This window comes from Schistocerca americana, chromosome 6 (genome assembly GCF_021461395.2).
Source record: "Schistocerca americana isolate TAMUIC-IGC-003095 chromosome 6, iqSchAmer2.1, whole genome shotgun sequence".
NCBI classification, from domain to species: Eukaryota; Metazoa; Arthropoda; class Insecta; order Orthoptera; family Acrididae; genus Schistocerca; species Schistocerca americana.
The window spans coordinates 281,787,153-281,931,331 of NC_060124.1; positions in this window are offsets into that span (position 1 = coordinate 281,787,153).

Here is a 144,179-nt window from a genome sequence, read left to right on the forward strand (position 1 = left end):
GCACGTACATTGAAGGATTCAGGCAGACTCAGTTGGTCCAGCTTACTAGCAATGGCGTAGGAACGGTCTCTGCAAGTTTCTAAGCTCCCTTGAGGCGCCACTCTGGCACGAGGTTATCTGCGCGGGCTCTCTTAACGTGCGGCTTTGAAATTTGTTCCTTCAGACCCAACTGCAGAGCACACGCTGTTCGAATTGTAGACAATGAACCGATGGGAGATTTTGAGTGGAGGAAACGGGCGTTGTCTCTTCCCTCCTTTGACTGGAGGAGACGCCGGGTAGCACTGAAAATTTCAGCTTCTCCAAGCTTTTTCGGCCACTGTGCACGGAGGCGCGGCAGACTGGATGTTGCGCGGAGTTAGTTGCTGTCCTGGGGACAGGTGTGTATGACGTGCCACTTCCGCACCAACTTAGTCGCTGATTTAGAATGGCAGTTAGTTAATATTTCTGTGATGGGGACCTCCCGTAATTTCAAAGTCAGAAGAGCATTAGCAGGGTGTCGTGATTGATAATTTCACTATTATTTACCGAGACTGAGATGGAACCTAACACTTTATTTATCCAGTCACGATTCACTTCGTGCATCTGGACCCTGATTAAGTTTCGTATTTCTCCAGTTTCGACGATTCAAAAAAAAAAAAAAAACAAAAAAAAACTAAGTAATAAATTGTAAGCTACCTCATCCCACTTACACTCGGTTTACACGCAGATACGTAGCCTGAAGTGAGGTCACCGAAGCGACAAGTCATGGGTTACCTCCTAATGTCATGTCGAACCTACTATTGCAGGAATTACTGCCGCAGATCGACGGGACACGGAGAGTTCTAGTCATTCTGCTTTGGAGATCTGCTAGGAATGTTTCGGAACGCACAGGTGCAATGGTGGTTGAGTAATACTTATTATTTTATTTTACTTTTATGTACAGTGGCTGTATTTGCAGCTCACATGAGACAACACTCCTTCAAATGCAAAGATGTCTGAAGGAACGGACCCCGCTGACTGTGCACGGCTGTTCGTTATATATATTACGAAATACCCACAAACATGATCAACGATAATGGCAGCAGCTTCCATCGACTTGGATGGCTGCACTATACACATATACGTAGGGACTGCGCTCGTGACAATGTTGCAGTATCTCTCACCGCAACCAGCGAGCAAGGTAAACAATCTACTGACACGTCCTAACGCCCACCAAATACCGCTGGAGCAGCACTACATAACAAAAGCAGCTTTCTCATGAAACACCAGTGTGTCTCAATAAATTCAGTATTAAGTTACAGTTAACAACATTTGTTCTCTTCCTCATCATCCGTGACATCTAGTCTTATCTATTTCCTTTATGCTCGTTTTAAGACATTACACTACAGGCCAAAAGCATATTTACTTAAATCATCTTGACGTTGAAGCTATTATGTCTGTTTTTTTGAGAGGGTTCACATGGGACAAAACCCAAGTTTTCTTTTTCTTTTTATTACCCAGACATATTTCGCTTAAGTTTCAGCACCATCAGTGGGCTTTTTATGAATTTTTATAAAACAGGAAAAAAGCTTTTTACTATTTGTACACACCTAAATTTTAAGTTTTTAAGACAGTATTTGCATATTTGAAAGACTAACAAGATTTTGTGTATGTACTTCGTTACCATATGCTGTTGGTTTCCTGGGTTTTATGTTATTTAATGCAGTTGTTTTGTTTCACAGTCTGTCATCATGAACCATATTGAAATTAATGTGGAACAATTTCGATTTAATGTGAAACATTTATTTACTTCGAAAATTTACGACTGGGCATTTTATGGTTATGCCTATCATTAACGCCATTAACTAATACTATGTGGAAGATTGTGTGTGGTATGTGTGCGTATAATGTTACAGCAAGAAATGGCAACCAAACGATTTTTCAAGTTGCTTTGTAGATTCTATACAAGGGAAGATAACAACAGATACTCGTATTTGAAGGAATATCATTCACACAATCACCAAATTAGCAACGGAAGTTAAGTGTCAAGGTCAGCTTAACTCGTTACGTATCCACATTGCTGAAAATAGTAATACACAAAAGAACGGAAAACAGAGGTAAGGGACAGTTGGATGGCGTTCAGTTTCGCTTTGGGACCAAAAGCACCAGAGAGGCAGCCCCGACATTGTGCTTCATAATGTAAGCGAGGTTTAAGGGAAATCAAGAGGCACTGATAGGATTTTTTGCATAGAAAATGCGTCTGACAATATAAAATGTTGTAATATAATCGATATTCTATGAACATATGTATACACTTTGGGGAAAAATTGGCGATATATAATAAATATAAGAATTAATAGGAAAGCGTAGAACCAGAAGACCAAGAACGAATGGCTTGGATGAGAGTGTGTATGAGAGAGATACAGCTTTTCGGCACTCCTGTATAATCTCTACATCGACGAATTTCTGTCGCAAATGAAAAGAAAGATTCAAGACTAGGCAAAAAGGACAAAAAGCAGATTAGCACAGGCAAAGAGGACATTCCTCACCGAGAAAAGCCTACTACTTGGTCTTAGTATGAGGAAGAAATGTCTGAGAAAGTACGTTGTATGGAGGCGGATCATGGAACATGGGCAAACCAGATGCAACAGAAGGATGTTGAAAACTGGGTGGTGTGATAAGAAATGGGGAAGTTCTCCGCAGAATCGGCGAACAGAGGAACGTGTGGAAAATACTGCCTAGAACAAGGGACGAGGGAGAAGTCCAGCCTGTTACACGGGAGGTCGATGCTTCTCTTAGATGAAGAGGTTGGCACACAACATGGCGGGTTGCAACAAATTATTGAAGCCCCCAGGTCCCCGTCCCCCAACCCCTTAGAAAATGTCGGGATGGTAGAAAGTAAACACTTTATCAGAGCTATCAATATTGTCGCAGTAGCCTTAAATACCACGATGATCCACGCTTGCAGCGGCGGCCGAAACGCTACACCAACATTTTACCGCATTACACTTTCTACAACCCAAAAGATTGTTCAGTTAGTTATTGATGAAACACTTGCATCCTACGTAGCGGCCGATGACTGTTTACATAAAATATTTCCTGATAACTGGCCCCAAAATATCACTAAAAAAACCTACTTCATATTTCAAACATAGTGATTGTATTTATTTCCCGGATTGTGTTTGCTGTACATAAATACGCCTAAGTTTGCCTAGCCTACCTGGCACTGTCGTAGCACCGCTCCCAGCAGCGGGATTCTGCAAAGCAAACCCCCGGGTGACACGCAGGTGGCTTCCCTTGCACCAGTATAAGCTGGGCGGCTTTACTTTTCACTGCAGCGGACTACGCTCGGTGTCCCAGGAGGGCGTTTTGTATCCTTTGTTACGACGACGTTTGTGCCGCCGAGTACGGCTATTTGTTCTCTGCGTAAACTTGGTATCGTTCCTGCTGTTTGCCGCTGTGCAAAGAGCTCGCAACATCGAATCTAGCAAAACTGCGAACCGGCCAAAAATTTTATTCGCTATTAATACATGCAAATATCATATTTCTTGATTACGGTGGTTAATTGTTGAATATTTCACGTACAAAATCTTTACAATGCGATAAAAGTCCCTTACTATAAAGGGCAATCAAATGAAAACGAGACACATGGTAGAAAAGTAAGTAAACTATTATTTCAGAATTAATCACCATAGCTGTTAATATATTTGTCCCACTGTGAAACAAGATGATCATTGCCTTAATGGAAAAATGGATGGGGTTGGCTATGAAACCGGGATTGTACCTAGGCGTGGACTTCTTCGTGTAAAGCAAATCTTCCGTAAAAATGTCTTCCTTTATGCCACAGTAAATTTGTAAATCGCTTGGGGAGCGATCCCGACTGTGAGAAGGATGTACAAGCTATCCGCAGCGTAGTCAAAACAACCTTTGCCTCCCGTACAGTAACAAGATGAGAGTTAAGATTAAGCGAATTCGATTATGAAGTGGTTCAAGGACCAGTAAAAAGCGTAATAACACCGATAATGGCGGCGCGGTTAGAGAAATCATGTCACTGACCGCGCGGCCCCTCCTGCCGGAGGTTCGAGTCCTCCCTCGGGCATGGGTGTATGTGTTGTTCTTAGCATAGGTTACTTTCAGTTAGTTTAAGCAGTGTGTAAGCCTAGGGACCGATGACCTCTGCAGTTTGGTCCCTTAAGAACTCACACACATTTTTTGAACACCGATAATGTCAGCAGCAAAGCTGCAAATCTACAAGCACTGGGCAAAAGAATTTACTAAGTGTCAAAGGCGTAGACAGCTAGCAGTAACTGACAGGGATTCAGGTCATAACCACAGTTCGTGTTGCATGATACACTGCCGTGCAGAATGCCATATTGCAGGCCATGCATGTCGGTACCCGCAGTCTTCCAGGACGATGTTTTGGAACACCACCTGGAGGTCGTACAGCAAGTTAAAGGTGGCTGAAAAGTTTTGGTGGAAGAGTAGGAAGCAGGACGACGTCAAATATTAGGAGCTGCTTTCCTTGTGTGCAACGGGCTGACCTTAGGCACAAAGCAATTCCATTAGAACGACTATCAGAAATGTCGGAGTCATTCAGAATGGTAGCCCTGGACACTTTCGGTCAATTTAATACAACAACCGCATGTAAGAAGTACATACTGACCATTATAGGACCATTATAGACCATTTCTCATGTTTCGTGGTGATGACTGCAATTCGTGTCCAGCAAGCAAGTACGGTAGTACATGCATCGATGAATAGTAGATTGCTCACATTCGGGATTCCAGATGCTTTAATCACGGATCTGCACATTAGTTTTGTTTCTGATCTGATGAGACACATGTGTCAATTTGCTTCGCATCTGCATAATTACAACATGCTCCTTCAACCCTCGAGACCCCAACAGAAGAAAAGAAAGAAGCAATAACTAAACTTCGAAGACGTTAACCTATTGTTCGAACAGTAATCCTGACAAATGGGATATGTAACTTCAGTATATCACTGCTCCTACAACTCCAAAGCGTACGCAGTTGCTGGCCTTCCACCGCTTGAGGTAACATATTCCAGGATTCTGCCTTTGCCTTTAGAAGTGCTGGTCGACAACGAAAGGGTAAAAATTTTGGAGAATGAGTTGTGAGACGGTTGGTAAAAAGTGCAACACGCAAACACGAAATCTTAAGAGTTTCTGGAGTCGATAGGATAACATGTGGAAAAGTCGCCACTATAGAGGACTGGTCAATGGGTGTTGGTCACGAACGCATACACACATATGTGTAAAACAGAAATTCTCATATAGAAGCCACTGACTGTAACATGTGGCGGAAATTACTCTATCTGTCAACGTTAAGGTACAGATGCTGAGAAAAACTGCTTCTGTCCACGTGGGGTGTGTTAACCTGTTTAAATGAGGTGTACATGCTTTACCAGAATTGCTGCCATCATTTTCTGTACGGAAAGCGAAGTCTGAAGAGGTAAAAAAAAACTAGCTACTTATGAGCAAAATGCACACCGGATGCTTTATGCAGTGGGACCACGTTGGTAATTAGGGTTATGACCGAACTTTTACGTCATTCATAAGAGCTATGTTGCTCACAGATTTCTTTTACTACTTTATTAAGTGAATTATGAGTTTATTTTGTGTGCTGTGTATCATGTGTTTTAGGGGGTTTATATTCATTCTAACTCTGCTGATAAATTGCGCCAATAGAAGCACCGAAAGTTACTTTTATTGTATGTTTTGTCGTATTTTAGTTTGTGTTGTTCATTCAAAAGAGGGAGGGTAAGTGGAAAACTGTAGGGAAATCGGTTCACGTACAAATGCAGGAACTGTTCGTAATTTTGGAGCAAAGGGGAGCCATCGTTCTCATGTCACTGGACGACTTACAGGAATGTGAGAGGGAAAGTATTACAACCTGCCCAAGTAGATTGGTGCAAACTGGAGCACAGGCCTGCCAGGTGGGTATGTTTTCGGCAAAAGCCGAAGAGCTGAATGTTGAAGGGAAGTTTTGCCCTGTATCATCATTTCCAGAGACTCGACACGCAATGAGTCTTCTCAGTTGTTCCACCAGAAATAGTAAATATACACTGTTACGAAAACAGGATCGAAGAAGTAGACTAAAATGGAGCTGTGGGACAGAGGAATTTTGATAAATGTTATCACTTGTGACACTGTAGGCACGGCTTTTCATCGTCCAGCTATGGTCACCAGGACGGCTGTGCTCAAGTTGACACAATGTGTACTGCAATAGGCAGAGGAACCGCTAGACCTGTTGTCAACTCAAAATCTAGCCTTCCTGAATAATTCCCAGAATCCCGGCTATCCTATGCCTACCGTATGAGTCACAACAGAGCAAATGCTTCAGCACATGCAGAGACATCGTGACAGACAACGTCACAATATCACGACATTCCAGAGTTGTAGTGGCTCTCAATGAGATTTATGTAGTCTGCTTGTGCTTTAAAGGAAAGCTAGTACAAGGCTTAAAGTTACCTGTACACTTGACGCCCATTTACTGGTTTGTTAATAGAGCTAAGAATGATTATGTGTAAACTGGTGGATAAACTTACAAATTTATGAAAGATTTTGCTAGTCCGTAAGTGACGTCTTCAATAATGGACAAGAAGTTAAATTCAATAGAATGTAATGTTATAGGACTAAGAATCACGACGAGAGCCTTGTTGATTAATGCCTTTGGAGCAGCAGGATAACTAAACCGTACTGTGTGTAATTATTGGTGTCAAATACATATGACAATTTAGTTCCAGAGACACTTCAAGCAGGAACATTTGAGGCGACTTTTCGAAAGGAAGGGATGATTCATGCGCCCCAGAATAATATTCTTTGTGGATATTAAGAATTGCTAAAATTTTTCGATGGTAACGCTAGAGGCAGAGCAGAACTGATCAACTGTCGGACAGAATGCCAGTGAGAGAGAAATTTTGACGGAGTAACAGCGAATACAGAAGCTACTGCAACAACCTGGACAGGCTGAGCGCTCAAACAAGCAGTGTAACAAAATGACGACGGAAGGGCATCGTCACAATGGTGACTGCAGAAAACGTCGCAAGAAAGCTCAGATCGAGTTAAAGAGTAACTATTCGGTTAGCGACACATCAGAGAAGATCGCCATAAAGGGACAGTACCGACATCCTGAAGCGACCAAGAGTGCTTATTGATATCCATGGCACATTCCATCATCACCAAAGAAGCATAAAATCATTGGCATTGCCAAAGAAGCACATTTACCCGATTTCCACAGCTTGGCTCCCAGCTGCTGTTCATTGTTGGAGTTGAACAATACCAAAGTACGAACTATGATGCTCCATTCACGGTCTACTGAGATCGCTACAATCTAAGTTGTCACCACCAACTATATGTGATGGACTCTCAGACCAAAAGCTGCAGGGGCTTCATTCTCACCTTCACTGATAGCAGGATTTGGACACCTTCCAACACCAAGCGTCTGCAAGCCTCACTGAAGAGCTGTTCAACACCATCGCAGCTTTTGAGTAAAACAATTGCTACACCCAGATGCACATATATATTGTGAGCCCAGCACTGCTGGCTGGACTCTCACAGAGAGGCAGTGATAGTTCTCCATGACTATAGCCACCTCATGAAAAGATGTTCGCTGCATTCCAAGGCTACATCAATGAGAGCACCCTGGTAACATGCTGACTGTACCACTGGCTGCTGAGGCAGGGCTGGAAATATCATCCTTGTTGGGCCTAGCTGGCCGTGAATTCGTAAGATAGAGAGGGTGTCCCTCACCTGCTGTGGAAGTGGAGACTGGAAGCCACGCTGATGTCAGTGCATAACGATGCAGCCTGCAGCCGCCTGCTTCACTGCAAGCAGCCATGAAGGAAGACAATTATGTCCCTTTGATCAATAAAAGTGTATGTTTATAAAAATGTCACACGAATTTCTTCTGGCGTTTGACAATTCTCCACCACAGAATTCCCCATGATACTATCCTCATGACTGTGAAGACCCTGCATAGTTCAGATAGGAAGGTTACTGTTAGGATTTTGTGTTGTGTAATACTTTTATCTTATCTTCTTATTGTATGTAAGCTTCCTGACACTCTTTATTATGTTACATACCTGTATAGCATTTCTTTCTCTTGTTCCTGCTTTCTGTTTGAATTGTACTAGGTCCGCACACATGAACTCCCTGCCTCTGCTCTTGGACAGTATTCTGCAATAATATTTATTTCCTATTTTTAAGTGTATATAGCTCCGTATTATAGCAGTACGTAGCTCCATATCTATTTATTTATTTATTTTCATCTCAAGTTTCACAGGACCAAATGAAGGAGGAAAACCTCCAAGGTAATGGAACGTGTCAGTACATGAGAAAACTATTCAGTTTAGATTTGAAAGCGTGTAGATTACTGCTAAGATTTTTGAATTCGAGTGGTAGCTTATTGAAAATGGACGCAGCAGTATACTGAACACCTTTACGCCCAAGAATTAAGGAAGTCCGACCAAAACGCATTTTTGATTTCTGCCTAATATTAACTGAGTGAAAGCTGCTTATTCTTGGAAATAAGCTAATATTGTTAACAAAAATTCCAGACCCGTTGTGGGGCGGCGGGTGGAATAATTGTTAATGTTCCTATTATTTATTTAATGCTGTTGTTTGCCAATCTCAAAACTGGCTCTCTAACTACAATATTGGCAACCAGAAAGTGATTAGCAAAACGTGAAGCCTGTAATTAGAATTCCTAGTGCCCACTTCATCTGAGAAGTACATTTATAGCTACAGCTTATAGCTCTGAGGAATTAGGAGATAGTCTGGGATTCATAATCAAAAAACCATTCTCTCTAAAATGTTCACAATATTCTGAAAGTCACAGACCAAAAAGAATCCACACAATCCAACTACCAGAGCAGGTCAGAGTCTAATGCGCTGATGCAACTACGAGGGTTGTTTTTTAAGTAAGGGCCGTTCGCGCGTATAGTCCCGTAGATCGCGCGGACGCCGCAACAAACCACCGCGCCACTTGCCGGCATCCTTCCCGTTCACATTGATGCAAGTTGGAGCTCTGTAGCTGACGTGTACGCATCACTGTGCTACTTTATAATGTTTATGATTATTGAATCGCCCGCCGCGTGTGAGATACGGTCAGTCATACGTTTTTTGACCGCGAGAAGGCTATCAGCTGCAGAAATTCATCGTCAGTTAACAGAAGTTTATGGCTTGAATGCAGTGAGTGAAGGTAAAGTGCGTCAATGGGTTAGAGAGTTTAAAAATGGCCGTCCAAACGTCCATGACGAAGAACGCTCAGGCCGTCCCTTTCTGATCACTGATGATTTGGTGGCTGCAGTCGGATCAAAGATTCGTGAGGACAGAAGATTTACAATTTCCACTCTTTCTTAGGAATTTCCACAAGTTTCAAGATCGGTTTTGTACAAAATTGTGTCAGAAAACCTAAACTTTAAGAAACTGTGTTCACGGTGGGTACCCAGACTCCTCATAGAGGACCACAAAGGGAAGAGATTTGCCACTTCAGTGGACTTTTTGATTCGTTACGAGGAAGAAGGGGATGACATGTTGAGTCAAATTGTCACTGGAGATGAAACATGGGTATCCCATATCACTCCCGAAAGCAAGCGACAATCGATGGAATGGCGACACACAACCTCACCCATCAAGGTCAAAGCCAAACAGACGCTGTCAAAGCGCAAGATTATGGCAACTGTGTTCTGGGACCGGCGCGGTGTTTTGCTAGTGGACTTGATGCCACGAGGAACGACAATCAACTCAGATGCCTACTGTGCAACTCTAAAGAAGCTCCGCAGAGCAATTCAAAACAAAAGGTGCGGCATGCTGACAAAAGGAGTTTTGCTCCTACACGATAACGCTAGGCCTCACACCTCTCAAAAGACTCGGGATTTGATTGATTCTTTTGGCTGGGAAGTTTTGGACCATGCACCATACAGCCCCGACCTTGCTCCTAGCGATTTTCACCTTTTCCGGTAGCTGAAACACCATCTAGGCGGGCAGCGCTTCAATGACGACGATGAAGTGAAAGCGGCCCTGAACTCTTGGCTGTCGGAGCAGGCGGCCGAATTCTTTGAAGAGGGAATTAAAAACTTAGTTGTACGGTATGGAAAGTGCTTAAATAAACAAGGCAACTATGTAGAAAAATAGGTAAAAGTGTGTAGAGTCACAAAATAAAAGTTTTTTTACTAAAGTATTTGTATCTTTTTAAAAAAATAAAAACGGCCCTTACTTAAAAAACAACCCTTGTATAACTGTTCAAATTAAATGTTTAAGTGAATGCTCGCCATAATTTTATGATAATGTTCATCAAACGCCACGCTAATAATGGTAGAATGTCTGTCCTGCGGCGGCACGTGAAAGTACGACATACGCAAATTAAAGATAGATCATTGGCGTCATCCCAAAATTAACACTTCACTCGAAAACGATTTCATGGTTACGCGTATCTCGAGTAGCTTATTACTGCATCTGAGGCTGTTTATATCAACGATACCGACACGACGCGACTCCCGACACAGGTGGTGCGCTAATCAGCGTCTGGAGAGAACTGGGGCATTTCCCTTTGCACAGTGTTCTTACATATAAAGCCGCGGTGCGGGCGGCTAAGGGAACGCCTGATCAAATCTGCTCTTCCGGCTAGCCGCTGGGCTAATAATGCACCACTTTAAGTTATCGAATAAATCATTGCTTCCTTTGCTGATGGCCGATGAAGCTCTTAATTTAAATGTGCAATCAGCACACAGGTAAGTCATCATAATAAAAGTCTGACGTGGCTAAGTCAAATATTTTGGGCGAGATAATTAATTTAATTACACTACACGCAGTAGACGAGCTCTGAACTTGCCCTTTGGAGATACGTTATCGCTATAGTTTTACAGTTATTCAGTTGAAACGTCTCACATCTTTAAGATTATAGCGGATCTCCCTTCTACTTAAATTTAAACATCCTAGCTTTATTTATTCGCCTACTTAATCTATCTGGCTTCCTTAACTTTTAAGATAAAAACCAGAAAATCGTGAATTTCAACTAAAATTTTAACTTGTGAGATCCAGAATACTGTTTCTACTAAATTATTATGAAAAAGGAATCTAAATAAAAATTTTTAAGTTTCTAGCTCTTTTCTGTTGCGCCAATGATTTTTGCAGAAAAATGTCCAAATTTTGAAAATGGTTAAAGTTATTGAACTGATATTCAACACATATTGATTTAGTTTTACTCCTGACATGCTAGAAATGTTTCAGGTTATTTACTTAATTTTTAAAGTATTGCACAACATTTATGACGTCAGAGCTAGTTACAGCGGACTGGCTGGCCCACAATGGAAAGACTGATGTGAAGTTTATAAGGCGTGAGTATGCTGCTTCCCTACACCGTGAACAGGGGTCGACCAGAGATTTGTGAAATTAGACCACTTATTGCCCGAACGGCGCGTTTCTGAGCCAAAAATATCCTTTTAGAATGGGAAGAGTTACCCAGAAATATAATTCCATGCCACATAATCGAATGGAAATAAGAAAAGTAGACTAATTTTCGTGTCAAACGATTACCCACTTCAGATATTATTAGAAATGGCAGCATTAAGTCTTTGAACAAGATCCTGAGCTGGGCTTTCCATGACAGTTTACCATCTATCTAAACACCTAGAAATTTGAACTGTTCATATTCACTAATCATAAGCCCCTTCTGAGAAATTAAAATTTCGGGTTTTGTTGAATTGTATGTTAGAAACCGTAATATCTGAGTCTTACTGTGATTTAGCGTTAGTTTATTTTCTACAAGCCATGAACTGAGGTCAGGAACTGCAGTATTTGAAACCGAGCCAACATTGCACACAACATTCTTTACTACCAAGCTATTGTCATCAGCAAACAGAAATATTTTCGAGTTGCCTGTAATACTAGAGGGCATATCATTCATATAAATAACTAACAGGAGTGTCCCCAACACCGATCCCTGGGGCACCCTTCACTCGACCTACTCCACTCAGGCCCCACATCACAGCCATTCTCAACACTGTGAATAATGACCTTTTGCTGTCTGTTTCTAAAGTAATTAGTGAACCAATTGTGAGCTGCTCCCCGTATCCTGAAATGGTATAATTCTGGAGCAATATGTTGTGATCAACACAATCAAACGCCTTAGTTAAATCAAAAATATGCCAAGCATTCGAAACCTTTTGTTCAACTTATCCAGTACCTCAGAGAGGTGCCGAACTGCACATTTCATAGCAAATCGTGTAATTCAAAATGATCAATTATCCTTGCATACACAGCCTTTCCTATAACTTTAGTAAACACTGATGGCATAGAAACAGGTCTAAAATTGTCTACATTATCCCTTTCTCCCTTTTTATAAGTCGGCTTTACTACAGAGTACTATAATCGTTCAGGATACTGACCATTCCTAAAGGAAAAATTACAACTATGGGTAAATGCGGGGCTAACGTGTGCAGCACTGTACTTTAATACTCTGCTAGGCACTCCATCATAACCATGAGAGTCCTTAGTCTTCACTGATGTAATTATTGACTGAATCTCTTCCTTGTCTGTATGACAAAAGAGTATTTCAGACATCAGTCTCAGAAAGACATTTGCCAAGAAAGTTATATGATTCACTGTAGAAGCTAAATTGTTATTCAATTCACTAGCAATGCTCAGAAAATGATTATTAAATACTGAACATATAACTGATTTATCAGTAACAGAAATATTTTTACTACGAACTGACTTTATATCGTCGACCTTGTGCTGCTGACTAGACACTTCTTTCACAACTGACCGTATTGTTTTAATTTTATTTTGCCTTTTAATACCATTTTTAAGCATCTTAAAACACTGTCTGTAATGGGCTACTGTATCTTGATTGTGAGTATTTCTAACATTTTGATATAATTCCCGCTTTGTTCTACATGAAATCCTTATCCTATTAGTCAGCCACCAGGGCTGCCCATTACTGCTAGTACCCCGTTTAGAACGTTCTAATGAAAAGCAACTCTTAAAGGGCATGAGAAATGTCTTAAGGAAAGCTTTATATTTATCATCTATGTTATCAGCACTATAAACATCCCGCCACTCTTGTCCCTTGACAAGGTTTAAAAAACTCTCTATTGCTGTTGGATTAACTTCCTACATAGTTTGCAATTATATGTGACATTTGTTTGAGATCAAAGCCTTTTAGTGTTAAAATTTTTGCGTTATGTTCTGAAAGGTTATTCACCCCTTTACTAACAGAATGCCCATCTAGCAATGAAGAATGAATAAAAATATTGTCTATGGCTGTGGTACTGTTCCTCTGCACCCTAATAAACAGTCTACAGATCATTTGAATTTAGGAGGCCTACCAACATCCTTTTTCTTGCACCATCATAAACAAATTTTACACAGAAGTCAACTCATATAACTAATTTCTGGTACTTCCTACAAAATGAATCAAGAACGCTCTCTAGCTTGAGCTGAAATGCTCTCAAGTCAGAGTTACGGGACCTATAAACAACAAAAATTAGAGGTTTACTTTCACAAAATTCAACTGCCCCCGCACAGCATTCAAATATCTGTTCAGTGCAATGCCGTAATGCGTCTATGGACTGAAACGGAATACTGTTTTTTACGTACATAGCCACTCCCCCACCCCGCAAGGAACTCCTTGAAAAACAGCCAGCTAATCTGTATCCTGGTAAAGGAAGACTCTGAACTGACAAATTATTCAAATGGTGCTCTGACATACCAATAATTTCGGAGTCTACATCTATAAGCAGTTCACTAACTTAGTGTCTAATAATTATTACGTACATAGCCACTCCCCCACCCCGCAAGGAACTCCTTGAAAAACAGCCAGCTAATCTGTATCCTGGTAAAGGAAGACTCTGAACTGACAAATTATTCAAATGGTGCTCTGACATACCAATAATTTCGGAGTCTACATCTATAAGCAGTTCACTAACTTAGTGTCTAATAATTATCATATTTTGATGAAATATGCTAATTTTTCTCTACTTGGAAACATGACATCCTCTGAAGGTGAGCCCTTAGTTAGAGGGACTTCCTTTAAGCAGGTATACCTATCAGCTGGCTTTTTTAGTGATGGGTTTGTGCCTAAATTTGACGCCACCTACTGCTTGTAATCGTTACTGATGCTACGAGTCACTTGTGATCCCATCGTTAGTGTGTACATATGGGGCAAGGCGGAACGGTCACCAGCACTTTGATCCAGAGTCGTGTTTACAGTTTATGAGCCTGATCTTATTTTCCGTTGCTGTGGTCGATGACTCTCATCACGTCAGGTAAATCGACTGTTACACTTCTTAAGTATTGTTCTGAAGGTTTATTTTAGGTTCATTTTATGTCATCTTCTATGATCTTGCTCACTTTCCGTTACTGGGTATACCTGAATGCTTTTGGTAGTAATAACAGTGTTTTATATTTGATTTCCAGACATTTTCTTGTTATGTATTTACGTTCTTCGTTTCCAGTTTTGAATTCAGTAGTTGAGTACACGACCTTGCCCGCTTAGTTATTATATCCATTGTCTAGTGTACTTCCAGATAACCTGATGAAGCCCTTCCAGGCTGAAACGTCTCGTTATTGAACTAACAAAACAAAATCTGCAAATCTGGGACTGTTTTTTAACATTAAATTTGAAAACTTATGACTCCTTTTCTGTCGCAGTGAAACAACGCCATAGTGAGCATGGAAAAAGTGCCATAGAATTAATGTTGTAGAATGGCCTATAGTAAGCCACCTAAATGTCTGAGCGATGTTAGTCAAGACATAGGTAAGGAAAACACAGCAAAATTAGTTCATTACTCAGAATAGACAAAAAAAATAGATAATCGTAAATATGAACATACACTACTGGTCATTAAAGTTGCTACACCACGAAGATGACGTGCTACAGACGCGAATTTCAACCGACAGGAAGAAGATGCTGTGATATACAAAATATTAGCTTTTCAGAGCATTCACACAAGGTTGGCGCCGGTGGCAACACCTACAACGTGCTGACATGAGGAAAGTTTCCAACCGATTTCTCATACACAAACAGCAGTTGATCGGTGTTGCCTGGTGAAACGTTGTTGTGATGCCTCGTGTAAGGTGGAGAAATGCGTACCATCTCGTTTCCGACTTTGATGAGGGTCGGATTGTAGACTATCGCGATTGCAGTTTATCGTATCGCGACATTGCTGCTCGCGTTGGTCGAGATCCATTGACTCTTAGCAGAATATGGAATCGGTGGGTTCAGGAGGGTAATACGGAAGGCCGTGCTGGATCCCAACGGCCTCGTATCACTAGCAGCGAAATGACAGGCATCTTATCCGCATGGCTGTAACGGATTGTGCAGCCAAGTCTCGATCCATGAGTCAACAATGGGGACGTTTGCAAGACAACAATCATCTGCAGGAACAGTTCGACGACGTTTGCGGCAGCATGGACTATCAGCTCGGAGACCATGGCACAGACACGAGCGGCTGCGATGGTGTACTCAACGACGAACCTCGGTGCATGAATGGCAAAAAGTCATTTTTTCGAATGAATCCAGGTTCTGTTTACAGCATCATGATGGTCGCATCCGTGTTTGGCGAAATCGCGGTGAACGCACATTGGAAGCGTGTATTCGTTATCGCCATACTGGCGTATCACCCGGCGTGATGGTATGGGGTGCCATTGGTTACACGCCTCTGTCATCTCTTGTTCGCATTGACGGCACTTTGATCAGTGGACGTTACATTTCAGATGTTTTACGACCCGTGGCTCTACTCTGCATTCGATCCTTGCGAAACCGTAAATTTCAGCAGGATAATGCACGACTGCTTGTTGCAGTTCCTGTACGGGCCTTTCAGGATACAGAAAATGTTCGACTGCTGCCCAGGCCAGCACATTCTCCAGATCTCTCACCAACTGAAAACGTCTGGTCAATGGTGGCCGAGCAACTGGCTCGTCACAATACGCCAGTCACTACTCTTGATGAACGGTGGCATCGTATGAGGCTATATGGGCAGCTGTACCTGAACATGGCATCCAAGCTCTCTTTGACTCTATGCCCAGGCGTATCGTGGCCGTTATTACGGCCAGAGGTGGTTGTTTGGGGTACTGATTTCTCAGGATCTATGCACCCAAAGTGTGTGAAAATGTAATCACATGTCAGTTCCAGTATAATATATTTGTCCAATGAATACCCCTTATCATCTGCATTTATTCTTGGTGTAGCTATTTTAATGGCCAGTAGTGTATTTGTAACAGGATATTTTAGTCACCAAGAAAGGGGCTTTGAATCAGGTAAGTAAGTAAGTGATAAACAAATAAACGTCTAGCCTCCTAATGTCACTGACAGACTGAGGATCTGAAATGTGCTGGGTGGCGGCTTGAGGCGCGGCAGGCTGGGAGGCGGGCCGTGTTGGCGGCAGGTGCGGCCATGCGCCGCCCCTAATACCGTTTTAGTGCGCCGCCCTGCGGCCGCCCACACCTGGGACTGCGCGACTTTACTGCCACGCGGGCCAGCCTCGAGTCCTTGCGGCGCGAGCCGACCGCTGGTTGTCGGCTGCCCGAGCCAGGCTGCGCCTTGTGCTCTGCTCCCAGCGTAGACTTGCTCTCGTACCTACAACTTATTCATTTAGGGGACCCTGAAAGAAGACCAGCTGGCGCCAAGCTGTCAGCGTAATGAGACCCAGGCGCTAAGACACCGTTCGATGCCGATGATGAGGCAGAATATTCCGAATGGTCGATGCATACTGAAAGGTCTTGTTTCATCTCTTAGGGCGAGCTCGCACGGAACGAGTGAGCGTTCGTGGTCAAGAAGGTGGTCGCGTGTCGTGACGTCGCAGAGTGGAACTTCACGTTCCACATCATTCTGTAACGTGTAGCACTTAATGACATATGTAAGATTTTTGCTTCGTGGAGAGGACTGGCCAGTGGGTTGTCAGCGCTCTACGTCATACGCTTGGGAGACGCCAAGCGGCGGCGCGGTTCCTTCCGTCCCTTTACGACGGACCTGCACCTACCTATGAACATTGTCTCAGCAGATTATCAGTAGGAAAGCCGAGTGAAACCTACTGTACTTCGACGTGAATCAGGCTGCAATTTAAGTCACTAATCTACGTTTCTGGAGAAATTTTTCACAGAAATGAAAGGTTGGAAATTTTGTCCTCAGTAAATATATTCTGAAACTTAGGTGAACAAGTATCACTGCCAAGCCCGTGCTAGTCTTAACACAGTCACTCATAATCTCTTTCACTCACGTTAGTAGCTTTATGGTGTTGCATTTCCCGAAAACGTAATAGCTACACAAATAAGGATTGTTTTTGATTGATAATGCTCGCAAAATATTAAGTCTGTCGGTACCAAATGCAGTCACAGTTTTTAGCCACCGACCTGCTCAATACGCCACGCGGAATATATGTCTTTTCTCGTCACAAAATTCACTTAAAAATTCCGAAATTTCTACACACATATCGCAATAATTATGCCGTCACTTTCCAACACTTTTGATGAATGAAACACTGCTAGATCCGGCAACTCATCTTTTCCATCGGAACTACTACTACACACGTCCGAACTGTTTCATGACTAGGCTTCCACTCATCTCTAGAATACTGTAGGTCTTCTCTACCAGTAGAGAAAGGCGCGCGAAGAATATTGCTTTACCATTGTTCAGTCTACTCAACCAGCCAATAGGAAAACAATATTCTCCCGCGCCAATCCGCGCTTTTCATCAATAACCAATAGCAAAGCAGTAAACCCAACGACTGCACTTTTTACCGACGTAATTATTTAATATGCTGAAGTTTTGTTTATGAATAAAGTTATTTACTATTGTTATTTATACCTGAATTAACTTTCCCTTTACCATGAACTTACTTTACAAATCTATTCTACAAAAATCCCCTTTGTCCATATCCATACTTCTTCGAAATGTTCCCACACTAAATCCTACTACATAACTCGTTAAACAATTATCTTCATATTAACCTTAAATCACACACACGCATCATTCACACTGCTAAAACACATTTATAATATTTTACATACACAAAACGAAATAATAACACTTTATGAAAATACTAGAACAGTTGATGAAAAACATTATATTACTTTAGTGCACTCTAGTGGGCACAATCGAAACTAAAATTACAGTCCCCCTATCCAATATTGTCCTCTATCGGCTGATAAATAAATTACATGCGCGTCTAGTCTCGCATCACCATCTGTCACTATCCAGCTCTGAGACACATCTCCCACTTAACCGCCTCCAAGGCAGGATCGCTATACGGCGCTACGCCTCAGCCATATTAGGTTTCGTTGCTTCCAGATGAAGCAAGTACTTTGTGGGCTTTGTATTCTAAGTTATGTACTATGCATATATGTTGCTACACAGTAACAGCAGATTCTGGCTCTCTAGAAAATGCATCGCTATTAGTACAATTTGACGTAGTAAATTATGTGAAACATCAGATTGGAGGTTCAAGGACCCTCTTACTTATTTTCGTATTATAACTTGCATGTTACGAAAATCTGGCGTTTCAAGGCAACAGCTCATTGGAGATACACGAAAATCACCTTGATCTTGCTACGATTTGTCATACTTGAAAGTCAATTAATAAAGTATTTGTGATGAAAGCCATCAGGCGATCATGACATAAGAGACCTGCCGGTATGACACACTTCTTAAGCGTTTGTAAAATCTAGAATTTCACTGTATTTGCGTTCAATAAATCATTTGGTTTCAAAAAATAGAAAAGTGTAATGTAATAGATAGAGCCACAGATTTACAAAGCCAAGAGTAGTTGATTTGTGTCCTGCTATACTCAGATACGTTTCTATATACCTTCACGTGTTGTAAAAGGTTATAGGGCTTACTAATTTAATAAAGTAATGTTTAGTAATTTTCTATGTTATGTAAACGTTATAGCGCTATTTTTCAGGAGTGAGTTTGTTCAATTTTGTAGAAACGCTAGACAACATGTACCAAATGATTTTGAGATTGCTTTTTACCTCATTGCCTGATACGACAGCAATACGGTATTTATTTTTTAATGCAAGAAACGTTCTGGATTATGTGACACGTGTCTGCTTTATGAATATTGATTATGACTGCGCACACAATCATGAACGTAGGCACACACACACACACACACACACACACACACACACACACACACACACACACACACACACTACCTTTTTTCAAGTCTTGTATTTCACTTCATCTAAAAATTCTGCTACTGAGTAGAGCTGTGTTGTCTTCCGGTCAATAATCAACGCCTAGAATTGATAACTTTTATGCCAGTTAAAATTTAGGTATGAGGCAAATGTACAAACAAATCACTGACTTAAAACGAATTTTTACCACTTACTGACCAGACGATGCCCTAGAGGTGCGTTGAATATGTATCCATGAGGCACAAATGAAGATCAAATTCACCTCCTTAATATTACCCTGTTGACTGCCATTAGACGACGCTTCACAAATGCAGTTTAAAAGCAGTGGCTCGTTTTGTTTTACAGGTTATTATTCCTTGCTGTATGGGCTGTGATTTTTGATATTTTTTGTCTAAACCAGCAAGGCAAAAGAGAGACCACTACTTCCGCCACATCAAGTGGACTTAGTGCTCACGTACTCACACTGAGCAGTCAACACTTCCCAGTTTATCAATGGGGAATAGTTGAACATGATTACTACTGTTATCGGTGCGATGCGTGCAATGGTCGTACCAGGCGCGCGATAGGCAATCTTTATACTATCGTTAGTGGCCCGAGACCTGCACGACCTTATAGCGACCGTTATAGTTCCGCATTATTCTGTTACACTAGGGGTGAGTTCACGTAAGGAAAGAGAGAAAATGTAAGATTAACGGACTCATTTATTAAACAGTGGAGAATCGAACAGTAATACAACCAAATGGGGGGAAGAAAGATTCGAGTTCAGCAGCCTGCCCTAACGTACGTTCATAACACGCCATGATAGCAGGAGGAAAGGAATTTTAGTAACGATCGCCGTATTATCAAACAGAATCCCATTTAGTAAAGGAAGGGGTTGCAGGCGTGCAACGACCACCACCAGGAATTAGCCAAGACTAAGAAGATGCTACTGTGCGTGAATCGCTCCGTAGCCTCCCGTACTAAAGCAATAAAACTCGCAAGACGCGAAACTATTCACAATGACCTATCAGGTCCCCTCTGGGCCGCAGGGCGCGAATCTACAGTGCACGTCGGCGCTCATGCTTACCGAACTTCATCTCCTGGAAGCAGCACCTCCGGTCTCCGGCACGGTCACACTAGAACTGACTACTGTCCCTTTGTCCACTATCCATCCGCGGAGGGCGGTTGGCGCCCGCCCGCGTAAAATGGGCGTGCACCTGAATGGCCAATCATAGGGCCGGAATTTCACAGGGAGGCGACTTCGCGACGTTAAAATTGAGAAGACATATCAGTTACAAGGTTGGTAAGGCAGGTTAGGGAACTGAGAACAGGAGAAACTTTGGCCACTACTGAACTTTCAAACTCCACCACGTGCTACCCTGGGGATCGGAAAAAGGATAAGAAACGGGGAGCCATCATGGCTGCTAGGAAGACTGCTGCCCTCGCCCATAAATAAAGAAAATTCCTGGCGCCAAGCTCCCCTCACATATCAGTGTGAGACAAGCTGTAAAAATCGTCAAATAAATCAGGCAATCCTCAGTAATTATTAATATTACCTGAATTATTATTTTACCGAATACCAGAAGGCGTGGATTGGAAATATGAAATGCGAGCACTGAATGGCGAATGAAGTGCGCGTCTTTCAAGTTGTCTCCTGAGTTGAGGAAACCTTATGACCCGAGAGGGCACTATTTGTGTGCACGGAATAAGCGTGCAAAAGCTCGGGGAAGAATAGCACTGAATAGCTCGGAAACGAGTAAATTATTAAAATATTGATATAGAAAAGAGGGACCTAGTACCCGTAGGTTAGTTTAAAGAAAAAATATACGACTTTTTTTGTTAATGCCAACAAATGTTTACACAAAGTAATGAATTAAATCGAACATAAAATAACTAGAAGTAAATCATTAGCGAGTGAAAAAAGGGGTGGCGAGGGGATAAGTGAAATGATGGGAAAAAACGACGGGAGATAAGGACGGTGTGGTGTAGGGAACGGGGGAATTTGGTTAGCTACAGTGTAGCCATTTTCATAAATTTATAGGAAAATATCTCAAATCTGTTATAAAATAAAATACAGACATGACGAGTCACATAATGTGCTGTCTGTAGCGAAGGCCGAAACATAACATTATAGGAAACGAAATGAAAACTAAAATACACTCCTGGAAATTGAAATAAGAACACCGTGAATTCATTGTCCCAGGAAGGGGAAACTTTATTGACACATTCCTGGGGTCAGATACATCACATGATCACACTGACAGAACCACAGGCACATAGACACAGGCAACAGAGCATGCACAATGTCGGCACTAGTACAGTGTATATCCACCTTTCGCAGCAATGCAGGCTGCTATTCTCCCATGGAGACGATCGTACAGATGCTGGATGTAGTCCTGTGGAACGGCTTGCCATGTCATTTCCACCTGGCGCCTCAGTTGCACCAGCGTTCGTGCTGGACGTGCAGACCGCGTGAGACGACGCTTCATCCAGTCCCAAACATGCTCAATGGGGGACAGATCCGGAGATCTTGCTGGCCAGGGTAGTTGACTTACACCTTCTAGAGCACGTTGGGTGGCACGGGATACATGCGGACGTGCATTGTCCTGTTGGAACAGCAAGTTCCCTTGCCGGTCTAGGAATGGTAGAGCGATGGGTTCGATGACAGTTTGGATGTACCGTGCACTATTCAGTGTCCCCTCGACGATCACCAGTGTTGTACGGCCAGTGTAGGAGATCGCTCCCCACACCATGATGCCGGGTGTTGGCCCTGTGTGCCTCGGTCGTATGCAGTCCTGATTGTGGCGCTCACCTGCACGGCGCCAAACACGCGGCACGGGATACATGCGGACGTGCATTGTCCTGTTGGAACAGCAAGTTCCCTTGCCGGTCTAGGAATGGTAGAGCGATGGGTTCGATGACAGTTTGGATGTACCGTGCACTATTCAGTGTCCCCTCGACGATCACCAGTGTTGTACGGCCAGTGTAGGAGATCGCTCCCCACACCATGATGCCGGGTGTTGGCCCTGTGTGCCTCGGTCGTATGCAGTCCTGATTGTGGCGCTCACCTGCACGGCGCCAAACACGCATACGACCATCATTGGCACCAAGGCAGAAGCGACTCTCATCGCTGAAGACGACACGTCTCCATTCGTCCCTCCATTCACGCGACACCACTGGAGGCGGGCTGCACGATGTTGGGGCGTGAGCGGAAGACGGCCTAACGGTGTGCGGGACCGTAGCCCAGCTTCATGGAGACGGTTGCGAATGGTCCTCGCCGATACCCCAGGAGCAACAGTGTCCCTAATTTTCTGGGAAGTGGCGGTGCGGTCCCCTACGGCACTGCGTAGGATCCTACGGTCTTGGCGTGCATCCGTGCGTCGCTGCGGTCCGGTCCCAGGTCGACGGGCACGTGCACCTTCCGCCGACCACTGGCGACAACATCGATGTACTGTGGAGACCTCACGCCCCACGTGTTGAGCAATTCGGCGGTGCGTCCACCCGGCCTCCCGCATGCCCACTATACGCCCTCGCTCAAAGTCCGTCAACTGCACATACGGTTCACGTCCACGCTGTCGCGGCATGCTACCAGTGTTAAAGACTGCGATGGAGCTCCGTATGCCACGGCAAACTGGCTGACACTGACGGCGGCGGTGCACAAATGCTGCGCAGCTAGCGCCATTCGACGGCCAACACCGCGGTTCCTGGTGTGTCCGCTGTGCCGTGCGTGTGATCATTGCTTGTACAGCCCTCTCGCAGTGTCCGGAGCAAGTATGGTGGGTCTGACACACCGGTGTCAATGTGTTCTTTTTTCCATTTCCAGGAGTGTATTTTATGTGGTTAACATGTCTTTGCGCTTTATTAACGAGAAGCTCCAGTCCTGCGGCATCTTCTGTGTCTCAGTTGCTGTCGCAAGCTCGGCGGCTAGGCCGGTAATAGACAGCACTGTAGAGAGAAATTTGTTGATTATTTTGGCAGCGCCGACTGCAAAGGACTTTATTTTACCCTGTGTATTGAATTCCCTCTTAATTCATTATTTGTGGATGACAGCTGTTCGCAGACTGTGAGAACATATGCTTTAGATGGATATTAGCCACTGAAGAGAGCTGAAACGTTACGTTTTGCAGTGTGTCGCTAAATGCTGCAGTGAACTAAATCCCGCTTAAATTAATTTCACGCGCTGTAGCTGCGCTAATGACAAGCTAAATACATATCACTGGAGAGTGTTACGACCGCTTTTCAGTTACTAAACAATTATTTTATTAACTTAAATTTCTAATTTTCACTAATTTTGGGCGCTTTTGTATTTGTCACTTTCACATGGAGTTCGCTGTATTTAGATTTGACGCACTACTTAGCTTTAAACCACGAAACTTGATGACGGATTGTTCACTTCAGTTTTTGTTTTGTTTTTTTCTTTGGTTATGAGGCCACCATTTGCAAGTGAATTTAAATTCATTTAATCAAACAAACCCTGCTCAATTTCAGTAAAAGGTCGCAAATTTTACTCTTTTTACTAACTCGATGACGAGTTTCGAACCGAGCCCATTTTCAAATCATCTTAGAGGACATAAAACCAAAGTTAGACTCACTTGCAGTGAGTTGGCATATGCCTCACTTTTTTAGGCATATGCCAAAAACACTGAACATATCGTTTCAATACTAAATTAATATAGTCAAAAAGTATTTCCAAAGATAAGAAAGCCATGTCAAAAATGCGCAATAAACAGTTACAGTGTATACAGATAAATCGCAGTCTACTGTTTCCGTTGCTGTAAGGAAACTTCGGGAATGGGGCGCCCTATCAGGATATAGGAAACCTTTTGTATTTATTAAAACGTTCTCCAACTATCAACAATACAACTATTAATATAATACCCATATAAGTCAGCAATAAAAATAATACTTTTAAAACCTTTACCAAAAACAGACAAATGCGCAAAATCACTGGAAGGTAAAACACAGCAGCAGCAACTACGGCGCGTATCACATAGTTGAATGCCATATTGGCATGTTAAAATCATTAAATGTGAAGAACAATATTGGTATTAAAAGAAACAAAAATACAGGAAATCAAAAAAAAAAACTTGATCCCTTCCGGCCCTTTACAAGCTTAAGAACTTAACCGTAACGAACTTCACAAATTACGTGAAGATAGAACAATTTTTTTCTGACATGCCTCAGGCAAAAACAGATATTAAAACATAACAATTCCTTTATAAAGCACCAAAAACATACTTGCCATCTTGAGGGAAGACAGCGCTACGAACTCCACGAACGTCAACTGCTCCAACTCGTGAAGTTCGTAATGCCTGCTCCATTCTCTGCCACCACCTACCATTGTGGTATGAGGTCTGAAGATGGCCAGTATCTGACCGAAACCGGTAACCAAAAAGATAAAAGTTTTCTCAAGTAGAGACTGTTTATGTTCATTTTAAGGGTCTAAGGAAAACCACTGTTCTTCACAATAGATATTCTCAAAAATTGTAAATATGTGCCGATGCAGTTATTTAATTGTTGTATTTTTAATTTTATTTGCAAATTGTGCCATATTTTTAGTTATTTTCGTCAATTTCAAGGAAACTCAGAAAAGATCGATGATTTTGCAGCCAGGTTGGGCAATGGGTGATAAATGGAGTGATATGTAACCACCATTATGTCTTTGAGCTAAATTATGTACTATCTTGGAAGTTTACCTGACCCTCAGTTATTTCGACCGCAATTTGTAACACTAATTTTATTAGTCGAAAGAGACATGAGAGCTCACACCGTGTAACCAAATCTTGCATTTTCTTGTACATCATCATGAAAAATATGCTTTGGAAATTCCATGTTTTCGAGACAACAATAGATGATTACAAACGTCCCCGGGTTAACGAATACAGGGGCACCCTGAGGGGACGGTGCTTGATTTCTTACTTTCGGTGAGTTTGGTTGGACAGTCTTTATACTTTTATTCCGATTCGTGTCAGAAGTTACAGGCTAAGTGGGTGCATTAATATTTGCTATCTTCTCTGAGGCGACTTCAGCCACTCGGGTAGCCGTACCGTCTTAGGCGCCTTGCCACGGTTCCTGCGAGTTCATTCCGTCGTCGGTTCGAGTCCTTCCCCGGGCATAGGTGTGAGTGTTGCCCTTAGCGTAAGTTAGTTTAACTTAGATTAAGCAGTGTGTAAGCCTAGGGACCGAAGACCTCAGCAGTTTTGTCTCACAGGAACTTACAACAAATTTTCAAATTCTTCTGATGCGACTTCCTTAGTGAGCAACAAGGCCCAACGCAATTATTAATAAATAAAATGAAGATTTTGACCACCAATGAAAGTACGTAGTGCAACTGATAACGCAATGGGGAGGTGGGCGACATGTAACCAAGGAAATTAACGTATCTCTATCGACGTCGGTATGATTAGGTCACTATCCATGTGTTATTCAATTTTTCTATTATAATTTATCATAAACTGAATCATGATAACTGGAGGGTTCTAGGTGAGGAAAATTACGAGTGCTTACAGTGGGCTGGAATTTGTTTTTCAAGTATACAATTTACACTACTGTCCATTAAAAATGCTACACCACGAAGATGACGTGCTACAACCCGAAATTTAACAGACAGGAAGAAGATGCTGTGATATGCAAATCATTAGCTTTCCAGAGCATTCAGACAAGGTTGCCGCCGGTGGCGACACCTACAACGTGCTGACATGAGGAAACTTTCCAACCGATTTCTCATACACAAACAGCAGTTGGTTGGCGTTGCCTGGTGAAACGTTGTTGTGATGCCTCGTGTAAGGAAGAGAAATGCGTACCATCATGTTTCCGAGTTTGATGAAGGTCGGATTGTAGCCCATTGCCACTGGCGGTTTATCGTGTCGCGACATTGCTGCTCGCGTTGGTCGAGATCCATTGACTCTTAGCAGAATATGGAATCGGTGGGTTCAGGAGGGTAATACGGAACGCCGTGCTGGATCCCAACGGCCTCGTATCACTAGCAGTCGAGATGACTGGCATCTTATCTCCATGGCTGAAACGGATCGTGCAGCCACGTCTCGATCCCTGACTCAACAGATGGGGACGTTTACAAGACAACAACCATCTGCTCGAACAGTTCGACGACGTTTGCAGCAGCATGGACTATCAGCTCGGAGACCGTGGCTGCGGTTACCGTTGACGCGGCATCACAGACAGGAGCGCCTGCGATGGTGCACTCAACGACGAACCTGGGTGCACGAATAGCAAAACTTCATTTTTTCGGATGAATCCGGGTTCTGTTTACAGCATCATGATGGTCGCATCTGTGTTTGGCGACATCGCGGTGAACGCATATTGGAAGCGTGTATTCGTCATCGCCATACTGGCGTAATACCCGGCGCGATGATATGGGTTGCCTTTGGTTACACGTCTCGGTCACCTCTTGTTCGCGTTGACGGCACTTTGAACAGTGGACGTTACATCTCAGATGTGTTACGACCCGTGGCTCTGCCCTTAATTAGATCCCTGCGAAACCCTACATTTCAGCAGGATAATGCACGACCGCATGTTGCGGGTCCTGTACGGACATTCCTGGATACAGAAAATGTTCGACTGCTGCCTTGGCCAGCACATTCTCCAGATCTCTCACCAATTGGTAACGTCTGGTCAATGTTCGTCGAGCAGCTGGCTCGTCACAATACGCCAGTCACTACTCTTGATGAACTGTAGTATCGTGTTAAAGCTGCATGGGCAGCTGTACTTGTACACGCCACCCAAGCTCTGTTTAACTCAATGCCCAGGCGTGTCAACGCAGTTATCACGGCCAGAGGTAGTTGTGTCTGGGTGCTGATTTCTCAGGATCTATGCACCCAAATTGCGTGAAAGTGTAATCACATGTCAGTTCTAGTATAATATATTTGTCCAACGAATACCCGTTTATCATCTGCATTTCTTCTTGGTGTAGCAATTTTAATGGCCAGTAGTGTATTTCATGACACAGCTGAAGTCTTGGAAAAGAACAATACATATATCAGTCGCTGAAGGCGCTCAGTACCTATATGTAAAACATCTCGTAGCTTATTTAAAATTTTCGGTACACACGATGACACTGTGACAGGAAGGCACTTGCTAGAGGTGTTGAAATAGTTATGCAAGTATTTCATTTAATATTAATGCCACACAGGATGATGCTTACCGTTTCTCATTAATATACTCTTCAGGCGATTGCTGTGGCCTGTTAGATTTGGAGGGAAAACTGATCACATGATCCCATACTACATTACGGTGGCAAGTGGGAATCAAGGAGACAAAACAACAGGAGACAGAACAACGTATAAATCTAGAGAATATCCTTAGAAATTTCCACACGATCATACGCACTGCCCATCGTAAATTTCTGCCAGGGCAATGAGGGCTCCCTGACTGAAGACTACAGAACATACGTTGTGGAAGTTAGCAGCAAACCATACGCGTCATTTGAGATCGTTCTTCTAACATAGACCTACTGAAATTTGCACGCGTAACTCACGCAGCACCTAGCCTCAACTGACATTTCATGGAGATGATTCATGTGCTGTGCAGTCGTGCCTGCGTCGGTGCATAAGACAAAGATAATCGATAATATATTAAACAGAACCAATTAAAGTCGCGTTCAAGCAAACGTACGTATTAGCCACTGTTCAGACTTATAGGAATGTGAACTGAAACTATTATATTAAAGTGGTTGCTCTTTGTTACAGCTACTGAATAAAGACATTGTGCCCACCCTACAAAAAACAACTTTAAAACATCTTAGAAAAAACTAAATGAAATGGCTAGACGGAAGCACACCACGATATAAAGTCGGCACACATTAAATGTGCTGAAGACACCACTTAACTGGTCGCCTTCAGTTGATATCAAGTGAGCACAATGGGCTCCATCGCTAACTAAGTTCTAGTCGCTGAATTTGCGAGCAAATTTACTAAAGAATGTGGTCGCAACATTATCCTAACTGAGACAGTTCTGGAAAAGAAAGAATTAGTAATTTTAATTGAAATATACCATATTCTTTGACTTCACCACTAAACTTGACTGAGACGAGCAGAGAGTACGTTCATTATCGAAGCCAGCCGGAACCCGAATGTTGAAAATGCCGAAGGGCAACCTAACGGTCTCCTTGAGCTATTTTGAAGGGTAGCGGACTTATTAAACAACTAAGAGCAATATATTACGACAAGGAAAAAATGAACAGTTGTGTCAACATCGTATGGTGCCAGTACAACGATTAACATGACCAAAATGTTATTGATACTGAATACACGGAGTACCACGACTGGAAGTAATGGGACGGTACTAACAGTTACGTCACAACCATGTTAAACCTCGACTGGCCCACTAAATTTTCCGATTTTTACTCCGTAGTAAATGAATGTTTGAAAGCGCGGGCAAGATGTAGGGAAAAAACATCCCCGCAATTTGGTAACTATATGCGATCTAATAAAATATGATTAACTTTTGCTAAGTATAGCACACCTGAAGAGACTCATAGATCCGTTTCGTCACTTAACTGATGCCACTATCAGGTCTAGAGGTGGTGGAGCAGATTAATAACAGGCTAAAGTTTGAATAAATTTATATCTCATAATCTTAACTAACACTAATTTTTCTATGTGCAGACGTAGTGCAGATGTCATTCTCGTTCCATTCGTCTGTTTTCTTCGCTGTTGTTTCGTTACACATTTCGTTCACGTTAAGTTTATTTTACGTGGATTGTTGTAACCCGACTTGTCTTGTTGATATTCTCCTTGTATTTCCCGGATGTCATGGATTACCCGAGATTATCGGGACTGAATTGTAGTCCTCGTTTGACGTGATTTGTGAAGTAAAGTGAGGCTGACCTGATATGCTATCTATGAGGTATGGAAGCAACCTGGTAGTCTGATAGCTGTAGGTTGAGTAACGTATTCTGAATGGAGATTATGTGACTGAGTTACACCTCCTATTTCCTTACGACAACATTAAGGAAGTCAATGGAGTAACTGGTTCCGACCATCCAGTATTTATCACCAGGCTGTCGACTGTGGCATGTATTCGTAGGTTGGTATTCTTAAGAACGATCACGAATCCGAAAAGTGTAGGCGCATTTCATGTGGCTTTCCACCATACTTCTCAAATTCCCTCTTCCACTCACAAATGTCTCGATCGCATTTGATAGATGCGTATCAGTTAACCGGTTACGAGGGTAATGAGTCATTATCAGTATTAAAAATTCAAACCAAACAAAATATAATTTTATATTTACAAACAATTAAAAATGTGTAATGTAAGGAAAAAATAAAATAATGAATTTCCTCTGCCTTGTTAGGGAAGTAACATGGTAAGTCACCATCTAACGTTACCGACATAATTATACTACTTTCGCAACAAAATAATGAATGTTATTTTATCACTTTCTTACAGCTTGCACTTTCTATGACTTTACTGATAGTAGTATTACATTTTCCTCTTTTCTGAATTTTTAGTTCACACTACGACTAACGAGGCGACCGCACCTACTGGTAACCACTGATTTCGTCCAAATTTATGTTACATGAAGGGACTGGCCAGACATGAAAATAACAGGAGTGGAAGCTCTAGAGGTAATGCGTTCAGAAAAAAAAAAGCAGCTGTGGTGCGGATCGGAGAGGCAAGCGTCATTTATATTACCTAGTTTCCAGAAAGTGGTTGGTGCAGCGAAACGATCATCACAAACGAGGCTCCATCCCCTTTTTATGTTACCGACACGACAAAGACGAGGCCTGCTGAAAAAAATCCAGAAAGTTCGTAATTTCGCGCCGATGATGCGTCGGGGCCAAATCCGTTTGGCATCCCTGCACACACCTGCGTGTAATGAGCAACTGTCGCAAGATTCGTTATTGTATGTCTGTTAGTGATTGTTAAGTGCTGTATTGAGTAGATCGTTCTGTCGAACAGTTTACGAATTTCGCGACGCCAGAGTTAGAGATGCAAGGCGTCTACAAGTTTTGCGCCAAACCCCAGAGAATCTTTCTAGAGGCACACCCAATGATGCAGGAAGCCCACAGTGATGAGCGCTTAAGCCGTACTCGGCGTTACGACTGGTTCACACTGTTTAATGATGAGCGTATGGAAGTTAAAGATGACCCTCGTTTAAAACGCCCTCGGACGTCTACCGACGACGCTCATTTCAGGAACGTTAACGAAATAGTACGTGACAATCTAAAACTGACTGTCCGAGAGATTGAAGAAGTAGTATCATTTCCTTTGGATCGTGTCATGAAATCCTGTCACAGCATCTAGGATTGCATCGTATTGCCGCCAAATTCGTCAACAACTGAAAGAACTTAGCCTCGAAATCTGTGAGTAACATTTGGATTGCGCAAATGAGAACGAGGTGGTCCTTTAGAGAATCATAACTGCTGATGAGACGTGGGGCTACGGTTACGATGTTGAGACCAAGGTTCAGTCTTCACAATGGTTCTGGAGAGTTTTCTCCAAGACCAAGGAAAGCTCGTCAGGTCAGGTCAAATGCAAAGACTTTGACTTTTAAGGATTAGTTCATCATGAATTCGTGCCACAGGGACAAATTGTTGATCTTTGTCACTATAGGGACGTGTTGCGACGCTTGCGATAAAATTTTCAAAATGGCTCAAATGGCTCTGAGCACTATGGGACTTAACATCTGAGGCCATGAGTGCCCTAGGCTTAGAACTGCTTAGAACTAACTAACCTAAGGACATCACACACATTCATGCCCGAGGCAGGGTTCGAACCTGCGACCGTAGCAACAGAGCGGCTCCGGACTCAAGCGCCTAGAACCGCTCGGCCACAACTGCCGGCTGCGAGAAAATGTGAGGTGGAAACGGCCTGATATGCGGCGAGACAATTCATGAATTTTGCATTACGATAACGCTCCCGCATATTCATCCCTACTGGTGCGTGGTTATTAAACAAAAAACGAAATGACTGTGCTGCCTCATCTTCTGTACTCTCGAGATCTTGCCCCTGCGGCCTTCCTCATTTCCAAAGTTGAAAACACCGTTGAAAAGACGAAGATGTGCAACGACAGACAGGATAAAAGAAAACTCGCAGACGGTGTTTGGCGAGATCCAGAAGAGGCGTACCAAGACTGCACCTGAAAGTGGAAAACGTCGTTGAGAGCGGTGTATCAACTGTGGAGGAGAGAATTTCGAACAAGTAAAAGACAAGCATAGAAATATCTTGTGCAAAAAGTTCCGAAATTTTTTGAACAGACCTCGTAAACCGAAATAATGCTCAGTAGGCTCTGCTATGTTTATTAATATTGTCATAAAAGACATTGAAAGGAAAGGTACGGAAAAATGTAGGTTTGTAAATAAATTTTCACGAATGTTTTGTTAGGTGTAAGCCAGAAGTTGATATACATAATTAGCTAGCTTTATAATTTCATAGCTGACAGTTAACACACACTGCGGTCATTAAATGATTGGTGCTGCTAATTAGCGTAGCATGTTAATATAGCTCCAGTATTAATAAAGTAACTGGAAAATTACAGTAGCAAATGTGAAATTACGCAAAAGTTTAAACTTAAATCTTAAAATTAAAACATTCTCAAAAGTCTTGGAATTCCCGGGACTGATATCTTCCCAGTATCGATATCGATAATAGGCAAAAATAATGTACATTCTCGACTACCGGGATGAATGAACTATCTTCACGTATACTCTTGGCCATCCGGAGCTCCCATTTCCGTCAATTTCATTTCTGATCACGCGCTGCATATGACACAAATATGGGTGACATCGGTGATGACGAGTAGGTGCAGTAATGAATCATTAGAGCCGAAAATGTTGACTACTGTAAATCAACTAGATTTGAACAAGGCATTTGTGAATAGAAGATTTTTTTCCAAAAATGATCGCGTGCTCCAATTTGACGATGTCAGATTTGAGGGATTTTCTCAAACTGGGCAGAATTATTTCATTAGAGAATTATTTATGTAATTGCTTCAATCAGCACACTATCTGTATAACAGTTTGTGAGCAGTATTATTACTACAACACTACTAATACAGTTACTACCGTGACTGTGCTAACAACATGAATTTCTTTTTAATTCTTTGTTAATATAAATACAACTTAAGAAATAAAATAGAAAGATTGGAAAGTTTAAGTAAATAATGATTGTATTCACAAATAGTAAAGTAAGGTGTGAGGGAGGTTAGAGAAAGAGAAAATTTGTCCCAGAAAATGATACCTGTTTCAGTGGCGATGTCTCGGGAAACTACGTGCCTTTAAAAGTAATTGATTTTGTGACTGAAATCTTTTGCTTTACGTAATAGTTTTCCTTCATTAATTGTGTTATGTATACTACTCAAACGTTACTTGCATGGTTTTTATACTACTTCATTTGTTCTATTGTTAGGTTCTGTTACATCACGTTGGTCCTTTGACCTTGTACGGATAATTACATTAATATTTGAATATTACGTTCACTTTCTGTTTCTGTTCTTCCATCTGATTCAGTGGCAGTGACAGTGTTCGTTTGTGCTTAGTGCCACGTGTTTGTTCTCATGCTTGTGTTGAGTTTTCAAGTGTTCTTATGTATGATGTATTTTGCCTGTAAGCTTCGTGAAGGTTTTGCGATACGCCATATACGGTCCTGTTCAGGATGTGCCATTTGTTCTGATCTCTTATCGTGTTTCTTAGGTCTTGTAATTCTATATTCGGTCTTATGTGTATTAATCTGCTGCAGTGGAGAGCAACAAGTTCAGCAGTGCCATGTTTACCACATTCACAAGTGTTAGTAGCCTTTAGAGCTACACGATGGCGATGGGCAGCAGATGGGCCATGTCCTGTCAGGAAATGGGTCAATCCTCTTGTGAGATCAATATATTTTAGTCTTATGCGTTCTCTTGTATTAGGGTCAAAACAGCAGACACATCGTCCGTGTCTGTCCGGTCCCATTCCTCACACCATGTCCCAGACCGCCATATGTTAAGCTGTCTTCGGTCTGTTATATTGCTTCCTGTAGTATCTAGCGCTTTGTCTGGTCTATCTTTCTAGAACCAGCATGTCACTGCTTGGTGGCGAATAGTGATGTCAACGGGCACACACACCCATGGTCACGTGCTGTGTCTGTATGTTTGAAGAGCTCCGGATATTCTGATGAGCCGCTCCTTTGTCCGCATCTTACAATGTTTCTTATGTGGTCAGTCTGTGGTGGTGTGCCCAAGTTCTCGAGCAAAAGAAACTGTTGGCTCGAAGAGTGACAGGTGATAGATCCGCATAGCTCGTAGTGGAAGTCTGACTTTGGTAGTGTTAAGTGTTGTGTCTAGACAAGACAGCCTAGACACAATGAGAGGAAGCCGAAAGGCACGCGCTACGCCAAAGCAGGATGGCGTGAGGTCTGAAACAGGATACGTAATGAATGCTATAAAGAAAAGTACGTAGTTGCTGGAATACTTAACTTTAATCCATCCTTGTGGTACATCTGGAGATTGTGGCGATACAAGTGAGACTCTTTAGATACATGCAATGTTACTAATGGCGCCTTGCTAGGTCGTAGCCATTGACTTAGCTGAAGGCTATTCTAACTATCTGCTCTGCAAATGAGCGATGCTTCGTCCATGTAGTCACTAGCAAAGTCGTCCGTACAACTGGGGCGAGTGCTATTAAGTCTCTCGAGACCTGCCGTGTGGTGGCGCTCGGTCTGCGATAACTGAAGTGGCGACACGCGGGTCCGACATGTACTAATGGACCGCGGCCGATTTAAAGCTACCGCCTAGCAAGTGTGGTGTCTGGCGGTGACACCACATTAAGCGTAGCTCATTATGCATTATTTCGTCGCTATGTCAGTGATTAGTCTGCTTATTACATTGAAGTTTATTCCAGATGTATTCCAAGAAATCTAGCTACTTCCTTGTTCTTAATTGAGATATTTGTTGTGTACATAGTTCTGCGTAGTCAGCGCGTACACAACTTTCCCACTAGAGCGTGCCCCGCTATGCATAACAGCGCATTCGCAGCGTTCGTCCATCTCCGCACTACGAGATGGCGGTGCCATAGAGACGGACCAAATTCTGCTTCTGCCGATCCGCGTATTAATATGTAACGCAGCTAGTGAGATTGCTGCTAAAGTAGAGCCTTTTCTCATCGCGGATCACACTCGCGCAGTGATACATGAACGCGCGAGGTATTATAACGAGTGTACAGACCTCCGGTTAGTCAGTCTGCCTTTGTCTGCACCAGTCTGTACCAGTCTGCATTAGTCTGTACCAGTCTATAGTCAAGTTTCAGTCTGTGCCTAATAAGATTACCATATTCCTGTACATAGCCATGATGATAAATGTATAGACCCTTTTGTCAAGTATCAGAGATATATGTGAGAATAAGATTAAAATACCAATAGCAAAGGAACTTCAGATTGTCCATTGTAGATAGCATCCAGAACCAAGTTATGTAATTTTTATTCTTGTTATTATTTTAATAAATGTGTGTGAAAATTAATCAAGTTCTGTTTAAAGTTGGTTACCGTCAATCTGCTACTCTAAGCGTGCAAGTGGCATTTCTATCGTGTGACCTAACGGCAGAAGATAAACACGCCACGATAAGACCACAAGACATATTGCTGACACTCGCTTACTTCGTTAGAGTGACAAGTCAAATAATCTGATGCTGTGCGTACTGAAGATCTTACAGTGCGCACACCACAATAGTGTTTAGTTTTATTATAAGCTTCCTTTTACGAGTCCCCTTTAATAACAGGTACACTGTCTTGGTAGCCGCTATAGACAATTTATTAGTGGCAGAACAGTTGTCAATACTTTCAGTGAGTGGTGTTGCCTTTGTTTCCAATGCTGGTCTTCAATGTGCTGACACTACAACCATCAGGCAGTCAGTGTATGCCACCACCCCTTATGCACAGTTATCCTGATTTTATTCAATAGAGTTTCGATGCCAATGTCCCAGAATATTGGCCCCCAAATGGACCCTTGTGTGAGTACACGTACTGCGTAAGATCGGTCAAAATGCCTAGAGCCGCCAACAGCGTGGATCGCACACATACTATGTACTATTGGCCTCCCTACAGGTGAGCAGGAACGCGGTGCCCCTGGGTGTGGGCCTTCCTCGGGCGGCGCCTGCCTGGTTTAGCGGACCGCCCACGCTTCGCGCCTGGGCCCGCCCTCATCAGCGTCGGCGTCCCGCGGGAAGTCTGCTGCGCCCCTGATTGCCGCCCAGCCTTTTGTTCCGTTCGGACGCGCCTTCAGCGTCACATGAATAAAAGAAAGCGACGAGGCGAGGCGATACGCCTGGAGCACGCGTAATCAGCGGACAGCCAGCCCACTGCCCACTGCCACTGGCGAGCTTGCCCGCGGGATGGTCGCTTCAGAGCAACAGCCTACAGGTACATCAGCACTCGACGATGAGCTGGACAGTACACGGAAGCAAGTACCGTTACTTATTGGGAACGTAATTAGAGGGAAAGTTAATGTATACATTACTGTAGAGGGATGTTGTGAAATATATTGGACGATAAGGTAAGAAAGTTATAAGAGTTGAAGGACTCGAAAGGGAACCAGTGGTTGGAAAGGGAGTTAGACATGGTTGTAGCCTCTCCCAGATGTTATTCAATCTGCATATTGAGCAAGCAGTGAAGTAAACAAAAGAAAAATTCAGAGTAGGAATTAAAATCCATGGAGAAGAAATAAAAACTTTGAGGTTCGCCGATGACATTGTAATTCTGTCAGATACAGCAAAGGACTTGGAAGAGCAGTTGAACGGAACGGATAGTGTCTCGAAGGGAGGATATAAGATGAACATCAACAAAAGCAAAACGAGGATAATGGAATGTACTCGAATTAAGTCGGGTGATGCTGAGGGAATTAGATTAGGAAATGAGACACTTAAAGTAGTAAAGGAGTTTTGCTATTTGGGGAGCAAAATAACTGATGATGGTCGAAGTAGAGAGGATATAAAATGTAGACTGGCAATGGCCAGGAAAGACTTTCTGATGAAGAGAAATTTGTTAACATCGAGTATAGATTTAAGTGTCAGGAAGTCGTTTCTGAAAGTATTTGTATGGAGTGTAGCCATGTATGGAAGTGAAACACGGACGATAAATAGTTTGGACAAGAAGAGAATAGAAGCTTACGAAATGTGGTGCTACAGAAGAATGCTGAAGATTAGATGGGTAGATCACATAACTAATGAGGAGGTATTGAATAGGATTGGGGAGAAGAGAAGTTTGTGGCACAACTTGACTAGAAGAAGGGATCGGTTGGTAGGACATGCTCTGCGGCATCAAGGGATCACCAATTTAGTATTGGAGGGCAGCGTGTAGGGTAAGAATCGTAGAGGGAGACCAAGAGGTGAATACACTAAGCGCGTTCAGAAGGATGTAGGTTGCAGTAGGTACTGGGAAATGAAGAAGCTTGCACAGGATAGAGTAGCGTGGAGAGCTGCATCAAACCAGACTGAAGACCACAACAACAACAACAAGGTAAGAAACAAGGTTCTCCACAGAATCGGTAAGGAGATGAACATGAGCAAAATACTGATAAAAGTAGGGACAGGAAGATAAGACATGTGTTTCGATTATGACAAGTAGGAGAGTTGTAGTGGGTAAAATCTGTACGGAAAGATAAAGATAAGAGTATACCCAACAATTAAGTAGTTACTCTGAGGTGAAGAGGTTGACAAGAAAATTAGTGGCTGATCGCATCAAACCATTAAGAAGACTGCAGGGCTGAAGTAGGTACTCCGTCTCAGCCCTAAATACTCACCCTTAGCTTTGGTCTGTCCCTTAAAGAACTATACGTTGCTGACTGCTGAGTTAAATTTACAGAAAAGAAGTGTGTCCGTCACAGATTCTTGTATATATGTCACAAAAAGACTCGCATCCTCGTACTGTAAATAGGAATTTCTCTTTGGAAATTTGTTGTAAGTTCCTATGTGACCAAACTATTGAGGTCATCTGTCCCTAGGATTACACTCTACTTAATCTAACTTAAACTAACTTACGCTATGGTAAGAACAACACAAACACCCATGCCCGAGAGGGGGGGGGGGGGGGGGGACAGCCGCGCCATCCGTGGCTAGGCACACCATATCGCGCGGCTGTAAATGCGCGAACTCTTCTTAACCAATAATTTAATTTAACCGTAAATTATTTTGTCAGTGAAAATTGAAGCAATAGCAACTCTCGGTCGCAAGAAAGAAGTCTTTTGATCTAGGTTTCGGCACTGTTATGAGTGCCTTCACCACAAGTAAAACACTCAAACTGGCATATCACATATGAAACTAAATCTCAAGCGATAAAGTTTTAGTCACAAATTTTTTTGAAACAGAGCCTTTATGACCTACTCACAGGTGTCGAGCTACGGTAGCATCAGCTGAGGCGCCTGACCACGCATGTTCAAAACTTTTATTTCTTTAATGACGATTATCTCCCATACTGTCTGTCGTAACTTGGATTAGAATAACTTTTTGTTTTGTCTTATTCACTACTCTAGAGTTAGGCCTGTGTAGCCATTTTCAAGTGCACGGGGTAAGGCGTCCGGTGGACTAACTGTGATGAACCAAAACGTTATGACCATCTAATTAACAGCATCGTGGTCCATCTTTCGAACGCAATACAGCAGCCATTGTCCACGCCATAGATTCGACAAGTCTGCAGTCGGCCTCAAATGACGGCTCTATAAATTTCCAAAATAGTGATTCTCGAAAAGAGCGTCGTCTTCCTTCCAGGGATTCCCATTTGAATTCACAAAGCATCTCCGTAAAACTTGCGTGTTGATTGAAACTGCCGATGACAAATCGAGAATGCCTCTGAATTGCTCCGATGTCTGCCTTTAATCCGACCTGATGGAGATCCCCAGCACCCGAAGAATACTCAATGAAGGGTCACACTAGCACTCTCGAAGCCGTCTCCTTTATGGGTTAGCTGTACTTTCTCAAAGTTCTCCCAACAAAACGAAGTCGAGCGTTCACCATTTCTACCTGATGTACTCATTCCATTTCATACCGCTTTGCAGCGTTACGACTAGGTGTTTAACTGTTGTGGCTATGTCAGTGGTACATTACTAATGCTGATTCGGAAGTTACAGGATTGTTTCTTCTATTCACCCGCATTACGTTGCATTCGTCTACATTTAGAGCAAGCTGTGATTCATCACGCACACCAGAAATTCTGTCAGGTCATCCCGTATCGTCCTACAGCCACTCAGCTTCTGCATCTTCCCGTACACCACAGCGTCATCACCAAACAGCCGCTGACTGTTGCTCACCGTGCCCCACACGTCTTTTGTGTACAAAGAGAGTAAGAGTGGTCTTGTCACACTTCTCTGGGACAAAATGGTTCAAATGGCTCTGAGCACTATGGGACTCAACTGCTGAGGTCATTAGTCCCCTAGAACTTAGAACTAGTTAAACCTAACTAACCTAAGGACATCACAAACATCCATGCCCGAGGCAGGATTCGAACCTGCGACCGTAGCGGTCTTGCGGTTCCAGACTGCAGCGCCTTTAACCGCACGGCCACTTCGGCCGGCGTTCTCTGGGACAAGCCTGACGATGCCCTTGTCTCTCATGAACGGTACTGCGTTACCTTTCTTAACTCTTCGAGCCATTCACATATCTGGGAAACTTATCGGTACGCTAATACGTTCGCCTACAGTCTGCAGTGGGGAATCGTGTAATAGGCTTTCCGGAAATCTACGAAAATGAAATATTCGTGTTGCCCTTCATACGTGGTTCGCACACTGTCATGTAAGAAACGGGCAAGTGTGTGTCACTTGAGCATAAGGTGCGCTCAACGACGAGGTTTTGTCCGCCATAGGGAGAAAAGGACAAGATGAGTTTCTCACGAGCGATACTTTCTAAATGCATGCCAATTTGCCAAGCTTATTTGCCGCAACAAAATTTATTACATTCGAACTCTGAATGTGTTCTTGAATCTTGCAGAAACATGGGAACACGTAGGGGTCGTCTGCTCAAGAGTCCCATGCTCCACGTTAACGCTGATTAGAGTACTCCGTCCTCAGCTCGTGGTCTAGTGGCTAGTGTTGCTGCCTCTGGATGACAGGGTCCCGTATTCGATCCCCGGCCAGGTTGGGGATTTTCTCTGCCCGAGGACTGGGTGTTTGCGTTGTCCTCATCATTTCATCATCAACATCATTCGTGAAAATGGCTAACTTGGGCGTATAAAGACTGCGACTTCGTACGGACACTGATGACCGCGCAATTCAGCGCCCCACAAAACAAACTTCATCATCATCATTACAATATGCCGAAACACTTGTGTCTGTAAAGCATTGTACTATGTCGTCGGATCAGAGCGAGCAAACATCTTATCTGAATGTTTTGTGATGAGTCGTGGATTTCCAACACCTTGTCGATTACTTGGTGTTTCACGGTTCTTCAACCACCACTAGATGCTCACAACAACAGTACGTTGAGCGCCGACCACCTTTCCCAGTCGTCAGGCGTAACAACCTGTCCTTTGTCTAAGTGACTTACATACGTCGTTCAATTTACCCATTTGCCACCCTTATCGTTGGTAAAATTATTATTCTTTAATCTCTGCCTCGTTTACACACTTGCTTTACGGTGTCACGTAGCAGTAACGACACCATGCGGCATCCTGTCTCGTGGTGTCAGCAGTCATAATCTTTTAGTTTATCATTGTACAAGCCTTAAAGTCAAACACATTGTTGGACGGGAATCAATAACTATAAAAACATAGATTGTGATGATGAGTCTAATGCTTCGATAAGGATGTTACCTACAGGCGAATCTTTCGCGGTAAGCTCTCAATATCTGATGTGATGCTGTGAAAGGAAAACAGATGGGCGAAGCGGTAAGCTGAGAGACTGATAGCTCCCTGAGAGAAGGAGGAGGGTAATGCTGGTAAGGAGTAGTGGAGGATGTATGGTTGTCATGCTTCCGTCAGTGTCTGTGAGGAACCGTTTGAATGGAATGAATACTCTGATCAGTAAAGAATGGTGTTTGAGAGTAAACAAAAAAAGATGAAAGTAATTAGTACTAGCGAAATTATACTATAAATAAACAAAATTAGAGTTGCAGACAACAACTTACTCAACACGAAGTGCTTCTACTGTTGAAGAAAATTGAGGCATGACGCCGAAAGCAAGAATGATATAGGAAGTTTACTAGCACATCTAATCAACATTCGCCAGAACGCTTGCAGTGAACGACAGGTATTCCAAGCGTTGCGATATCTACTACCCGTGAACAAAGGGAGTAGGGAGTGGCGAAAACGACGAGGTGGCACGGAAGTCTACGGCCATTCTGCCTTGACAGCCAGCATTTCCAACAAGACTGGTCTTAATCTGTAGAGATACGGTGCCAAGTGTGATTTTGTACCAAGATTAGAACTCGTTTGGTATATGTAACCGCTGATTATCGTTTCAGCAGTTGTGGCGCGTCATACATTCGTCGGATCGTCAGGATAGTCGAGGACCACTATACAGAACTTATGCGTCACACACATTTAAGACAGGAGAACGGTATTATCAGAATACTGCCCTCGTACCGTTCGACCTAAGGAAAAGAACACAACAGAGACTATTCCGTGCACCTCCAGTTTGGATTATGTTATTAAGTACATGGACTGAAGCGGCGACTGAAAATTTGAGCCAGGGCTAGGAATCGATACCGGGTCTCTTGTTTATCAGGCAAGTGTGTTAGCAACCAAGAGAGCCTTTCACAGCGGTTCACACAACTGCACGGACTACTCTGGCGCGCCTCCCTTCTTGATCCAAATGCTCGCTGCCGCCGCAGTCTACTTCAACTTCCCCCTTAGACACGCATGTTCTGGAGTAGCATCTCAGCTTCGAACGTTGTGTGAATCGCTGCGTCAAGTGGCCAACGCACATGTCTAGTAAGCAGGAAACCCGAGTTCGATTCGTGGCCTTGGTAAAAATTTTCAGTCGTCGCTTCAGTCCCTACACTGCATGGTGCGAGTTAACATCCCAAAGACGTTCCTGCTCACATGCGATTCCCTTTCATCGAAATGTCTTGGCTCAAACTCGTCTAGGGGTTGAACCGCACGTGTCGCATTACACGCCCTACATTAGACACTTGTGGCCGTTCGGTTAAATTGTCTGACTGACGTGAGGGCAAGTTTGCGAAATACAGACTTAACATAACATACAATAACAGTAATAATAATATCGGGAACTAAATTAACGGCCCGTAAATGATGTAGGCCACACAAGTGCGATTTGGTTAGAATATTGTTTATTCAGGAAGCAAAGTAGTAGCGAAAGTGATCGTATTTAGAGTTACTGTTACACTCGAGCGCATATCCATTTGACACAGTTCGACCATTCACAATCTCATCGCGAAATAAGTTATCTACGCGAGTTCACACCAGGTGCGCGGCTGCTCATCGCTCAGAGACCAAGTCCAGCGATACCACACAACGCGAAATTTTCTAAGTCGTTTCACTTCCTAGCTGCCTAAAGACTGATTGTTCGCTTTCGAGTTTCAGTCCGAACTGTACCCTTTGGGTGTCCCCGCCGAACTGTACTCTTTGGTGCCTAGACCAGAACTGTCCATCTGCCCGTCTCTGGCCGCGTTTCCCGCGCGTCGAATATCCTCACTCAACTGACTAGGGCAGTTCCCTTTCCTGAACGAGTCCATCTGATTGGCTACACCTCACTCTACAATAATTTACATCTTAACATATTTAAATAATCAAAGCTTGACCACTTCCACGTTCTAAATAAAATTACAATAATATCCATTGTTAAATTCTTTTACGTAAAACCAGTACAGGTTCCATCTTAACTTTGAATGTCATGGCCAGTAGCCTTGCACCAGTGTACTTTCTGATAAATAAACAACAAAAGTAACTATTAAGCACCAAACTTTACAACAAATATTCTGTTACCTAATTATTCAATAAGGTGTCATGCTGTCATCGTTCAATGCGTTTTGTGTGAAGGAAATGATGATCTGATGCTTAACTGAAAAGAACTGATAATTTAAATTTACTATATCTTTTAAACAAATAAAGTCACAGAGTTGATATTTACAACATTTGTCATTTAAATGATGCGCTTTGATATGAAATGTCGATCGTTAATATCGACCAAAGTGTTCAAATTTTGGCTTTCAAATCTTTGTTACAAAATTTGTGAATTTCACTTTAACAATAAATCCTAAACTATTACAGTTATGATCAATATTCAAGTTTCATTGGGATCACCATGAAAATTTATGGAGGATGGCAGACTAAAATTACTGCGGCTTGATTCCCTGCATTACTACAGAATTAAATAGTTTCATAAATGTTTCTCTTTATGGCCGAGCTTAGGTCAGCGATATTTAATACTGCTACGTCTCCTTGTCTCCTTGACCACGAAAGGCTTCTACTGGGTTTCCCTATGACGTAGGTTCTCGTCTGTCTCACTCTCACACTGCAGCGCTTAGGCCTCAATAGACTATTGACGCCTGTGAGTTTCCCCATCTCGTGGTGAATCTGCGCCCTTTGTGGCATCCCGCCCTAGACGACAGGGTTCGTTTCACAATTCCTGAAGGCTGACTCCTTGGGCCATATACTTAAATGAGAGCGAATTGCTTGTTCACTCACAATACGAACAGTAAAGTCTATGAAACTGTGCCATTTCATATGTTAATAAGGTAGCTGTGGGGTTTGAATTAGCAAGCGAAGTTATAAATAGAAACGTAAAGTTTGCTTCAATTTTGTTTGGAATCCAGTTCCCTCTCTGCTCGAACAACAGAGGGACCGAATTAATGCAACATGCTCACCAATTGATGGTTTGTATTCACTATCGATGACTTGTGGGATTGGTCATTTCTGGCTGTGTGACTGCGCTAGTTTTTTACGGTGTATGTGACGCCTTTCCGGATATTCCGTATTACGGTCGTTGGTCGCGTAGTCCCACCTGCCGAGGGTTTAAATGTCCTCACACAGCGCTCTCTTTTTGCGATTGTTCCTTGAAGATGACTGACGAATCAGCGACCGGCGAATTATCAACCATTGTTGAAGACGTATCCAGGCTGCATTCCGGTAATTTGTTTGAATAGATAAGCGCGGATTACATATTAGTAATTTAGATGTAGATTGCAAGACGCCACTGGGATTGTGGGAACACATGTGTGTATTAAATCAGTGATATGTATTTAGCATTCCCTCTCGATAAACAAAGCGCCCCACTACAATTCAGATGTATGATAATGAGGCAGGCGCGCGGAAACAACAGGTGTGGTCCTGACACTTCAGCTGTAGCTGTCGGGCTTGTATTAAATTAATAACTGCGGGTGTATGGAAGGAATCGTTCGACTACTGAAATTAAAATTTATTTCGTTAAAATCAGGATTACTGTCAAAGTTTGACTGTACGTAAAACAACACAGGGCATGAAAACACAAATCTGATCATTAACTGGGGATGAGTGCAGGACAGAATTTGAATCCGTGCAAGTAAATTCCTTATGATATTGGATCGGACAGGGTACCCTCAGGGAAAGATGGAAGAAACTCTGGTAACTAAATATTTACTTAACTGAATACCAAAAGTTGTTTTACAATGGTCATGATGACTGCATCTATTCCGAAAAGTGAAGGGTTAAGCATCCAAAAGACCAATTAGTAAAGTCATAGCCATCAACTCACAATGCGTGATCGATTTAAGTCTCTAGTTATACGTATAATGCATACAAACGTGCATATTCCCACGTCAGTGCCACTGATTCACTTAGTATGTTCTGCTGCGTGATGAACTGCCACTGCAGCAGGTGGCTGACTGCAGAAGGCTATCGCACGTCTCTCGAATAACGGAAGCAGTAGCTGTACCGGATTCCAAGCCCAAGGCTCTCTTCTTAATGACTGTCTGTAATCGAATCCGGAATCGTATGTCGTAACTCCTGGAATGTGCCTCGAGAACGAAGCTACGTCTTGGGCTCCACCTCGCCTTCGTTCGCCATACGACCGAAATTACGTGGAAGCCGACCTGGAGGACAGTCTCAAGACTGGCCAATGAGAGTTTATGTCTAACATTTCTCTCCATTATGCAGAAGTTACAGCTAACGGTATTATTTTTATTAGACTGAACAAGTGGTGAGCCAACGGCCTTAACGTTCCCGTCAGATCACGGAAGTTAAGCGCTGTCGGACTGGGCTAACACTTGGATGGGTGACCATCCGGACTGCCGAGCGCTTTTGGCAAGCAGGGTGCTGTAAGGTGCCTCTTACGTGAGGAAGACATTTTTACCACTTTTAATAAATTATTGTCTCTTATTGATGTAATCACGATAGTTAGCAAGTGCTGTAGTCCGTAGCCGGCCTTGAATCGGAGAGGATTTCCCACGCTAGCTGGCTAGGTGACGAAGCGACCATATGTCGCGCGTAGTGGGGTGGGGCTCGGCGCTGGACCGTAGCAACAAGCGTCAGCCTGGGAAATATACATGACAGGAAGTACCGCCATCTTGGCGCCAAAGTCACCTATTTTGTATATATATATATTTAATAATTAAAGTCATTTATGACAACATGAGTACTAGGAGGAGCCTCTTGATGTTTAAAACTATTTATCATAATTTTGCCTCGTTAAAATTCACACCCGATCATTAAAAAATGCATATCTTAGTAAGTACGAACATGATCGGAAATCCACGAACTATGACGAAACTAGTAAGAGATACGGACTGCGTGCCAAAGTGCGTGCCAAAGTCGGCAGTCGGCTTTAAGAGCTCTTCCTGTCTCGTTCGATGGTAGCCATGCTCTCGGTTACGAGTAGTTTGTGACATGAGTGTTTCATTATTGATATAATAGGAATAAAAGTGACATTACGGCATTCTGAATATTGATTTCGAGTAAATAGGTACCCCCAAGTTGACCGACAGCAATTTCAGATAATTAGCTTCCACCGACAGAGACATCCAATGCGCCAATGAAGAATCTGCACGGGACGGCATTTACGAGAGCTGCACCGCGCACAGGTAAGAGGAAATCCGACGATACGACCCAACAAGGCGGATCAAGGAACGTCCGACTTACACTCGCTAATTCCGGGTGGAAATGCTAACCAGTTATTCTGTACGTCACATATACCACCCTATACGGTCTCGCGGCTAAGCTGACTAAAAACAGCATCAGTTTTGAAGCGAGGGGACCCTGCAGGGCGCTCAGCCTTTGTAAGGCAAACTGAGGAGCTACTTGATTGAGAAATGAGCGGCTTCGGTCTCGTAAACTGACATACGACCGGGAGAGCGGTGTGCTGACCACATGCCCCTCCGTATCCGCAGCCAGTGACACCTGTGGGCTGAAGATGACACGGCGGCCGGTCGGTACCCTTGGGCCCTCCAAGGCCTGTTCGGACGGAGTTCAGTTTAGTTTTTAAACAAGTGGTGGGAGACCGTTGCTTCGGAAAATTGCCATTTCTGACGAATGACTGAATTCAGTTTCTAAAGATGGTGAATGCCGATTAATCAGAATGCGGTCAGGTCTCTGCTTCCAGAATTACACATGGACCGTCCCTGAATAGCGGCACTAGCAGGACTTAACAGACTGGAAAGCAGAAATGTTATGTATTTCTCAAGTTATAATGTGATCTTACCATGCTGGGAGGAGCTTGGAGGCATTCATTGTTTAGCGTCTGACTTCCAGCCGTCTCGCCGAACCTTGAGTGTGTTCGCCTACAGTCGTGAGATGCATCTTTCCGTTCAAGCTCTGATTTCCCTTATTTTATTATGGTGATCGTTTCTCCCTTTGTATGTCGGCGTCAACAAAATATTTTCGCATTCGGAGGAGGAAATTGGTGATTGAAATTTCGTGAGAGGATTCCGCCAAAACGAAAAAAGCCTTTGTTTTTATGATATCCACCCCAAATCCTGTAACATTTCGATGACACTCTCTCCCCTATTTCGCGATAGTACCAAACGTGCTGCCTTTCTTTGAACTTTTTCGATGTACTCCATCAGTCCTATCTGGTAAGGATGCGACACCGCGCAGCCGTATTCTAAAAGAGGACGGACAAGCGTAGTGTAGGCAGTCTCTTTCGTAGATCTGTTACATTTTGTGTTGTGCCAATAATACGTAGTCTTTGGTTAGCCTTCAGAACATTATCTTCTATGTGTTCCTTCCAATTTACATTGTTCGTTATTGTAATTTCTAGGTATTTAGTTGAATTTACGGCCTTTAGATTTGACTGATCTATCGTGTAACCTAAGTTTTACAGATTCCTTTTAGCACTCATGTGGGTGACTTCACGCTTTTCGTTATTTAGGGTCAATTGGCAATTTTCGCACCAGACAGTTATTTTTCTAAATCGTTTTTCAATTTGTTTTGACCTTGTGATAACTTTACTAGTCCATAAACGACAACGTCATTTGCGAACAACCCAAGACGGATGCTCAGAATATCTCCCAGATCATTTATATAGATAAGGAACAGAAAAGGGCCTATAATACTACCGTGGGGAACGCCAGAATAACATCCGTTTTACTTGATGACTTTCCGTCAGTTACTACGAACTGTGACCTCTCAGACAGGAAATCATGAATACAATCACATAACTGAGATGACATACCATAAGCACGCAATTTCACTTCATACGGCTTGTGTGGAACAGTGTCAAAAGCCTTTCAGAAATCCACAAATACAGAATCAATTAGAATTTCCTTGTCAGTAGCACTCAACACTTCATGCGAATAAAGAGCTGGTTGTGTGTCACAAGAATTACGTTTTCTAAATAAGTGTTGACTGTGTGTCGATAGACCTTTTCTTTGAGGTAATTCATAATGTTCGAACACGAAATATGTTCCAAAATCCTGCTGAATATCGATGTTAATTATATGGATCTGCAATTTGAATATTGGTGTGACCTGTGCAACTTTCCAGTCTTTGGGGACGGATCTTTCATCGAGTAAACGGTTGTATATAGTTGTTAAGTTTGGAGCTATTGTGTCGGCATACTTTGACAGGAACCTAACTGGTATACAATTTGGCCTGGAAGACTTACTTTTGTTAAATGATTTAAATTGGTTCACTACTCCGAGGATATGTACTTCTACGTTACACGTTACTTATGTTGGCCGTCTGCTCCCCCTCCCCTTCCCCCCCCCCCCCACAGCCTAGCCCTGCAAGCGGTACTGCCCCGAACCGTTCGCGATTTTAAAGTGGCTGGGTCCGTGGTCGGGGTCCGTGGTCGGGGTCCGTGGTCGGGGTCCGTCGGTTTGCTGGCGGACCTCTACCTGCTTGCCAGTGTGCCTAAACACAGTCAGATGGGTCAGCGACCCGTTCTACATCTACATCCATACTCCGCAAGCCACCCAACGGTGTGTGGCGGAGGGCACTTTACATGCCACTGTCATTACCTTCCTTTCCTGTTCCAGCCGCGTATGGTTCGCGGGAAGAACGGCTGCCGGAAAGCCTCCGTGCGCGCTCGAATCTCTCTAATTTTACATTCGTGATCTCCTCGGCAGGTATAAGTAGGGGGAAGCAATATATTCGACACCTCATCCAGAAACGCACCCTCACGAAACCTGGACAGCAAGCTACACCGTGACGCAGAGCGCCTCTCTTACAGAGTCTGCCACTTGAATTTGCTAAAAATTTCCGTAACGGTATCACGCTTCCCAAATAACCCTGTGACGAAACGCGCCACTCTTCTTTGGATCTTCTCTATCTCCTCTGTCAACCCGACCTGATACGGATCCCACACTGATGGACAATACTCAAGTATAGGTCGGACGAGTGTTTTGTAAGCCATTGGAGTGGTCAGACGACCAGATGAGCTGTGAATTGGCAGCTTAAGATGGCCACACAAGCTAGGCGCCGCCAGTCCGCCGGATCTTTAATCCTCTCAAACGGGGCTCGGCAGCTGCTCATCTGACAGCATGGGGCTACACAGTGGCCAGCCCCCAGGCATAGCTGTCCCTCTTGCCATCATAACTTGTAGGTTTCTACGAGAAGTATAGTGTGTGTAAATAAAGTTTCAAGACTGGTCTCAGAGCATAAAATTTGTTGAATACTTTCATACATCGGACTAAAATTCCTCAAAATAGGTGCCTTGAGAATCCACACATCACTGCCAACGAGGTTTCTACTGCTGGTAAGCTCCATGGAACTCCTTAACTGGAATGCTGTTCATGTTCAAAACCCTCGTCGAAGCCTTTTGGCCCACTGCGACGCTGTCACATAACTACCCTTTCAGGTCTCTCTACATCCTGGAGAACAAAAAGAAGTCACTGGGGTGAGGTCCAGGCTATAGAGTGGCTACGGCAGCGTTGCCACATTTATGTGAACGGTCGCATTGTCATGATGGAGCACCCAGTTCCCTTTCTTCACCAGGCGAACTCCGCGGACTGGATCCCTCAAACAGCAGACCACTCCAGTATAATACTGACCATTGGAATTCTTTCCAGCAGGCCCAAAGTCTTTGTAGATCATTCCTTTAACATCAAATAAAGCAACGAGCATGCTTTCTGCACGTGACTTGCTCATGTTGGCTTCCTTCGACTCTGGTGATGCGGAGGTGTGACACTCCAAGCTGTGGACGGATTTTCGTCAGTTCTGCTCGTTGAAGGTCTTCCAGAGTGTTCATCGTCCAAGTCTTCGCGCCCATCTGCAAACCTCTTTCCCACATGAAAACAACAGCACGTGACATGGCGTATTCTTTATAGGTCTCTTGAATCATTTAGAACGTTTTCGTACTGGTCTTATTAAGTTTTAAACAAAATTTGATCGAAAACCACTTCTCCAAGATGCGCTGCATTTTGGACGCTCCGATTTCTCGACGACGTCTCGAAACAGACTCTCCCTGCACTCGCGATGTTTTCACTCCAGCGTTTAAGTGCCGAATGCCGATGCTTGGCTCGCTCGGCCAACACACCCCACCACTTGCCGCAGGTGGTGAGACCGGTCTGCGAGCGCACCGCTACTCAGGAAAAAAATCAGCCTTATTTACGCACACAGTAACTACATGCAGACTCACTACAGCCAAAAACATTACAATACAGGAAAGAGTCATCAGTCCTGCCGTATATACTTACCAAACCCGCATTACCATTAAGCGTGCATCATCAACAGGAAACCAGTACATCACAGAGCTGTTCACGGCTCGTGTACATGCCGTTTATTGTTTGTCAGCGTCTATGATGAGATAAAAGAAATTATTCAGGTGAAGGGAGACGAAAATTTAATAGTCATGGATGACTGGAATTCGACAGTAGGAAGAGGGAGATAAGGAAACATAGTAGGTGAATATGGATTGGGGGAGAGAAATGAAAGAGGAAGCCGCCTGGTAGAATTTTGTGCAGAGCATAACTTAATCATAGCTAACACTTAGTTCAAGAATCATGAAAGAAAGTTGTATACATGGAAGAACCCTGGAGATACTAAAAGGTATCAGATAGATTCTGTAATGTTAAGACAGAGATTTAGGAACCAGGTTTTAAATTGTAAGACATTTCCAGGGGCAGATGTGGACTCTGACCACAATCTATTGATTATGAACTGCAGACTAAAACTGAAGAAACTACAAAAAGGTGGGAATTTAAGGAGATGGGACCTGGATAAACTGAAAGAACCAGAGGTTGTACAGAGTTTCAGGGAGAGCGTAAGGGAACAATTGACAGGAATGGGGGAAAGAAATACAGTAGAAGAGGATTGGATAGCTTTGAGGGATGAAATAGTGAGAGCAGCGGAGGATCAAATAGGTGAAAAGACGAGGGCTGGTAGAAACACTTGTGTAACAGAAGAAATAATGAATTTAATTGATGAAAGGAGAAAATATAAAAATGAAGTAAATGAAGCAGGCAATAATGAATACAAACGTCACAAAAATGATATCGACAGGAAGTGCAAAATGGCTAAGCAGGGATGGCTAGAGGAGAAATGTAAGGATGTAGAGCCTTATCTCACTAGAGGTAAGATAGATACTGCCTACAGGACAATTAAAGAGACCTTTGGAGAAAGGAGAACCACTTGCATGAATATCAGGAGCTCAGATGGAAACCCAGCTCTAAGCAAAGAAGGGAAAGCAGAAAGGTGGAAGGAGTATACAGAGGGTCTATATAAGGGCGATGTACTTGAGGACAATATTATGGAAATGGAAGAGGATGTAGATGAAGATGAAATGGGAGATATGATACCGCGTGAAGAGTTTGACAGAGTACTGAAAGACCTGAGTCGAAACAATGCCCCTGGAGTAGACAACATACTATTAGAACTACTGACAGCCTTGGGAGAGCCAGTCCTGACAAAACTCTACCATCTGATGAGCAAGATGTATGAGACAGGCAAAATACCCCCAGACTTCAAGAAGAATATAATAATTCCAATCCCAAAGAAAGCAGGTGTTAACAGATGTGAAAATTACCGAACTTTCAGTTTAATAAGTCACAGTTGCAAAATATTGACGCGAATTCTTTACAGACGAATGGAAAAACTGATAGAAGGCAACCTCGGGGAAGATCAATTTGGATTTCGTGGAAATGTTGGAAAACTTGAGGAAATACTGACCCTACGACTTATCTTAGACGAAAGATTAAGGAAAGACAAACCTACGTTACTAGCACTTGTAGACCTAGAGAAAGCTTTGACAGTGTTGATTGGAATACTCTCTTTCAAATTCTGAAGGTGATAGGGGTAAAATACAGGGAGCGAAAGGCTATTTACAATTTGTACAGAAAGTAGATGGCAGTTATAAGAGTCGAGGGGTATGAAAGGGAAGCAGTGGTTGGGAAGGGAGTGAGACGGGGTTGTAGCCTGTCCCCGATGTTATTCAATCTTTATATTCAGCAAGCAATAAAGGAAACAAAAGAAAAATTCGGAGTAGGAATTAAAATCCATGGAGAAGAAATAAAAACTTTGAGGTTCGCCGATGACATTGTAATTCTGTCAGATACAGCAAAGGACTTGGAAGAGCAGTTGAACGGAACGGATAGTGTCTCGAAGGGAGGATACAAGATGAATATCAACAAAAGCAAAACGAGGATAATGGAATATACTCGAATTAAGTCGGGTGATGCTGAGGGAATTAGATTAGGAAATGAGACACTTAAAGTAGTAAAGGAGTTTTGCTATTTGGGGAGCAAAATAACTGATGATGGTCGAAGTAGAGAGGATATAAAATGTAGACTGGCAATGGCAAGGAAAGACTTTCTGATGAAGAGAAATTTGTTAACATCGAGTATAGATTTAAGTGTCAGGAAGTCGTTTCTGAAAGTATTTGTATGGAGTGTAGCCATGTATGGAAGTGAAACACGGACGATAAATAGTTTGGACAAGAAGAGAATAGAAGCTTTCGAAATGTGGTGCTACAGAAGAATGCTGAAGATTAGATGGGTAGATCACATAACTCATGAGGAGGTATTGAATAGAATTGGGGAGAAGAGGAGCTTGTCGCACAACTTGACTATAAGAAGGGATTGGTTGGTAGGACATCGAGGGGATCACCAATTTAGTATTGGAGGGCAGCGTGGAGGGTAAAAGTCGTAGAGGGAGACCAAGAGATGAATACACTAAGCACATTCAGAAGGATGTAGGTTGCAGTAGGTACTGGGAAATGAAGAAGCTTACACAGGATAGAGTACCATGGAGAGCTGCCTCAAACCAGTCTCAAGACTGAAGACCACAACAACAACAACATCGTCTACTCCGGTACTGCTGCCTCGTTTTCTTATTCTGTTTAATGGCGTCACTAACTTCCTGCCTTACTTACCCGTTAGCGGCAGCAGCAGCGTGTATCGGTAAGTACACTGTCGTACCATCTCTGGGACGACCAATAGCATTCCCGGGTCCTGTGCGGCGTGGCGTGTAATTCGACGGCTGAGGTGTTGTTGGTCGTTTTGAGCGCCAATGTTCTGTGTATCGTTGTATTGAAATCTTGTGGTCGTTTTGCCAGTTGCGTCGAGCGGAACTGATTTGGTTGATTGGTCGGTCGGCTGTCTGTCAGTTAGGTTGCCTTCTGCTTAAGAAATTCAATGGTCAGGCTGCCTGTTTCGCCTAAACGGGCGTTATTGTTACGATTCCTGGCCGACCCTTGGAACGTCTGACCGCCGTTTCGTGTTTGTTGCATAGTAACTTTTCCATTTCAAACCTCTTGGCAGATTAAAACTGTGTGCAGGGCCGAGACTCGAACTCGGGTCCGTTGCCTTTCGCGGGCATGTGCTCTACCATGTGAGATATCCAAGCACGACTCACGCCTCGTCCTCACAGCTTTACTTCTGCCAGGACCTCGCCTCCTACCTTCCAAAATTTACAGAAGCTCTCCTGCGAACCTAGCAGAACTAGCAGTCCTGAAAGAAAGGATATTGCGGAGACATGGCTTAGCCACAGCCTGGGGGATGTTTCCATAATGAGATTTTCACTCTGCAGCGGAGTGTGGGCTGATATGAAACTTCGGGTAGGAGGCGAGGTACCGGCAGAAGTAAAGCTGTGAGGAGGGGGCGTGAGTCGTGCTTGGGTAGCTGAGTTGGTAGAGCACTTGCCCGCGAAAGGCAAAGGTCCCGAGTTCGAGTCTCAGTCCGGCACACAGTTTTAATCTGCCTGGAACTTTCATATCAGCGCACACTACGCTGCAGAGTGAAAATCTCATTCTGGAAACTTCCCTATTCGAGTTTTAGTTATTTGGTTGATGTGTGATCTTCAGACGAGTTTTAATATCTCTTAAATTAATGTTCTTGTTTTGCCCTTAAGGCATACGGTTGTGATGTTTTGGTATGGGTCTCTCAGCCGAATTTGCTTCAGGCCTTCTGCTGTTGGATTGAAACACTTCCTATTGCTTAATATGGGGCCTCCAGCTGAGTTCCATTAAAATTAAAGTGCTGAGGTCTTCAGCCTGTTTAGATTGACGATTTAGAAAATATTTTTGGGTAACACCTCCAGGAGAACCTTCTATGTCAATTTCTTACTTAGGCCCTGTGTCTTGGATTTTGAATGTGGCCCCCAGCTGATCTAAAGTTAATCAAAGGAGATCCATTACAACTTTTAGCATTTTGCATTCTTGTGTAATATTGTGTGTGGACAAATGAAGTTTGTATGTTGAGTGCAACTGCAGGAGCTGAAAAAAAAATTGCTGTAAGCACTATGGGACTAAACTTCTGAGGTCATCAGTCCCCTAGAACTTAGAAGTACTTCAACCTAACTAACCTAAGGACATCACACACACCCATGACCGAGGTAGGATTCGAACCTGCGACCGTAACGACCGCGCGGTTCGAGAATGAAGCGCCTAGAACCGCTCGGCCACAACAGCCGGTACAGGAACTCACTTTGGCCCCTTTGCACAACCTAATCCGCTGTGTCCTGCTATCCCAGGCATTTCAATCACATTACGGAATTTAGTTGGATTGGATTGTTGGATTGTTCTTGGGGGAAGAGACCAAACAGCGAGTTCATCGGTCTCATCGGATTAGGGAAGGATGGGGAAGGAAGTCGTCTGTGCCCTTTCAAAGGAACCATCCCAGCATTTGCCTGGAGCGATTTAGGGAAATCACGGAAAATCTAAACCAGGATGGCCGGCCGCAGGATTGAACCATCGACCTCCCGAATGCGAGTCTAGTGTACTAACCACTGCGCCACCTCGCTCGGTACGGAATTCAGTAGAGATCTTAATAATATTGAAACGTCAAGGTGGCTACTGCTGGATTCGTTTCAAGAAGGAAGGGCTACACTAAGAGGGGTGGCACTACGCATGTAGGAGAGGTGTGAAGGATGTACTACTCAGTCGCAGACCTGTGTTTGACACCACATCTGTGAAAGCAGGAAAAATTCCTTGATAGGGGTGCCGTCCATTTTCAGACTGTGAAAGCCCGGGTACAAATTGGAAGGTTGACGAATCGGGCGGCGTGGTAATTACGGCCACATCACGGGCCGTGACAGCGCAGGAGACGAGCGCTGCCGCCCAGCCACGTCTGACGGTGGCGCAGCAGCCCGGCCGCCGCCGCCCGCCACCGCCATCAATATGCAAACACGGGGCGCCACGCGGCGCATGACCGCCATTGTGGCCGACTGAATGCGCGCCGCGCTGACAGCTGCCCGCAGCGGTGCACTCTGCCGGGGGGCGGGCGCCCTGTCCTCACCAGGCGGGCCGCCGCGCGAGTCGGTGGAAACACTCCCCCTCCACCCCCTGAATACACATGGCGCTTAACAAGAGACCCATCCGGTTGCAACGGCCGTGAGTTTTAGTTACACCATGTGATCAAAAGTACCCGGACGCCTGGCTGAAAATGAATTTCACCCGTAATGCTGGAATTTCATATGGTGTTGGCCCACCTTCAGCCTTGATGACAACTGCCACTCTCGCAGTTGAAATAAACAGTTCACAAAATATGCAAAAAACGTGACTTCTCAAATTGGGGAACAATCAAGCATGGGGTGCCGCAAGGCTCGGTCTTGGGCCCCCCGCCGCTCCCCACATACAGGGCGTTATAGAAAGGTACGACCAAACTTTCAGGAAACATTCCTCACACACAAATAAAGAAAAGATGTTATGTGGACATGTGTCCGCAAACGCTTAATTTTCATCTTAGGCTCGGTCTTGGGTCCCCTGCTGCTCCCCATATACAGGGTGTTACAAAAAGGTACGGCCAAACTTTCAGGAAACATTCCTCAAACGCTTAATTTTCATCTTAGAGCTCATTTTAGTTTCGTCAGTATGTACTGTACTTCCTCGATTCACCACCAGCTGGCCCAATTGAAGGAAACTAATGTTGACTTCGGTGCTTGTGTTGACATGCGACTCATTGCTCTACAGTACGTAGCATCAACAGGTTAGTGTTCATCACGAACGTGGTTTTGTAGTCAGTGCAATGTTACAAATGCGGATTTGGCAGATGTCCATTTGATGTGTGGATTAGCACGGGGCAACAGCCGTGGCGCGGTACGTTTGTATCGAGACAGATTTCCAGAACGAAGGTGTCACGTCAGAAAGACGGACGAAGCACTTGATCGGCGTCTTAGGGAGCACGGAACATTCCAGCCTATGACTCGCGACTGGGGAAGACCTAGAACGACGGGGGCACCTGCGATGGACGAGGCAATTCTTCGTGCAGTTGACGATAACGCTAATGTCAGCGTCAGAGAAGTTGCTGCTGTGCAAGGTAACGTTGACCACGCCACTGTATGGAGAGTGCTACGGGAGAACCAGTTGTTTCCGTACCATGTACAGCGTGTGCAGGCACTATCAGCAGCTCATTGGCCTCCACGGGTACACTTCTGCGAATGGTTCATCCGACAATGTGTCAATCCTTATTTCAATGCAAATCTCTTTACGGATGAGGCTTCATTCCAACGTGATGAAATTGTAAATTTTCACAATCACCATGTGTGGGCTGACGAGAATCCGCACGCAATTGTGCAATCACGTCATCAACACAGATTTTCTGTGAACGTTTGGGCAGGCATTGTTGGTGATGTCTTGATTGGGCCCCATGTTCTTCCACCTACGCTCAATGGAGCACGTTATCGTGATTTCATACGGGATACTCTACCTGTGCTACTAGAACATGTGCCTTTACAAGCACGACACAACATGTGGTTCATGCACGATGGAGCTCCTGCACATTTCAGTCGAAGTGTTCGTACGCTTCTCAACAACAGATTCGGTGACCAATGGATTGGTAGAGGCGGACCAATTCCATGGCCTCCACGCTCTCCTGGTCTCAACCCTCTTGACTTTCATTTATGGGGGCATTTGAAAGCTCTTGCCTACGCAACCCCGGTACCAAATGTAGAGACTCTCCGTGCTCGTATTGTGGACGGCTGTGATACAATACGCCATTCTCCAGGGCTGCATCAGCGCATCAGGGATTCCATGCGACGGAGGGTGGATGCATGTATCCTCGCTAACGGAGGACATTTTGAACATTTCCTGTAACAAAGTGTTTGAAGTCACACTGGTACGTTCTGTTGCTGTGTGTTTCCATTCCATGATTAATGTGATTTGAAGAGAAGTAATAAAATGAGCTCTAACATGGAAAGTAAGCGTTTCCGGACACATGTCCACATAACATATTTTCTTTCTTTGTGTGTGAGGAATGTTTCCTGAAAGTTTGGCCGTACCTTTTTGTAAACCCCCTGTATATTAATGACTTGACATTCTATATTCACGAAGATGCAAAGCTGGTACTTTTTGCCGATGATGCAAGTATAGCTATCACACCCGACAGACAAGAATTAAGTGGTGAAATTGTAAACAATGCTTTTTCAGAAAATCATTAAGTGTTTCTCTGCAAATTGGCTCTCATTAAACTTTGACAAAACACGGTATGTACATTTCTACACAGTAAATGGAATGACCCCATCGATAAATATAGACTTCGATCAGAAATCGGTAGCTAAAGTAGATTATTCAAAATTTCTAGTTGTATGCATTGATGAGAGATTGAACTGGAAAAAACCATACTGAGGATCTGCTGAAACGTATGAGTTCAGCTACTTATGCTACTAGGGTCATTGCAAATTTTGGCGATATACATCTGGGTAAATTAGCTTACCACGCCTATTTTCATTCTCTGCTTTCGTATGGCAGAATAATTGCTGGAGCTCATCCAAGATCATCCTGCAGACACCTATATAAAGAACTAGAAATCTTCACTGTAGCCTCACAATATATACAGGGTGAGTCACCTAACGTTACCGCTGGATATATTTCGTAAACCACATCAAATACTAACGAACCGATTCCACAGACCGAACGTGAGGAGAGGGGCTAGTGTAATTGTTTAATACAAACCATACAAAAATGCACGGAAGTATGTTTTTTAACACAAACCTACGTTTTTTTAAATGGAACCACGTTAGTTTTTTATCACATCTGAACATATAAACAAATACGTAATCAGTGCCGTTTGTTGCATTGTAAAACGTTAAATACATCCGGAGATATTGTAACCTAAAGTTAACGCTTGAGTACCACTCCTCCGCTGTTCGATCGTGTGTATCGCAGAGCACTGCAACATACATCGCGTTTCTACAGAATGATCTGCCAACGCTCCTCGAAAATGTCTCACTGGAAACGCGTCGACGTATGTGGTATCAGCATGATGGTGCTCCTGCACATTGCGCAATTAACACTAGGCTGACCCTTGACAGGATGTTCGACGGGCGTTTCATAGGACGTGGAGGACGCATAAATTGGCCAGCCCGTTCTCCTGATCTCACACCTCTGGACTTCCTTCTGTGGGGTACGTTAAAGGAGAATGTGTACCGTGATGTGCCTACAACCCCAGAGGATATGAAACAACGCATTGTGGCAGCCTGCGGCGACATTACACCAGATGTACTGCGGCGTGTATGACATTTATTACGCCAGAGATTGCAATTGTGTGCAGCAAAAGATGGCCACCACATTCAGCGTCTATTGGCCTGACATGTCGGGACACACTCTATTCCACTCCGTAATTGAAAACGGAAACCACGTGTGTACGTGTACATCACCCCTCATGCTAATGAACATGTGCGTCAGTGAAAAAGACCAATAAAAAGGTGTTAGCATGTGGACGTAATGTGCTGTTTCAGTCTCTTCTGTGCCTAAGGTCCATCACCGTTCCCTACGTAATTCGGTGCTCTCCGATACACACGATCGAACAGCGGAGGAACTGATTACGTATTTGTTTATATGTTCAGATGTGCTAATAAAACTAACGTGGTTCCATTTAAAAAAACGTAGGTTTGTGTTAAAAAACATACTTCCGTGCATTTTTGTATGGTTTGTATTGAACAATTACACTAGCCCCTCTCCTCACGTTCGGTCTGTGGAATCGCGTTCGTCAGTATTTGATGTGGTTTACGAAATACACTCCTGGAAATTGAAATAAGAACACAGTGAATTCATTGTCCCAGGAAGGGGAAACTTTATTGACACATTCCTGGGGTCAGATACATCACATGATCACACTGACAGAACCACAGGCACATAGACACAGGCAACAGAGCATGCACAATGTCGGCACTAGTGCAGTGTATATCCACCTTTCGCAGCAATGCAGGCTGCTATTCTCCCATGGAGACGATCGTAGAGATGCTGGATGTAGTCCTGTGGAACGGCTTGCCATGCCATTTCCACCTGGCGCCTCAGTTGGACCAGCGTTCGTGCTGGACGTGCAGACCGCGTGAGACGACGCTTCATCCAGTCCCAAACATGCTCAATGGGGGACAGATCCGGAGATCTTGCTGGCCAGGGTAGTTGACTTACACCTTCTAGAGCACGTTGGGTGGCACGGGATACATGCGGACGTGCATTGTCCTGTTGGAACAGCAAGTTCCCTTGCCGGTCTATGAATGGTAGAACGATGGGTTCGATTACGGTTTGGATGTACCGTGCACTATTCAGTGTCCCCTCGACGATCACCAGTGGTGTACAGCCAGTGTAGGAGATCGCTCCCCACACCATGATGCCGGGTGTTGGCCCTGTGTGCCTCGGTCGTATGCAGTCCTGATTGTGGCGCTCACCTGCACGGCGCCAAACACGCATACGACCATCATTGGCACAAAGGCAGAAGCGACTCCCATCGCTGAAGACGACACGTCTCCATTCGTCCCTCCATTCACGCCTGTCGCGACACCACTGGAGGCGGGCTGCACGATGTTGGGGCGTGAGCGGAAGACGGCCTAACGGTGTGCGGGACCGTAGCCCAGCTTCATGGAGACGGTTGCGAATGGTCCTCGCCGATACCCCAGGAGCAACAGTGTCCCTAATTTGCTGGGAAGTGGCGGTGCGGTCCCCTACGGCACTGCGTAGGATCCTACGGTCTTGGCGTGCATCCGTGCGTCGCTGCGGTCCGGTCCCAGGTCGACGGGCACGTGCACCTTCCGCCGACCACTGGCGACAACATCGATGTGCTGTGGAGACCTCACGCCCCACGTGTTGAGCAATTCGGCGGTACGTCCACCCGGCCTCCCGTATGCCCACTATACGCCCTCGCTCAAAGTCCGTCAACTGCACATACGGTTCACGTCCACGCTGTCGCGGCATGCTACCAGTGTTAAAGACTGCGATGGAGCTCCGTATGCCACGGCAAACTGGCTGACACTGACGGCGGCGGTGCACAAATGCTGCGCAGCTAGCGCCATTCGACGGCCAACACCGCGGTTCCTGGTGTGTCCGCTGTGCCGTGCGTGTGATCATTGCTTGTACAGCCCTCTCGCAGTGTCCGGAGCAAGTATGGTGGGTCTGACACACCGGTGTCAATGTGTTCTTTTTTCCATTTCCAGGAGTGTATATCCAGCGGTAACGTTAGGTGACTCACGCTGTATATGCTCTTATGAAATTTGTTATTAACAATCCGAACAATTTTAAAAGTAATATCAGTGTACATGGCTACAAGACTAGGAGAAACGATGATCTTCACTACTCAAGGTTAAATCTTACTTTGACTCAGAAGGGGGTAAATTATGCTGCCACAAAAGTCTTTGGTCACTTACCTAATAGCATCAAAAGTCTGACAGATAGCCATACACCATTTAAAAGGAAATTAAATGAATTTCTTAATGGCAACTCCTTCTACTCATTAGATGAATGTTTGGAAATAGTAAGTGGGTAATTACTCAACTTCAAAAAAAAAAAAATATTGAGTGTCATGTAATATTTTGTCTAATGTAATATCTCGTATAGACACCTTTTATTAACCTGACACGTTCCACATCATTACGAAGTGTCGTATTCATGATCTATGGAACAGGTACTAATCAAATCTACGTTCAATCAGGTGTTGGAAGATTTCTTGGGGAATGGCAGCCTATTCTCCACGTAGTGCTGCGCTGAGGAGAGACATCGATGTCGGTCGACGAGGACTGGCACGAAGCCGGGGTTCCAAAACATCACAAAAGTGTTCTATAGGATTCAGGTCAGGAATCTGGGCAGCCCAGTCCATTAGAGTATGTTACTGACGTGTAACCTCTCCGTCACAGGGCGTGCATTATGAACAGGTGCTCGATCGTGTTGAAAGATGCAATTGACATTCCCGAATTGCTTTTCAACAGTGAGAATCAAGAAGGTGATTAAAACATCAACGTAGGCCTGTGCTGTGATAGTGCCACGCAAAAAACAAAAAAAAACAAAAATAGGGGGTGCAAGTCCCCTCCATCAAAAACACGACCACACCATAACACCACCGCCCCCGAATTTTACTGTTGGCACTGCACACGCTGGCAGATGACGTTCACCGGGAATTCGCCATACCGACACCCTGCCATCGGATCGCCACATTGTGTACAGTGATTCGTTGCTCCACACAACGTCTTTCCATTGCTCAATCATCCACTGTTTGCACTCCCTACACCGAACGAGGCGTCGTTTGGCATTTACCGGTGTCATGGGTGGCTTATGAGCAGCCCCTAGACCATGAAATTCAACCTTCCGCCTAACTGTCATAGTACTTGCAGTGGATCATCATGCAGTTTGTAATTCTTGTGTGATGGTCTGAATAGATATCTACCTATTACACATTACCATCCTCTTCAACTGTCGGCGGTCTCTGTCAGTCAACAGATGAGGCCAGCCTGTACGCTTTTGTGCTGTACGTGTCCCTTCACGTTTCCACTTCACTATCACATCGGAAAGAGTGGACCAAGGGATGGCTAGGATTGTGGAAATCTCTCGTACAGACGTTTTACACAAGTGGCCATGTTCGAAGTCCGTGAGTTGCACGGAGCCCCTCGTTCTTCTCTCTCACGATGTCTTATAACTACTGATGTAAAATAATAAACTGTAGTCAAACTTCCTGGAAGATTAAAACTGTGTGTCGGACCGAGACTCGAACTCGGTACTGGTGGAATTAAAGCTGTGAGGACGGGGCGTGAGTCGTGCTTGTGTAGCTCAGTCGGTAGAGCACTAGCCCGCGTAAAGCAAAGGTCCCGAGTTCGAGTCTCGGTCCGGCACACAGTTTTAATGTGCCAGGAAGTTTCATATCAGCGCACACTCCGCTGTGGAGTGGAAATTCATTCCAGAAACCTCCCCCAGGCTGTGACTAAGCCATGTCTCCGCAAAATCCTCTCTTTCGGGAGTGCTAGTTCTGCAAGGTTCGCAGAAGAGCTTCTGTAAAGTTTGGAAGGTAGGAGACGTGGTACTGGCGGAATTAAAGCTGTGAGGACGGGGCGTGAGTCGTGCTTGGGTAGCTCAGTCGGTAGAGCACTTGCCCGCGTAAGGAAAAGGTCCAGAGATCGAGTCTCGGTCCGGCGCACAGTTTTAGTCTGCCAGGAAGTTTCATATCAGTGCACACTCCGCTAAAATGTAGTGTCCATTATAATTATCCGGGCTGTTATGCCGTGGTCGGTTGATGAATTCTGTGTCAATTCCCAACGTTTCGTCCCCGTCTGTGGAGGACATCTTCAAGGGGGTCTGTAGCCCGATGGAAGGTCCAACACACCCACTGGCTCGCTACTGATTGATGTCACTGACGTGCAGCACCTGGCAGTAGGTAGCAGCCCAATGCACCTAATATGAAAAACTAAGTTTCTGGGGGTGTTTGAATATTTCTGATCATATAGTGTACCTTCAAGGTTGGACGTTCTGAGCTAATCTTAGTCAAGAGCGTCACACCGCACCGAGTTTAAAAGCGTCGGTCACCTAATAGGACCACGAGATGCTGGATGTTTCTTCTGCGACACTGTAGAAATACCTGACCTGAATATACATACATGATTGCTGGCAGAGGTGATCGTGGGATGTACAGTCGCAGAAAGACTTGTCTTCAGACAGCCACGAAGCACTACCAACAGCAAAGATCGTCGTCTGCGGCGTATGGCTCTGGCGCATCGTACTGCATTTTGTAACGGGACATCCTCCCCTATCATTACTCTACCCCGACAGTTGTTGTCGATACCAGTATTATTTTTCGAAATTTGGACTGGTCAGTATCATCTCAGTTGCTTTTCTGAAAACGTTCATATAATTTTATACATAATATGTTATATTTCAAGCTAAAAATCATGAAAATGAATTACCTCATAATTTTTTTTCATTCAGATATTATAATCGATAAGTAATACTTCAGAACGTCGAGTTATAATTATTTTTTTTAGAAACACTTGAAATTACACTTTAAAATATCTGTTATTAATTACGCAATACTGTTCTGGTTATTATGTTTATTTCTGGATTCATTTATGAAATAATAATCGAAAGTAGTAATGTAACAGAAATTAGTAGAAATTTATTTGTTAAGAAAAATTGTAAAGCCTTTCGAACATGCTTCTTTTTTTTGCGGTGTGTGAGAGTGGTAAGCATACCTTTTATGTGATCGGATATATTTTTTTATTTTGTGCAAACAATGGAATTTCGGCTTTGTTAATGTGAAAAATCAGAAAAGTGAATGATATACGAAAATGAGAAAAAATTTGTTTAGGTAAAAACAAAAATTCTGCAACAACGATCTTCAAAATTATTTAGATCAATCGGACCATAAATACCTAAAATGTGACGTTTCCCTCTTCAAGAATCACACCCCTAGACAAGAAGAAATGGAGTGAGCTCTACATGACAAGCTAAGTAAACTAGAATGTTTATTGTAATCTTCGCTCCTCTCAAGTCTTCGTAAAGGACTAATGTGGACAATAGATGGAAATAGGAAGAGGAGGAGAGATAACAAGTTGTAGCAGCAATTTGAGAAGAGAGATTACAAGTTGCAGCAGCACTTGGCACTACAGTGACCCAACGAACTGTTACAAATCCATCGCTTCAAGGATATCTCCGACACAGACGAGCATTCCACCGACCCCAAACCACTGCCATTTGCGACTTCAGTGGTGGCTAGCGAGACCAGATTCATATTCTTTTTTGAATTAGTGCAGTTTCCTTTCTAATGCGTACATATGGACCCAGTATCCATTATCCAGTTGGTGCTGCCATCTAGTGATCTAGCTTACTCACTAGAACGCAATGGTGCCATGTGTGGAAACAGTATGTTTCGAGAAATATACCAAACCTGTAGAAGGTCCAGATGGACTCACTGGACTGGAAAGGGTAAGGTAATAAGGAGCATTCTTGTTTCCGCACCGGCGTAGGTCAACTTGATTCAGTAGGTCTAATTAACTGGTGAATTGCTGCCAGTTGTGACATAAATTGTTGAAGGAGCTACTATTATCATATCTGAACCAGTTGTGACATAAATTGTTGAAGGAGCTACTATTGCCATATCTGAGCATGCCGGACGCAATATCCAATTTTCAAGCAGTGCACGAGCTGCCTCACAATAGATGAACATTTAATGGCCCACCTTTGTTTCGGACAGCAGTAGATCAATCTCTAGTGTGGTTCCAGGCTGCCGCGAATGCATTTGGTCGCCACACTAGGAAAGTTTGTAACAGGTAACTTGTACATGATGATTAATTAACAGTTGATACCGACTGACGTGGAAATTAAAATGTGTTTCTTTCTGTGGTTTATTATTGTATTTCACAAATGTTTCTACGAAGTTTCATTGTCGTCCGATCACTAGTTTCTCATGGGGGCCCTCTCTAGTACTGAAAGTTTTATTAAAACCACACTGTGTATTCCCTTAGAAAGCTTATGTCACTCCTGCTTTCTGCATAATGTTTTGAAGCGAAGTAGGGATATTTTATTTATTAATTTACACGTCAAGTTACGTAGGGCCAAGTTGAGGAGCAAATCTCCAAGGTCATGAAACTTGTCATTACATGAAATTACAGCATAAAAGTAATAACAGACGAGAATAATATGTTTATGAACCAAAAAAAAGACAAGCCGTAATTTTAAGTACACGCAATCAATAATACACTCTTGGAAATGGAAAAAAGAACACATTGACACCGGTGTGTCAGACCCACCATACTTGCTCCGGACACTGCGAGAGGGCTGTACAAGCAATGATCACACGCACGGCACAGCGGACACACCAGGAACCGCGGTGTTGGCCGTCGAATGGCGCTAGCTGCGCAGCATTTGTGCACCGCCGCCGTCAGTGTCAGCCAGTTTGCCGTGGCATACGGAGCTCCATCGCAGTCTTTAACACTGGTAGCATGCCGCGACAGCGTGGACGTGAACCGTATGTGCAGTTGACGGACTTTGAGCGAGGGCGTATAGTGGGCATGCGGGAGGCCGGGAGGACGTACCGCCTAATTGCTCAACACGTGGGGCGTGAGGTCTCCACAGCACATCGATGTTGTCGCCAGTGGTCGGCGGAAGGTGCACGTGCCCGTCGACCTGGGACCGGACCGCAGCGACGCACGGATGCACGCCAAGACCGTAGGATCCTACGCAGTGCCGTAGGGGACCGCACCGCCACTTCCCAGCAAATTAGGGACACTGTTGCTCCTGGGGTATCGGCGAGGACCATTCGCAACCGTCTCCATGAAGCTGGGCTACGGTCCCGCACACCGTTAGGCCGTCTTCCGCTCACGCCCCAACATCGTGCAGCCCGCCTCCAGTGGTGTCGCGACAGGCGTGAATGGAGGGACGAATGGAGACGTGTCGTCTTCAGCGATGGGAGTCGCTTCTGCCTTGGTGCCAATGATGGTCGTATGCGTGTTTGGCGCCGTGCAGGTGAGCGCCACAATCAGGACTGCATACGACCGAGGCACACAGGGCCAACACCCGGCATCATGGTGTGGGGAGCGATCTCCTACACTGGCCGTACACCACTGGTGATCGTCGAGGGGACACTGAATAGTGCACGGTACATCCAAACCGTAATCGAACCCATCGTTCTACCATTCATAGACCGGCAAGGGAACTTGCTGTTCCAACAGGACAATGCACGTCCGCATGTATCCCGTGCCACCCAACGTGCTCTAGAAGGTGTAAGTCAACTACCCTGGCCAGCAAGATCTCCGGATCTGTCCCCCATTGAGCATGTTTGGGACTGGATGAAGCGTCGTCTCACGCGGTCTGCACGTCCAGCACGAACGCTGGTCCCACTGAGGCGCCAGGTGGAAATGGCATGGCAAGCCGTTCCACAGGACTACATCCAGCATCTCTACGATCGTCTCCATGGGAGAATAGCAGCCTGCATTGCTGCGAAAGGTGGATGTACACTGTACTAGTGCCGACATTGTGCATGCTCTGTTGCCTGTGTCTATGTGCCTGTGGTTCTGTCAGTGTGATCATGTGATGTATCTGACCCCAGGAATGTGTCAATAAAGTTTCCCCTTCCTGGGACAATGAATTCACGGTGTTCTTATTTCAATTTCCAGGAGTGTATAAGAATCAACTCAATTTTTCAAGGAACTCCTCAACAGAATAGAAGGAGTGACTCATGAGGAAAACTCTTCAAATTTGATTTGAAAGCACGTGGATTACTGCAAAGATTTTTGATTTCTTGTGGTAGCTCATTGAAAATAAATGCAGCAGTATGAAGCACACCTTTCTGCACAAGAGTTAAGGAAGTGCGATCCTAATGCTGATTGGATTTCTGCCGAGTATTACCTGAGTGAAAGCTGCTTGTTCTTGGGAATAAGGTGATATTATTAACAAGAAACGACAGTAAGGAATATATGTATATATTGAGAGGCGAGTGTCAAAATACCCAGACTCGTGAACAGGGGTCGACAAGAGGTTCGCGAGCTTACACCACTTATTGCCCGAACCATCCTTTTCTGAGCCAAAAATATACTTACATAACGGAAAGAGTTACCCCGAAATATAATACTATACGACACAAGCTACGGAAAACAAGCAAAGTAGACTAATTTTCGTGTCGAACAATCACTTAATTCAGGTACTGTTCGAATAATGAAAATAGCAGCATTAAGTCTTTGAACAAGATCCTGAACGTGGGCTCTCCAGGACAGTTTACTACCTACCTGAGCACACAGAAATTTGAACTGTTCAGTTTCACTAATCTTATGCTTATTCTGCGAAATTAAAACATCCGGTTGTGTTGAATTCAGTGTTATAAACTGTAAACAGTGTGTCTGAAGGCTTCACCTACTCACATTTGCTAGGATAAAAAAAAAAAAATCTTTCTTTGTACACGACGTATTTACAACTAAAAAATTAAGGAGATATTGTAATACCATTCAACTGTGCTGTGCGCCTCATCAATCCAAAGATATAATGAGACATATTAGAAGATACGTAAGAGCTGTCAAATGAAAACGATACAGACAGGAAGAAGTAAGTAAACTATTTATTATTTCAAATGCAGTCGCCATAGCTCGTAATACTTTTATCCCTCTGTCGGACAAGATGGTCAGTGCCTTCATGAGAAAATGATTCCGGTGTCCTACGGAACTTTGATTGTACCCAAGCGCGCACCTCGTCGTCATAGACAATAGTAATGTCAGGGGCGATCAAAAAGTATCAATTTGAGTGCTTTGCAGCTCCGTATAAGGAGCACAGCGCGACTACGTTTACCAGCACAGACATGTAGAAAGGGGATTAGTGTAGCATATGATTTTTTCTGCCGTGAGTGCTCTAAATGCGGGAACGTCAATCAGGCGGCGCTATTACCAGATGCGCTTAAACAGGACCAACTTGCAGTTCATCGTTTATTGGATATCGAAGAACAAACACCGGCAGATATTCGTCGGGAATGAAAGAACGTCTGTGGGGCAGGATGTCCGCCGGAAACCACCGTTGTGGGATGGTGTGTCGACTTCCATGCTAGCTGCGATTCGGTGCAAGATGCCGGTTGATTTGGGAGGCCAGCCTCATCCATTACGGACCAACGAAAGTGGGACAAACACGAGCCATAAGGTCCTGATCTTTCCCCATGACATTATCACGCTTTCGGTACCTTATAGAAGGTTTTGAAGGGTCAACGCCTCCTGTCGGATGAGAATGTGTTACCAGCAGTTACGGACTTCTTCTCGCAGTAAGCCACTACGTTTTGCCAAACGTGGATAATCAACCGGTACGTCAGTGGGATGGTTTCTTCAATGCTCACGGCGATTTTGCTCGATTGGCATAACGGTTCTTCGAATGGAAGCTTTTGATCGACCCTTTTATTATCATAAGCTGTCATTCAGTTATCTTTGCGATCAAGTGAGTAATTTTGTGTGGTAAAAGTTAAAGTGACGTACGACAACGGTAGCTGTCACATCATCACTCTCCAACATGTTAGAACTGCGTCCACGATCAGCGAAGATTCATCAAATGCACGACCAGAATCACGTTGTGGATCATTTAACCAAAGTGCCATTGGAAAAATGACGGTCGATAAATGTTAACATTAAGTGCAGTCTCTAAACGAAACTTTTTTGCTTGTGTATTGAAAGTTCGAGTAGTCAGTTTTCAGATACCATGTAGTGCACCAAGGTGAAATCCCGTGGTGAAATACATCGCATGTTTATTGATAGTGATTTGATTTTGTTGTACATTTTAGATCAAGTGCTGTCACTGTACTTTCAAAATTAGTTTGCAGCCGCTATTTGCTTTTCTCTTCATATCATCCGTCCCATCCACTACCCAACAAACATCAATCTAAGACGAATGTTCTTTAGTAACAATAACATATTTATTGTAATTTGCCATTTACAAGATTTATAATTGGAATTACATCTATTCCACCCTCGGCCTTTTGGGGCTTCGTCCTTGAAAGAATCACGGCTCTCAAATGAACTAGATATTAAAAGTGTCACTTAGTTCCATAGAGCAGAGTGTGAAGGGTGAAATACACACCGGTACTAGTTTCGACGACGATTACTCAATATTGTAATGTTTCTCCTCTATGGAGGTTTTAACGCAATAGAGAGATCGCCGTTCCAGAAATACAGGGTGATTCAAAAAGAATACCACAACTTTAGGAATTTAAAACTCTGCAACGACAAAAGGCAGAGCTAAGCACTATCTGTCGCCGAATTAAGGGAGCTATAAAGTTTCATTTAATTGTACATTTGTTCGCTTGAGGCGCTGTTGACTAGGCGTCAGCGTCAGTTGATGCTAAGATGGCGACCGCTCAACAGAAAGCTTTTTGTTTTATTGAGTACGGCAGAAGTGAATCGACGACAGTTGTTCAGCGTGCATTTCGAACGAAGTATGGTGTTAAACCTCCTGATAGGTGGTGTATTAAACGTTGGTATAAACAGTTTACAGAGAATGGGTGTTTGTGCAAAGGGAAAAGTTCTGGACGGCCGAGAACGAGTGATGAAAATGTAGCACGCATCCAGCAAGTATTTGTTCGCAGCCCAGGAAAATCGACTCGCAGAGCTAGCAGAGAGCTGAAAATTCCACAATCAACTGTATGGAGAGTCCTACGAAAAAGGTTAGTTATGAAACCTGAACGTCAACTACCGGAGGCGATGGATCGGCCGCCAGGCAGCCCGTGACAGAACACTTCATCACTGGCCTCCAAGAAGCCCTGATCTTACCCCCTGCGATTTTTTCTTAGGGGGGTATGTTAAGGATATGGTGTTTCGGTCACCTCTCCGAGCCACCATTGATGATTTGAAACGAGAAATAACAGCAGCTATCCAAACTGTTACGCCTGATATGCTACAGAGAGTGTGGAACGAGTTGGAGTATCGGGTTGATATTGCTCGAGTGTCTGGAGGGGGCCATATTGAACATCTCTGAACTTGTTTTTGAGTGAAAAAAAAACCTTTTTAAATACTCTTTGTAATGATGTATAACAGAAGGTTATATTATGTTTCTTTCATTAAATACACATTTTTAAAGTTGTGGTATTCTTTTTGAATCACCCTGTATACAACTCTCCTAGGAAAGAACCTAAATATCGTTTCTTCAGTTACCTCGAACTATTCCTGGGCCTTCTGTGTATGCAATGCGTACAGAAGACTTTCACCTGGTTACATACTGGACCAATTATTCATCGAAAACAGTGCATATTCAGACGTTCAGCCAAGGAAATTATAGCGTTCCATTCCTCCATCAACACGTTTTCGCAACTCTCTCGATAAGAGGGTAGACTATGACCCAGTAACACTCTCTAACATCACTGTTTTGGTGGTTCAAGTGTTATGGTTTGGGGAGGCGTAATGTTGAATGGCCTACATTTGGTATCTCTAAAGCGTTGAACACGGTTCACCCACCGGCCAATGTTTTTCTGAAACTGTGCTCCTTCCCCAAGAGCGTCTTTTCAAGGTTGCGTCCTTCACTTCATTTTTATGGATGAAAATGCGCGGCCACATCGAACTGCACAGGTGGAGAAGCCCGTGGAACGAGAGGATATTCGGCGAATGTATTGAGCCTACCCGTTTCTCCGACTTAAATCGCATCGAGGAGATATGAGATGTGCTGTGGAGATGTATCGCTGAACGTTCACATGCTACAACCACCATTCAGCATTTTCCAACCGCATCGGCTGATGATGGGCCACCCTACCACAGGAGTTCTTCACCAAACATTTACTCAGCATTGGAGCATGTTGCAGGAGCGTCTGCTCCCGTCCTTGGTGGTCACACACTCTATTACGGACCATTTTCCACCTAGTGTCATGTCAGGAGGATCATTCTAATTCGCTGTAGCCTCAGTGCATTTACTATCTTTGAACAAAGTGTCAGTTCTATTTGGCTCATTGCGTGTCTCTTTCAGATACCTTCTGACAGTACTGTAGAGGTTCGCTCTGTGAATGGTCCTAGTTTCATCGAACTGTGTCCCTTGGCGGTGACGTATTACGCGAATGTTACTTTCGTTCTTAACTTTAGCACACCAGTGTACATATCACCGGCCACAACGTTTGAAATATCTAGAGAGGGAGGAGAAAGCGAAATGAAACTTCACCGGCTAAGGGAGTATATAAAGTTACATCAGTTATTACAAAATCAAGTCAAATTTACAAAGAACTTGCCAGTATGAGTCTACTTATCACTTTGACGCTACCCCTCTGGCGTTGATGCATGGACTAAGCGTTTGAGAATAGTGCCATAAGGCATTGTATCCTCCCCTGAGGCAAGATCGCCCACAAATGTTACAACTAGCCCTTAATATCCTACATATTGCACTAGAGGGAGAGACGGGTAACGTACATTATGTGCAACAGCCAAGAGGGAACAATAAGAGGCAACGACCAAAAAGGAAAGTTCTCTGATTAAAAAGGGTGTAAGACAGGTATGTAGACCTTAGCCCCTACTGTTCAATCTGTACTTCGGAGAACCAATGATGGAAATAAAAGAAAGGTTCAGGCGTGGAATTAAGGTTCAGCGTGGAAGGAAATTAACGACAAGATTCGCTGATGACACTGCTATCCTGAGTGAAAGTGAAGAGGAGTTACCTGAGATGCTGAATGGAATGAGCCATCTAATGAGTAGAGAATATGCGTTTAGAGTAGACTGAAGCAACACGACAGTAATGAGAAGTAGCAGAAATGAGAACTGCGAGAAATTTAACATCGGGATTGATGGTCACGGAGTAGATGAAGTAAAGGAGTTCTGCTACCTAGGCAGTAAAATAGCCAATGATGGATGGAGCAAGGAGGACATCAAAAGCAGACTAGCAATGGCAAAAAGGGCATTCTTGGCCAAGGGAACTTTAGTAGTCCTAAACATAGGACCTAATTTGAGGAAGACATTTCTGAGAATGTACGTGTATAGTACAGCGTTGTGTGGTAATGATACATGGTATGCGGGAAAACTGGAACAGAAGAGATTAGATCCGTTAGAGAGGCGGTGCTACAGACGAACGTTGAAAATTAGGTTGACTAATGTTACCTCCCCACAAAATTTAATTGAAATTAAAATAATTATTAATTATTATGGATAGCGATTCTAATTTCTGTGTGACCTCAGAACAAAATTGGTTCCCATTTATAATCTCCATGCACAAATGCATTCACATTTAATGTACCCACACAATTCTTTTCTCATTTAATGTAAGCTCGAAACAGAAAAATTGCTAAACGTCATAATAAAAAATAAATTCAGTAACCTGGTAAAATTTGGACGACAGCAGTGCTGCGTCGTGGCCCTGTAAGATCATTCTGAATAAAAAGGAAAAATTCTTACCTCAATAAAAAAAAACGCCGAATATATCTGCTCTTACCTAATTTTTTTTTTTGGCACAGCTCCGTGCAATGCTGGCTTATACATTTGTGATTTGTGAAAGCAAGCAACTGATTTTTTTTAAATGAATGTTTTTTTTAAAAAAAAAAGAATTACTTTGTATTACCAGAATTATTATTACGACATTTTTAAAACTTTTGGATGACAGTTCAGATACGTTACTAGATATGCGCGACGCTGCTTCTTTACCTTATACAATAATACTCCATCTCCAGATTCCCGACCAGAGCAGACTGCAGACAAGCGCAGACAACCTCAGACAAGCGACACGCAACAACTAACTGCTACAGTTACACAGTTCGTACTGCAGTCAACACTGCTCTCTGGTCAGCGATTCTATATCGCAGGCAGCGCATACCTCTTGCACTAATAAGATAAGAAACGAGGAGGTTCTGCGCAGAATCGGAGAGGAAAGGAATATGTGAAAAACATTGATAAGGAGAAGGGACGGGGTGATAGGACATTTGTTAAGAAATGAGGGAATGACTTCCATGGTATAGAGGGAGCTGTAGAGTGCATAAACTATAGAGGAGTACAGAGATTGCAATACATGCAGCAAATAATTGAGGACGTAGGTTGCAAGTCCCGCTCTGAGATGAAGAGGTTAGCACAGGAGAGGAATTCTTGGCGGGTCTCCACAAACCGGACTGATGATAAAAAAAGGAAAAAAAATCTACACTGGGACTGATTTGACGTGTGAGCTGGCCCCACTTACGTTCTGTTGTGGGCGGATGTGCAGATCTTGCTGGCCGCGGGCGTTCTTTAACACAAAAATAGATCAGTGTAAATGGTAGATTTGTTTGATACAGTTCCCCACAGTCGTTTAATGAACAAAGTAAGAGCATATGGACTATAAGACCAATTGTGTGATTGGATTGAAGAGTTCCTTGATAAGAGAACGCAACATGTCATTCTCAATGGAGAGATGTCTTCCGAAGTAAGAGTGATTTCAGGTGTGCCGCAGGGCAGAATCATAGGACCGTTGCTATTCACAATATACATAAATGACGTTGTGGATAACATCGGAGGTTCACTGAGGCTTTTTGCCTATGATGCTGTAGTATATCGAGATGTTGTAACAATGGATAATTGTACTGAAATACAGGAGGATCTGCAACGATTTGACGCATGGTGCAGGGAATGGCAACTGAATCTCAATGTAGACGAGTGTAATGTGCTGCGAATACATAGAAAGAAAGATCCTTTATCATTTATGTACAATATAGCAGGTCAGCAACTGGAAGCAGTTAATTCCATAAATTATCTGGGAGTAGGCATTAGGAGTGAATTAAAATGGAATGATCATATGAAGTTGACTGTCGTTAAAGCAGATGCCAGACTGAGAGTCATTGGCAGAATCCTAAGGAAATGGAATGCGAAAACAAAGGAAGTAGGCTACAGTACACTTGTTCGCCCACTGCTTGAATACTGCTCACCGATGTGGGATTCGTACCAGACAGGATTGATAGAACAGACAGAGAAGATCCAACGGAGAGAAGCGCGATTCGTTACAGGATCATAGAGTAATCGCGAAAGCGTTACGGAGATGATAGGTAAACTCCACTGAGTTTCATTTCGGTATATTCACTGCGGCATACGGCACGCGCGGCTAACAATCGTACGGCACTGCGGAGAGACTTTTTGAACACCCCGTATTATTTGTTCTATTTATTCAAATTGTACTTTTATAGTATGTGAAATGTTGCAGAAAACAAGCCTTTAACATTTCGGATACTTTATTTCATTTATTATTTCAAGAAGTACCCAATATTTACAAGCATTTTATGAGTTGATTTCTCCGTACTAGAAGATAATCTGAGAACTTTATCATGTCCCAAAGGAGACTATGGAGCCAACATCAAGATAAACAACTGAGGAAAACTTCTAAGTTTCGTGTGGGGATATGCCGTTCCATGGAACTCACTTCCAAGTAATGACTAACGTCCAGTCTGTGGTCATGTCATGGAATATGCAGCATCGAAGAGGTGCATTACAATACTTTAACTGGGTTACTTTAATATTCAACCATGTCTTGTCTGAGCTACAGGTTTTTTTTCAGAAAGAGATATAATTACATTCAGTGTCAGTTCATATCTATAGATATAAACAAAATAACTCAGAATTTCGATGAGAAATTCAGAAGAAAAGAAAAATATGCTATCCGAACACTTAATAACATCATGAATGCTACCGTTGCATTACGTCCGTAGCGTTTTCGGTATTAAAAAGCAACGTATTTCTATTTCTCGCAGCGAGCTCCTGGCGGCTTTATTGCAGAGAAGAGTGAAAGGATGGAGAATGAAATACCTCTCTCTGTTGGGCCGGGCGTCCTTCCACACCTCGCAGTCTTCAAAGGGTTTCCCTGAGATGAATATTCCTTCAGAGTCCCACACATATTTCAGACAATACTGCGCGCATTTCTCCGAATAGTCAGTATGCACTATATTACAGCAGAATTTCGCGAGGCAGTCGTGGCCTTCAGAATAATTTTGGCTATTGTGCAACTTGCTAAATTTCCCCGTTAGATTTTGGTTATGGTAAATGCATAAAAGCCTGTCTTAGAGATAAGTAATACATGAAGACTTGCGCAGCACTTGTAATGTTTGTTCCATGAGCAAACCCGTTATGGCGTCTGGTGCGATATGAAGTGGAAAAACCACAGAAATTTAATCAGGGTAAGACAGATGCTCTGAGAATCGTGTTAAGAATCCTCAGAAATTCCTAGTCTACTAATAACGGAAGTAGCTTAAAAATACTCTCTCGACCAATGCTTCAGCTGTATTGGATCCGTACCAGATAGGTCTGCTAGAGGAAACAAAGAAGATCCAAAGAAGAATAGCATGTCTCCTGACAGGTTGAAGAAGCGCGAAAGTGCCACGGGGATGCTCAGCCAACTAGAGTGGCAGATGCTGCAAGGGAGGCTTTCTGCATCACGATTTGTTCTACTGTTATACTTCCGAGACAGTTACTCTTGCATACATTGTGGGAGTGAACAGTGATCAATGTGTTAGAAATACTTACTATAAAAAACAGTCTTTATCACAATTTATTTATTACGGTGACCGGTTTCGACCACTATGTTGGTCATCTTCAGACCTACAAGTCGTATACAAAACTTTAATTAGAGGGCTATATACATTAAAGAAAATACATAAAGTTATAAAGCTACAAAGCCATAAAACGATGAATTGCCAATGAGTAAGAACCTCCTTCTGGTGGTAAATCACTACTGGAGAAACCAGTGTACGTCTTACTATATATAATGGAGGCTCCGCACACTTCTGACGGAATGATGTCATTACTAACCATTGGGTTATAGGTCGAATAACAATGTAAAATTTCTTAGTTAAAAGAACATTGTCAAGAAAGGAAAATAAACACACACTAAGCTTGTTTAACACCTATGGTCAATTAAGAAAAGTTAAAGATATTTAAGCATGTAGGATAAATTATCTTCGTTTTGACAGTACATGGGTTGCCCTCCCAAGGCCTGTTGGTGAACCATTTGGAGCCACTGGCTGCCATGGTGAAGTTCGACGCCGTTCCAAAGATGCGGCTGCAGGTTTCTTTCCACTGAAGTTGTCGTAAAGTCGATAGGCAAACAAGTAGTTGCCATGGTGAAGATAAAAGCCGGTCCGAAGATATGGCAGCAGGCTTCTTTCTAACGAAGTTGTTGCGAAAGTGGAATGGCAAAGACGTTCCTTAATTGACAATAGCTGTTAAACAAGCCAAGTTTAGTGTGTGTTTATTTCCTTTCTTGACAATGTTCTTTTAACTAAGAAAATTTACATTGTTATTCGATCTATAACCCATTGGTTAGTAATGACATCATTCCTTCAGAAGTGGGCGGAGCCTGCATTATATACAGTTAGACGTGCACTGGTTTCTCCAGTAATGATTTACTACCAGAAGGAGTTTCTTTCTCATTAGTAATTCATCGTTTTATAGCTTTATAGCTTTATAATTTTATGTATCTTCTTTAATGTATGTAGCCCTCTAATTAAAGCTTTGTGTACGACTTGTAGGTCTGGAGATGACCACAATAGTGGTCGAAACCGGTCACCGTAATAAATAAACTGCGATCGAGATGTTTTTTATAGTAAATATTTCAGTGACAGTACTTTCTTAGGAGAATCAGCCAATATATTGCCTCCTACAACGTATATCTCGCGAAAAGCCCATCAAATTAAAGTTAGAGCATCGAGTCCACACACAGGTTTAATATTATTCGTTCCTCCCGCGAACCATATATGAGTAGAACAGGAAAATGGGGATGTGATACAGGTGCATAAAGAACCCTGCGCCATACGCTGTAAGATGGCTTGCGGAGTACAAACGCAGACATAGACGTAGAGCAGACACTGTACACAGCGAAACGAAGCAATGGTGGTGTAAAAGACCGTCATTATGCCAGCAAATATTAGACAGTGACGTTCTTTTATGCTCGTCTTGATTCCTTCTGTGAAATTTAACTTTCATTGTTAGTGTGTTAATTTTAGCATGTAGCATCCTGTTACTTGGAATGACAAATACTAATTCGGTTTGTAACCTTCGCATTATCGACTGAAGCTAACTGCGTGAGAAGACACTTAAGACAAGGCTCTTCTGGTTGGCCACCATGTAAACCTCTGCCAACGCCGCGGTGGGATGCGATGCGGAGAGACTTGTGATCACCACAACACTCTCCCAGACGTGGTGAGCTTTCCAACCTAGGCACCACCCCTCTTCTCTCCAGCAGCTCCTCAGTCATTCAAGTGGCTAAGCGCGTTCTGTTCCAATCACCATCACGGGAAACATATATGGCACTACTGGGAATGGGTCCACAGTCTTGAAATGCCACCCACAGATGCAGATCGCTGAGCTGCCGTTCTTCAGAGCTTCGCTTCTCCTGCTCTTTCCAGTGCCGACTTCGTCAGCATAAGAAATTAATTCATCTTGTCTTGTCAAAATGATATACCCCCACGCCAATTACAGAAACAACGTTAAACCGTAGCTTCAAACATAAAACCTTACGATATTCTTCCAGCACAGCAAAATTAAAGCTGAACCAATGTAAATGGTGCTCATGGAAGTAATGTGTTCGAACTTCTTTAGAGCCAGAGGAGAAATGAAAATGAATACCCGACATTCTGGGCAGAATGAAATATCCAAGAATATTGTTCGTTGCGTTTAATTCGTAAGATTATTTGTGATACTGGCCTTGCATTATGAGAGGTGATGAGTAAACTTCCACTGGCGATGACAAATTAATTGAGAAACTGGCTGATGTTCCGGACGTGTTTAAGGCCCACTTGGGGCGCCCAAATATAGGATTTCTATAAAGTGCGTATAGCAGTTAGCAGTGAAAAGTGACATTGGTGAAAGTTTTAGAGGGGGGAAAGGGGAAGGCAGTACGCCAAATGGCTCTGAGCACTATGGGACTTAACTGCTGTGGTCATCAGTCCCCTAGAACTTAGAACTACTTAAACCTAACTAACCTAAGGACATCACACTCATCCATGCCCGAGGCAGGATTCGAACCTGCGACCGTAGCGGTCACGCGGTTCCAGACTGAAGCGCCTTTAACCGCACGGCCACACCGGCCGGCTACGCCAGATGATAAGTCGCTTGTGTTGGAAAATGTTCTTTAACCGGTCCTCCTGATGTTGTTTGTTTATCATATCAGGCTTGTCTTCAAAAATCGTGGTCACATCGCCATGGATCAAGTTCTGTTGCTTCCGCATAGTAGGGGAGAGGTATTACTGTATTCTGGTACATCAAAGTCGATACGTTCTGTGTCTCTTACTAGACAGCATTTATGCTGTTTTTCGATTTGCAAATTCGGTGTAGTTCCTGTAAACGTGATGGAGAACTCTTCTGAGCGCTGGGGAGAAAACTCCAGAAGTGTGTACATTCAGAATAGTAGTTTCAATTTCGAAAACGGCCCCCACGGATTCAATACGTTTCCAAAGCACATAATTTTGTAGATAAACTGAGTGAACAAAGTCACTTGAACGGTTCTCGGATTTGGAGAGGCAACACGTACGAACCCAAATGTTGTAGTTAGATGCGGCGTATGGCATGAATGCAGGAAGGATATCTGAACAGTTACTTTAGATTCATTGTAAGACATGGCAAAGCGTCTACAGTTAACCGAGTTTTGACACAGGATGACGACTGGTCCAGGACGTGTGGGTCGTATCACCGGAGACTAGCTGAGAAATACAGCGTTACACCCAAAGTAAAGGTGTATCACTGCTGTCAGCTGCAGCGTGACATTATACGAAATCAGAGGCGACGAGTGAAAATGCGTACCAGACCGGGATTCGAAGCCGGAATCTCCTGCTTACTTGGTACGTGCGTTAACCACTGCACCATCTGGGATACAGAGTCACTGCAAACGCGCAGACTACCTCGGCACGCCTGACGGCCAATCCTCATCCCCCCCCCCCCCCCCCCCACATAGCGCCATCTACCCCCATTCCGTGTTCTCTACTCTGAAATTCCCACTGGTCGTCAGACGTATTTGTGCATCCGCACTGAAGAAGTTGGATCCATTGCCCAGCTAGGCATATCAGTTATACGAATTTGTGGTGTCTGTTCTTTCTGACGTGTCCGTAAGAACAGACACTGTGACATTATTGTTCATATTTTTAAAATCAAATTTTGAAAATACCAAGTGATCAAAAAGTCAGTATAAATTTGAAAACTTAATAAACCACGGAATAATGTAGATAGAGAGGTAAAAATTGACACACATGCTTGGAATGACGTGGGGTTTTATTAGAACCGAAAAAACGAAGTTCACAAAATGTCCGACAGATGGCGCTCGACAGCAAAACGTCAGTGACTGCACATTGTATAAGTGGCGATTTAGTGAAGCGGAGGGCATTTGCGGTGTGGGCGTTTCAAAAGATGGCGGAAGATGACGATTGGTTGAGTAACGTGTTGTGGCCCAACGAAGCTCATTTCACGCTCCAAGGTTCTGTCAACGCCCACAACTGCAGAATTTGGGCTACCAAAAATCCTAGAACTGTCGTGGAAACTCCATTGCACGACGAGAAAGTCACAGTATGAGTTGGATTTACCACATCTACCGTTATCGGGACTTTTTTCTTCGAGGAAATGCGTGATTCTGGTTTTGTAACTGCTACCGTGACGGGTGAGAGGTACGCCGATATGTTACAGAATCGCATCATCCCCAGCCTGGCTGATAAGCACCTGCTGGGACGTACTATGTTTATGCAGGTTGGCGCTCCACCCCATGTTGCTAGACGCGTCGTTTGGTGATGATAGTGTGCTCTGCCGAGACTATCGTCATGCTTGGCCTCCCAGGTCCCCAGGCCTCAGTCCGTGCGATTATTGGCTTTGGGGTTACCTGAAGTCACAAGTGTATCGTGATCGACCGACATCTCTAGGGATGCTGAAAGGCAACATCCGACGCCAATGCCTCACCATAACTCCGGACATGCTTTACAGTGCTGTTCACAACATTATTCCTCGACTACAGCTATTGTTGAGGAATAATTGTGGACATATTGAGCATTTCCTGTAAAGAACATCATGTTTGCTTTGTCTTACTTTGTTATGCTAATTATTGCTATTCTGATCAGATGAAGCCCCATCTGTCGGACATATTTTGAACTTTTGTATTTTTTGGTTCTAATAAAACCCCATGTCATTCCAAGCATGTGTGTCAATTTGTATCTCTCTATCTACATTATTCCGTGATTTATTCGGTTTTCAAATTTATACCGAGTTTTTGATCAACCGGTATTTTATTGAAACTGTTAAAGCAGAAGCAGAGACATCTTGTTTGAAGCGAAATCGATACTGAAACTCATTGATAAGATTAAAATGAACGTACATATTAAGAAAAAGGGTGTAATATTCACTTTTAAGTATTGTAAAGGTATCTATTTGTTATAATTATTAAATGTAAAAAGGTGCTATAAAGCAATTATGTATGTAATAGTTACTGGCACTCACTTAGGGCTGTATGAGATATGTGGTATAAAAGATGGAGTAGTTCCGTCAGGAACAGAAAGCTGTGTAAGCACAGGAAAAGGTGGGAGCGGAAACGTTTGGCGCGCTTTGGCGGGCGCGAACAAAGTCAGTCGGTGGCCAGTGATCTTAGAGGCAGCACGTACAGCGCCAGTATAATGTGGAATGCGCCATATCGTTGCATCTTGTCTCGGTGGGAAACTGCAGTTTATCGCGGCCTGGAATGGGGAGAAAAACGGGCTGTTGATTATAAGATGGATCATCGCTATGAAGAGGAAATAAGTCCGACATGGATAACTGCTCTTGGCCGTTCTGATATTAATGCAGTTGTTGCCAGCAACGCCACCGTCACTGATCACAGCTTACGGAGTACGACATTTTAGCTATGTGTTATAGTGTGTGCCAGGAAGTTGAAATGTGCTTTGAGAATAATAACCTGTTGTGTCCACCTGGTAATTTATCCCGCTCGTAAACCAAGCAGGATTCTAACCTGGTACATGAAAATTCCGAGTGACATGTATTCAGCCAAGACTGTGAAATCTGTAATACATTGTTAGCAAATCAATGATAAATCAGTGAAATAATTGAAAGAATAACTGAGAATTTCATAACTAACATTGCTATTATATTCTGTGTTAACATGATTACGTAAGGTTATGCCAGATTCAGAGACCACATTAGATAAATTGTATGCTGCTTTCACGTTACGTATTAATGAAAGGAAATACTAAGTTGATGATTAATGGTGATAAATAGTAACGTTAAACAGTTTATAGTGAATCAATGAAATGTTGAGTACCAAATATGTTGATGTAGAACCCCCCCCCCCCCCCTGTCCAAATTCACTTTTGCTTTCATGAAATCAGTCTGTTTGCTTAAGCAATTGGGTGCTGTAGTTTTGTTTCGAGCAGCTAAACTTGTCTTGTATTGCTGTACCATCTTTTGTCTAAATCTAAAGTGAAGTCTGTTAGGTAAGTAGGGAGTTGCAATCTTTTCTGCTGTCCTACTCAATTTCATTACGGGTGACTAATTAGACTGGCGAATAATAGTGTACCACCAACCACATATATTGTTATCGATGCACAATAGTAATCTAACTACTGTTATTTGCCATACCTCTGAACTAATGACTTATTTGAAGAAACGAGTTAAAGTCTGATGCTCATTCCTTAGGTTAACACACACAGTTATTACACTTGTTTCTGTGGTTTTGCAGTCCGGATAGGTAACTGTATTTCTGTTTGTTACATTGCTTTTTATTAACAGTATAGTATAAGAATATTACAGTTGACTTTGCATGACCGTATGTTTTGTAAATCAATTCAGAGAATACAAAATACACGCAGGTATTACATCTGGTTCTACATATCAGGACAGTAAGTAACACACACAAAATACGGAGGAATATTACAACACCACACATTTATGTAAAAGACTGTGTTGCCTGTGGATTTATTTATTTCTGCCTCGTATTACTCCCTCAACTCTTCCCGCCTCTCTGTGTCCATCTCCTCGTCCCTTCAGTCTTCGTTATGTTCCTCCTCCTCCTCCTCCCTTTATCGATCTCCTTTCCTCCTCTCCACCACCCCTGTCCATCCCTTTTCCTCTCTGTCAATCCCCTCCTCCCCCTTATATCTGTCCATCTGCTCCTCCTACCTCTCTCCATCACCTCCAACCATCCTGTCAATCGCCTTGTCGCCTCTCCGTCCACCTTCTCCTCACCATGCTCATCACACTGCTTTCACCTCCACCCCTACCCCACTAAGACGTTGATGGCTTTTACCTCGCAGTATTTCTTTACCGACAGTAAGATGGGTACCAAGTTTGGAACAAACTGATCCAGTGGCTTATGAGATGCTGAACATACCCTTACGTGTCTTGAATTGCACACGTGAATGTCTGATCCTCCGTTGTTTCACGCCATATGGGTCCAGGGGGGATGTTAGATTTATATGCGGTATTGATGGTTGGTTGGTTGTTTCGGGGGAAGGAGACCAGACGGCGAGGTCATCGGTCTCATCGGATTAGGGAAGGACGGGGAAGGAAGTCGGCCGTGCCCTTTGAAAGGAACCATCCCGGCATTTGCCTGGAGCGATTTAGGGAAATCACGGAAAACCTAAATCAGGATGGCCGGACGCGTGCGGTATTGAGACAAGTAGCTTGAACATAGGTACCAAAACACATTAGCAAAATTATGTGCTTACTGAAGTGCTCATTCTCGCCACCTAGTTTACAGAAGAGCACAGCTGAGAGGCAAACTGCCATTCCTATTTTTAAAAGTATTCGAAGTCAACTACATACTAATTACTCTTGGTTTTAGAAAATTTTTACATCAGCCCTTCTTATTCGCACCCCACACCGACAGTTCGTTACAAAAAATTTTACATCATCCCTTCTCATTCACACCCCATCTCTGGTCATGTTGGTGAATCTTATTCAAGTTGCATTTTTACAGAAATAAAAAGTAACATACCTAACGGATTTCTTTGAAATTGCTCCAGTTATATCCCAGATGGTTTGAATGTCACTCTCCGTTCATTCCCACATCGTGGGATGTATTTCTTCTTTGTAGATAGTAAGTAAGCATTAAGCCCAGAGTTTTCAGAGAATCCATAACCCTGTATGAAAGAAGTTCAAACTTCTCATTACCTGTCAAATATTTAACGTGAAGCTTGTAACCGTGAAAGAAGTCTAGATAGGATTTGGAATTGCGTTTACATTTGGTTGGGAATCGCTGAGTACTCTCATTATCAGAAACAAGATAAGTATACTCTGAGAAATTTTTAGAAAACGTAGTTTCTCATTGATCCAAGTGTCTATGACGTCATTCGTCCTGAACTACGGTCCGTACAATGACAATAATTTTGCAGGTACAATCAGCGTTATATGTGGAAGCTATCTGCAAAATGAATTGCGAATAGACTTAGTGTTATAGAAACGATAAATTAAGACTCCGTAAGTCATCTTTTTAAAGGATGGCCGAGGGAAGGCGGCTCTTCAGTCTAAAATTTAAAATCGAAAGCACCTTTAGTCGTCTATATTTCAAATTTTGTTTTGCTTACCCCGTCAGTTTCTGCGTTTTGTACTACAGCTTCAAGTCCCCTAACCAGTTCATAGGAAAAATTCATTCTCATGTGTTTTTTTCGAAATAAATTACGACGTCAAAACTGATGTGACAATCTTGAGTCATGAACAACGAAAATACAGCAAGTGATCAACTTGTTCCTTTCGTAGTTCTTTGGCAGTTGTCAGCGAGAAAACATTTCGTTAATGTTTCAAATTACTTGCGTAAGTCAATAAGTGTTGTCTTTCCAAAATACTGGGTGAATGTAGTCGTAAGGAGCGTTACGATACGTTTTCAGCCCTACACTCACTCCTTTGAGAGAGAGGGGTTTCCTACCCCCTACAGTGCTCCCTTCCATTTTTTTTAAACTTTAGAGTCTTCTGTCTTCTGAGCGTTTTGATGCGGCCCGTCCTGTGTCAATCTCTCCATGACAGAGTAGCTTTCGCAACATACGTCCTCAATTATTTGCTTGATGTATTCCAACCTCTGTCTTCCTCTACAGCTTTTACCCTCTACAGCTTCCTCTAGTACCATTGAAGCAATTCCCTGATGTCTTAACAGATGTCCTGTCATTCTCTCCCTTCATCTTTTCAGTATTCTCCATATGTTATTTTCTTCCTCTTCGTCTTCGTCTCATCACTGCACCTAATTTTCAGAATTCTTCAGGAAGCATCAAATCTCAGATGCTTCTGTTTCCTTCTGTTCTGGTCTGCCAGACAATACTTTGTTCCGACGTATATTATCCGAATATTATTCCTCAAATTAATGTATATGTTTCATACTAATAGACTTCTCTTGGTTTCGGAATGCCCTTTTTTCCAGTGATAGTCTGCATTTGGTATCCTCTTTGCTCATGCGTAATTTTGCTGCCATGGTAGCAGAATGCCTTAACTTTATGGACCTTGTAATCACCAATTATGATGTTAACTTTCTCTCTGCTCTCGTTTCTTTTACCTCTCATTACTTTCGCCTTTCTTCGATTTCCTCTCAAACCATTACAATGCCTATTCCATTCAAAAGATCCCGTAATTCTTCTTCATTTTCACTGAGGCTAGCAGTGTCATCGGCGAATCCTAACATTGAAATCCTTTGAATTTTAATCCCTCCTTTGAACCTATATTTTATTTACACCAACGGTTCTTCGACGTATAGTCCAGTAACATTGTCGTCAAAAACACCCTTTTCTTCCAAAAAATGAGATGGAGCACTTTATATTCTTTATCTTCTGTCTATAAAAGAGAATGTTGAATCCAAGTTTTCGATCTCCAGCACCATTGGGAAAATTTTTTATGGTAAAAAAATACGATATTTTGACACTTTTCAGATTTTCGCCTATTACTCGGAAACTGTCTGTCTTATTGGATACGTTACCTACCAAATTGAAAGAGAATTAAATTTTACGCCGAATGACTTACTGAAATTTGAAAATTGGTGCAGCCGTTTGCTGCAATCAAATGTCAAAATTCGGTCATTTTTACCAGCTTGACTAAAAAGTCGGTTTCAACTCCTGTAACTCAGAAGCGGCTACTTCAAATGAAAATTGACACGTTATTAGAGTTGTGGAGCAAGAAATTTCATGTCGCGAAAGCATCTAGTTTTCAGTTTTAGACATTGTTGAGGGTTCATACGCTTGAAAGCCAAAGTAACTCAATTTTCTTTTCTTTTTTTGTAAGTCAAAGTTATTCAATGCAGTGAAATTTCCAGTACTAAGACGGCTCTCCATATACATGTTCTTTATGTATATGTTTTTATTTTTCTTCATTTATATGTATTTTCATTCATTTTATGCACGCCAGAAGTACACAGTAATGGCGGAAATGTATTTACGAATGAGTAACACAAAATTTGTATAAACGAACAAATAAATGGGAATGAAAATAACAAAAACACGTTTCAAATATCTGAGATTCTCATTTTATCAAATTTCTCTTCCATCGAGGTCGTTTGGGAGAAAGCAGCAGGTCCCAATTCAGCATCCAACTTTCAGGATCCATTGCTGCACCTTCACCAACTACCTCGCCCTGAATATATCTTTGATTTCTTCCTAATCCTCGCAGAACTGAAAGTATGAAATTTGAATTAAGAGATACTGTTACTGGGGTAGCTGAAAGGCGAGGAGATCGTTGGGCTTACGAAGTTTTGAAACGTATGAAATTTGAATTAAGAGATACTGTTACTGGGGTAGCTGAAAGGCGAGGAGATGGTTGGGCTCACGAAGTTTTGAAACGTATCAGTGACGATGACCTTCGTACTAAAGATTCAATTGTGGATTGATTACTTGGTTCTGAGAACTATGGGACTGCCGGCCGAAGTGGCCGTGTGGTTAAAGGCGCTGCAGTCTGGAACCGCAAGACCGCTACGGTCGCAGGTTCGAATCCTGCCTCGGGCATGGATGTTTGTGATGTCCTTAGGTTAGTTAGGTTTAACTAGTTCTAAGTTCTAGGGGACTAATGACCTCAGCAGTTGAGTCCCATAGTGCTCAGAGCCATTAAACTATGGGACTTAACTTCTGAGGTCATCAATCCCCTAGAACTTAGAACTACTTAAACCTAACTAACATAAGGACATCACACACACTCATGCCCGAGGCAGGATTCGAACCTGCGACCGTAGCGGTCAGGCGGATCCAGACTGTAGCGCCTAGAACCACTCGGCCACTCCGGTCGGCTAAATTGTGGAAACAGCCGTTTCCCAACTTGCTGAGTCTAGCAGTGCGGCAATCGTGAGCGGGGAAATTGACATGCTTGTTCTAACGTGTTGAGGAATCAACAACAACTTGTGCTTCCATAAACCGGAAAGAGAGAAAACAGGAGAAGTGTGATACTCGAGTAACTCATTCAATTTCGATCCTGCATTTGCCCTTTTCCGCCATTCTTTCGCAGGATGGGATGTCATATCCTCTTTACTTGGCCAAAGGGAAATTAATAAACCTGATGGAGCAACAGCCACACCTCACACTGCAAGCCGAAGAATTTTTTAACCTTGTTATCATGCAGTCTCTCAAGAGGCCGGCAGGAGTACAGCTGATGTTAGCATCGTATGGGAATTCCCACTGCGTGACTTTGACCGAGCTCAAGTAGGAACTCTGTGTAAAGTCTGCCACGAGAAAATCTTTCAAAGTTGTAACGCCAATATCAGGCGCAGGAAGGCAGCAAGGTGGCACGCTTGCTACCACTAAATGCAATGTTGACAGGGGAAGAAAACTGATCCATACCAATGGGGGAGGGGGATTTTGGGGGAGGAGGCCAAACTGCTAGGTCATCGGTCTCATCGGATTATCGAAGGATGGGTAAGGATATCAGCCGTGCCCTTTTCAGAGGAACCATCCCCGCATTTGCCTGAAGAGATTTAAGAAAACCACGGAAAACCTAAATCAGGATGGCCGGAAGCAGGATTGAACCGTCCTCCTCCCGAATGCGAGTCCAGTGTGCTAACCACTTCGCCACCTCGCTCGATCATACCAATGAGGCTGGAAGAAAAACTTATCAGCTTGGTTTCCAACGACGATGACGAAAGTAGCGGCACCATACTGAAGATGGTTTTCTGCACATGCAAAAGATGATGCACAACAGTATGTGGATGTGGCAAATTGCAGTGAACTGTTACTCGACTGCAAATACTGTTGTGGCTTATCTTGCAAGAAGGCCCCAGGAATTTTGACGAGGATAAGGGAGAGATCGAAGATATGTTCCAGGCGGAAAATGTTGGTGAAGGTGCAGCAATGGATCTTGAAGATTGGATGCTGGACCGGGACCTACTGCAGTCTCCCAAAGGACGCAAATGGAACTGAAATTTAGTGAAATGTGAATCTCTGATATTTAAATCCAATTAAGGCATGGATAAAAATGAATAAAAATACACATGAATGTAGAAAACACATATGTGCTTATTATAGAGCCGTCTTAACACTGGAAATGGGAACATTTAATGCCTCCAGGAACATTGTCGAACATGATTGTTTTAGCTGCTTAGGTGCTGTGGTGTTGGGAGACATAATGTTGCTGGATTGTACTGACCTCCAAACCTTGAACATGGCACGCTCACTAGGCAACGTTGTTGTGATACAGCACTCCTTCCTTCAGGGGTGTATTTTGCATAGCTTTGATTTTTACAGATAATAATCCACTATTGCTTCGAACTGCGAATTCCCATCGGTCACGTGTGGGATGTGTTGAGAGATGTGTCGCCGCACGTCCACATGCACCAAGGACCATCCAGCTGTTGTCAACCACTCTGGTGGAGGAATGGAACGCCCTGCCTTTTGAAATCTTTACCAACTCCTTGACTGCCATGGGAGGACGTTGTACAGCGTGCTTTGCCGCCCACGGTGATCACACTCCCTATTAAGAACCAGGTCCCGCCTTCAAAAGACTCTAGACGGTTCCGCCTTTTGTAATGTCCAAGGATCCATCATAAATAGCTATGAATTCTACGCAGTTATTGTCTCTGGATAAAAGTGTCACATCTGTTCGTCTTATTGGTTATTTCTGTCCGCTACCTTCTGTACCATAGTGTAGCATTTTCTTCAATGCATGGCTAAAGTTCCATCTAGCTATCTTACTTGGCGGTGACATATCATGCGAACGTTACTTTCCTCCTAAAGTTGTGCACGACAGTGTATTTCCATAAATGAAGCCTCCAGCCAAATTGAACTTGGGTGGATGTTCCAAGCTCTCACTTGAACAATAAGCTCACGAATTTAGAGATACCACCAACAATGTCACCTTCAAAGGAAATTGTTTCAGCCATCTTTATTTTACATGTCATTCATAACACCTGCCTTCTCACAGTCAGACTAGCGGACTGGTCTTCCGTTATTTCCTTGTTACTATACAGGGTGTATCAAATAGAATCATCCGATTTCGAACATAAATATTTCTGAAACTAATAAACATATTCAACGAATTGTTTTTTGATGAGCAAGAGACACAAAAAATTTATTTTCATACCTTTCGTAGGTGTTCAATATGCTCCCCTTGAGATACAATAGCAACATTAAATAGAACTTATAACATAATTAAGGTAACACAGTTATGCAATCAACACTTAGTTCAAATGGTTCAAATGGCTCTGAGCACTATGGGACTCAACTGCTGAGGTCATTAGTCCCCTAGAACTTAGAACTAGTTAAACCTAACTAACCTAAGGACATCACTAACATCCATGCCCGAGGCAGGATTCGAACCTGCGACCGTAGCGGTCTTGCGGTTCCAGACTGCAGCGCCTTTAACCGCACGGCCACTTCGGCCGGCAAACACTTAGTTACCATAGAGATAACTAATGGGAACGTTACATGGGTGATTGCATCCATGTACGCCCAATACACATATCAAATACAGCCGTACGCACGTTACATCAGAGACCTAGTTATGTATGCAAGAGGCAAAATATTAGTGATAAGTGCTGACATTAATTCCAGATCGACGCTCTGGAACTCAGACAGAACAGATGACAGAGGACGCATAATCACCGACCTAATACAAGAAAAACAATTGCATGTAATGAACACGGAAGGACCTATACCAACGTATGCAAGGTTCGATGGTACGAGCAGTAATATAGACTTTACGCTAGCAAATAATGCAGCAATGGCATACGTAACAAACTGGACTGTGCACGACAGCATAGCCAGTAGTGATCACAATGTCATAACACTCACACTGACTCACACTCAGAACACAACGATCAAATCACACAACTCAAAGTTACACAAAGCAGACGGGAACAAATTAACGCCAATCATCCAACAACACGATCTAGAAAACATCAATGGAGGTATCGATTATAGAGCACACAAGTTAACACAGGTAACACAGCATGCACAAAACACATCAATGCCTACAGCAAAGAACACTAAACGCTCACCAGTACCATGAACCAACGAACTCACGTGACTGAAACAAGATGCCAGAGGCAAAAGAATATCATATCAAAGGGCGATAGCAGATAGGGACAGACGCATAAGACTTGAAGCATATAGGCATGCACAAGACTTATACAGACAGACCCTATATAACACGCGTAGACAACAATGGGAGCTATTTATAACAACACAAACAGGGCAAAATATATTGGGAGGAACCATACAAAATACTGACCGAGAAGATAAAAACACCACGGCACAATGACAATGGGTGGAGAAACACAGTGGAGTTTCTGATGTATAAACTGCTCCATGGCGACTTTATCGATACAGACACACAATATCATACAACACTAAGAGAAAACCTAGACACACCATACAACACTGCAATTGTCACCTGTCCTTTTGCGGCAGAAGAGGTTGCGCTAGCAATCTCAGAGCTCAAAAACAAGAAAGCGCCTGGACCAGATGGTATTCACTCGGAAACACTGAAAAAACTAGCACCGCAGATTACCCCGTTCCTAACAACGTTACTGAACGGTGCCTTACGGCTGGGCTGGGTACCTACAGTTCGACAAACCTCCAAAGCAGTCATTATTAAGAAATCAGTGGACAGGGATCCTTCAGATCCAAAGACTTACAGACCAATATGCCATGTCTAATAAACACCCTAGCGAAGATTCAGTAGAAGCTACAGTGTAAGCGCTTGCGAACATACAGAGCTCTCAGGGGTGTGAGCTAGCACCAATTCGGCTTCATAACTGGCAGATCAATAGATGATGCCATCAATCAGGCCTTACACATAGTTAATACTACAACACAGAACTACGCCGTTGCAATAATGGTTGACGTTGCCGTACCATTCGATAATCTCTGGTGGTCCATAATGTTTCAGAGGTTAAGACATCTAAAGGTACTGCAGTCACTGTACAACAGTTTCGTAGACTATTGTAAGGACCTTATAGTCGAATGGCAGATGTACAGCCGGAAAGTAACTAAAAGGATTACCAAAGGCTGTCCTCAAGAGTCGATCTGCGGCCCCATTTTCTGGGACATAACAATCGAACCCCTCCTACAACTTTTGGATGGGGATGACAGGTCAGATGGAATTGTCGCCTACGCAGATGATCTATTAGTTGTAGTCACTGCAAACAACAGAGCCCACTTAGAAGAGAAAGCCAATGGAATACTACAAACAATTACACAGTGGTGTCACAACAATAAACTGTGGAAGGATCACTCCAAAGGAATGCTTGTGTTAGAATTGGGGACACAAACAACAAACGAGCACACGTGACTCGCTATCTTGTGGTACACGTAGATGAAAAATTGAATTTCCACGAACACATAAGGCTAAAACAGACAAAGCAGAAAAAATACTACACAAACTGGTGAGGCTAAATTCAAAACAGTATAGATTACCTCTACCACTCATACGGACATACCACTGTGCGCTCTTCGAATCAGAACTCAGTTTCGCAGATAGCACGTGGGCACATAGACTGAATCTGGTCACCAACAAAGCATAGGTCAGACGAGATCAGAGAAGTGTGCTACTTAGGATCTCTGGAGCCTTCGGCACCACCTCAGCGGATGCACTGTGTGTGGTGCTCGGAATATGCCCCATACATATCACGATCAAATGTAGAGCTGCAAGGTACTGGATAAAGATGGGGAGACTAGGTAAAGTACACACAATAACTGGTGTGCCGATAGAGACGATACGTCACCTTAGAAGTTAGCGTCTGGATACATGGGAAGGTGAGTGGGCTGTAAGTGATAAGGGACGTAGACTGCATGATTTCCAGCCTGACATGAAGAAGCGCTTGAGAATGAAACACATCGATCCCAGCCGCGGTATGGTACATTTATTAACCGGACACGATGCTATCCCACGCACTTATTCCGCGTGAGTCTGAGGCAGACACCTACATGCACATGCAGGGAAGAAGGTTCCCCAGAACACACTGTCTTTCTCTGGGGGCAATACGTCAACAATAGACATACACTGCACTTCCACTACACAGAAACAGCCATAAGAGACGAAAAATAATTGGCGCAATTAAACGTATTAACAAATAGTATTTCAAAAATATCACATGAAGAGTACAAGCGGACACGACATAACAAACATGCCTATGTGCAGCATAACAATCTCCATTGGGTGGACAGCAATACACATACTGACAGCGGAAACAGTGATAATGAGGAGGAGGAAGCCGAGATGTGACAGTAAATAAGCATAAGGTGCTGGCGATGTAGTCAAGAAATCACCAAAATCTGTACACGGATGGGCAACTAAAGTTAATACATAGGATTAGTAATAAATAGGATAAGCAATACTATTTCTCTACTAATAACCATTTGTGTGAATGTGTGTGTGTGTGTGTATGTGTGATTGGTGGTCAACGGCTCGAAGGAACTGTTCCGAGGTATTGACCGCCAGTCACATTCGGTGATGGTACTGACAAATCTCTCCTCTATCCTATCATTTTTATACTCTTCTTAAAAGAGAACTAAATTTTATTTATGCAGTATATCAACATTATAATTCTGTTACTTTGAAAAGTATCATTCTTTGTAAATGTTGTAGACAAAACAAAAGAAAAGAAAACTGAAAGGAGATGAAACACGAAAAGTGTAAGATGTGTGACCTGTTTTAAAACATCAGGTAACAGGTCTATAATTTGGCGATAAATGAATAATAAATAAATAATTAAAATGCTTTGTGCTGTAGGAGGATCCACCATGTCTAGTTCGAAAGTCGGGCTGAACAGTTACTACTGTCTGGCGCTGCGCAAACGTAGAACACAACGCTTTCTGTTGTCCCGACAGCATTTTTACTAGAACTAATATAGGCGCACACTGCTGCTTACCTATCGGGAACAATGTAAAACTCGAGAGTTTTCTCTTTCCAACAGTACGTTACTCAAGCACACATCTCAAATATAATAGTTACGATTTCTTTTTGTTAAATCGGATGATCCTCTTTGATACACCCTGTAATAGTGTGCTGTGAGAATGATTACCGTAGGGACCCTTTTTTAATTTATTATCATTTTTTTCACGTCGGCAAACTCTTACACTTTTTCTATAATTTCAACCGTAAATAAGTTGTGCAATGTGTGGATGTGTGGGCAGTCGTGTGTGCACATGAATCAGTGATGATCAGAGTAGCTTTTCTTACATCTCTTTGTAAAGTCCTTTGAACTTACCATTGAATGTTGTTCAATGCTGGATTATGGTCTGGTGTGGCCAAGGGCAACGGATGGCTCCCCTTTTTCCTTTTTTTAACATTTAGCGATTGGTCCAGCAAAACAGTGCGTGAAGTAGTGCAAATTTTCCCCAGAATGCTATTCAAAATTTTTGCCGTGTAACTGGTTTGGGCCAGGACATTGGCCTCCCATCTTTTTTTATCGATCGATTCCGCAATCTGCAAGGATGTGCTAGACAGCCGTGGTTGACGAGAGATTCTGAACGGTTTTGAGAGGACACTGTTCCTGGTTACGGCTTGGTGAATAAAGTGCACACTCCGGAGGACGCTTACAACCAGGTGGCTTTAATTAAGCTGATAGCATTTCTAGCGCCGCCGTGCGGATTGTATACATCGCGCTCATTTAGTGAGCTGAAAAAAAATACTTTCACTCTCTGCCACCCCGCGAAAGTATGCTTCCGTAGGCACTCGGAATGTGGTGTGGTTGTAGGAAAATGGGAGGAATGATCGAACACATGATAAAGCCGGTATTTGCACGTTTGTTAGGATATGATCACAAATTACAACATGTATTCCATACAGCCTTCAGACTCAGCAACATGTGGCATCTGTAACAGGGCACAAACGACAAATGCTCGAGGAATGCCCGGTGTAATCAATGCAATAGTCGTTGAATGTTAGCCATCACATCAAGAAGAGTCCGGATACATCCCAAATCTTTCAAATATCCCCACAACCAGGGTTTAGATCAAGGGATCCGGAAGGCCACTCATCTTGAAACTGCCTAGAGATGATGTGGTCGTTACCGTAGTTTTCTCGACGCAAATCTTTCACCTGTCAAGCGACATGCTGTCGCCCCATTTCGAGCAAAAATAGGGATTTGAACACAATTCGTTCTTGTTAAGCTGGATTCACATGCTCGCCAAAGACGTCCTTGTAACGTGCAGATGTCGCAGTACACCTAAGTGTCGCAGGTGGTCTCATCTATTTGGGAAAAAAGCGGTTGAAAGTCATATGGGTGTGTAAAGCCACGCCTCACAGTCACATAATCTGAGTACAGTGGATGTTCCCGCGCGACATGTTGCCTAATAGAATCCTATATGTGACAGTTCCGTGCATTCATGGCACCATGGAAATTAAAATGTGCTTCGTCCGTTTCCATGCACGCTGAAAAACGAAGGGCAAAGGCACGGCGTTGCACATTCTGAATCTTCTAGGCGTGTCAGAGTAAATGCGCTGTAAAGTCTTTTCAACTGAAGACCAGGAGAAAAATATTTCCTGTGGGATCCGAGAACTGGTTGCAGGATGTGAGGCATGGATGTGCTGGTCGGATATAGCTGCATCAACATCATACGAAACAGCTGTGGGAATGGGGCACATCCTTCTCCGTGGTGCACCACGTCCTTCACCTCTTCCTTCAGATTTCTTGATCGTATTCTTTAGTATATTTATTAACATGGGGCTCCTGTTTCTGTGGGCGATATTTTCACACTGCCGCATTGCTGCTGTTTCCAATCTGATAAAACGATTTTACCGACCGTCACTGTCTTTCTTCTCAATAGTCATTGCGCTTCCTACGCAGAACTTCAACCTGCTTAACCCTTTACAACCAACATTCACAAAATAAACGCCGTAAAAACAGGTAACGCTCCACCATCTGACTACTTGTTGCGCCATATTGTCACCTGATGACAGAAAGTGGTGTAGCGTATGTGAAACCAATATCTAACGTAGCTCCAACCAATATGCCTATGTTCGTCTGTGAATATGTACTCGATAAGCAACCTGAGCTATCAGTGAACGGAATCTATCCTGCATAGCAGCGTGTGCGCGTTGTATGAGTGTCATTTTCACTGTCATTTAAGCCCTCAATAGATCGTTACATGAAAAACTTAAAACTAACATTTGGATAAGTTCTCTGACTGCGCATCTGAATATGAAAACTACAGGAACAAATGAACTGTAACAATGAATACGTAAGCTATCTGACTGCGTTTTGAAGAAGAATTTCCAACTGATACAGAATCTGGCTTGTGCAACGGATTTTGCTGGACTAGGGTACATGACATGTTGTGGTGTGTCAGTGTCTCTGTTTTGGCTCTAAGTTATGCACTCACCTCTTTACATGAAGGCCTTTTTCCATCTGGTTTACAGAAATTCGCAGCAGCATGCCGCAGCAGCGGCTGAAGCTTATTGTTACTAAGAATGAATCTAATAAAAAGGATTTTGCTCAGGTCCTGTTAGCTACTAAATAACTTGTGAGATGGTATTATATATATTAAGTCTATATAGAAACTTCAGAATCATCATAACCCATAACCAATAATAGACAATGGTAATTACAATGACATAGGTATCTATAATGGTTGAGTGCAGACTAACAAATTATTTTTGTTTCAAGAATGGTTCAAATGGCTCTGAGCACTATGGGACTTAACATCTATGGTCATCAGTCCCCTAGAACTTAGAACTACTTAAACCTAACTAACCTAAGGACAGCACACAACGCCCAGTCATCACGAGGCAGAGAAAATCCCTGACCCATTTTTGTTCCAAAGTTACATTAACACATAATAACCGCACCATTTTATTAAAATGTGGAGAATAATTATTATTATTTGGAGGGTAAGGAGGCTTCTTTAACTGACAAGCGAAATGGGGGATTATTGCAAGCTCGGACTAACAATCACGGGCCTAGCCCCGCAATTGCTTTGGCGCTATGCTTGCGAATTTTCGTAGAATTCCATCTTCAAGCGTAGTTAAGCCATCTAAATCTGTTCTGGCTGTATAAATGATATCAGACCTTGAGTGTGGTAAGATCTGCCATCACCGACGCGAGGGCAGCATTACAAATCTTCTGTCTCCGAGCTCTCGACTGACACTACTACTTCCACACTTGCAGACGGATTTCGTCTCACAACAATAATTAGATTCGCGCTCCCATGTTTCGTCCTCAGATTGTTACCATCGATATCTGAGTGCTTACACGATGCAATGAAATATTGTTTTCAGTGTAATGGAGATTTCCGACACGCTCCTTACAGTGGAACTATTATTTTTTCAGCATCCTCCGTGTGTGCAACAGTTAATTAACGTATGTACGATGTTTCAGCTTTCTGCGATAAGCAGCCCGCACTGCAGCGCTCGTAACAACGCCAGTTTTAATTATAACCACCTGGTACAAGTTCAATTTTTTTGTCAGGGTCCGTTGAACAATTCGCTTTTTGGTGTAAGTAATCGTGGCGTTCATTTACATTATCAGCCAACAGCATTAATGATCTTTGGCTTTGTGTTAAATGAATATTTACTTAAATTCATGGGCTCCTTTTTGCCAATCATGACTACGATTTCTGCATCGACTTATTATCGTAATAACCTACAATTTCTTTCCTTGTTGGGGGAACGAGTACCTATATATATATATTTGACAATTGTTTTGACAGACTGAGTTTAAAGTTACTGTACACATGATGAGCATAAAATCGTACGCTACGAGGCGTAGCTCCTCGCATCACGCCGATCAGATGAGTCATTACGTAGTGCTCAGACGTGCAGTGTGAGTCACACGCAAGACAGGTGGCTTCATATAGCTCGAGTGTATGTAGTTTCTATGTGATATGATTGAAGTCACTAGCTGACAGACACTGGTTGAGCTGCAGTCAAAATTTCCGACTTTGTTTATTTAATTTTTTAATTGTTTATCAATTACTACTATTATAGTGTTTCGTTACGAGAGTGAAAGGTGTGTATGTGAAATACTGTTTTATGTAAAGTTTTTATAGTATGCTGTGGAGTAATTGGTCTTGTGAGTAATGATCGAGAATGTCATGAGCGTTAGTCATCCATACCGGGGAATACATTTTGAACTATTTCGTCAGTTTATGGTACTGGGGAAATGAAATTGTGATTTCACTAAGATAGTTTTGTTAAAAGGGAATTGATTTTATGTTTGTAAGTTTTCAAAATTTATTTATGGTAAATTACTGTTGCGATTCAGTAACTAATTTTGGTTGGTTCTGTATATATGCGAAGGACTGAGCGGGCTTGATGTTGCTTTTCGACTGACTGTGACGTATCTACGGCAATCAAAAATTAGCATCGCGCGTATTTTAGCAACTAGAAATTGGTTTTATGTAGAGAGAAGAGTAAAATCGGGGCCTGGATCCCATACCGATCAGACCTGTCGATATGTGCTCCGTTGAAAATTATTAATAGCGTCTTATTTCGGAACCAGAATGTTTGAGAAGTGTCGTAAAGTGTGGAAGGGGGTTCGATTTAAAGCACAAAGTGAAATTCAGAAGGCCGGCCGGTGTGGGCGAGCGGTTCTAGGCGCTTCAGTCTGGAACCGCGCGACCGCTACGGTCGCAGGTTCGAATCCTACCTCGGGCACGGATGTGTGTGATGTCCTTAGGTTAGTTAGGTTTAAGTAGTTCTAAGTTCTAGGGGACTTATGACCTCAGTTGTTGAGTCCCATAGTGCTCAGAGCTATTTTTGAAATTCAGAATTTTTAGTGACGTTTTAAATATGTAAATACACGTGACTTGTTGCTTACTTGTGAAGTTGAACAATTTGTTCCGTGAGACTGATACTACAACATTTGAGCGAACAGTTCAAAAGAAATAATTCCTTTGTAACCTTTTGGTGAAGGATTACCATAAATTGGCAACGATTGCGAATGAGGTGTGCGTGTGAACTTTTCAGATTATGTAAAGTTTAGACTAAAGCTTGGTGTTGAATGGTGAATGCAAGCTTATAGTATCGGAGTGAAATATTGTGCACATTTAGCGGTTCCTTCCTCGGCCACGAACAATTTTAGTACGACTTGGGGTTGTGGTATGTACAGCTGTTTTTTCTAAAGCTTCTTCAGGCTGAGAAATGCATTCCAGTATCTTTACTGGTTCTGTATATATGTGCGGGATTTAGCGGGCTCGACGCTGTTTTCCATCAGGCTGTGATGTGCCTCTACCAATTAGAAATTAGCAGATGAGTGGAACTTTGCAAATCACTCTGAGTCGACGCAGCTACTTAAGCTTCCTGATCAGAAAAGTACCCATAAGCCACAGCATATTTGATACGTAGACGTCTATAACAATTATTAGACCTCTAGTCGGTATGATGGACTTAACTTCTCGTTTCCTTTGGGATCCGTTTGTAATGAATGACAGTGTACGTTGGCATGCTCATCATGTGTAACTTCCCCTTGTAGTGTTTTTGTCGCTGAGGCATATGAGTGTTGTGTGTAACGATGTTCAGAACTTACTGCTTAACCAGCACCACCCATACACTATCATCTTTGAACAAAACCCTTTGCTGATATCAAATGTAAAAATTCTTTAAAGGGAAACTCCCCAACCCTAGGGAATGCTATTGACAAGATTGTTCTTGACATACGAGGCGTGAGCTTAGAGGGAAGATGTCTCTAGACGATAAATATTTATATCATGGAATACAATTCGCTCATCGTTCTGCCCGCCCCCTTCCTCACCTGTCCCCCATGGGCATTCTGCCGTTTTCTTCTGTAATATTATTGATGGGAAGGGCACTGCTTCAGAAATAAATATTTAAGAAATTCATTCCCTGGATTGTCGTGCTGAAGTCTCGATATTAATTTCTGTTACAGTTTTCAAATAATTAACCGGGCCAAATGTAAGTATAATTTCATGGATACTTCACATGAGATTTCGCACGGTGGAACAATGTTGTATTACCAATATCCCTGCTTTTAATATGAAATTTATTACAAGTAGTTTCCAAAATTCCATGTCGTATGGCAAAAAGTGTGATCCGAAAAATTAGAAATCAAATGCGAATAAGACTCAGGAAAAGAAAGGGAAGGTTTTTAAAACAAGATGTAGACATGTTTAAAATAATAACTCAGAAAAATATCCTGTCTAGTAGTTACCTTAGGAGGTATGTCGAACCTCTGTGTTTGCACTACAAGTAGCAACTTCGGCTGTGATCTATTCAGTGGTATAACTGCTGCCCCATCTGGTTTATCATCCCTCACACCTAGAAATTAAAGTTCGAACTAAATCACACAATGCGAATGATTTCGGACAAGATTAAGAAATATCCCATCTTCTAGATACCAGTCACAAGTCATAAACTTCCACCACGACTCCGAGAACAACAAGGACTGCTTAGAGTATACAGAAACAATTCAAAATAGTCAGCAACTTATCTTCCATTCGTTTTCTGATTGTATAACTGTTTAACGGCTCCACTCTAGAAAACCACCACCAGCAAAATATACGTGCTAAGAAATTAGCAACTTTGATCATGTACAATACTGGAATAATACCTCCGATCCTATTGTAGTTGCGGATCTCAAGAAATTCCGATTTATCTCCGAAACTCCGACTGGCTTTGACCTCTCAACAAAATCCTGGTAATTCTAAACCGAATTAGAGCCAATCATGCCAATTTGTTAACATCGAGTATGGATTGAAGAGTCAGGGTGTCGTTGCTGAAAGTGTTGGTATGGAGTGTAGCCATGTATGGAAGTGAAACATGGACGATAAATAGTTTGGACAAGAAGAGAATAGAAGCTTTCGAAATGTGGTGCTAAAGAACAATGCTGAAGATTAGATGGGTAGATCACATAACTAATGAGGAGGTATTGAACAGAATTGGGGAGAAGAGGAGTTTGTGGCACAACTTGACAAGAGGAAGGGACCGGTTGGTAGGAAATGTTTTGAGGCATCAAGGGATTACAAATTTAGCATTGGAGGGCACCGTGGAAGGTAAAATCGTAGAGGGAGACCAAGAGATGAATACACTAAGGAGATTCAGAAGGATGTAGGTTGCTGTAAGTACTGGGAGATGAAGAAGCTTGCACAGGATAGAGTAGCATGGGAAGCTGCATCAAACCAGTCTCAGGACTGAAGACAACAATAACAACATGCCAAGTGTGCAGACTCATTCTATAAATGGAAACCAGACATCTTCGAAGTGCGAATGTGGAGTGGAAAGGCAGACCATCCAGCAGATAGCACAAACATGTACCCTAAGAACCTACATGGGTCAACTGGAAGACTTTCTGACTACGACTCACAATTCAGTTGAGTATATTTGTTAGCTAGATGTTCCTTTATGAATGTTAGCCTATGTTCATTAACGTGGCTTGTAATAAGGCCACACCATAAATCAATTTATTTTTATGAAATAATTTCTACTGATGTAGTCACTTTCAGTAATACTTTATTAGTACAACGCTTTTTGGCAGCATGCTTCCATCAACAGGCGTATTCCAGTTACATTCGAGGTGGGAAATAAAGTGATGAGACTGCTTCGAAAATACACCTTTCCTTAAGTATTTAACAAACTAAAATGGTACCTTATTTAAAGTAACTCCATTATACCTGCACGTACTTACACCATCGGTGTTTTCGCTGTTGGTGGTATCTCTGGTATTCGTCTTCCGGTGTACCAGCGAAATTCCTTGCTATATCTGTTTGGATTTCATTTAACTACTGACTTCACGTTTGGAAAAAAAAAAAAAAAAAAGTAATCACACAGGGCCCTGTCGGATGTTGAGGAGTTTTGGTAGAACTGTAACTCACTTTGACGACAAAACAACTACCCAACAACCTCTAAGTGATCGTCCGTTATCGTGAAGCGGGATCCAATGTGTACGTCAAGGATATGGAACCGTTGCGATGTCTTTAGAGAATTTGTTGGTAGAAGTTCAATTGTTTCGAATGGCTCTGAGCACTGTGGGACTTAACATCTGAGGTCATCAGTCCCCTAGAGCTTAGAACTACTTAAACCTAATTAACTTAGGGACATCACAAACATCCATGCCTGAGGCAGGATTCGAACCTGCGACCGTAGCGGTCGCGTGGTTCCAGACTGCAGCGCCTAGAACAGCTCGGCCACACTGGCCGGCTTGGTAGAAGTATTGGTTTACTGTCTGGTCTGGCGGCAACCATGCACTGTGCACAATGCCAATGGAGTCAAAGAAATACACAAGCAGGTACTTCACCTTTGACTTCGACATGAGCCCTTTCTTTCATTTTGGCGATTCATTCAAACACCATTGCGAACTTTAAAGTTTCGCCTCGGGATCATACTGGAAAATGCAACCATCATCATCAGTCCTAACTCGGTTCAGCAATTCTGGGTCAGGTTACCGTTGCTACTACAGATCGGCTGGCACAGTCCACCGTCTACCCTTTTCTTGCAGCGTGATGTTTTGGTAACTACTTTGACACAAAATTAGCTCTTTCCCACATTTTCAGTCAGTATCAGGGGAAAAGTTTCCCGATTAATGTTCAGTTGTTTTGCAGTCATTTTCGTGGTTAATCTTCGATCAGCTAGCACAAATTCACTCACTCTGGCTGTGGTGTGATCTGTTAGTGCTGTTAATAGTCGCCCATAGTAGTATTCATTTGTAGTATTAGACATTGGTTCTGCCTCCAGAAAATGTTTTATGCCAAAGAAACACTTATGCCCTTGATAAAACCTCGTTTCTAAAACCGTAGTGAAGCTTGCTGTATGGTACTGGTTCACACAGAAACAGCTGGCATACCGCTGCGCAATATTTCGAAACGTCATTGTTACGACGAGCAGCAAACTCAGGACTTCACCTTTCAAGTAACTGTTCCTGATGGCCGGCTGGGGGGGGGGGGGGGGGCAAGCGGTTCTAGGCGCTACAGTCTAGAACCGCGCGACCGCTACGGTCGCAGGTTCGAATCCTGCCCCGGGCATGGATGTGTGTGATGTCCTTATGTTAGTTAGGCTTAAGTAGTTCTAAGTTCTAGGTGACTGATGACCTCAGAATTTAAGTCCCATAGTGCTCAGAGCCATTTGAACCATTTGTTCCTGATTCCCTGACTGAAACATTGCATGTGCACACGACTTGCGTTAGTGGTGGAGGAAAAAGAGCCCCACACACTTTCTGCGGCAGCAGTCGCATTACTTTATTGTCGCACCTCATAAACATTATATTAGTCTGGGACGCATTGATGATGGCAGTATGCTGCCAAAACGTGACTTTAAATGTTAGTAAAATGTGACTGAAGCAGTAGAAATTGTTTTATAAATATACTACGTAATCGTAGTTATCAAAGACATTTCATTTGGCGTCATAAATTTATGTTAAATACAGTGACCAGTCTCACCGATGTGACCACCTGTCAAAAGGCTGAGTAGCCAACTTTTGCAGAGTCAACCGCTGCGAAACGTGCAAGAAGAGAGTCGCTGATGTTCTAGAAGGTACTGACAGGTACAATTGCAGTACTATAGCCAGCTGAGCTAGGCTTCTCCAAGACGCGAAAAAATTCTCGATGGGGTTTAAATCCGGGGAGTCTGGTGGCCAACGGAGTTTGGTAAATTCATCTTGGTGAACTTCGAACCACGCACGTTCACTGTTAGATGTGTGACACGTTACGCTGTCCTCCTATCTGATGCCATAGTGCCGGGGAAAACCAAACTGCATATAGAGGTAGTCATGGATCCCAAGAATAAATGCATGCTTGTGTTGATCCATTGTACCTTCCAGTCTGACGAGAATGCCACGAAAACATTCCCCAGACATTAACGAACGCACGGTGTTCCTTTTCAAATATTTCACAAAATACAAACCAACGGCCATCTGTCCCATGAAGCATAAAACGTGATACATCTGGAAAAAGTCATCTGTCGCCACTTAGTTGCCCTCCAGTTGAAGTAATGCCGTGCAAGTTCAAACCTTTGTTGTTGATGAACAGCGGTCAGCATGCGTACATGAACCAGGCGCCTGTTACGCAAGACTATACACTGCAACCGGCCAATCGCCCGCATACATCTCCGGTGCTATTGTTCACCCGTGTCATCTGTGGCCCATGGAGCCCAAGAGTTGAACAGATGCACCGACACTGGATTTGGATAGCGCCGTTTCACCATGCATGGTATACTGTAACCGCGGAGACACGCTAAAAGCTTATAAACTTAGCCTTTTCCAATATACTTCCATCCTTGGCCCGAAAGTTCATGATCATGCCATTTGGGAACTAGAAAAACGCTCCGTATCTGCATTACGGCAACGATAGCACTGTTTTCCTCGTCCCCCTTGTAGGGAAGCAGCCTACTCACGCTGTAGTAAATTCACATCAGTTTCCATTATGTGCCAGCCAGTCTGCTGTAACTAGCTCTGACGTCATAAATGTTGCGCAATACCTTAAAAATCAAGCAAATGAACTAAAACTTTTCTAGCATGTCAGGAATATTACTAAATTAATGTGTGTTAAATATCAGTTCGATAACTTTAGCCGTTTCCGAGATTTGGACGTTTTTCTGGAAAAATCATTGGCGCAACACAAAAGAGCTAGAGACTTCAAAATTTATATTTAGATTCATTTTTCATAATGATTTAATAAAAACAGTACTTTGGATTTCACATATTAAGATTTTAGTGGAAATTTATGATTTTGTGGTTTTCATCTCAAAACTGAAGGAAGCAAGATAGATTAAGTAGGCTAGTAAATAAGGCTAGGATGTTTAGAGTTAAATAGGTTGGAGGTCCGCTATGATTATGAAAATGTGTAAAGTTTCTTTTTAATACCTATAAAATTATAGCGATAGCGGATCTCAAAAGGGACAGTTCAGAGCTCATCTGCTGCGTGCAGTGTAATTTAATTAATTCTCTCGCCCAAAGTATTTAACTTAGCCACGTCAAAATTTTATTATCAATACTTACCTGCGTGCTGAATGCACGTTTAGATTAAGAGCTTCTGCAGCCATCAGCCAAAGAAGCTATAAATTATTATGTAACTTGAAGTGGTGCGTTACTAGCCCAGCGGCTAGTCGGGAGAGCGGATTTAATCAGGCGTTCCCTCAGCCGTCCGCACCGCGGCTTTATATATAAGAACACTGCGCGAGGAAGCAAGGCCCCAGTTCTCTCCAGACGCTGAATGACACGCCATCTGTGTCGGTAGTCGCGTCGCATCAGTGTATCTGCTACAAACAGCCTCGGGTGCCGTATTAAGTTACTAGAGATACGCGGAACCATGAAAACATTTTATGTGAAGTGTTAATTCTGGGATGATTTTCATTATCTAGCTTCAGTTTGCGTACCGTCGTATTTTCACGTGCCGTCGCGGGACAGACATTCTACCAAAAATTTAGCGTGGCATTTGATGAAGTATTTTCATCAAATTATGGCGAGCATTCTTTTTAACATTTGATTCGGACATTTATAGTTGCATCAGCGCATTAGACTCTGAACTGTTCTGTTAGTTAGGTTGTAGGGATACTTGTGTTGTTTATTAGTGAATTTCAGAATATACTCAACTATTTTGGAAAACCGTTTTTGATTAGAAATCCCGGACAACCTCCTAATTCCTCAGAGCTATAAGCTGCAGCTATAAGAACATTCTCAGGTAAAGTGGGCACTAGGATATCTATTTACTGGCTCCAAGTTTTATTAAATCACTTTCTGGGGGTCACGGAGTAAATAGAGAGCCAGTGTTGAGAACGGCAAAAGACAGCAATAACAACATTCTAAAAGCTAGAAACTGATTCAACACGCAAGCATATATCCAGCAATAGATGTAATTATTATTCCAATACATCCGCCGCCCCACATATGGTGCATCGGCCGGGAAGATCGACTAAGTGAAAGTGATTTTAACTATTCGGATTCGCGAGTGAAATGCGACACGCAACTGAGTATAAAACAGTGAATGTGTTACGTGTGCATGTGGACGACGCAATTGGATTAACAACGCATCTTGATTGACGGAGCTGGCACTGAGTCTAGCGGTGCTGCCGGCATCGCGAGAAGCCAGTCTCGCCGCACCGCAGTCGTCCCCTGGAGCAGCCGGCGCAGAGCCTGCAATTGCGGGCCACGCAAACACACAACAGCCGTCGGAGAGCCGTCCGCAGCTCAACGTGCCACGTCGCATCAGGAATCCTGGTACGCCGCGCCGGCAACGCCATACGTCGTGCAGAAGGAACTAAGTTAAGTGAAAAGCTGTTAAAAATTTTACTAACCTGCACTAAAAGACTGTCGGCGATGGAACCGCCAAAAGAAACTGAGTTTAAACTTAAATTAGAACCTATGTCTGTTGAGGGAACTGTAAATCCAGACAACGGTTCAAGTGTAAATATACATGAAAGTAGTAATGTTAAAGTGAAAAATGAAGTATTGTCTCCTGACAGTAGTGTGCGAAGGGGCAATGATTCAATAATAGAGACCCCTGTAGTAAAGCGGAAAGTAGAAATTGTAAATTTATTGGATGATAGTTTCTCTGATGAATTAAAAATGAAACAGTCATCAGAGATGGTAGAGTTTAAGAAGGAGAAGTTAGATATGACTAATCAATCAGAAGTTTCATTTAGTTTTGATGATTCTGGTATTGGAGCTAGTTTTTCGTCACCTGAGTGTGATAAAAAGCCAGCTCGTGAGCAACCCAAAGATGCTGGGGCTGTTGATCTAAATGTTATATTACAAGCAATAGCTGCCAGTAATGCAAAAATGTCAGCCAGTAATGCACAAATGACAGCTGAATTAAAGTCTGAAATGGTGGCTAGTCAAACAAATTTTAATAAACGGTTTGAGGCAATGGACAATAAATTAGAATCCAATAAAGCTGAATTAGAAAATTCTTTCAAGGCTAATTGCAATAAGTTGAAAGAGGATCTGGACAGTTTGAATTATAAAATTGATTGCAATCATGAGGATATTAAGAAAAAGGTTGCTCAACAGTTTTCTGAAATGTATAAAACAGTTAAATCCGAAGTTGCTGAGGTTCGCAAAGACTTCCAAATGGAAGATGCGAAGCTGGAGCACAAGTTAACAGAAAAGATCGAGGCGGAGTCTGAACTGTGCTCAGGTAGATTTAAAGATGTTAATATAAAAGTAAACATATGTCAAGCAGAAGTAGAAGCAATCAAAACTGACACTACTCATATTGTGCAAAGAGTAGATAATGTTGAAATGAAAGTAGAAAATATAAGTACTAACATTGCTAACATTGAGAGTAAAGTAGCTTCAGTAACTTCTGGTAATGGTAATGTACAACAAGTTGTAGCTGCAAACGCCGCTTTTATCGGGTGTCGGCAGTTTTTGCGGTTCGATCCAGATAAAAATATCCATCCGCTAGATTTCTGGAACGATTTTGAAGATGTGATTCCATCAACTTGGTCTGAACGAGAGAAAATCTCGTTTATTAGAAGCCATTTAGCAGGTGACGCCATGCGTTGGTCAGCTGATGTTATGTTGAAGTGTAAAACATTAGCGGAGTTTAAAACAGCTTTCATTAATGAGTATTGGTCTAGCAATAAGCAAAATGAAGTGTTGAGAGAATTTTGGAGTGGAAAACGCTTCAATGCAGGCAAGGAATCTATTAAAGAGTTTGCTAGGTCATGGATTTCACGTTTGTCACATTTGGCGGAAAAGCTAAAACCAGAAATGATTATACTAGGTCTGGAAGCTAAACTGCCATGGTACTGGCAAACTAGAATTATATCAGCCCCTAGAGACAATCTGGATCGTTTCATTGAGTACTTGGAACGTGTAGAACGTGTTGCTGCCAATGAGGAGCAAGCACGTAATAATAGAAATGCTAATAATAATGGTAGTAATTTTAGGAACGATCAAAATGGCAATGTAAACATCAGAACAGTAGGTGTTCGCCATCCTAAGAGAGGTAGGAATTGGGGAAATAATTATCAGAACCAACAATGGCATCCAAGGGATAATAATTTTGTTCCAAACAGAAATATGCATGTAAACAACAGTACGGAAAGTAAGGCTATGCCAGCTAACTATAATGAAACTAAAGGAAACAGTAGTATGCCGAGGCAGGAAAACTAGTTCCCGTCTATGAGGACACTGGCGCTCACCAGGCGGTTACTTTTCCTAAGCCAGTAGTTAAGGGAATTGGTAAGACAGATCAGAATACTCAAACTGAACATGTGGATGAAGAGTCGGTAGCACCTAAGGATACAACAGAAATATTAGATCACTCACAGTATTTGATAGATACCGTGTTAGAAACGCTTTCTAAGTGGGAAGAGAAAGAGAAGGCGCAGCAGTGTAACAGTAGGGATGAGCTACAAAATACTGAATTGACAGGTGAAGAAGCAGAAGAAATTCATGCTTATATTTACGATGAGGATGATGTGCTCTTATCTAAAGTGCCTGTGCAGGATGTTGATAATGTACTAATAGATTTAGGACAGGAGATAAGTGGGAATGTAGAGGGTAGGCTGTTTGGGGTCGATGAACCCAGTAGCTGTCACCAGTTGTCACTTGAGAAGGAAACCGACGATAATGGTGAAAGTGGTTTAGCTGTAACTAATGTTATGCCCGGTCTGGAGGCGCAGAATCGCTCAGACTACAGTAATTTGGGTCATGTTCAGCAAACTAAATGTAATGAAGTCGTGCGGTGTTTCGATTTAAAATTAATAGATCGACTGGAAAAAGCAGCTGAAAATGTAATTCAGGAAACCCCTACACACTGTGACCTAAATGTAATGAAGACAGATGTCGATCACTTTAGTTGGAGACAAATCCAAAAGGAACTATTAGATGAAGGTGAGGAACCACCTGTACAACCTAGAATAAGCCACCCTATAATAATAGTGAATATGTTGGGTATCAATGTACGTTGTCTCTTAGACAGTGGAAGTGAGGTGAGTGCAATATCTCAATCCTTCTTTGATGCATTACCTGGTAAAGACAAACTTACTGTAATGAGGGTATCAGGACTAAGAATAATTGGTGCTACTGGCAAGGTTTCAAAAACGGTAAAGCAAGAAGCTTTACTACCCTTTAACATTAATGGTAATTTAATTGATCATCCATGTTTAATTGTAAACAATCTCAGTATTGAGGTTTTAATTGGCATAGATTTCTTGTCAAAATATCAGAGTGTTGTTGACTTTGAAAGAAGCCAGTTAAAAATGGTCTTGCCAATAACCGGAGTAATTATAGTACCTTTTAGTGATAAACATGTAGTAACTGATCATGAAACTTGGGAGCTGCCTATACGAGTTCTGAAAAATAGGAGGTATTGGGACGAAGGTGTTAATCTTAATAACAATAAGCTGAATACAGAAGAAGAAGAAGAAGCAATTATTTTAGACAAAATAGAAACTAAATTGCAGGAAATCGATAAGATTTCAGCCAATCAGGAGGAAGAACTGAGACAGGTTCTAAAAAGGCATCATAAAGTATTTTCAGATCGACCTGGCAGATTCATAGGTAGCCAATGAATGCTGTAGGGAGGAGGTTGTTCTGTAACCTCTACACAGTGTGGCAGCTGTGCAGTCCCAGCTGTGTGAGATCTTCTTTCCCTTTCAGGTCTCACTCATTCTTCATCTTTCCTATCCTCAAAAATTTCGACATTTTCTTTCCAAATACTAAATTTTCCGGTATGGTTATCAATACAGCATTAAGCTAATGAATGCTGTAGGGAGGAGGTTGTTCTGTAACCTCTACACAGTGTGGCAGCTGTGCAGTCCCAGCTGTGTGAGACCTTCTTTCCCTTTCAGGTCTCACTCACTCTTCATCTTTCCTATCTACAAAAATTTCGACATCATCTTTCCTATCCACCTAAAATTTTCTAACTCTTCTTTACAGCATTAAACCAATGAATGCTGTAGGGAGGAGGTTGTTCTTTAACCTCTACACAGTGTGGCAGCTGTGCAGTCCCAGCTGTGTGAGATCTTCTTTCCTTTTCAGGTCTCACTCACTCTTCATCTTTCCTATCCACCTAAAATTTTCTAACTCTTCTTTACAGCATTAAGCTAATGAATGCTGTAGGGAGGAGGTTGTTCTGTAACCTCTACACAGTGTGGCAGCTGTGCAGTCCCAGCTGTGTGAGATCTTCTTTCCATTTCAGGTCTCACTCACTCTTCATCTTTTCTATCCACCTAAAATTTCTAACTCTTCTTTACAGCATTAAACCAATGAATGCTGTAGGGAGGAGGTTGTTCTGTAACCTCTACACAGTGTGGCAGCTGTGCAGTCCCAACTGTGTGAGATCTTCTTTCCCTTTCAGGTCTCACTCATTCTTCATCTTTCCTATCCCCAAAAATTTCGACCTCTTCTATCATACATTAAATTTTCCGGTATGGTTATGGCGAGCATTAAACCAAAGAATGCTGTAGGGAGGAGGTTGTTCTGTAACCTCTACACAGTGTGGCAGCTGTGCAGTCCCAGCTGTGTGAGATCTTCTTTCCTTTTCAGGTCTCACTCACTCTTCATCTTTTCTATCCACCTAAAATTTCTAACTCTTCTTTACAGCATTTAACCAATGAATGCTGTAGGGAGGAGGTTGTTCTTTAACCTCTACACAGTGTGGCAGCTGTGCAGTCCCAGCTGTGTGAGATCTTCTTTCCCATTTCAGGTCTCACTCAATCTTCCTCTTTCCTGTCCACAAAAATTTCGACCTCTTCTTTCCAGACATGAAAATTTTCTGTCATGGCTATCAAGCCATGAGTTATTTAACCATTCTATCTATCGATTAGTGAAGAAAAATACCTAATGTGACAAACCTAATAGTGACAAACAATAGAGAAGTATGACGTAATTAAGATATAAAATGTGTTTGAGTAACAAGTATGTATAGTACCCTGGTAATATAGTAAGTACAAAGTGTTGTTTTATTGGAAATGGTCCACCAACAGTAATTTAAAACGATATATGAATTCATGTACAAGCAAGATCTGAAGTGGTAGTGAAACCTAGTGTATGTATTAGAGCTGACTAATAAATAGTAAGAAAGAGATTGCTTAGTGTTATGAAAAATATGCAGATAAGTTGTAAGATTAAACTCACCTGGTATAGCAAGGAAAGGCAGTGTAATGGAATTGAGCAGTGTTAGTGGTTGAGACGTGAAGGACACGTCCCTGAAGTATTTATTAGATTGGAGCTGGCCATTATTTTAGTGTAGTGTGTGACAGGATACACCTACACATATTGAGGTTATGAGTTGGAGGCGTGAATGCGACCATAGGTACCCTTATGTTAGATGAGACAGAGCAGCTCATGGTGTCCTATAGGTTTAAGGAATTTAGCATTACGCTCGTCCATAATTATTTGATGCAGTTTAGTGGTAGGTCTGAGAGAGACTACCTGAGGTTTCAGCGTCCGATCGAGTGGAAATGGATTGCCACGTGAGCAAACTAATCAACTGCAATACACTACGAATATGAAAGAAATGTGCTATCCTATGCTTTAAATATTAATAGAGTGAGTGTTAAATAAGTTCATACACTAGCAAAGTAAATAAGTAACATAATGGCAGACGTAAAACATTATTTTAGCTCAGCATAAATACACTTCAAAGTAAGTAAGTACGTAATTGCAGATGTGGAACTGACCAATAAGTGGATTTAGTAGTCAACTAAACGTAGTGTGTTTTGAACACTCAAAACTGTACTATTACCTAAAGTTACTCACATGTACAAAGAAGCTAAAAAAAAAAAAAAAAAAAAAAAACAACCACTAATCATACTCATACTATCTCTAAGAATAAAGTAATCAAAGATGAGTCAGTTAAGTAAATAAGATGCATATTTGTCAGGAATGTACCGAGCATTGGTTCAGTGTTCCGGCCCAGAAATAATAAATTCAGATTAAATATGATTTATGACTGTATACCTTAGGAGCATAAATTTTCTCTAATACATGACTAAAGGCGTTTTGAGCCATTTGTTTAACGATTTTATGACAGTTAAGTAACCGCGAGAGTAATACTGAAAAAGTTCTGTTAACTTTGTTCCAGTAACATATTGGAAGAGAAAATGTATATATCCCCATTTCATTGTGACCCACCCTTAGATAATAAGTGAACAGAGTCTGAGGCACTCTTTTTGTTTGTTCTACAGGACAAACCAGATAATGGCAGCCTGGTAGCTGCGTGAAAGCGTGGAGTGACTTGGACACAACTCACAGTGACCCCTCCCCTTACCCCATGTAATTTAGAGAGAACGTGAAGGACGCACACCATAGCAACTTCCCCTCCTCTACCCTTGTGAATGGAAGTGTAGGACGCCAGCCAAAGCGGCTACAACCACGTGTGTAAAAATTATTTGTGAACTGTTTTCTTTCAGGTTTAGAAAAGACTGCTAAGAGATAATCATCTATTTATGTATCATGTTATTTTCTTTGAATATGTGTATGTAAAATTGTATTTAATGTAGTTAAGATTTTCATAATTTTTCAATTTGTATGTGTTTGTTTGTCTAAGGCAATATGTATGCCAAAATATTTCATGACTTGTTTTAAAAATTTGAGTAATGACATTGTTTAAAAAGGCAGTGAACATGCCTACAATTTAAATAATTAATGTAGGTCATCAGTTTTCTTTAATGTTTCTACAGGTTTATATTTCAATTTTGATTTTCATAGGGAGTTAAACTGTACTCTTGCTTCCCTTTTTGTAATTAAATTTTTTTTTCCATTCATTAACATTCATAAACAAAAAATTTAAGTAGAGGGTGATGTAGGGAAGCAGCCTACTCACGCTGTAGTAAATTCACATCAGTTTCCATTATGTGCCAGCCAGTCTGCTGTAACTAGCTCTGACGTCATAAATGTTGCGCAATACCTTAAAAATCAAGCAAATGAACTAAAACTTTTCTAGCATGTCAGGAATATTACTAAATTAATGTGTGTTAAATATCAGTTCGATAACTTTAGGCGTTTCCGAGATTTGGACGTTTTTCTGGAAAAATCATTGGCGCAACAGAAAAGAGCTAGAGACTTCAAAATTTATATTTAGATTCATTTTTCATAATGATTTAATAAAAACAGTACTTTGGATTTCACATATTAAGATTTTAGTGGAAATTTATGATTTTGTGGTTTTCATCTCAAAACTGAAGGAAGCAAGATAGATTAAGTAGGCTAGTAAATAAGGCTAGGATGTTTAGAGTTAAATAGGTTGGAGGTCCGCTATGATTATGAAAATGTGTAAAGTTTCTTTTTAATACCTATAAAATTATAGCGATAGCGGATCTCAAAAGGGACAGTTCAGAGCTCATCTGCTGCGTGCAGTGTAATTTAATTAATTCTCTCGCCCAAAGTATTTAACTTAGCCACGTCAAAATTTTATTATCAATACTTACCTGCGTGCTGAATGCACGTTTAGATTAAGAGCTTCTGCAGCCATCAGCCAAAGAAGCTATAAATTATTATGTAACTTGAAGTGGTGCGTTACTAGCCCAGCGGCTAGTCGGGAGAGCGGATTTAATCAGGCGTTCCCTCAGCCGTCCGCACCGCGGCTTTATATATAAGAACACTGCGCGAGGAAGCAAGGCCCCAGTTCTCTCCAGACGCTGAATGACACGCCATCTGTGTCGGTAGTCGCGTCGCATCAGTGTATCTGCTACAAACAGCCTCGGGTGCCGTATTAAGTTACTAGAGATACGCGGAACCATGAAAACATTTTATGTGAAGTGTTAATTCTGGGATGATTTTCATTATCTAGCTTCAGTTTGTGTACCGTCGTATTTTCACGTGCCGTCGCGGGACAGACATTCTACCAAAAATTTAGCGTGGCGTTTGATGAAGTATTTTCATCAAATTATGGCGAGCATTCTTTTTAACATTTGATTCGGACATTTATAGTTGCATCAGCGCATTAGACTCTGAACTGTTCTGTTAGTTAGGTTGTAGGGATACTTGTGTTGTTTATTAGTGAATTTCAGAATATACTCAACTATTTTGGAAAACCGTTTTTGATTAGAAATCCCGGACAACCTCCTAATTCCTCAGAGCTATAAGCTGCAGCTATAAGAACATTCTCAGGTAAAGTGGGCACTAGGATATCTATTTACTGGCTCCAAGTTTTATTAAATCACTTTCTGGGGGTCACGGAGTAAATAGAGAGCCAGTGTTGAGAACGGCAAAAGACAGCAATAACAACATTCTAAAAGCTAGAAACTGATTCAACACGCAAGCATATATCCAGCAATAGATGTAATTATTATTCCAATACATCCGCCGCCCCACACCCTCCCCAATCACTCGTTATATTCCCTCCACTAATAGTGCTGGCACCTGCCATCTGTGAGTGGTTACTGGACGTCGACTTGGAATGTAGGCGGTGGGCCCTTAATGTAACTGTACCGTGTAAATACAGGGTGACATTAATAAAACCGATGAACTGCAGGGACGGACTTCTGACTGGAAATGGAGGTAAAAAAGGTCGTATGAAAATGTTTAGGGAAATGCATACCCGCCACGGTAGATGGCGCTGGCGAATCAAAGTTCCTCTGACCAGTGCCGTGTGTTTCTTGTGTGTTACAGGCGGTGTGATTGACGCAGCGTACTGCAAGCAGCAGAATAGTCCGGTATTCACGTCGGGCACAAACCGAGATGGTGTTTCTGTACGGGCAAGGAAATGGAAACGGCTGAGAGGCAGCACGGCTATACCAAAACAAGTGCCGTCGCAGACATCAACCGCACCGTACAACATTTCAAGCTCTTTTTGGGCTTCTGTGCCATAATGTGTTCTTTCAGAAAGAACAAGGTCCAGGGAGGCGGCGGACTGTGACTACACCAGATCTGGAGGACTAGGTTCTACAGGATATTAGGATGAACCCAAGTACAAGCCCCAGACAAGAGGCCCGCCAATACAGTGTAAGCCAAAGTACAATTTCGTGTATCCTGTCGCTCCGGGTAGCCGCCCGGTCTCGGGGCGTCTTGTCACGGTCCTCGCGGCTGCCCCCGTCGGAGGTTCGAGTCCTTCCTCTGCCAAGGGTGTGTGTGTTTTCCTTAGTGTAAGTTAGTTTAAGAAAGATTAAGTATTGTGTAAGCTTAGGGTGCGATGACCTCAGCAGTTTGGTCCAATAACATCTTACTACAAATTTCCAATTTGTGTCTCCTGCATAAGAACAGCTACTATCCCTATCACCTGTAACGAATGCAAGGTTTATTAGCAGCGGATTTCCCTCTACGGGAAGAATTTTGTCGATGGTTTTTATACCATAACATCACAGTTATAGAATATCTGTGATCAGTCCTGTGTGCCGACGAACCATTCATGCTGTTTACAGTACGATGCGTCAATCACACACCCCGCAACACACAAGGAATAAACGACAAGTAGTCAGAGGAATTTTTATTCGTCAGTGCCATGTATCGCGGCTACGGTGCATTTCCAGACACATCTCCATAGGACCATTTTTTCTCTGTTTCCTGTCACGAATCCGTTGCTGTGGTTTGCCCGTTTTATTAATGTTCACCCTCTATTTGGGGTGATTGATTTGCTGCTAGTATTAAGTTTTGTGCGACCTGAAATGCCCTCAAAAACCACATGAAAAATTTTCACATTCTATCCGTCGTTATGTGCTGTTAGTACTAATGTCATCTTGAAACGCTTTTTTCTACAATAACTTGATAAGCGTGGCCACCAACGGAAACGTATCCCAGTTCTAAATGTAAGTACCTTAAATTTCGTATGTAAAGGTCCCATCAACTTCTTCTTTAAAACTCATTGTTTGTACATAATGGACGAGAATATGAAAGGCTCCCATATGGTATCTGAATGTGTTGCAAGTTGCATAGAACCCAGCGGTAGGGGCTACTGAATCACGCAAAGTGCGACAATACAGGGTGTCCGAAAAGTCTTTCCCAAATTACATAAATTGGTAACTCAGGCTAGAAGTAAGATACAAATATGAAACTGGTGTCTAATTGTTTACAAACTATCAAAGTTTCTTTCACACATCAGTAAACTTCCACATGAGCACCCTTGATGGCAAGTAGCACATCTAGGCGATATTCAATTTCCGTCCACACATGAGCCAACATCACAACACATGACATTTACAGAAACGTTTATTGTTTCGTGCATACAAACTGCAAATCGTTGAGGCTTTGTTGCCCAATGACAGTACACGTCGATATGACGTGGCGGTCGAAATGCTATCACGTATTGAGGACGATGATGGTTACCTCAGACGAATTGCCTTTTCCGACGTAGCGACCTTTTTTGTCAGTGGAGTAGTGAATCGCCATAATGTGCGCATTTGGGGTTCACAACCCCCTGGCGAGGTCATGGAGTGCACCAGAGGCAGTCCAAAGGTGAATGTTTGGTGCGCGCTATTGCGGTTTGGCCTCCACGCTCTCCTGACATAACCCCATTAGACTTCTTTTTATGTGCTACATGCTACCAAGGGTGCTCATGTGGAAGTTTACTGATTTGTGAAAAAACTTTGATAGTTTGTAAACAATTAGACACCAGTTTCATATTTGTATCTTACTTATAACCTGAGTTATCAATTTATGTAATCAGGGAAAGACTTTTCGGACACCATGTATGTTTTTTAGTGAAGTGCTTGCTTATTGCAAGATGTTAATCGGTTTTGATGAAACTTATCACAGCATAAGGACACAGTCCGAAGCTCGGAAGTTGTTGCTGAATAATTTTCGCCGTATAGCTTTCTAGTGGTTTTAGCTGTGGACTTATATTCTATCGAGCTGGTGAATTGTTGGACTGTTACACGCTGACGAATCTCCTACTAGCTGACACGGCGGCAGGCCCCGCCTGCCGCCGCTCTCCAGATAAACTGCCGCAGCTGCGCGGCCGCGGTGCGTTGCGCTTCCGCGGACGCCCACTGCTCACTGACCGCGCAGCCACGGCCGCCGCCGCCCCCGCCGCCCCCGCCGCTTCCACAGTGGGCGCTGCTTCCCGCGGGCGGCGCTATCGGCCGGCGGCCCGCGGCGCCATGCTTCACGCGCGGCCATAAAACGCGGCGGGCGGGCACGAACGGGCCCAACTGACGTGCCAATGGCGCGGAATGAAGTGCTTGCGGCCGCCCAGATAAACGCCGCGCACACACTAAAGCTCCCCCCGGCCGTCGCTGCGCCGGTGTGGGTAAATATTTCCTCGCCCGCAAGTATTACCACTCGTGTCTCCCCCCGCTGTCGTACTCGAGCAGCGGAGTGCGTCATCTTTTACTGTACGGGGGGTTCCGATCGGCGAAGAAACAACGCCGCAGCTTAGTCACGGCAGAGCAAGGAGATTTTTTTACGAAATGGGGCACACTTATTGAGTTGAGACATAAATATCTGGCGAGTCGGACAAGGTGACAGCGACAGGAAATAAATCCGCATTCAGATATATGATGCGTATCTGATAAAGTGTGACAACGACAGAAAATAAATTCGCATGCAGAGATATGATTAATATCTGATAAATACGACGCATCAAGCCGAATAGAAAAAATTTTATAGTAGGCGGTAGTGTAGACTGTAAGTTTTCTATGAAAATTTATCTGTAATTGAAAATACTGAATATTCTTTTTTTCAAAAACTTCCTCTATCATTCCACTCTCGAACAGCGTGCAGAGAAAACGCACACCTGTAACTTCCCGTGCGAGTTCTGATTTCCCCTATTCTATTACGATCATCGTTTCTTTCTACGTACGAAGGCACCAGAAGCACATTTTTGCATTCGTAGGAGGAAGATGATGATTGAAATTTCGTAAGAAGCTCACGCCACGACGAAAAATGCGTTTGTTTTAATGATTTTCACCCCAAATCCTGTATCATTACCGTGACCTTCTCTCCCCTATTTCTCGACAGTACAAAACGTGCTGCCTTTCTCTGAACTTTCTCAATGTGATACATCACAGCAAGGATTGAGATAACTTCAAGGAAAAACCCGTGAAATGTGGACTTACATATTTCGTCATTGTCGTTTCATGGAACACACTTTATTGCTTAGCAACAATTGCTATGATCACAAATTAGAAAGCTTTTCAAAAACACTCAAAATAATTCGTAGAACTTGAAGAAGATCAATTCATTAATAAAATGCGTTAAAAATTTATACCATTAAGAACAAGGCTTAAACCCAGGAATATACTTAAGACCCCAAATACAAGTAAGAAGTCACACCAACTATGAGTGACTGCAAGCTGGGTCAACGAACTGAGTTTTACCAATAAAATGGATTATAAATGACTCCCACTGAAACTACTAACACTTCCGAAGCATAGACAAAACTTTAAACAAATAGACGACTCCCACCCAAAATACAAAAAGGATAAAAAGTCACGCCATTGATTGTGGCAATTGAAAAGCTCTTAAAAATTAATAAACCTTAATAAAATCCCTTAAGCAATAAAATACACAGTCTCCCACATTACAAGAAAAGCTGGGAAGACACACAATTTAAACGTGGCTCCCAGCTGGTACACACCAGCAGAAACATTAATAATGACTCTTAAATAAATATACAGTGCTTCAAAATACAAGAAAGTTGACAAATTACGTCATCCAGTTATCACAGGGAACTGGTACCAACAAAGCAAGTTTTACAATAAAGGGAGTTAGCTATTGAATGCGGATAAAAAAATGCTCAACATCTCTTACTCATAAGTAAAAGTCTTTAAAAATTAACACGCTCCACAGCTCCAGCAAAGTCGGGCCTGCAAGATTTAAACAAGTTGTTAAAGGAAATTCGGACTTGCAGAACACACCTTAAGGCTTGTGTGCTTCGTCAACTCCAAGTATCAGACTAGACCAAGGGTTCCGGAATTAATTGGGCGACACTCCGCTGTGGTAGGTACTTAACTTAAGCTAAAACGATGCAGCTGATAAAGGCACCTGGCTGTGGGCTGCCCTAGACGTCGTGAGATGACGGAAGAGTTGCTGCGGCAGGAAGAAGACACGTCTCTGCTCCGGACCCAGCAGACAGAAACACGTCGTCCACTGCCATATCTACCTTGCCAACATGCAGCAGAAAGTAAAACAGTGGTCTTCCCAAATAAGGCTACAAACGACAATATCTAAGATATTTGAAATATTAACTTATTGCCTAAGTGGCGACACATTCGAATCACGAGCTTGGCGCTCCTTAACACTACATGAAAATTGACGATGTGAACTACAACCCGTTGCTAATCCTAATACCAGGTCATACCCCCTTTTAACAGTACACTGCTTTCGACACAGACCACATTACAGTCCCAACTACATCAAGTCACTTCTCAACAGAGAGTACTCATGCACTTGCAATGCATACGAACTGTAAAAACCAGATTTAAATCAGTTACACTGACTGATAAACATCCACGCAATCACTCACAGGCGTAATGAAGATGACGACTCCAACTCAACATTAACACAGACAAGCATCGATAAAAGATCAACGCTTAACTCCGCTGACGTCGAAGAACCCATGACTTCTAGGATACCAAGAAGGGGTGCTATTGCGTCCAATCAGTGCTGGTGATCTGAAGGTGTCGTAATGTTTAAGCCTCCAGAATTGGCCCGGTGTTTGCTGACCAGTTTGCACGCGTCATCAGCTGCCCTTCCCGCAACTCGTCGCTATCGATATTAGTCCAACTAGAAAACTTTGGTTGCGACCGACTTAACAACTTGCGGCTTCACGAGGTACAGCGTTCCCATGCAAAGACACCACCTTCGTGTTTAGTTTCCTCAGATTAGTCTTGGACAGCTCGTCCACGGTGATAAAACTAACCATACTTTCCTGCAACCGACTGGTAGCATATTGTATCTCATTCTCGAGTGGGAAATTGACAAATGAATTTGTTTAATTTTATGAAGCGTGTAGGTTTACAATGGTATGTTCTTTGTTTATTTTTCAACTTCGATGAAGAGGCAGCTTTACCTGTGCCCCTGTTTTGTCCTAACTGTGGTTTCGCTAACAGGTGGCAGCACTTGACAAGCCTCAACATTTGACTTCCCCATTCGAGGTCAACTGTGCACTGGTTATGTATTTCAGCAATTACTCTTCAACCCTCTGCGAAAATGTTACTCAAATAGCTAGTTTACGTGCAATAAACCGATGCAATACAATAATGAATGCAAATATGTTTAAGGTCGCAGTGCTTAGGCTAAATGACTTACCTGAAAGCGTACTTTGTATGTTACCTCTGAAGAAATTCCCACACTTCATAACTCGAAATCCATGGTTTAATTATCGAAGACGTCCCAGAGATTCGAAATATTCTCGTTCGTAGCGCTTTCGCAAATTTCGGCGCCAGAAAATGTATGGCGGTCATTTGAAAGAGATTTAATGTAAGGCAACAAAACAACTTTATTCATACAGATCTTACAAGTGACGGATGTTACATAAAAGTTTTAGTTTCAATAGCAGATATATAGATATAAACGCAGAGATGATTTTTAGCGATACCCGGCAGAAGAATCGATCCACAGGATAACGAATCTCGCGTTACGCAAAATGCTGTCAAAGATCTACATCGCGCCTGCTGTCCAGCATGACCAATTGCAACAATAATTAAAGAGTATCATGATACGCTTATCTGCCGAGAAAGCTTTCCCAGCTTCTGTTCACCATCTCAAAGACCATTTTCAGCACTGCATATAAGTTGCAGTAGCACATGTAACACACCGAAATTACTGCCGGAAGCAGTCCATCCGTAGGTTTCTGGCTCCGAGATGAAAGCATTAATTGTACAGTCATGAGCTATCGTATTTTTCTGTCATTTAAATTGTTGTGGTGATAAAATTTCATTTTTGCCGTATCGTCGTCTTGGCGACTGTAATCGATTAGGGAAATTCCTGCTAGAGAATGTTGTAAGACCACTCAACAAATTACAGATTTCGGTCATTCCTCGTTTGCTGACAACGGCCTTAAAGTCAAGTATCAGGAAAAATTTTGCCAAGGACTGAAGGGCCTGTAGTGCGGTGTATGCAGAGCCGCTATAACCCGGCGTCAGAAGCGTCGTAAACTCGCACACCGCTACGTATCGGCGGTCTTAGCACTGTTCCCTGCGGGAGCGCGGATCGCTTACGAGCGGCTCTAATGAAGCGAGCCGGCTGTAAAGTTTTACAGGCAGCTGGTGGCTGCCGGCTGCCGCCCACAGGCCGCACTGCCGCGCATTAGCGAGCAAGCACACTGCACCGCCGTCGTCTGTGGGCAGTATTCTCCGTAGGACCCGAGCCCTCGTTAATTTACGAAATTTTTAATGTGGTTCACAGGTCGTAATGCAACTCATAAACACTAGTTTAATAAGTCTTCTCGCAGATAATCTACGCGAAATAATCTACGACCATACTACATCCTCTCAAAATTTGATAGGCACTCTTTTGAAATGGACAAACATTTTACCGTTTTCGCAAGAATTCCTGCGAGTATATAGGGTTATTCAGAGAATATCCGTGGTTTCAGAAGAACACTGCGAGAAAACAGGCACAAATCAGTTGATAGAGCATACCTCATAATTTTTATCTCGCATTGACAATGTGATGCAGGAAACCTACGATAGTCAAACTCTTGTTATAGATGTTGTAATACGTCGTGGACGGTATCAATGACCGCATTTATTGCCCTTCTTCGAAACTCTTCCAAATGAGTAAACGTAACTCCTTATAGCCACTGTGGAGGGACTGCAACTAGTCGATGAATTTTAACAACGATATTCCAACAGCTGTTAATTTTATAGCTTTTGATTTAGGTTACTCCTCTATAGAGTCAACTTTAGGCTTTTAAGGGCACATTTGTATGATGGGCTTGGATATATAGCAAAAAGGGAGATGTAAGTTCAGAATATAAATAAATAATGACATAAGATATTAATTAGTAGAAGTGGTTGTATCGATTGTGGCGTGAAACCGCTGAAACATTTGAATAATTACGCAGTTCAGTTGTCATGCCGAGAAGACGGCACCCTGAATGGACGCATATCTGCCATCGCTGCAGATAATTATTTGGCAGATCGCCATTATTTTTTATATATATATATATATATATATATATATATATATATATATATATATATATATATATATATATATTATTTAATCTTGTGTTTCACTTATGTTAAAAGCTGTTGTTCCATTTAAACGGCGTCTTGGCAAGGCTAAAGGTTCCGTGTTACAAATTATATCAAAGGCCCAGTAGGAACCAAAGCTTTGGAATTATTCAATGTACGAAGTCCGATGAAAAATCACACACGGTCAAACTTACGATGAACAGAGCTTACGCAAAAATCCATTGTCAAGCGCGCAAAGTCTGTATAAACCCATCAGTACTATTATTAATAATTATAGCGTAATTATTTATCTGTTCTCTGATATTCACAAACCAGGCAGGAAAAACAACAGCGAGAAAAATCAAAGTCTCTCTAGCATGAACAACAAAATGCGTCTTGTCGTACATGTAAATAACTGGGAACCAATGTTTGCCTCTGGCTTCCATAGAAGACTACACGAGCAACATCTGTTGTTGCATATGTAAAGAGCACTCATTTCTCGCGAAGTATTCTACGGAAACCAGGAGCAAATACTCCCTGTTATAATCATGTACGACCAGATGCTATTGTTGTTCATGCTGCGACAGTGCCTGAAGGTGACTGTATTGAGGAGTCAAAGCCGGTAACCTAAACGAAAAATTACAAAGATATCGGCTGTTGGAACATTACTTGCATTTTTTTTTCAAATTAAGTGGAAGTTGTCGCAAGAACACACAATCTCTGACACAACCCCATAAGAAGAAATGATGAGGTAGGTTCTATTTGTTGTTCGTGCTACAGGCATAGAGGAGGTGAAGCTGGTAGCCTAATTAAAAAACTATAAAACGAATGTCTATTGGAACATTTTTTTACCATTCTTCCAAATTAAGTGAAAGTTGTGGCAGGACACACGATCTTTGACATATCCCCATAATAAGATGTCACGACTCAAGAAGAGAAGAATAATAGTAAGAAGCAAATCCAATCCAGTGCTGAGACAGTTCAGCATCGATCTAGTCACGAACGTCTGAAAGAGTTTTTAAGCACCGTCTTACAGCAAAACGAAGTCTCCGTTCTCTTGCTGTAATTGTGACACAAACAACATCCGCAGCATTTCCAGGTACTCGAAAACAGCCACCGATTTTTCTGCAAAGGAAATGGTCCATAACCTTGGCAAGAGGACAGGGCACAAAAGTCGTTAATATTAGATAAATCACAAATGTGTTCCAGAATCTCGTGGGGATGTTCTGTGCTCAAAATACGCGCATTGCTACTATTTACATTTCCTGGCGCATGAAATGTTGCTTCGTCACTGAGAACCAATCTCGGTGAAGAACCGTCTTCTTCTGGTAGCTGCAACGAGCCATCGCAAAACTCAAAACGAAGCTCATTCTCGTAGTTAGGGCATGCAACAACTGCAGCCGGTATGGCTTTACAGGCGGAAGTCCACGTAGAATACGCCTCACACTTGCTGCGATATCTGCAGTTTTCTGCCCGCACATGCCTTCGTGTCTCCAGTTTTTTCGTACTCCTTAGGAACAATACCAGGATATGCTCGACATGAACAGCCACAACCGACTCACAGTTCATGAATTCAAGTAAATAAAGAAAACGTGCATCAACCCTTTATGAGTCATGTTCTTTTCGTAGTTATCTCCAAAGCTGCGCTTGCAAATGTTACTTCCTGAAATGTTTTTAAAATTAGAGTCCACAAGAGCATCCATATTTACACGTACAACTTACTGTACAGTGACCAGCCAAAACTGTACAGCAGTTGGGCTGTGTGGCTAGATGTTATGGCCTAACAATAAAGTTGACGCTAGACATGGACTTTATATCTGCCACGAAGTCACCCACTTACTCCACTCACCACTCACTTTCCTTGGTTTCTCAACAGTGGAGAATAGTACCCACCAACTGTTGCACTCAATTTTACGCATCTGGAAACAGCAGGTACCCTGATAGGCGTCTAGACTAGATCCTTATATTTTTATCGATTTCAAACCTACTTTAGAACGATTCATTTTTTTTTGACTAGTAATTAGTCTTCTGACTGGTTTTATGCTACCCGCCACGAGTTCCTATCCTGCGCCAACCTTTTCATCTCATTGTAGCCCAACTTAAGTCCTCAATTATTTGCCGAATGTATCCAGATCTCAGTCTTGCCCTGAATATTTTCTTTCTGCAGCTTCCCCCACTACCATGGAAGTTATTCCCTGACGCCTCGTCGGATGTGATATCATCATATCCATTCTTTTTGTCAGTGTTTTCCGCACTTTCCCTCGTCTATTCTGCGGGGAACCTCCTCATTCCTTACTTTATCAGCCCACCTGATTTCCAACATTATTCTGTAGCACCACATCTCAAATGCTCTGATTCTCTTATGCTCCGACTTTCCCACAATCCATGTCTCACTACAGTAGAACCCTATGCTCCAGATGTAGATTCTCAGAAATTTCTTCCTCAAATAGAGGCCTTTGTTTGACACTAGAAGAACTCTCTTTGCAGGAATGACCTCTTTGTTATATCTGTAATCTTTCTTTCCACTAATAATACAGAAAGATTAAATAGTATAATAGTCTGCTTTTTATGTCTTCATTGCTTCGCCAGTCATTGGTTGTTCTATTGCCCAAGTAGGTGAATTCTTTAGCTTTATGTTGTTAATTACCTTGCTATCTTTATCTTCATATTGTTAATTATCTTGCTATTCTCATTTCTGCTACTTCTGGTTACATTCGTCTTTGATTTACTCTCAGTCCATACTTTGTACTCATTAAACTGATCATTCCATTCAACGGATCATGTAATTCTTCTTCACTTTCACCCAGCTCAGTCATGTCATCGGCGAATCTTGTCGTTGATTTCCTCTCACCTTGAATTTTAATTCCACTCCTGAACCTTTTTTTATTTCCGTCATAGATTGTTCGATGTATAGAATGATCAATAATGATGAAAGACTACGTCTCTTTTTTTACACATTTTGTAATTAGAGTACTTCGTTTTTCCACTCTCATTGTTCGCTCTTGGTTCCTGTACATATTGTATATTACCCGTCTTCCCCTACAGCTTAGGCCTATGTTTCTCGGAATTTGGAACATGTTGCACCATTTTTCAAAGTCATACGCTTTTTCCATGTCTACAAACCCTATGATTGTGTTTCAGCTTTTCTTCAGTCTAGCTTCCATTATCAACCACCACATCAGAATTGCCTCTCTGGCTTCTTTACCTTTCAGGAAGCCAAACTTTTCGCCAGCTAAGAGGTCCACAGTTCCCTTTTCCGAATTCTGTATATTATTTTTGTCAGAATCTTCGAAATGTGAGCTGTTAAGCTGACTGAGCGAAAATTCCGCACTTGTCGGCTCTTTCTATCTTTGTACTTGATGGGATGACCTTTCTCCGAAAGTCAAATAATATAAAGCCAGTCTTATATATCCTACAAACCTACGTGAATAGTCGTCTTGTTACGACTTCTCAATTGATTTCAAAAATTCCGATGGACTATTGTCTATCCGTTCTGCCTTATTTTATCTTAAGTCTTCCAGTGCTCTTTTAAATTCTTATTCTAATACTGGATTCTCTACTTCCTCCCCATCTACTCAGTTTTTTTTCCTATCTTGTATCAGACAAGTCTTCCTCCTCATAGTATCCTTCAATGCAGTCTTTACACACATCTGCCTCTCCTCAGTATTTATTAGTGTAATTCGCATTGCACTCTTTAAGCTCCCGTACTTGCTTGTAATTTCACCGTACGTTGTTTTGCCTTTCCTATACACTAAGTCAGTCGTGCCCATAATCATTTCTTTTTATACTTCCTCGCATTTTTGTTGCTGCCATTTCGCCTTAGCTTCCCTGCACTTTCTATTTATTTCATTCCTAAGTGACATGTATTTCTGTATTCCTGAATTCCCCTGATCATTTTTGTACTTCCTTCTATCGTCGATCAGCTGCAGTATTTCTTCTCTTACCCATGGTTTCTTCGCAGTTACTTTCCATATACCTGTTTTCCTTTCCAGCTTAAGTGATTGCCGGTTATAAATATGTGAGTTCCTCTTCTATCGAACTGCTACCTGAGCATATCCTTATCGCAGTACATACAGCCTCAGAGAGCTTACGCGTATCTATTCATTCCTCAGTATTTCTGTATCCCACGTCTTTGTGGAATGATTCTTCCTGACTAGTCTCTTAAGCTTCAGCCTAACCTTCATCGGATCACATCTTAATAATAGATGTGATCCGACTCTAAATCTACTCCTGGATACGCCTTACAGTTCAATATCTGATTTCAGAATCTCTGCCTGTACACGATGTAATGAACTGAAATGTTTCTGGATCTCCCGGCTTTTTCAAAATTTGCTTCCTGCTCTTGTGATGCCAGCTTTTAGTAGCCGAAATTTACTGGAGAACTCATTTAGTCTTTCTCCTCTCTCATTCCCACCACCATTCTTACACTGTTCAGTAACCGTTTCTTCCTCTCCTTCCTCTACAACTGCATTCCAGTCCCCATTACTATTACATTTTCATCTTCTTTATGTGCTGAACTACCCGTTCAATATCCTCATATACTTCCTATATATCTGCATCTTCTGCTTGTGAAGTTGATATATGTGTTTCAACTATTGTTGCAGACGTTGGTTTGCTGTCGATTTCGATGAGAACAACCCTGTCGCTGAACTATTCGCAGGAACACACTCTCTCCTCTACTTTCCTAATCATAACGAATCCCACTCCCTCTGACATTCCGCGTTCTTTCTACGAGAACTTTATCGTTTCGCTGGTAATTAAATCCTTGCTCACGGTCACCTCCTCTTCGGTAGTCCTCTCCCAGTTACCCGAACGGGAACTGGTCCAGAATTTTTTGTCAATGGAGAGATCATTATGACACGTTTCAATTACAGGCCACATTTGCTGTGGATACATGTTATGAGTGGTGATTTCCATTGGTTGTTGCATCCTCATGCCGTTGATCATTGCTGATTTTTTCGCCTCTTAGAATCAGTTTCCCACCACTCCCTTACCCTGAACGTCTGTCCACTCCCCCGTCCTCTTTGAGAAAGCAGTTGGCTGAAGGAAAGTTCCTTATGCTGGATGTCTTGGGCCGCCATGGCTGAAGATTTTTTTCTCAAATCTTAAGCTATAGCGGGTTTTGAACCCGGAACCGGGGCAGTTTTGATTAGAAGCCATCACTAGAACACTGGTCTGCATTTAAATTATGCGAATTAATATAAATTTCTAACAGACTTTTCTGCGAGTCAAGTGGTAGGGTCCATCCACCAGCCTTTTCTTGAGTTCCAATTGATTGATGTGTTACCCGTTTTGTAGGAACATGTAGTGCCTTATCAAGCACGGCCGGCTGCACACCTGCAACATCGTCCCCTGCCGCAATAGACTGTCTGTCATTTAACAGGTATCCAGTGTTAGTGCTGCCTGTGATGCCTGTCAAAGTCCAGTAGTAGGGATGTAACAATTTCGCACCAGCTTGAGCTCCTACCTCAACGGGGCTGCTGTTCCAACGGGACTGCGTTAAATAGCTTAATTCTTACTTTTACTACATATTGTCAATCCCCGTTACTCATTTATAGAAGTTCTATAATATATCTAAACTCAAGCCATTTCCAAGGAATTCAAGTTGGTCCACATTTTTAACTCTAACGTTCACAGGTATTTTCTTGTTTGCTGTGCGGTGGGCTACTTATATTGAGTGTCATAGATGTTAGGCTGTTCCCATTATTCGTGTTTACTTATATTATATGTTAACTAGTATCATCAACTGAGCTCCTCTGCATTATTAATTGTGTCGGAAATACCTGATGTTTAAGCATTAGTACACACCTTGGCACTTGACCCACCTAACAGTACTATAAAAATGTGATTTCAGTCGGATGGTGTACCTGTAACTTATGTAGTTTCTGTCCGAGGTTACCAGAAGAGCGGCTTGAGGTGGGTAACGTCCTTGGTCATAATCGTCTCCGAATTTGTCTATTGTTTGTCTTTAGAGACCTACGTAAAACTGCAGGGAGATTTGGCTACGTTAATTGTGAGTTAGTGAGGAATGTTTTACAGTCTGTAAAATACGCTTTTAATCGAAGATACCCGGAGACACTATGTAATGTGGAACTGACCACTAGATGTAATGAGAGGTGGACCCGTGACTCGGCAGTATTAAAGGAGGAAGGGGGTGTTGTGTTGTCAGTAGAGAAGCAGTAATAGCAGAATAGATCGGCCAGGGGAGCCCACTGATTGCGGACGAGGACTAACCACTGAATGTCACGTGAGGAACACATCCATCAGGTACAATAAAGCCTTTCTAAAGCTCCTCGAGTCGACTGTTGATGTGACTATGACGTGAAAATACTGTGGAACAACCACATCCCAACCGAGACCTTCCATACCTTGACAGGGACAGTCGAGCATAGCGAAGGTGACCGTACAAAATCGTATGCACTCAGCGAAGGAATCACTCGTGGGTTGCGAAGGGCTACCAACTGTCCAGCTAACTCAAATGTGCGTAGGAAGTTTAACAGATTGCGGTGCAGTGGTGTAACACCTGCTCTTAAGCCAAACATTTCTATAGTCGATGCTGAGCGACGATTTGAGGCGGAGTAAGGAGGTATGTCAGCAGACAGTGTCTGACTGGGAACGAGTATTATGGAGTATTATGGTTCATGCTGTATCTTGTGGCAGTTCGAGCCAAGTGCTTGGGTGTGACTTAGTGGTCTCATTATTGCGCTTAAAAAAAACTTAAATGCAGAAGGATATTAACATATTTTACAGTGGAGGCACATTTCCGAGACAACTTTTTGTATCAGCGCGTTGTGCACGCAGTCATGGGGCAGGAACTGCGTGGCAATGCTTTGTGAACAGTGACATTTGTGAAACTAATTAGCCTATGCAGTTTCTCAACCTGAACCCTATGGAACATCTTTTGCGCTGCGTTAGAGTGTCGACGTCTCTCCAGACCGCAGTATTGAACATCACTACCTTCTCTGCTGTCGGGTCTTAAAGGAGAATGGGCTGCCATTCCTCCACACACATTAAGATAAGTCATTGAAATTGTCACCAGCTGTGTTAATGCTGGCATAAATGCGAAGTGTGGACACACCCCATATTAATGCCCACGAATGGGTGGGTTGATGGCACTGGATCGTAAGTTGCAAATACTAGTAATACAATGGAGACAACAAGCGTAATGTCAAATAACATTTGTCGGAAAACAGATCACACAAGGATCTACAACTGCCTCTACCCTCTACAAAGGCACAGAAGTATTCTTGGAACACTGTGCATGTATTTAGGCGGTTGAGGACATAATTGGCACATATACAGACCTTTAGATTAGACGATTTCCTCAGATGGCGAGATATTTCTGTGACATCAAAGCTTCCATAGGGCTACTCTTTTGGATAACCTAAATCTCAAAGGTAGACCTATGTTTCTGGCTTTTGTAGACTTAAAGAAAAATTTTGACAACGTTGACTGATAAACTCTCTTTCAAATTCTGAAGGTGGCAGGAGTAAAATGTAGGGAGCGAAAGGCTATATACAATTTGTGCAGAAACCAAAGTCGAGCGACATGAATTTGTGGCACAATTTGACTAGAAGAAGGGATCAGTTGGTAGGATGTTTTATGAGGCATCAAGGGAGCACCTATTTAGCATTGTAGGGAAGCGTGGTGGGTAAAAATCGTAACGGGAGAATAAGAGATGAATACACTAAGCAGATTCAAAAGAATGTAGGTTGCAGTAATTATTCAGAGATGAAGAGGCTTCCACAGGACAGAGTAGCATGGAGAGCTGCATCAAACAGTCTCTGGACTGAAGACCACAATAACAGTCTCAAATTTCCTTTCATAAATTTCAGCATGAATTTTGATACCCGTTGGCGTGAAAACGCCCATTTCAGGAGGTGCGCACAAAAGAATGTAGCAGCAGTGGCCTACGTGTTAGTCACTGAGAAGGCTGCGCACAGGTGCTGAAGATCCAAGGACAATACAAGACGACAGCCTCATTACAGAGCCATCACTGTACTATTTTGGAAATGAACAAATCAAACTACAATGCGCCCTGTGCACTCCGCCTTGTGTGCCAACAGCCCTCATGGTAGCAAGCATAAATACTGTACACGTGACCCGTTACGTGGTGAATAATGTTTGTGCTGAGTAATAAATGTATGATGTTTCTTTTATTACTGTTTCAGAAATGAAACTCATTGAAGTATGTAATTTGTTTCATTTCTCCATTCAGACGTTTAATAAACCATAACCTTTTATGATGTGCCTTCGACATCGACGCCACCTTGCTAGTTTTAAAGTGCAGTGACAGGACGGAGGGCAAATAAAGAAAGTTTGCTTCTTGTCTGTGTATAGTGCAGAAGGGAGATTACTCGATTAAATCTGTGTGGTTTTTGGCGGAGTACAGGGTGCGTAATTTAGAATACGGAGCTGCAACGTTTGGCAGTAACAGTGAGTCTAACGTGGTTGGCATAGAGTCGAACGGAGCTTGGATGACAATTAATGTCATTTCGTGCTGTTTAAATTTATTTTAGAGATCATCCATCTGGTCCACTCAGTTGGTGTTCAGCAGTTTTCGCAAGAAAATTGCAGAAGAAAGTTGCAGATCATTCAGCCCATTCAAAGGAAGTAACAACTGCTTGTGAGATATTTCTGGCCGCCCTTTATGGTGCGAACCACTGAACCACATCACTCAACAAGGTGATGTATAAGCAGTAAGGGACATCAGACTACAAGGCATCCGCAAACACAGCTTCCAAACCTCCCACAGAAGCTGCAGCTGAAAACACACTTCCAGAGTTTTTCTTCAAGAGCAGCAGTGCCCCGGAAGCTACTTGGTTCCAGAGCAGTGGGCTAGGCAGTTGACAAAAAGTGAGCTGTATCCTATTACCACACTGAAAATTCCTGTTCCAGAGAGGCTTTTCCATCTTATACAATACAAATTGCCGAACTCGGTGTGAATGTAGGCGAGCGGTACGGTTCTGGGAGAGATTGTACCAATAGTGTGAAACGGCGTGCTCAGAATTCAACTGGAAATTTTGATATAGAAGACGAAGAGGAGTTGGGCGAGCTCCTTACGGTACACTGTCTGCAGCAGGTGAGGCACTAGAATATATTCATTCACGAAGTATTTTGCAACATTATGCATCTTCACTAACCAGTTTTTCTCTGTCATAACATTAATCGTTCAATTACAATTTTCTCATGGGGAGAGCTTCTATAAATGACTGTTCAGCATGTACCCTCCACAGGCCCTGAAGCTTTGCCTGGACGTTGATTTGGCGAGACCTTTCACCTGGACCTTCTAGTGCCCAAGAAACATTGGTCACTGCAGGTTTATGTATGCTTGCAGGTGCCAACTAATCGTTAAAATTCATGGTGAAACCTTCAGCTGTCGTCTATTTTGCTCAATTCGCTACTAGTTTTGGTCACTGACCATTATCAAGCTTATCTGGCATAAACGGCAGAAAAGTTATACCGTTTGTTCAAATTATGGTATAGCTTTCCTGCTGTTTATGCCAGCTAAGCATGATAATGGCCATTGACCAGAGATAGTAGCGAATCGTGCAAAATAAATAATAGCTTAAGCTTTCACCAAGAATTTAAACAATCAGTGCAGGTATTTCTTCAAATATCGAGAGTTCCCTATACAACTGATCTCTCTTTTGTATCTTTGTTCTATCACTAATTGTGATATGATGTAGAGCCTATTCGAGGTTATGATCCAATTCTGGGCTCGAAATACACTCGTTTCATGAAATATGTAGAATACTATATTCAGCTTTCATATTGTTCTTTGTATTCACTAGATGCACCTAATATGTTGTAAATGTAATTTTTTAATATCGAAATCAAACATGGTTTCCCATCACTTCATTAGAAACAACCTCTTTTAATTATATCATACCGAACGTATAGCGCCCATGAGAAATCTAGCAGATGGGAGAGGTTGTTTGGCTGTAGGGAGCAGCAGGTATTTTTCATAATTTTCGCTTTGATCCCTCCACCTTTATGAGAAAACTGAATATAACAGACGGCGCTCATAGGAAATTTAGTAGACTCTCACCTGTTGTAGGTTTTCCTCGATATCATGTATATTTAATGAATTGTAGGTTGCAAGAATAGCTGTTTTTGACGTGTTCGCAGAAAGGCCAGATAGCTGTTCTTTGCGCGATCTAGCTCCGATACCGCTCGTTCTAAAACAAAATCTAAACTACTTTGTAGTACACTATGTCTACTTTAATTATTTATAGAATGGTCTTGTTCTTCTTCTTGGTTTTGGAGATATAAGTGAAACCCTGAAAAATCTGCGAAAATTTTGAGGTTTTCCGCGTTTTTCGTTGTGAAGCGTGTCTCCTACAAGGCATCAAATATGACACTCGGGATCAGCACCCGAAAAAGCGTATAGAGCCGTGAGAAAAAAGCTTCTGCAGCTTTTTTACTGGAAGACCGTCCCTTGACTGTGCTCATCGTACAGCTGGGTTTGTTGATGACATTCCTGTTTCTGGGCATACCATGAACAGACGTTTTCATTAAGTGATAGACAGAGATGTGAAGTTCAGGAATTCGAATTCCTCTATATCGAGCAGGTCATGGCAGCATGGTGAACATGCGATGTTCGTCATCTTGTTGAAAGATGTCACAACTGAGATTTCGTAAAAGAGGCTTGGGGGCGGGAGGGGGGAGGGGAGCACGACCTCCGATCTCAACAAGGATCTCGGCAGGTTGCAAATGCTATGCGAACTAAAAGTGATCGTAGTGCGAACCCAGTAAGCAATGTTCCACACCATCATTACAGACACCGCGTCCCAACGCAATCAGGCAATATTTGTTCTGCTCGGATGCTGTACACAATGGATACGTCCATCATGATCATATTAAAGCTTAATGACCCTTTCCCACGAAGTCAGATGACCTCTGACCTCTTTACGTTCAGATATCCAGAATTCGTGTGACCTGCGAAGCTATGCGATGCACACGAAACGGTGCAACAAACGAGGATTTTCCTTCACGGAGCGATATGGCGATGCAGAAATGCTCATACCACGCAATGTAATTAGGCTGCGTAATGCGTGGCGGCCAGGTTCTAGCTCTCCTCTCCCTCTCTCTCTCTCTCTCTCTAGCGTGCATGTACATACACAGACGCAAGGATAGCAAGAAAATTATTCATGCACCGCCGCTGCAGAGTTAATTTCCACCCCCGGTTTTTGATAGTAGTCATAACCTCCTCTGGAGCCGGGTGGGGGACGCTGCCGCCGCCGCGGCGACGAAAACGAAATTTGTAACTCACCTAAGTGGCGAAATTTTCTAACGAAATTTTTATTACCGGAAATTGCTTTTTGAAGCCCGTGCTCGCGAGCACGGTTGGCTTCCTACTCGCGCTCGGCGTTTAAACTAAGAGCGGAAGCAATATCGTAAAACAGACCTGCGTTCTCTGCTCCACTCCCCCCGCCTTTCGCCAACCCCGCCCAACAGCAGCCACTCCTCTGTCTCTTCCACTCTAGTTCACGCAGACACGAGCTCCGAACCGGCACGCACTCAACCTGCCTCTAGCCACTTTCAGCGGTGTCAGAGCTTCCCAGTAATTGGTAACATTGAATTAAAAGAGGGTAGTCGCCGGAAACCGCTGAGATCCAATCAATATGTTTCCCACTCCCGCGCCTATTCCAATATTAGTCGAAAGCATCTTTCTCTCTCACTCCCTCTCTCTCTCTCTCTCTCTCTCTCTCTCACTTCTTTTTTCGTAATTATTTCTCAAATGGATTGAGCTGCAGCGAGTGGTTTGTACGAGCCGGGCAGGGAGCGATATGGGCTATTCTGTTCCTTCCCTCTGCCTCCTCCCCCCCCCCCTCCACCTCGCATCCCTTCCCTCACCAGTGGAGAATTTTTGCGCCGGGCACTCGGCGACTGCTCACTGAGAGCTCCGGATAATTTGGTAGCAATTACAAAGCGACGGCGGCGGCAGCAGTGGCATCGTCTGCCGCGCTGGCGGTTAATGGGAGTGCATTTAGCGTAATTTGGATCGGAAACCGGCGGAAGGCTTGGCCCATGGGGGGAGGGGTAGGGGCTGCGTGATTGCGTGCAGTGCGGCGCAGGCGTCGCTCTCAATTGTCACGGGTAGTCGCCGAGACCTACACACACACACACACACACACACACACACACACAGGCACATGCAGTGTACTCCACAGTAATTAACTGTTCGCACACTCTGTAAACTGCAGTATTCTCGTTTACCACAACGCGAGGAGAGTTCGTGAGACGGCCTCTCGATGGAAACGAGAATCTAAAACGTGTCATTAGTAGTTTCCTGTTGCTAATTAATAATGTTTTATGTTCGAACTTTTTAATTATCCACAAAATGTTGTTGACTTACTGAATATGGACGAATTTTATACATGTAATGAGAAATATTATACACTTCGCTGTGCGACTGCGCTGGGGACACCCATAACAAATAATGAGAAACTAATTACCAGTCGGCTGCAACTCGCTGTCTCTAACCACTAAACGAAGAGTACACGATTTTATATTTGAATACGCCTCATCTGAACAAGAGGGATTCGGCCAGGCTCTGTTTCCTTAAGACCTTGTAGAACCATGGAACAATCATGAGGCACTTTAATTCAGCACAGACATATCAGTGAAATAAAGAAACAAATTACACTTAGGTGCGAAAAGTGATGAGATAGCGATGTTATCACGTTCACAAGGTATAAAGAGGACATTTTGGGGCGGCAGGTGGAAAATAAATTATTATTATTATATTATTATTTGTTGCCGTTCTCAACACAGGCTCTCTAACTACAATGTTGGCAACCAGAAAGTGATTACCAAAAACGTGATGCCTGTAATTAGGGTTCACTGTGCCCACTCTGATGGAGAATTAGAGTTATTGATTATTGAAGTACATTACTCTGAGAATTTAGGATGATGTCCGGGATTCATCGAAAATACAGTTTACTATAACAATTTTCGCTATATTCTGGAAAACGGCCGGCCGGAGTGGCGGTGCGGTTCAAGGCGTTACAGCCTGGAGCCGAGCGACCGCTACGGTCGCTGGTTCGAATCCTGCCTCGGGCATGGATGTGTGTGATGTCCTTAGGTTAGTTAGGTTTAGTTAGTTCTAAGTTCTAGGTGACTGATGACCTCAGAAGTTAAGTCGCATACTACTGAGAGCCATTAGAACCATTTCTTTTTTGAAAAACGATAAACTGTAAAATTCCAGACAAATGATTACCTATATCAGCTATTGTACTATCGGAGCTGTTCAGAGGATATTGTGCGGATCCTATTATCCCTAGATAACGAAACTGTTCAATAATCGTTATCGATGTAAATGTTCAAAGTGAATGCTCGCCAAAATTTGATGTTAATGCTCATCAGACGCCACGCTAGTAATGATAGAAGGTCTGTCCTGTGACGTCACGAGAAAATACGATATACACAAACTGAGACTAAATCACTTGAGTCATTCCGTAATTAACACTTTACCCCAAAGGGAACTCATTGCTAAGTGCATATCTAGTTACGTAATACGGCATCCAAGGTTGTTCCTGGCAACTGCACAAATGCGACGCGGCTTCCGACACGGAGTGCGCACTGATACGAATCTAGAATAGAACTGGGGCCTTTAGCTCGCACGCTCTTATTTATATAGCTGCGGTGCGAACCGCCGAAGGCGCAGCCAACATTTTCCTTACTGACTAGCTGCTCGGCTAACAAAACACCAAGTTACTAAATAATTAATAGCTTCATTCGCTGAAGGCCAATGAAGCTCTCGATTTAATTGTGCAATAAGCGCCCAGGTACGTATATGTAATAAAATTCTAATGTGGCTAGGTTAAATACTTTTGGCGAGAGAATTATTTTAGTTGTACTGCATGCAGTAAGTGAGCTCTGAATTTTCCGTTTGGAGAGACGCTACAGCTATAGATTTATAGCTACCTTTTTGAAACTTCTCACATCTTTGTTATTGTAGCGTATCTCCATTCTATCTACACCTAAACATCCTAGCTTTATCTAATCACTTACTTAATCTATCTTGCTTCCGAACTTTTAGGACACAAAAACATAAAATCATGAATTTCAACCAAAATATTACTTTGTGAGATCCAGCATGCTGTTTCCATTAAATTACAATGAAAAAGGAATCTGAATATAAATGTTGAGGTTTCTAGCTCCTTCCTGTTGTGCCGATGGTTTTTACGAAAACGTCCAAATTTCGAAAACTGTTTAAGTTGCCAAACTGAACTTACCACATTATCATTATAGCATTATTCCTAACATGCTATTAACTTTTCAGATTATTTACTTTACTTTTAAGGTATTGCGCAACATACAATAGAAAGCATATGAATTTTATATGGCGTGAGTAGGCTGCTTCCCTACAACACATACAGTGTACTCCACAGTAATGAACTGTTCACACACTGCAGACTGCCATGTTCATATTTACCACAACGCTATGAGGCTTCGTGAGGCCATCTATCGCTGAATAGGAGAATCAATAACACATCACTGATAGCTTTGAATTGTTCATAAAAAGCGTTCTATCTGTATATTTTGCGGACTTTGTAAATATTCACATTAATTCGTGATTTGATGGAGCTGTCACTTGTACTCAGGTGGTTGATGTGAAAAGTTTCCTACATGATCATGGCCGCACGTTGGGAATTAACAAACTTTGAACACGGAATGGTAGATGGAGCTACACATGTGAGACGTCCCATCTCGGAAACCATTGTGGAATTCAATATTCGGAGATGCACAATGTTAAAAGTGTGCCGAGAATACTATATTTCAGGCATTACCTGTCAGCATGGAAAACACAGTGGCCGACGGCCTTCATTTAACGACCGACAGCAACGGCATTTGCGTAGTGTTTTCAATGCTAACAGACAAGCAGCACTACTTGAATTAACTGTAGGAATCAATTTGAGACGTACGACGAAAGTATTCGTTAGGGCAGTGCGGCGAAACGTGGCTTAATGGGGTGTGGAAGCAGGCGACCGACGCATGTGCCTTTGTACCAGCACGATATCCCACACAGCGCCTCTCCCAAGGCCTCGTCATCATATCATTTCTACTCTAGACGACTGGAAAACCGTGCCCTGGTTAGATGAGTCCCTATCTGAGTTGGTAACAGATGATAGTAGTTTAGATCGTCAGACACATCTCACGAATCCATGGATCCCACTTGTCGACAAGACACTCTACAAGCTATTGGTGGTTCCATAATGGTGTGGGCTGTGTTTACGTGGAATGGACTGAGTCCTCTGGAAATGGTTGTGTTCGGCTACTCGCAACCATTTGTTCCCAAACAACGGTGGAACTTTTATGAGAAAGAAAGTGGCGTGACACAGGGCCGCAATGTTCCCGAGGGGTTTCGAAAACTTTCTGGACAACTCTAGCGAATGCTTTGGCCACTCAGATCGCCCGGCATAAATGCCATCGAACATTTATGAGACGTAATCGAGAGGTCAACTCGTACACAAAATCCTGCACCGGCAGCACTCTTGCAATTATGAAGGCTATAGAGGCAGGATGGTTTAACATTCCTGCAGTGGCTTCCAGAGACTTGCTAGAGTCCATGTCACATCGAGTTGATGCACCTCATCGGGTAAAAGGGGATCCGCGACGGTATTAGGAAGTATCCAGTGACTTTTGACACGTCAGTGTAAATAGACCGAGAAAATTAAAGAAGAAAAAGACATTAAGAACATCCTACAGGATAAGATGTGGGCTATAACCAGTGATTAATCTTATCTAAACTACACAACATCACTCTGAATGGTGACCTCACACAGGTTTGTACTGGACACAAGATAAACACAAGGGGAAGAAATGATTAGTTTTGTTGTGCAGGCGGTGCTCTTGTGTGCTGTGGCGAATGTTAAGAAAAGGCACTGAGAAATGCATCAAATCACTCTATCGGAATACAAACGTAAATTTGTATTAAAATGGTTACTTAGGATACCTTCTGTAACGCGCCGACTGACGATACCCAAGATCGAACTTACGACAATGGATCGTACTGTACCAACGTCGCTATGGCGTTATTGTATGGCTTCCTGCTGCGCAAAATACTTGGGCGAACCAATTGACCGCTACAGCTTTAATTAGATACAGTTTTTAATTTCACAGTCGATATTAGGACTGCGGATCGCTATCTGATTTTAGAAGATTCCAGTCGTAGTGGGGCGCCTGGCGACTACTCGAAGTCTAGCTCGTACCACACTCGCACTCTCAAGGAACAAATTGAAGACAGATCACCCTTAGTATAATTACTACTGCGGCAACCTCAAACACTGACTATACATCCGGCTCGAATATCGAATAATGAGACAGCACCCTTACTTTACACAACGTCGAGATCGAATAATGACACGATTACAATACGAGTAGACACATACAAAAATTCTAAAGACAATGATCACCAATATCAAGCAGTAATTACGAGATAGGCTGATTTAGATAACAACTCTCGTTATCCACACTACTGGTCGAATCCAAGCATCAAATCTCTTTAAATACAGTACCTGTTTATACTATATCGAGATAAATGCCCCATCTAGCTTGCAATTGTTTTCCCACACAACGAAATTCTCACCACGCAGTATATTATCTCTGGAAAAGACTCGTAACTTTTTAATTACTTGCAAAATTCCTATTCCATATACCGTCGTGTTATGACCAGTTTGTATTAAGACGCTTCCACCAATGTCGATAAGAATTGAAATAGCTTATGCTACAACTAAATCTCTTTCCGCTTAGCCCAGCGTTGCTGTGTAAATAAAACGTCACGTACTTCACAGATTTAATAATCTTTGTCCTTGGTGTAATCGTTGACCTTTCCGTAATAAATTACAACTTCAATTCTACTTGCATTTTCTTAGACACTGCTTCCATCAATGAAATCATTTTAACTTTTTAGAATATCTACCCTCTGTCGGTTTATCGTGGTTCCACTCAATCAATGGACTTTTGATTAGGTAAACTTACAAATACCAGCCTATACTTGCGTCCCACAAAGCGGTATTAAGAGCTCTGGAATTCACCTTTTGCTTTTCCCGTAAAAAAAAAAATATATATATATATATATATATATATATATATATATATATATATATATATTAAATTCAAGTTTTCTTGGCTTAATATCAACCTTACGTGTATTTAATATATATATATATATATATATATATATATATATATATATATGCTAATTAAATACACGTAAGGTTGATATTAAGCCAAGAAAACTTGAATTTATTGTCTCTAGGTATTTCAGTACACTTTTGTTCACGTAAGTGTGCGAGGGCCATCCAAGACTACACCCCACAACACGGAAATTCAGTAATTAAAAAATTAAACAAAAACTCTAACTGCCACCGCCACTTTAAATCTAACCTTAATTGACAATTTAAAACAATTCTGAGCCTCTTCAGGCGTTGATAATACGCGACCCGCTAATTTCCTTACTTGAATTCGGCCACTCGTCACTTTGGCTAATCAAGTTTTTGTTTAGCTGCTTGCTGCTTGTAAAATGGTTCCTTTATTTTCTCGTCGCTTATCCACTCAAATACTGGTGCACTCTGTCACAATATACTGAAACAGTTCGTATTCATTCCAGCCAATTCTCGGTCCGCTGTAAGATAGTGGTATTTAAACAACAACTACGAACGTGTGTTCGAGGCTTTTCCTGCTCGACACACACACACACAGACACACCAAGCACTATCAAACCACTTCCACAATACGGCTAACAACCCAATTACCTCTGGGCGAGCCGCGGCCACTAATCGTACAACACAGACAGGATATCGGTACCACCTATTCCCAAAAACTCAGCACCAACAAATCTAGTTCTCTCCCTCTAACCAGGCTCACACTGGATTTACGACAGCAAACTTTACGACCGAAACTGTCCACAAGACGACACTCAATTGATAGCTCGTGCACCTAAATTCGCCAAAACTGGTGTATCACCAGCGACTATTCAGAAAATCCCACAGAATCTCTGGATATTCCGTTGCTCAGCTTTGGGAGGAAACAACCGTCACAGCCACGTATGTGAGCAGAGGCCTAACAAACTAAATAGCCACGCTGCCTCCGTGGAGTGTACCCAAATTAAGGTACTGGTACTACCAATCAAAACTCCATTCCCTCTCCCATGCCTTAACCACCAGCTGCGGTGCCTCACTACACCACGCAGAGGGTCGCTCTAGTATGAGACCTTTTTTTCCCCTTTATTGTTATTTTTAAACCTGTTTACAGGCAGGCCAGCAGCAGCATACTACGCCGCTCTTTGGCCGCAGAGAAACACAAAAGATACAAATGAAGACAATTAGAGAGAAAAAAAATATGGTGGACATAGAAACGGAGACAGACACTTTTTAAAATACATGGAGCCGTTCACGGGCGTAGAGTCCAAGATAAAATTTGTTCAGACACTTGGACACATACATAGACGAAAATTGTCACTCGTGAACGTAGGTGCACAAAACGAATAACACTGAACCACTTAGCACAAAACGACGGCACACACAGAAACACGAGGCGTTGATCTCCGGTCTATGAGACCTAGACGCTCACCGTTATATCCTCTTCTCGGTGGGAGGTCTACATGGGAACTAACTATTTATGTCATACTATAGGAACCATTTAAAACGAACAAACGCTCAGCGCCACGCCAACTTTTGGCAGTTAATTAATTATTCGTTGCTGCTGTCGGTTCTCTGCGACAGGTGGTATTATTAAGTTATCGTGTATGGTTCAAATGGCTCTGAGCACTATGGGACTTAACTTCTGAGGTCATCAGTGCCCTAGAACTTAGAACTACTTAAACCTAACTAACCTAAGGACATCACACACATCCATGCCCGAGGCAGGATTCGAACCTGCTACCGTAGCAGTCTTGCAGTTCCAGACTGAAGCGCCTAGAACCGCTCGGCCACCCCGGCCGGCTAAGGCATCGTGTAGGATGCTCAGCACTAGTAAGGGCGAACGTAACCCGTGCGTTTTGACACAGCAAACTATGATGCACACACAGAAACTCAGAGTCTGCCGTTATCTCCTATGGGAAAATGCTTTACTCTAAAACAACTTTTTGATTCTAGATATGGACTAAGAGTTTCAGCGTTTCCAATCACTCACTTTCATGTTTACAATACGTAGGACACCGCTAGGAAAAATTTGCGGACCAAGACATTGGGACGAACTCTAGCACATAAGCCAAATACGCCATAATATGTTTCGAGTGTTTCCATGAAGCTCAGTTTCATGTCTTCACATCAGATCCTTGAATGTCTTCCATCGCTTCTTTCACGCATGCAGAATGTGAATTGCAATAGGTATTTCGTGAATGAAACATTAACAATCATGTTTCAATGTATGATACCTAATTATTTGACAAAGTTTCCTTTTCTGTTGGCAGGTGGTGTCACAGCAACTACCTTCCCAGTGTATATCTTTATGTTTGAAGAAAATCCAGCCAGTGAACGTTGAGACTAGGTGACAAAATTTTAATTTTTATTATTTTTTTGCATATACTAAGATCGTTCAATAAATGATGCAACATTTTTTTATTTCTCGGCCACTCACCGATGAGAAAAAATGGGGAAGTTTTGTAGGATATCGTGGGATATCCCCGCCTCTACCTCTATAGTTTCATGAAGTTCCGATTAGCGACGGTACTATACGTAACCTTCAAAATGGCGCGAGCAAGACAGATTCGTTCCAAGCAAACAGCTGTCATTCTGTTTCTTTTGACGGAAAACCGAAGCATCGCAGAAATTCACAGGTGCCTCCGTAGTGTCTACGGAGACCTAGCACTAAAGCAAAGCAATATAAGTCGTAGGGCGAGGCGTCTGCCATCATCGCAAAAGATCGCGCAAACTCGTCCGATCTCCCACTGCCGACCGGCCGCCCAAAGCTTCGACTCTTGCAATGTTGGAGCGTCCAGACAGTCTCATTCGAGGTGATCAGCGGATCGCAATCAAATATCTCGCTGCACCACTGCACGGCTCTCTTTGGCAGTGCTGACACACTTGTCCACCAAAGGTTTGTGCCCGCTGGTTGCCTCGCCGAATGTCAGAAGACAATAAAGAGCAACGAAGGACCAAATGTGTGGAAATGGTTGCGCGTTGTAAGATTGATCGTGGCAACTGTTTGTCGAATATCGTCACAGGTGATGAGACATGGGTTCATTTCTTGGAACCGAAAAGCAAACGGCAATCCGTGGAGTGAAGCCACGCTAACTCTCCTTCGAAGAAAAAGTTCAAAGCCGCACCTTCCGCCGATAAAACAATTCCGACCGTCTTCTGAGACTCTGAAGGGGTTACTCTGTTCGATGTGCTCCCTCAAGGTGCAACAATCAACTCTGAAGCGTATTGTGCTACCCTCAGAAAACTGAGGAAACGACTTCAGTGTGTTCGTCGCATCACAAATGCAAACGCAAGACCTCACACAAGTTTGCGTATCCGAGAGGAGCTCACAAACCTTAACTGGGCTGTTCTTCCTCAGCCATCCTTCAGCCCAAATTTCGCACTTTCCGACTTCCAAGAAAGCATTTCATGAATGATCGGAATTTTATTGATGAGGCAGCCCAATGGCTCTCACGTAGACCTGTGAGTAATACCGTACGGGCATAGAGGCCCTCCCAGTAAGGTGGCGTAAGTACTTTGCATTGAACGGTGATTATGCTGAAGAATAGGCTTTTGTTGCTGGGAGAGGGGGGAATAATATAGTGTATTCGAATAAGACCAACCCACTTTCGGAAAAAAATTTGTAGCGTTTCTTAGTGAACGCCCCTCATATAATTATTTAGCCCTGTGCTGTTATGTTGAAAGCTTTATTTATTTTCGGAACTGCTGCTCCAGAAAATAATAATAATTTACGTGCATCAGAACTTTGACATATAACGCTAATTTTACGCACCTGTTTCTTTTCTAGTGTAGCCAAAAGTTATTCTTATCAATCCAGATGCACCACCTCATGCCACTGTTATTCATTTCAAGAGACCGTTGTACACGGTATTTGATGTAAACATGAAAAGCAAGAAGAATATTAAGCCTCTTCAGCATCGAAACCATCGCCTCACGTTGAAAAATAGTCATTTAAATCATGTGATGAAGGCCTTGCACAAGGAGAAATACACCTGTGAAGGGTAAAGTAAATGAAGAGTTGCCATGTCAGATTGTCAAGACGTGTTCCGCCCTTCTTACAAAATATGGCTCAGCTTTGAGATACTTCTCAACAGTTAACTTTTCATATACTCAGCATAGGGTTATGTCATTGTTATATTTGATACTAGCTTGCCACATACCAGAACCGTATGTGGCAGCAGAGTGGGGCACACAAGATTTCACTAGAATGGTACAGTTGCTGAACATTTGAAAGAAAACCTGAGCCTCATCACAATAGATATGCCACTCATACAATTACAGTTCGTGATAACTTAAATTTTCAGTTTATTTCTTAGCAAAAATACTTATTGAAAGCCGGTGGTAGATATAAGAGATTGTCAGAAATTGTTAAGTGCCTACTCTGAAAACAATTTTGAGCAGTTAGTCGAGGAACTCACTGGAATTCCAAATGGTTACGAAATCATACTTGCCCTTTTAGTAACAAATAATCCTGGCAAATATGGAGCATGAAGACGTATACAGTGTTTAATTACCACAAGACCGTTGTAGTGAGCGTGACCACCGCAGCGTCTAAATGCACGAAAAGTAGACGCAAGATATATGTATTTACGAACGCAAATAAAAATTCACTTGATGCCTTCCTAAGAGTCTGTGTCCACTCCTTCTGCACTACTTACATAAATGTAGTCGAGATATGACTTACATTCAAAGAATATTATTTAAGGCAATTGAGATACTTATACCAAATAAGTTAACAGAAGATAGTGCTGATCCCCCGTGGTACACAAAACAGGTCATAACACTGTTGCAGAATAAACGTAAAAAGTATGTTAAAATTTAAAGGAACACAAAATCTCTAAGAGTGGCCATGTTTTGCTGAATCTCGAATCAACAACTGCCAACATTAGTGACTTAGTAGTAGATGTGCTCGGTGCAGCGTAGCAGCTTAAAGCTCTTAATAAAGGCAAGTCCGGACAGCACATTAATAATGTTCCTTTCGGAGTCTGTAGATAAAATAGCCCCACACTTAGCAATCACATACCACTGTTCGCTTGGCGAAAGATCAATACCAAAAGACTGGAAAGTGGCAGAGGTCACACCAATACTCAAGAATGTAAACGGGTATAATGCGTTGAATTAAACGTCCATACTACTAACGTCGATTTGCAGCAAGAATTTGGAACACATGCTGTGTTCGAACGTTATGAATTTTCAGTATAAGATTTTCACTCTACAGCGGAGTGTGTGCTGATATGAAACCTCCTGACAGATCGAAACTGTGTGCCGGACCAAATCTCGAACTCGGTATCTTTGCCTTTCGCATGTAAGTGCCCTGCCAGCTGAGCTACCCAAGCACGACCTACGACTCGTTGTCACAGCTGTTCTTCCGGCAGTACCTCGTCTCCTACGACCCAAACTTCACAGTACTCCTGCGAGACTTGCACAACTAGCAGTCCTGGAAGAGAGGATATTGTGGAGACATGTGTTAGCCACAGCCTGGGGACGGTGTTTCGAGAACGAAATTTCTACTCAGCGGCAGGGTATGCTCTGATATGAAACTTCCTGGCGGATTAAAACTGTGCGTCGGGTCGAAAGAGCACTTGCCCGTGAAAGGAAAAGGTTCCTAGTTCAATTTGGAGTTACTGGTTATTTTCATTTACTGGTTTCCCCCTGAGGCATATATGTATCAAAAACAATATAATGTATTTTATTGGATGTCTTAGCAACTAGATACAGGAGCTGTTCACTGTTTATTAAGTAACCTTTTGTTTTCATGATATATATGAGAAGTGTTCTGTTGGTCACGAATCAGCAACTGAAACTGCACATTTTAGACACTCTCTTGATTGTTGAATTTTCGTTAAAGGATGGGAGTGTTGATCGAAGTCTGGACTTTGTATTTAGAATACGTATTGGCTTGTATTTTTGGACAGTCGAGAGAAAAATGAACAGCTTGTCTTAGCCTGAGGGTCACTGAGGTCGGCATATTTCTGCAACATGATTATATGCATTTTATCTTTGTTTCAAAATTTGTACCTTTTTTATTTTAGGAGCAGCTAATTTGAATGTCTCCGATAGACTATTGTGAGGCTTTCCGGTCGCCCGTGACGTCAGGACCAATATTGAAAACTGTCCTTGGCTCCGGAGTAGATATGAGGCTTTAGTTCCTAGTTTTGAGAGATGTGTTATGCTTTATTAATGTCTTTTGGTATTCAGGATATTTAAGCTACTTTTTGCTCTGTTGACACTTGATTGCTTGAATTACTGTCTGAAAGTCAATATGAGATTACAAATTTTAATAGTTCTGCAATTTTCCCATTTAATATTCCACTCTTGATTTAATGCTGCTCTCTGTTCAGTTTGAAATTTAAAATTTAGCCGATCAACCTTAGACAAGAAATTTGTTTATTGATATTTAAATACTCAGTATTCAGTTTGAACTGTTCCTGCTACCTACTGGCTGCGCCGGCAGTGGCGGAAAGTCCTACGACAGAATCCTGTCAGTGCCAAATGATAGCATTGGTCTCACTGTACTGAGAGCTTGTGGTTGTGGTAGTGGTGTTGGTGGTAGTCGAGCAGTGGTCTTACACCACATTCTCACCTAGAAAACAAGAAAGTCTCATAAGTAACAAGAAACAAAAATTATTCTACAGTAACTAATGAATTACTACGAGTGTTACAAGTATTTCACATGTATCTGCGTTCCCCACGAACACTCGTCAGCCATGGGGTTAAGCTCTCACAGCAATGCCAGAGCGTTTCCAAAGGAAGAAGAACACATAAGAATATCGAATAAACATACAAATAGCACTTCACTGTATAAAATTTAAATATTTTCTTTCGTCCACGTCCCCCACCAAGACGTTCAGGAAGTACCAGCATTACACCGTTGTCAGCAAATAGCGACAACAGTGTGGTGTTATCATCATTAGCGACCGACGTGCATGGACGCTTGCTGCGATCATCATTACTGTCGCGGTTATTATTACTTGCTGGACGTTTTACTTTTCTAATGACAGGACTGGGCGGTGACGATCAGTGCCAGGATGAGTCTGGCGCTATTCTCATCGTGGCTGTTTACAGGCACCGTCCCTGCCAGCAATGCAGTTGGCGCTGATAAAAGATTTCAAGGCGCTGCGCCCTGGTGCTGCTGCATCTCGCATGCGGTACTTCCAGTAAAAGCTACTTACCCATAATACGCTGTGACAGGGTGCAGAGTGAACAGTCTCGTTACTAATGGGACTTACGATGGAATACGTCGGTTGCTGGCAAGTACTGTTTTTTGAATGATGTACTCCCTCTTGGTGACCAAATTACTTATCAGAGAGCATTGCAGCAGATACAACGGTGTTGGTACACACTCAGTACTATGTACAAGACATTGAGATGATGGAGAAGAGAGTTAATTTCTCGAAAGAAGTAACAGTTCGCGTACTAAATGACTCGAATTACGCTGCATACGGAGATGCACGCGATGGAATGTATTGAGAGCAAGCAACTGCTGACCTCCAGCGTTTTCAACGACCTACTGCGGAGACGTCAAACATCGTTTCACTAGGGCTCGATGAACAGCATAGATGGCACGAGTTTCAAAACTTACCTGATAAACAAATCTATGAAGAAAGAAATGAGGCCAGGAATATCTAAATACTCGTATATATAAGAATACTTTTTAAAAAAAAAAACATTGTAATAGCATTTGCACATTGAGTGAAGCGCATAAAAACTGTGGTTTTTTCCTTCTCTACAACCATACGCTTACTTGAGACGTTCAATTCATGGGGAGTTGGAAGATTCCAAATTCCTCTTTGCAACATGTCTCAAAATTTAAGACTACCTTCTCACGGCATCGACGTACAAGGTGCTGTCTCTGTGATCAAAGTTTCAGAACGATGTCATCATATCCTCGTACCACATTCCTTTTTCATCCCAAATCTTGTGTTTGTGTGAATTTCTAAGGGACCAAACTGCTGAGGTCATCGGTCTCTAAACTTACGCACTATTTAAACTAACTTATACTAAGAACAACACACACACACCCATGCCAGAGAGGACTCGAACTTCCGGCGGGATGGGCCACGCAGTCAGTGACATGGCACCTCTAATCGGATCCCAGATCTTGTCATGATGGAAACGAACTGCTGTCTTCAGAGTCTTTACACAATTCATTGTTCTGAAAGACTGGGGCGAAGCGAAGATTGTGTGGATTTTCGTTAAAACACATCCTCAGTCTGGAAATGTAAAAAAGCTACATTTTTAAAAGCAAAACTACCACA